Genomic DNA, 144179 nt, shown 5'->3' on the forward strand with positions numbered 1-144179 from the left:
GAACTCATGTTCAAAATACCATTTATACCAGGGGTCGGCAACCTTTTTTGGATGGCCTGCCATGTTCAAAATAAAATTTTTTATGCGGGCTGCATATTCAAATGTACCTTAAATAGTCTTCTTCTTCAGTCTGTTCGCATCAACTCTTGGGGCTTCCCCATGAGTTCTCCACTTCCCTCTGTTTTGTGCTATTTAGTGCCAGTTTCTCCTCACTTTTGCGTTGATGTCGTCTAGCTATCGTTTTTGTGGTCTTCCCCTGTGCTCGTGTTGTTACTCTAACTTATAATTTTTCTCGTCCACATTTCGTTGTTTTGTCATGCCACGTATCCTACCCGTCCCATTTCATTTGCGCAATTTTTCCAATTACATCTTCCGTCTTCGTCCTGCTTCACACGTTCTTATTTTCAAGTATGTTCTTTCACAGATACTCCTAACATAGCTCATTTGAAGGACCTCTAATCTAGATTCTATACATCTATATTCATTTTTCATCTGTTTTAAGGCATTTATAACCTCCTGGTTAGTAATTTTGATAGATTTTTTGATTCTACATTTATTATTTCCATACCGTGGTTTCCATATCTGCTTTTGCTACGCTGGACAAGTATAATTCTGTATAAACAGTAATCTTCAACAATATTTATATCTTATGTTTGTCGTTAATAGTGATTACACTTTTATCTTTTCTCTGGTGTAGGTATTTGTTGTCGGTCTTTACTATTTAGTGTTTTTAACCTTTTCATACTCTTGTTTTTCTCTATAATATTTTCGATTTGTTTGGTATTGTTGTCTCTGATGTCTTGTCTTATTCTTTTTCTCATTGCCTTATTAAGTTCCTTATACTCTAGTGAATTCGGTCCATGTAACTTCTGTCCTTAATCGTTTGTTGTGTTTATGTCTTTAATTTAGTATTGATTTTTCCTAAAATTACATTAGTGCTTCGGCGGGCCGCGCAAAAAGTTTGACCGCATCTTTCCACCTTTTTCCAGGCCATCCTACAGACCTTCTTCCATCTGGCCTTTCCCAAAACACAGTGTTTATAAAGCGATTGTCGTTACTGCGTTCACATGCCCTGCCCATCTGAGTCTATTGGCCTTTATATATCTGACTAGATTTTCTTTTCCGAATAGAGACTCTAGCTCGTTCTTGTATATGCGCCTCCATTCATTTGTCACGCTGTCTCTGCAAGGGCCATATATCATTCGAAGGATTTTACATTCCCACACCAGCAATTTATTTACTTCTCTTTTTGTTAGCGTCCATGTTTCGCTTCCATACGCGACTGCTGGTCGTATTATGGTCTTATATATCTGGATTTTTGCACCTCGTGAAAGCAGTTTTGACATCATTATTAGATGTTTCATTGCAAATAAAGATCTGTTTCCTGCCATTATTCACGTTTCAACTTCTCGCTCTAATTTATTGTCATTTGTGATTGTTGTTCCTAGATATTTATATTCTTTAACCACTTCGAAGTTATAATCGTTTATAGTAATATTTTGCCTTATTCGTCGTCGTTCTTGTTTTGAGACGACCATGTATTTTGTTTTGTCTTCATTATTTTTATACCGATGTTTAATGCAGCTTCTTCAAAGCTCGAGAAAATATCCTTAATTTGTAATGTTCATTGTGCTATTGCGTCTACGTCATCGACAAAGGCGAGTATGATTTTTGCTCCCTGAGCAGTTACCTATGTCTGGTTTGATTTTTGCATAAATTTTTCGCATGACATATTCTAAGGCCAGGTTAAACAACAATGGGGACAACGGATCTCCCTGTCTCAGTCCAGAATTTACGCAGAAAGCATTTGATATTTTCCTCCCTATTTTAACTTGTGCAAAGGAGTTACTTACACACATTTGTGTTACCGCAGCTAGTTTCTTGGGTACGCCGAGCTCGATCATCGCCTTCCATAATGTTGCACGATTAATTGAATCATAAGCCTGTTTGAAGTCTATAAAGATCTGATCTAAATCTTTTCAAGCATTTGTCTTATTGTAAATATTTGATTAATAGTCAATCTGCGAGGCCTGAAACCACACTGGTAGTAACAAACTATTTCTTCGGCGTATAGTACTAATCTTTTTAATAATATCGAAGACAATATTTTATACGTAGTGTTGATTAGTGATATTAGTGTGTGTTTTTTCGGTTATTTATGCGTTTTTATTGGCATAATTTATTTGTTACTATTCTACATGAATAAAACTTTCTATTTTCAAAGTAAGGATTTTACATCAATTACTTGTGTCATTGTATAATATAAGTATAATGAGGAATAAATGTTTTTCTAATAATAAATAATCTGTATACTATTAATATTGCATATAAATCTGTTAATTATCAACGTTTAAAAAAATCCTTGTCTCAAAAATGCAAACAATTTCTTTCCGTGCTCAAGTTTACTCCGACCATAAAACACTTTTGATTTTATATCGGATACAAAAAATCTTCGAAATACTTTTAGAATTCGGGAGTATTTTTGTTCCCTCGCAATATTTTGAGAACGTCTGGCACAAACTAGACTTAAGTCGCTGTGGAAGGGGGTAGGGGAATAACGGGAAAGGAGTAGGTAGAAGTGGCAGCGGAGCTTTTTCGAGCGTCTGGACGCTTGTAGCTTTTAGGACAGCGTCAACCTCCGGTCGTCCTCAGGCACAGGTAGGTGAAGTGATTTTTTTTTCAATGCCAAAGTGTTTTTTCTTTACAATCATTTAAAAAATGTGATATTTTGTGCTATAAATTCAAGAGTGATAAAATGTGAAGAAAATAGGTACATGCATGACTTTTGGTGCTTTTTAGTGAAAATACCGTCAAATTGGAGGTTTTGTGAAACTTTCGATATTTTGGTAAGTTTTGATTTCTATCAAACACATTCCACATCCACTTTCACGGTATTTTCACAAATCGACACTTTATGTAAGTATGTGTGCCATTTTTGACCACCTGCATAACCTCACTTTTGATTGGTCGTGCTATTTTTAATTTTAAGACATTTGGTATCGAGTGTCAAAAGTGGGAGGAAAAATCTGGTATAGTCTAGCGAGGCCTAGAGATTTTTATTTTAATTTTCTATTTCTTTTGCTGGGTTCCCTATCTATAAACCACTGTCAATGTAAAAATATGTTTGCACTGCTTAGCACATCATTTTTAGAGATACTATATTTTTATTAAAATAAAGAATATTTATTGAATTCAGTATTTATAGATTTTTTTATAAGACAGATGTTAACTTATATATGATTTATATTAAGATTACACAAATACTGGTCATTTTAATTCCATTAAATCCATTAATATCATGAGCACTTGAGTGTCAGTACCTAACCCTGTTGTCATTCACTGTTTATGTTCATTTTTAAATCTTTTACACATTTATAATAGTATCTCCTAACAGATTGTTCTATCTATTTTGCTGTGTTCCCTATCTATAAACCACTGTCAATGTAAAAATATGTTTGCACTACTTAGCACATCATTTTTAGAGATATTATTTATTAAAATAAAGAATATTTATTGAATTAAGTATTTTATAGATTTTTTTAGAATTTAGATGTTATCTTATATATGATTTATATTAAGATTACACAAATATTGGTCATTTTAATTCCATTCCATTAATATCATGAGCAATTGAGTGTCAGTACCTAACCCTGTTGTCATTCACTGTTTATGTTCATTTTTAACATTTTTACACATTTATAATAGTATCTCCTAACACATTGTACCCTCTATTATGTTGTATGATAGAAAATTGTAAAAAATTAGTATATTATCTATTTATTCAGGATAAATCTTTTCTTGGTATTATTCTCAGTACATATTCAACCTTATTAGAGGTCTTAGTGTTACTATGTTTATTGAATAATAATTGAAATTGTAATAGATACACCCAATCCTATTGAAATTCTAACCTTTTTACTCTCCAATTTATCATGTACCTAATAAAAATTTAGGCAGTTAATTCTAACTGATGCTTATATGAGAGTACCAAATGCACGATTTTAGTTTGAGCTGCTAACAGTTCTTTACCGTTTTTGGTTTTAAAGGGTTTAAATGGTTCACAACCATTGAACAACTCACCACACAGTGAACATTTTAGATACTGATTCACCAGATGTTATAGTATGACACTGGGATCATGTTCATCATCATTGGCTCGACTTTTATCGGTTTTGGCCTGCTTTAGTCGGAATGTTTTTCCATTCCGACTTCTTGTTCACTTTGTCTCCCAATTGATTTGATTCAGAATATTCAGATCTCGTAACACGTGTCACATATATCTTAGCCTAGGTAGAAGCCTAGGTAGTCTCAGACATAGAAGTACTAGAACAGCTCACATACCTGGGTATAAAGGGTATAAATATATGAGAATGACAGCGAGGAGGAGAAAATATTGAATCGGATAATGCTTGCTAACAAAGCATACTTCACTCTGTCGCAGGTATTTGGATCCAAAGACATTCATAGGGAAGTAAAGTTTAAAATATATAAAACCAGCATACGGCAACATATGCCGTACAGACGTGGATCATGACTGAAAAGACAATAAACCTTATTAATACTTTTGAAAGGAAGATATTAAGGAGGATATTGGATTGGGACCCATTTGCGGCAATGGTATATGGAGAATAAGGTTCAACCTCGAGTTATACCAATATTACAAAGAACCTTCTATAACAAACTATGCAAAAATACAAAGATTGCGATGGGCAGGTCACCTTATAAGAGCACCTATAACGTCAGAACACCTAGTAGAACGCTTAGCGGAACTATGGTGGGACGTCGGCCAGTAGGAAGATCAAGGAGGAGGTGGATAGACGAAGTTAGAACCGATGTTAAAGAGATATTGAGGGTGACAACTGGAGGAGAGCAGCCAGAGACAGAGATACTGGAGGCGGATACTGGAGGGAGACCAGAGCCTGACTTGGGCTGTAGCGCCATAGGAGAGAGAGAGAGAGAGAGAGAGAGGGAGAGGTCTTCCCTTTGTTCTTCTCCCTATTGGTGTCTGTTTAGTTAGTTTCTTGGGTATATCGGTTTGTTTCATTTGTTCCTATATTATACTCGTGGTTTCCATACTGTAAATTTTTGAGCCCACCACCCCTCATTCATTCTGGTCACATGGCCCGCCCAGTTCCACTTCAACAATGCCATGAGTTCTATGACATATTTGACGCCTGTTCTTCTTCTTGTTTCCTCTTTTCTAACCCTGTCTCTATCCAACTAACAACCGTTACATTCTCCTTTGGATTACTCAGAGTTTCGTTGCTATGGCCTGGGTTAAGGAAAGTGTTTAGCCGTCGTAAGTCAAGACTGGAAGCTCATATTAGTCGCACGGCTTCTTTTTCAAATAATATAACATGTTTCTTTTGAAGATGTCTGATTGAGCTCTATATGATGCCCACGATAAAGTGATTCTTCTTTGTGGTTCAGCAGTTTGATTGTACTTGACAATTAGGATTTCATGATCCTAATCCTATGCTCCTATCATGTATTTTGTTGAAGTAGACTTTTGGCTCCTTGCTTGGTTATTTGAAAATTTTAACATCTCTCATCGTATGTTAAGAGTGACTTTATAAGAATTATATACATTTGGCACTTTGTTTTTTTGATAGGTTGCTTTACTAGTCCATTAGGTATAAACTATACGTTCAATATGTATTCCTCTCTTGACTTCTTGTCTAATGTTGTCTGACGTATCCAACCACCACAAAATTGTCAAGTCCCTCACGATTGTTATCTTCTCACGTTATGTTTTGAAAGTATGTACCTTTATCCTAGGCAGTACGGCGTGGCATCGGCGCGCTTCTATCGTTCATAAGAAATACATAGGGCTACCTCCTCAATGTTCTATTCTTAACGTGAAACGCTCTATAGATATCTTGTCCTTTATATAAAATTCAGTAACTTCCCACAAAGTCTTAGAAGAAACGTACCTTAGATATAACAGATAACATTAAGCTTCAGGCCAAAAACACTGATTCAAGAGCCGTTCCAATGTATAGTTGGTAGCATCCAAGGTGCCTTTATACTCATGGTTTGTGGTGGCTTCTCCTTCAAAACAAAAGCCAAAACTCTTAACTTCTAGCCTTCTACCTCCTCAATGTTCTATTCTTAACGTGAAACGCTCTATAGATATCTTGTCCTTTATATAAAATCCAGTAACTTCCCACAAAGTCTTAGAAGAAACGTACCTTAGATATAACAGATAACATTAAGCTTCAGGCCAAAAACACTGATTCAAGAGCCGTTCCAATGTATAGTTGGTAGCATCCAAGGTGCCTTTATACTCATGGTTTGTGGTGGCTTCTCCTTCAAAACAAAAGCCAAAACTCTTAACTTCTAGCCTTCTACCTCCTCAATGTTCTATTCTTAACGTGAAACGCTCTATAGATATCTTGTCCTTTATATAAAATCCAGTAACTTCCCACAAAGTCTTAGAAGAAACGTACCTTAGATATAACAGATAACATTAAGCTTCAGGCCAAAAACACTGATTCAAGAGCCGTTCCAATGTATAGTTGGTAGCATCCAAGGTGCCTTTATACTCATGGTTTGTGGTGGCTTCTCCTTCAAAACAAAAGCCAAAACTCTTAACTTCTAGCCTTCTTGCCTTCAACTTCCTCGCTTCAGTAGCAGTTCTGCCACTCTCCCAATTTTCAATTGCATTGCTGTTCTCCATTCTAGGCTCCCACAACAAACAGAAAGGGAGCAGCTCCACATTGAAGAGGCGAAAGCCTAAAGTAGGAAATACACCATTCAATTCGGTTGAACAATGTGGATGATTCAACCAAAAAGACCCATGTATTTTGCAATTCCATAAATGCGTTCAACAAAATTGAACGCTGAAAGAAGTTGAGACAATTTCTACTTTCGTTCAACTTCGTTGAACAACTGGGATGATTCATCTACATTGACTCGTCTATACAAGTTTGTCGATTGTGTTCGATTCAACCATTTATTTCATTTCGACGTGTGATGTGAATCATCCACATTGTTCAACCGAATTGATTGAAGAATAATTGAAGCGTGTATAGTGTATATGTATGCTTTTCAATTTGATTGAACAATGTAATTGAATCATTGAATCCCGCTTCTTGAAAGAAGCGGGAGTAGATGATAGAGACTTGAGAATCATATATAATTTGTATTACAACCAAACTGCCAATATTAAAGTGGATGACCAATTGACAGAGGCAGTCTCCATAGATAGAGGAGTGAGGCAAGGATGCATCCTGTCCCCGGTGCTGTTTAATATATACTCTGAATGTATCTTCGAGCCAGCGCTGGGAGAACTACAGGAAGGCGTATTAGTCAATGGAGTGCGTCTGAACAACATTAGATATGCCGACGACGCTGTAGTTTTTGCAGACAGTCTAGATGGTTTGTAAAGAATAATGTCGCGCATATCAGATATAAGTAGAGAATACGGACTTGATCTCAATACGAAAAAAACAAAGTACATGGTAGTCAGTAAGCGCGAAATATTAAATACACAGCTTTTGGTTAACCAACAACTAATTGACAGGGTCGACAGCTACACATACTTTGGTACCAACATAAACAACCAGTGGGACCACTCAAGTGAAATAAAACAACGCATAGGAAAAGCGAGATCAGCGTTCATAATGATGAAGTCTCTTTTCAGAAGCCACGATTTACCTCTTGCTACCAAAATCTCTATCATCAGATGCTATGTATTTTCTACGTTATTATACGGAGTAGAGGCCTGGACACTTTCCGAGGCTTCTTTGAGAAAACTCGAGGCATTCGAGATGTGGTGTTACAGGCGCATTTTGAGAATTTCGTGGGTGGATCGTGTGACTAATGTTGAGGTTCTATGTAGAATAGGCAAGGAATGCGAGATTATTAACACAATCAAAAAGCGCAAACTAGAATATCTTGGCCATGTTATGAGGAATGAACAGAGATATAGCTTGTTGCAACTCATTCTTCAAGACACGGTATTTGGAAAGAGAGGACCAGGGAGAAGAAGAATATATCTTGGCTTCAAAACCTGAGAAAGTGGTTTAATGCATCAACAACCGGACTATTCAGAATAGCAGCAAGCAAAGTTAGGATAGCCATGCTGATCGCCAACATCCGGAACAGATAGGCACCTTAAGAAGAAGAAGAATTGAATCATCCACATTGTTCAACCGAATTGAATGGAGTATTTCCGCCTTACGCAAGGTTATCACAATGTTCAGATTCTCTCTATCCTCTATGAGAATTTTTTTATACTTAATTCTTCTTTGATTGTTGATTTGTTACAGTCATAGATCTTTAGCATTTATAAAATATATTATTAATAGTTCCATCTACACTTTATCTAGCCTTTTATCTAATAATTAATGGGTGTTCCAACTTTTGCCATCCTGTAATTTGGAAATATTTTATGTAATTTTTCAAAACCGGAATACGGGATAACCATAAATGTTTCAGATTTCAATTCTGTATTTAATTTTTTTTAGTTTTCACTTTCACAAAGCATTTGTCATTCAAATTAATTGATACTACTTGTGTTCTGTATTGTGTAGTATAGTTGGTCACATAACACTCAGAAGTTACAATAATTTGAAATGTTTAAATCTTGTATGTTCTACAAAAATCATTTTGTTGTTATATTCGGAATTTATATTCTAATATTGATTTGTTTTCTCTAGAATCTCTGTAAAATCTTAAAAAAATAATCATAATGAATCATCAATTCTGTACTTACTGATATTAACTATCGATTACAATTTAATTAGTTCTTTGCGTTGTAAATATTACACGATAAGAATTAAATAAATTTCCAACCGAAATTGCACTAATAATCCGCTAGTTAGCGATACCAGCTAAGCTTACAGCGAATAAACATTTTTGTTCAAAATTATCAGTAGTAATTACACAAGAGCTCTAAAATTATCGATTTGTATTGAAAGAGGGCAAAACAAATCGGTAATTTTAAGAGCTCAAACGTAATTCGGTACGATTATTTCATGAATAAAACTGTCTCTTTATATCATTTTAACTAATGTTTTATTGATATCTTCGCCTGAATATTTACTAAACCTGTTCATGGTGTTCTCTTTGACAAGTTGTAAATGTCACTGAATGTTAATTTTTGCGTAGCAACGAAGGGCATCTGATGTAATAATTGACGACGGGAAATTGTAGAAAAAAATTATCGGCATTAATATCACAAGAGACAATATTGCGACAATTTTTCTAAAATTTATTGTCTGGCAATAGTTTGTAACAAGGTCGTTGCGTTGTTGCTCCAGGTAACTGAATCAGTCGAAGAAAAGTAACAAAATATGACTTTCTGTTAAGTGAAGCCTCCTTTGAGTTTTCCTCAGTTTACAATAAGATTCTTAATCTTTATATTATTTGCATTTATAGATCACCTGCCTCTTCCGTGGAACTATTTTTTCAGAACCTGCTAAATTTGTTAGATGACCTGCCCCATAAAAGTAGAAGAATTTTATGCGAGGACTTTAACATTGATTATGCTGCTGCTTGTGCTACACAAATATCCTTGGTCAACATATTTGAATCGTATGGTCTAACAATGCACGTTGAGTCTCCTACAAGGAGTACAAAAACTTCATCTACCATAATTGATTATACAGTCTCAGATTTCTCACTCCTTGATGTCCACTCTACAATTATTAATGCTGGACTATCTGATCATGAAGCAGTTTATACGAAGTTTAATATCTCCAGCAAACCCTTCTCGAAAACCCGACGTTTAGGCAGGATTTCTTCCACCCGAAACTTTCGTAAATTCCAAAATTTATGCTTAACCTCTGAGTGGCGCTTTCCTGCCATGGACGTGGATAATAATTTCAGTGAATTCTTAGATAAGCTTATCTGTATCTTCAATAAAGCATTTCCTTTAATTGCAATTAAGCCAAAAATCACACACCCTGGACTACTAAAGGTATCCGAATATCTTCCAAGAATATGCGTTCTCTTCTCTATATCAAGAAATTTACTACCAACGTCTCTATCACTGAATATATCACCAAGTACAGGGCAACCTATCTTAAACTTATAAAATCCGCTAAAAAAGTCTACTACCAGAACCGTCTGGGAAGCTCCAAAAGTATTGCAAAAGAAACTTGGTCCATAATAAACGATCTTCGAAATAAAACCCACACTGCTCAAACATTTTCCCTTCCAGACCCTGAAAATCTAAATGAATACTTTGTTAATGTGAGTAAAAATATTACATCAACTATTTTGCCACAACAAGATCCCATTTCCTATCTCCCTAATTCAAGAAAAGTCTCGAATTCATTCTTTATAAAACCAGTCGATAAATCTGAACTGATCCAAACAATCAATAGTATCAAAAGCAAATCTTCCTGTAGTACTGATGGTCTATCGATAAAATTTTTTTCTAATCTTCCAGAAAATGTGTTAGAAGTCCTCATCTCACTAATTAATGATTCTTTTGAGAAAGGTAAATTTCCAGAGTGCCTGAAGACAGCCATCATTATTCCTCTTCATAAGGGTGATGAAATATCTAATACCTGCAATTATAGACCTATTGCACTACTACCGGCACTCTCCAAAATTATTGAGAGACTCATAAAAGCCCGACTTATGTCCTTTCTAGTTAAAAACAACATTTTATCACAAAATCAGTTCGGCTTTTTAAATAATAAATGCACTACTGATGCCATGTTTTCTGTACTACATGAGGTTTATCAAGCACTGAACAGTAATCTTCACACTGCCACCGTTTTTTGTGACTACGCCAAAGCTTTTGATTGTGTAAATCACAACATTTTGATAAAAAAACTAAATTTCTACGGAATTCGAGGCATTTCTTTAGATTGGTTCCAATCTTACTTGGATGATAGGAAACAACTGGTTAGAGCAAATGATACAGACTCTAGTCTCAAAAACATTGTATGTGGGGTACCTCAAGGTTCAGTATTGGGTCCTCTACTTTTCCTTATCTTTATTAATGACATCACTAATTTAAAAATCGATGGAAAAATCTTTCTTTTTGCTGATGATACCAGTATCACTTGGAGCAACTCAAATATTGCAACTCTTCATGCTACTTTAACTTCTGATCTACTTACAATAAAAACCTGGTGTGACTCAAATTTACTCTCGTTTAACGTAGATAAAACAGTCATCATATTCATACATCTCCAAGTGGAGCAAAGGGCACCTTGCGGTGTTTCAAGTAGCATGAGGAATGATGGTGAGGTTGCTAGTCCCACGCATCATCAATTTTGTTTACTAGTTTTCTCCATTCTCTTCTGTTTTTTGCTATCTTTTTTGCATCGTTCCATGTTAAATTATTTTCTTTGAGTTCTTTCTCTATTGTTCTTTTCCACGTATAAGATGGTCTACCCATTCTTATTTTGCCTTGAGCATTGTAATGTAGAGCTTGTCTAGCAATATTTGTTGCTGGTTTTCGTAAGGTGTGTCCTATCCACTTCCATTTCCGTTTTTTTATTGTATGTTCTATCCTTTCTTCATTTGTTATTCTCCACAATTCGTCATTAGCAATTTTGTTTAACCAAAATATTCTCAGTATAATACGTAGGCACCTGTTAATGAAGGATTGTATTTTCTGAAAGAATTTTTTATGGTGTTTCCATGTTTCTGCTCCATATAACAGGACAGACTTTACATTAGTTTCAAATAATCGTAGCTTTGTTCTTCTGCTGATGTTTGTCGAGGCCTTTTAAACTTTTAAACCTTTTTTATTAATTAGGTAGACTATGCATTTGCAATTTATTTAAATCTTTGCAATTGATTATTTTTGTTTTAACTTCATCATTATTATTATTATTTAAATATATTGACGATTTATGTAATTTTAGTAAATTGGATTGTTTCTGTTTTGTATTTTTGACTATTTATAAGCTTTGCCGATAAAATTGTAAAATTTTTCATGGCAATAAAGCATATTTCTATTCTATTCTATTCTAAAAGAGTTCGCTTTTTAAGACATTTTTATTTGGAATCAAAACATTCAAAAGATAAGATAATTAGCCTTAATTACTCGTTAATTTCGTTAATAAAATATATTTATAATCTACGCATCGAGCTTTCTGTTCGGGCCGATGCGATGTGACGATATTTTGTACATGAATGAATGATTTTGACGATCGCGTGAAATAGGAATTGCTTTTATTAATACGACATTAATGTATAAGGAAAGGGAAGAAAGGGAATCTCGCTCAGCTCGCCAGATGAAAAGACATATTAGGGATATACGATCACCGCTCGTATAAGGATAGGTAAAAGGATAGGTAAGAGGAAAACTGCCGGATTCGCTCAGCACGCCAAAACGACAGCGGAAAATGGTCGGAAAATACTACCTACATAAACTCACCTCTTATCCCTCGCTGTTGTTTATTATTCTTCGATCATCGCTCCAAGAATAATAATCAACTAGGCTTTTCGATCCGACTTTTATATCGTCCAAGACGGTACAAAAACCTCGTTTTACTTAATTCATTGGCGTACTCTAGACGATAAAATTATATTATCGTCACAAGTTATTACGCTATTACCCAATGACAACAAGTTTGAGAAAAGAGGGAGCAATATTTTCTTATTTATTCTTACCGTCGTGTGATATTCGTAAGGTTATTTTTTAATACATACATATAAAATTCAAGTCTTTGTATAAAAACAATCAGTGACATTGATCAGAAAAAATATTAGTTAAAATTATTTATAAATACAGTTTTATTCATGAAATAATCTTTTATTATGGATATTTTCTTAAATGTGACAGTTGTCAAAACTAGGAAACTGGTTGCCATTAAACAGAAACAATCTACTAAAAAAATTCCCACTGTAATTTTGTACAGTAGAAAATTACCGCTGTAATAATAATCTGACTGGACAGAATTAAACACGTGATGAAAAATCTTACTACACGATTGGAAGTTAAATTAAACAATAACCGCTGTAATTTCTATTCTTGTGGGTTTCTATTGGTCAGAATCTCTATGAATGAAATAATCTCAGTTATATTTGTTGTTTCCATTTCCCCCTTACGACAGGGGTGGTTTCAGGTGGAAACTCGGGAGTAGGAGAGACAAACTTTTTTGCAAATCGCTGTTTTCCGTTTTCCTCCTTACGACGGGGTGGTTTTAGGGGGAATCCCGAGAGTGGGAGAGGCAAACTTTTTTGTTCTTCTCGTTTTTAGAGCTCAAATCTCTGAGGACTGGACTAACTTTTCATAAATTGAAATTTAATCCACTTCTAAATTAGTTACGATTCAGTATCATAAAGCCGAGGAGAAAAAGTCGACGGATATATGTAATACCCACTAATTCACAGTAAAATGTTCTAAAAGTATAAAACGATGTATACATATCCTACTCAATTGGCAAGATTCCAGATCCAGTTGAAATAGCATAACAAACAGATACAGAACTAGGTATCACTGTACCGGTAACTTAACATAGCAAGGAATGTTGAGAAAATTGATATATGCACTCTTATATACGCCTTATATTATACCAGTTTTGACATACATAAAGTTTCAAGATACTTGCATTATTCCACTTTGTAAAATTGTACTTACAACATTACAGTTCAGTGATTAGGAATACATTTTAATGATGATCAAAAATTAGAAATTAGGCCAATGTACGTCAGTGTGTTATTTTTGAATTGTTTAGATTTATGAAACATCTGCTGAAATATTTCAGCAATATTTTGCTTCAACCGATTGACATTGGGTGGATCCAATGTTTATGAACTCATTTAAAGAATTTTGCGGATATTTGAAATGGGTTATTGGATGCAAAATCGAAAATATCTTCTTCCGCAATGTGAGGTTTAGAGTTTTTATTATTATCATATTGCAATATGGATTTATATCTTAATTAGATGTGCGAATATAACGTAATCATTGTCACGTTTTCATTTTCGCTGAACTGTTCAATCACACTTTCATTCAGCTCCACCATTGTTCTACACGTGTTTCTAGATTTCACCTTTCATCAGAAACATTTTAGTAAATATTTGTGGTAGCTCGAACTGAAATAATAAAATAAAAATAAAATAAAAACATGTATTGCCCTAATAATGTGTACATTTCATTCCATAAGAAATTTTAGTTTTCTTGTGATGTCCCGCTGCTGCACCATCTCCTTTTGAACAGTTTCCTTGTCGAGTACCTGATTCATTATGTCATGGACTTCTTGACTTTTCTGTTGTCTTTTTCTGTTTTAGGTACTTCTTGTATCTACTTTCCTTACCGGTTTTTCAACCACCTGGCTATTAACTGACCAGATGGTCGATCAGTCTGTGTCTGTGTCAGTTATTTGGTTTCTGACGAGGATATCTCTTGTTTTAAGGAGTCTTCCTGTGGCTTGGTGGAAGAAGTATCTTGTCTTATTCTCATCCATCTCCGTCATTGGTGTATACTAGAGCCTTTCTTCGATGCAGTCTCAGTTTTCTTTAGGTTCCTCTAGTAGTCTCAAACTGGAATTTCATCACCGACATCACCGACCTAACGTAGACCTGGTTCAGCTGGATTTTCTTGGCCTTGGAGGGCTGGTCCTAAAAATGTAAAGTTGAATTAGTCTTTTTACTAACATAGCTTTTACCTTGGTTTGCTTTGTATGCATCGTGAAGTTCAGCTTCCCTTTCGAGGTGTACTTCTAGGTAGTTCACGGATGGTCAAACTGAAATAATAAATAAAAATAAATAAAAATAAATAAAAATAAACAAAAATAAAAAATAAAAACCTTTATTGCCTAATTATATGTATAATTCATTATCTCAAGATATTTCATTTCGTCTTTTTCGATGTTCCGCAGCTGAATACGAATACGCCATCAGAACTAACTCCGGACAACCAGATGACCAAGGTCACTACTAAGGCATGTTATCTTCTGAATTTTGGAGAATTTTTGTTTTCTGAATACACCGGGGAAGTGTTCTGATGGCGTATTGTTTTTCAACAACCCCAAAAACCCCCCGAGTAATCTGTTTGCGTCAATTTAGAGACGAAAACATCGAAACACCAGATAACGTGCCTTAGCAGTGAACCTGTGAACCAGGTGGTCCGTGGGAGGGTTCTGACGGCGTATTCGTTTTCAGCCACTCCAAATACTCCCGAGTAAGAAAATCTGGCCACTTATACACTTACTTTAACTTGCTTATTGGATACATTTTATGTACTTTAAAATGCAACTATGCATTTACACCCATTTTTCTATTGTAGACTTTTTTCTTGACATCATCCTGAACATAATGCAAAAAGTTGTAAGTTTATAGGTGCTGAATTTCCAAGGTGTATTTGCTCTTTTAAGAGTAGTTCTGCACTTTTAAGTTTACAAAATTTATAAAAGTTTAAGCAAATTTAGTCATTCACTTTGTAGTTATTTACAAAAGAATTGAAATTTATGGTCAAATTTATGATTGTTTAATAATAATCTGAAAGTGTTTTCTTGTGGCATGTCTAAGTTAAATATTGTGTTTATATAGGAGTAACCCACAATTATACTTGAGAAATCCATCTTTATGATGAACTCAGATATGTTGACACCAGAACTAATCTTCACTGAGAAGATTAACACAATTATACCATCTAGAGAACAAAAAGTCCCAAATCTCAATGGGAACTTAATATGGTTCACTGATGGATCGAAAACTGCCCATGGTACTGGATCAGGAGTCTTTGGGCAAACATGTAACTATAATAAATCTTACAGCATAGGTCAACATACAACGGTGTTCCAGGCTGAAGTTATTGCTTTGGTGGCCTGCATTGATGAAATCATTGATGAAGACCCTAAAGCTAAGAGAATCAACATTTACACAGATAGCCAATCGACTATTCCGGCTTTAAAGAACCCTCTCACCAAATCAAAACTGGTGAGAAACTGCAAAAATCTCCTCAATAACTTAGCAAAAGACAATAAAGTGTCTTTAATATGGGTGCCGAGTCAACTCATTAAGGGGTGCATGTGAACGAACGCGCAGATATGCTAGAGAAACAAGGCTCGAGAGAAACTTGTGAAGGCCCAGAATCTTTCTATGACATTACTAAAGATGTTCGATGACGAGGTTTAGGCTGATAAAGAATAATAAAAATAAATGGAGAACCACTCAAGGGCAAATCCAGACTAAAAAAATAATCAAGAATATTGATAAAGAACTATTGAACATTTTGATGAACCTCAATAAACGAGAGATCAAAACGGTTACTGAAATGGAGACTGGACATTGCCGTTTAAGAAATCACCTATACAAACTAGGTAAGGTGAAAGAACCATGGTGCAGAAAGTGCGAAATGGAAGAAGAGACTGCCATACACATACTATGCCATTACAGTGTGCTAGGTGATGTAAGGCAGGACTTCACTAGTCAAATGAGGTTTGAACCAGAAGAGATCCTAAAACTACCAATAAGAAAACTGTTGGCCTTCGTTGAGGCCACATGACTTATTAGAGTTTAAGGAGAAGAACAAGATTTGGTACAAAGGTCTTATGACCAAGTGCCAGAGACTAATGAGTCTCGCCTGAGTTAGGAAGAAGAAGAAGAACCCATAATTGGTTTGACGTTTCCGTTCCCGTTTCCGAAAATCAAAAAAATTCAAAAATATTATTTAAGAATTTTTATATAAGTGTATAACCGTCATGTTTTTTTCAGTGTTGCCAATCGCATTTCTCTAGATTATCCGATGATCGCTCGAAAAATATCCGATTTGTCACGAAAAGGTACGCTAGGTCAAAAATTATTCTGTCATTAAAATCAATGTTGCCAATGTTATTCGTTTAGTCCCCTTAATAACCATGAAATAACAAAATCCGTTGATTGTAATCAATTATCATTATGATAATTAACATAATTGATTGATTAATTAATTATTAATTAACGTAACAATTATTAACATAATTCATTAATTATCAATTAATCTCATAATTGTAATCAATTATGTTTTCAGCATCCCAATCAAAGTTGACATTGACAGTAATTAAATATTTGATAATGATCAGTTGATTCCATTTCTGATTAGCGTTCGAACATCCGGCCCTTTAATCTACTAGATTCTCTATTTCACAGTTTAAAAATTTTCGTTTATAGATGAAAGCTGTATCTTACCTGCTTATTACCTAGCTGCTTATTACCTAATTCATGTATGTAAATACATACATACTATTTACTTACCCAGATTTAGCCATGCGGCCCGCACTCGCTCTAAGGGGGAAAATTCATTCATCCCAGATACCTAGGGTATCAAAAGGATTGAGCTCTGGTGGGACTCTTTCCGTGTTATCGAGCCCTAGGTGACTTGGTACGCCGGAGTATCTCCCAAAAATTTTCGCACGCATATGTAGGTCGAGAGTAGCATAACTTTCTGCATAGTTTTGTAAAGATGTTCATTTAGACCCAGCTTTTTGATGTTTTCTATGAGGTTCTTTGGAATGACTCCAGTAGTAGAAAGAATAATAGGTATTATCTGGGTACTTTCCATTCTCCATTGTCTCCTTATTTGTATTTCGAGATCTCTATACTTGGCGATCTTTTCGTTGTGCTTAACACGCAGATTATTGTTGTTAGGTATCGCCACCTCTATTAATGTTGTGTGCCTATTAAGTTTATTAACTAGTATGAGATCCGGTCTATTGTGTGCCACTGTTTGGTCTGTGAGCACAGTGCGATCCCAGTATAGCTTGTAGTTGTCGTTTTCAAGCATTCTGTCAGGGACGCATTGATAATAAGGAAGATGGTCGGTTTGGAGAAGTCCAAGTTTGCTAGCTAGTTCTTGGTGGAGAATCTTTCCTACTGAGTCGTGGCGTTCTTTATAATCAGTTCCGACAAACGCCTGGCAGCCCCCGGTAAGATGTTGGATGGATTCTTGGGTTTGACATCCATATCGGCATTTGTCATTTTGGACCTGAGGATCTTTTACAATGTACTTCAGGTAATTTCTAGTTGGAATAACCTGATCCTGGATGGCAAGTAGGAAACCTTCTGTCTCGGGAAACATCTTTCCTGATACCAACCAATAGTTCGACGCTCTACTGTCGACATATTCTTGGTTGACCTCATTGAGATGCCGTCCGTGCAGTGGTTTACCCATCCAGGTGTGCATTTTTTCGTCCTTAGATAGGTGGTTTATGCGAATTTCTTGTTCCCTCAGTTTAAGCGGTGTTAAGTCATCTACTGCGCAGATTGCACGATGTAAAGTAGATGATTCAGCCTGTGCCTGAAAGTAAGTTCTTAAGTTAGCCAATTGTTTATCCAATTGCTCACCTATGTCCATGAGTCCTCTTCCTCCTAGATACCGCGGTAATGTTGTTCTCTCTACTGCACTGCGAGGATGATGGGTTTGTGCCTTTGTGAGAAGTGTTCTTGCTTTCCGCTGAAGACTTTCTATATCGGTTTTTGACCACTTAATAATACCAAATGAGTAGCTAAGCGCGGAAAAGGCGTACGTACGCCTTACTACTAATTTACTTACTATTATTATATTATTCGTATTTTGTATTATCATAAGTGTTAAATTCTAAATAAATAAATAAATCTAAATATTTCATTATTTGGATCGTTATATTAATTTATTATAATTATTTAAGTAAAAAAAAACACTTTTAAATATTATTTTATTAAAACGTAATAACTAACTAAAACTAGGTACTGGAAAAATAAATAATAAATAAATCAATACAAAATAAACTGCAGCTACATTAATAGCATAGGCGCAAAATTTCACAAACCAAAACTTATTTTAACAGACGAGACGTTTACTTAAGCACTGCACTACATAAAATGAAAATAAAACTAAATCATGCGTGAATTAGCTTTCATTAGATTAAATACTAAAAACTAAAAACTCATAAATAACATCTTTTGAAATTTGAATTGGATTAGTATGCCTTAAGTGGATGCACTTGTGCATTTAAATTCTAAACAAAAGAATCGGTACATGTACCTTTTGTCAAAAGATGAAAGGTATCGGATGTCGCTAACATTCATCCCCTATAGGCTATTTATAAAAATTTGGGTGGAACCAAACAAAATTAATGTGTTGTTGTTGTTGGGAATATATGGATGAGAAAGTTTTAGTCGATGGTAGATACACTGAAAAATATCCGCAAATATCCGATTTATTTAAAGATACGAAGAAGATACCACAACTCACAAAAAGGTACGCAAATCAGATAATTATCCGCCGATTGGCAACACTGTTTTTTTTAAGGTTATATCTTCCCAAAAATTGAAAGCTGACTTGGCCGCGGTGTCATGGCAACAGCCATGCTTTGGCTGTAAAGTTGTGAGAGTGGATTTTTGCCCTATGTGCCCTATATTTGTATGTGCTTAAACGTTTGTGTGTGGGTGAGTGTTGTGTATGTATTGTATTTGTGTGTTACATAATATGTATTTTGTATGGTTGAAGATGATGTTCCCTTCCCACTAAAGCATAAACAACTTTTTCATTATTATTCGCATAATCAAAATAATCTTTTTTGAAAATGATTTCTGGAGTGGAGAAAAAAGAATTCTTAATAATTTTAGAAGAGAAACGCTTATAAATGGTCCTAGTATATTTATATTTGAAACATACAATTTTTCACATTTTTATTAAATTATCTTTCATCAACTAGCCAGTTTCTTCAAAAGATTTTTTTATTCAAAATATGAACATGTGTCGCTTGAGATGTGGACACGCCAGCACTAAAAATTCTTGTCTGAAAGATATATAGAGATTCTAATTTTAGTGTCATCTTACTTTAGACTGTGGAAATTTTACAAGTAAACTGAGAACTTCTTTTTGTGTAGATTGTGTTTTATTCGCGACAGTAATATACTATTTTCCATACCACAAAAGATTACTGGTGAGTGTAAAATATGTAGAATAGACACTATAAAATTGAACGTGAAGTTGTCAGAATAATGCTGAAAATAATCATTTATTGTAGTTATTATGGTCTATTTTTAAACTAAGAGGAGTAATTCAAATTTACCGCGCCGTAATACTTGTTTGTAATTGGTCCAACCTCAGGCAAGTTTACTCCACTGTTATGAAATTTTGACAGTAATGACATTTATGAAATTTTGACACTAATGACATTTATGAAATTTTCACACTACTGGCATTTCATAGGTTAATTAAGTTATATCGGCATTTTGTTGTATTTTCTGCTTTATTTCTTTACTTTTTATTAGATATTTAGGGCCGGTTGTTCGAACGCTAATCAACATTGATCACTATCAAATATTTAATTACTGTCACAACTGTCAATGTCAACTTTGATTGGGTTGCTGAAAACATAGTTAATTATAATTATGAGATTAGTTAGTCAATTAACATAACAATTATTAACATAATTGATTAACTAATTTTATAATTGTCATCAATAATTATGTTTTCGGCAACCCAACCAAAGTTGACATTGACAGTTGTGACAGTAATTAAGTATTTGATAGTGGTTAATGTTGATTAGCGTTCGAACAACCGGCCCTTAGTCTACTTTTATATAAAAAAAACAGTTGTTTTTAGAACTCTTTAGCGACGTATTAGTATAATATATATAATATATGGATTACCGTCGTCCGATATGTTCACCCAAAAAAGAAGATATATTTGGTGATTTTTCTAGTGACTTTCTTGGGTGTGAATCTGTCCTTTTAGTTTACTCCTCTTGGTTTATAAACACACCATAGTAATTAGTATATTTATAGATACATTTTTCTACAAACAAAGCTTTCATTTTTGTTTATATTATGTATACGCTATGAGCTCGTAGGTAGAGGGGATAATTAAAAATTCGCGAGTGCCAGTAGTGACTAGTCTGTAAGCTTTTACCTACTGGAAATTTTACATAAATGTCAAAGTGATTAATTTAAAACATTGAAATTAAAAACATTAATAGGAAATAATATTAGTTGGTCAAAGCTGTGGTGTATATTTTTACCTTAAATATACTTACGTTTTAAATACTGAATTTAAGTTTTTTTTAATATTTCGTAATATGTAATTATAAATTAATCTAAGCGCCATCTACACGATAATTGTGAAAGTATCAGAAGTAAGAAATGAATATTTCATTAATAGCACGGTAAAATGATTATAGCAAAATCTTTAAAAAATCGATTTAAGCGATAACAATTAAATAATAAATTTAAAAATTACCGGTGAAAGTTGCATTAGTAATCCGCTAGGAGCGACACCAGCGAAGCTCAGAGCGTATACTACACATCAACTTAGTACATAACTTGAATATGACATTGCCTAAACATTTTCTTATTTATTTTTTTTTAATTCTTTCTCGTCTACTTCAGGTTGCTTTTCTAATTGTTACTTTGAAATATCTGTTAATAATAGTCTTTGTTTTTTAGTGGTTTTCCAATTGTCCTTTGTCTAGGTCTAGAGCATTGTTACTTTTGTCAATTTTTTTGTTCTCCTGCACTGTCACGGAGTGCAATATAAGGAAAACAGATATATTAATAGTAGGTAACATATCCATAGAAAAATTAAAGTAATGGAGCTCTTATTTTATCATTACACATTCATCCACCCTTGGAAATAGGTCTCAACCAAGTTTCTCCAGTTATCTGTGTTAGCTAATCTTCGCATATTTGTGTGATGTTGTTTCAAGTCTTCTGGCATAGTTTATACAGACAAAATCCACATGTAGGTATTATAGCTTACAATTTTTTAATATTCAATTTATTTTCCCAAACAACAACCAAAGAGTTCTAGTAATCCGAACATTTTGGTTTTGTTTATCCAGTTTCATGGTATAACCTAAATACTAAATAAACATACTCGTTGAAGATTTCTATTGATTGACCCAGTGTATAGGGGTCTAGGACGTTTCATCGCCGCCAGTTCATCGCCGTCAGTTCATCGCCGGCCGATTCATCGCCAGTTAATTAGTAGCTAACTGATTTATTTCCGAATTTCCGACCAATTTTCTACAGTTACATTTATTATTTATTTTTAATATTAATTAGGAATTCTAGGAAATGACCTAACCTAACATAACCTGACACTACATAAATTTGACCATATATATTTCTACAAAGGTCATTTAACACTACAAATTTAATACTATTTAATATCAAATTTAGGGGAAGTAGAAATAGAACAGTAAATTAATATAATAATATTTTTTATCTTTTTAATTGTCATAAGTTTTGAACTGAATTTAACGTCGTGTCGTGTCATCTCCCATAATACAAAATCGGCGATGAAACGGACGGCGATGAAATGGACTGGCGATGAACTGGCGGCGATGAACCGGCGGCGATGAAACGTCCCATTCCGGTGTATAGATAGATCATAGTGACTTCTTCACTGATAATGTTTGTTTTGCTATATGTATAGTTATAACATGCCATTCTAGTTATTTAAAAAGGTCTTCTGAGTAAATTGCTGTCGGAATACATTGCTTACCTTATCGAATTCTTATATTTGTATTTTATTTGTTCGAAATAATGAATAAATAGCGTTCTAAAATCTAGAAACGCGTTTTTTATTTTCACGGAACACTTTTGAAAGAGACATTTTTGAAGATATTCTTCTTTAGCGGCGAATCGATTGAGGGTAAAATTGTACATAGATCTGCGCGCCTGCGCACACTGACAGTATGTAGTTCTGACAGTATGTAGTTCATTGCTAATCTTTCAAGATAGGTATGCATGTATCTGTAACCGTGCAAATAAGTCATTAAAAGAATATATTAGTGTTTTTAGGAAATGTATTATTTATTATAATTTTTGTGTTTTTGGATTTGTGTTTCTCTGTAGTAAAATAATAAAATATTATGTAAGCATAACATTTTTACACTATATGTCGCCGTGTAGTGTAATTATATCCGAAACTTACATGTCAATTCCTAGGGCCTCGCTGGAGTAGTGGGTAATGCGTTAGCTCTGAGACTGGAATGACGTGGGTTCAATTCCTGGGCGATTCATATTTTTTTTTATTTTTGGTTGTTTTAATAAAAAATTTTTGAAAGTGGTAGATAAGAAAGTTAGTTTGATTTTTAAATAAAATACAAATAACCTTTTAAGTATATTTACTTCGTTTAAATTGCCTATTATATAATAGAAGAATATCTTCTTACGTGCGTACAAAGTACACACACATTCTTTTTTTATTCCAGTTTATTTTTTCAGTTTTTTTTTATAGTCTTCTAATCTGACCTCTTCATCAACCAGCTTTTCGCGTCCACTGTTAAACATAAGCCTCCTTCCTTCGCCGCCAGGAAATTCCATTTTGCGCAAGTTACAACCAGTTGTGCTAAATTATTTGTATGTTGTCTGTCCATCGCATCGGTGGTCGTTCTTTGTTTGTAATTACAGCTTCAATTTACCGTACACTTCTCGTATACTCTGCCGATAAGATAAAGTCGTGTTGAGAAAACCTGACGTTCCCGATTGCTGTGAAGAGCTTGGGTGACATCGTGTCTCCTTGTCTAATATCACTCTCCAATGGGAACTCCTTAGTTTTCTCATCGAATTGCACACTTGCTATTGTTGATTTTTTTTATAGTAATTGCATAGACCAGTGTATAATTAAATCCACATGACACTGGGATTAGAGTCCTGATTATTGCGTTCGATTCTATCGTATTAAAAGCCTTTTTGAAATCAACAAAAACTAGTACTAGGAAGTAAAATTTTGTAAAGTAAATATTTATTTATTTCTTTAAAAATTATTTGGTTTAATCAACAATTCAGAAATTAATTAATTGCATATTTATAACCTATACAAGGAAGTACATTAAATAAAAAAACATCATTTTCCGTTGATTAGAAAAGGAGAATTGCGACTTTTATAAATTTGAAGTTGGACGAATTAACTTTTTGAAATAGAAAAATCGGGGGTGCAAATCGCTTCGTTTTTAAAAAACTCTTTTTCTTTGGCGCATCATGGACGGCTCATTTTTGAAGCAATCGTTTTCAATTTTTTTATCAAAACTTGAACTAATAGTCTCTCAAATGGTGCTTTTTAATTTCTTATTTTTATTTATTTATAATAGTAGGGGAGGAAAGTATGCTAAATGTGCAGTCACTCGAGCGCTTTGGGGACCTATTGGGTTGTGAAGAGTAGGTTCTAAAACCAAAAAAAATTTAGTAAAGTTTTCCATTTTAGTGGGGACTTTCCATTTTTAATTTAATTTTCCATTTCCAACAATCGTTTTTTCCGATTATAGAGCCATTTATCCAAAATTCGAAAAAATGTTTCAAATAAAAGTTACTTATTTTTACGTAAGGAATCCGAATCAGCAATAAAAAATGGGGGCTCCTATTTAAAATTTTAAAGTAACCCCCACCCCGCATCCGTGGGGGGTCGTGTTTAGTGCCATTCGATAGATTTTTCAAACATATTGAATAAGTGTATTTTTCAGTTTTTCGATCTGATTTTCATTTCGCGAAATATCGCGGGATTCGTATTTAAAATTTTAAATTTACCCCCACCCCTCTCCGTGGGGAGTCGTGTTTGGTATCATTCGATAGATTTTTGACAAATTTAATATTGAGCACGTTTTTTTTAGTTTGTAGATCTATCGTTCATTTCGCGAAATATTCGCTTTTTCCTTGTGAAACTTTGTGACTCACCCATTTTCTTACCCAAATGCCCAAATCGTCAGATTTTTAAAATATACACTGTTTTTTTTCGGCCCCCCCTTAACGAACTCCCCTGTGTTTAGAGCCAATATATGGTAGAGGTACATCTACAGGGTACCATGTTTCTCCCCATATGATAATCTGACGCGCTCGAGTTACTTCAAAAATCCCCGCTTGGGCTCCAGTACCATAAGCAAAGCCCCGAATTTGTGTAAAAATAAAATTTTTACAAAATATTTCGAATAAAAATAAATTAACTTCCTACATTTGACGCGAGTTATTTTAAATGTTTCTAAGCTTAAAATAACAGAACTTTTGTAAAGCTATTTTACGATATTGAGCATAAATTTTTTAATCGTTAAATTATTTAATTTGATAACATAAGTCTTTCTCTCCACCATAAATAAAAGTATTAGCTCCCTTACGAGACTTTCTTTATTCAATTATTTATGTTGAGTCGGACAACTTATAAATTGGGAAAATTTTCGGGAGGGGGCCGTTTCGTAAATATAGAAGTTTCTAAACTTTGGTGCGTCCAACAATTGGAGTAGGTACGCTTAAAAATTTGTCGGACAATATTACCAGTTAATTGTAAATATTTTATCAAACAATCTTGCTAAAATCAGCGGTGAGGATATAAATTTTATGACTCTGTATGATGCGTGAATGCGTGCGCCCCCCCTCCTATGAGGGGCGCACTATGGAGTCATAAATTATGTTTTTGGGCAGGATTGTTTGATAAAAATATTTACAATTAATTGGTAATATTTCCGACAATTGTTACAAAAGAAAATAATATGGAAAAAATAGCAAAGACAGAAAGATCCATGGAAAGACAAATGCTGAACAATAAACTACCAGACAGGAAAAGAAACGAATGGATTCGTAACAAAACAAAAGTTAAAGATGGCTCAACCCAAGTAGTAAAGCTTACATGGAAGTTCGCCGGGCACACCCTACGGTAAAAGGATGAAAGATGGACTAGACTAAGATGATTATACATTCGAGACCGTGGAACGTGGAACCACAAACGAAAAAGGGGAAGGCCACAGCTGAGATGGTCAGATGACCTGAAGAATCACACTGGGTCATAATGGATGAAAAGTGTCCAAGATAGAGAGCATGGAAGAAGGAAGAGGAGGCCTATATCCAAGGATGAATGTTTAGAGCTGATTAGATAGATAGATAGAGATTGTCCGACAAATTTTTAAGGGTACTCCAGTTGTTGGAGGCACCAAAATTTGGAAAGCTCTATATTTACGGCCCCCTCTCGAAAATATGACGAAATTGAATAGTTGTCCGACTCGACATGAATAACAGACTAAAAAAAGTTTCATGAGGGAGGTAATAATTTTTTTAATAGTGGGCCCAAGGACTATTATTATAAAATTAAAAACTTTCTAACGAATTCGCTCAATTTACGAGCGACTAAACATCTTTAGTCCTTAATTTCACCTTTTAGCAGCCGTCAGAGCTTGGAAAAATATTTATGAGTGCTAATTTTAAATTCTGGATTGAGCAACTTCTGTAAATAAGTGTGTAATCGATTTAAAAATACATCTTATACCAAAAGAATGTATTTGCACACGACACGACGTTTACAGGCCGATAAATTTAGGAAATGTTTGTAGGCTTAAAACAATTGACGGGCAATTAAATTGACGTTATTTTGGGGATTTTGTATTGTCAAAATCGTCCTAAAAATATCGTAAACATTTTTTCTTTAAAAACTGTTTAAACAATTTGCAAAGTTAATTTAACCAAAAAATTTATTAACGAACGGTATACCTATTTGTAATGTACGTAAAGAGTAGATGTTCTTCTTCTTCTTCTTCTTCTTCTTCTTCTTCTTCTTCTTCTTCTTCTTCTTCTTCTTCTTCTTCTCCTTCTTCTTCTTCTTCTTCTTCTTCTTCTTCTTCTTCTTCTTCTTCTTCTTCTTCTTGTGCCGTCTTCTAACGAAGGTTCGCGATCACTTCCTTAAAACGCTTCTCTATCTTTTGCAACGTAAAATATCTGTTCAACCTTAAGATTAGTCCAATCTCTGATATTCCTCAGCCAAGATTTTTTCTTTCTTCCCAAGCCTTTTTCCCCTCTATACTCTTTCTTGCATGATGACGTGTAGCAAAGAGTATTTATCGTTTTAAAGTATGTGGCCCAGATACGATGTTTTTCTTATTTTAATTGTGTTCATAAGCTTTCTACCATCTCCAATTCGTCTTAATAACACTTCTTTGTTTGAGACTTTTGCAGTCCAAGCAATTTTGAGAATACGCCTATATAGCCACATTTCGAATACCTCCAATATTTTTACGGATTGGGCTTTTAGCTTAAACAGTAGATACAAATTATAAAAAGAAATGTTAAAATCCATGAAAAAGAACCGGGGATATTTTACGGCTCGAGTTTAAAGTTCATATTTTATTCTTCTCTTGCTAAGGCACTTCGTAGAATGCTTGTAAGTAATTTTTTCTTATTTATATTATTGCAAAAAAAGTTGTTTGCGACAAAAAAATTGAATAACTTTTAAACTAATTGATGGATCACTTAAATTTTGACCACATTTTTAACACTATAATACCCAATTTTTCACACAATACCAATGTTGTAGGTACGTTCATTTTTACAATAATTATTAACATTTATTGAAAATTGAGAACTCTTAGGTTGTTTACAGTTTTCTAAGCAACAAATGAGTACATCTTCTTCTTCTTCTTCCTACTTTATAAATAGGCTCAATGCCTGTTTTACTTCGGTTTTTAGCCTCAATTGACATTGTCTGACCATCTTTTCCTCGGTCGTCCCAATGATCTTCTTCCATTTGGCGATTTGTCTCTTGCTATTCGTACTATTATATTTTCTGTCATTCTTTCTATGTGTTGATTCCATTCTATTTTTCTTCTTTTGGTCCACATGTTTATTTTTTCTATACCACATCTCGCTCGTATTTCCTCACTTCTTACTCTGTCTCTTAGCGTTTGGTTTGTTATTTTTCGTAATACACTTTCATTTCTGCAGTTTCCAGCAGTCTTTGTGTTTTCGCCGTATCTGCTGTTGTTACCGCTGGATACGTCATTATCAGTCTTATTGTTGATTTATATATCCTGGTTTTCGTTTCCATTGTGAGGTGTTTGTTTCTCCAGATTGTGTTGTTGAGACATCCTGCTACTCTGTTCGCCATGTTCACTTGTTTTTTACTTCTTCTTCCACTTTTCAGTAGCGTTACAATTTTATTCCCAAGTATTCTGTTTCTATCACTTGTTCTATTATTTTGTTATTTACGACCAATTTACATCGTCTCGGTTTCGCTGATACCACTATCGATTTAGTTTTCTCTGTTGAGATCACCATGTTGTATATGAGAGCCCTGTCTTCGAATTCTTTAATTAATCTTTGTAGGTCAGCTTCATTTTCGGCTGTTATTATGGCGTCGTCGGCGTAGCAGATTATCTTTATTTCCTTTTCTCCCATTCTATATCCTCTCCTTTTTTTTAACTTTCTTTATCATTTCATTATCAGGTTAAATATTAATGGGCTCAGCGAATCTGCTTGTCTAATGCCAGTTTCATACTTGATAGGTTGCGATAGTTTTCGAAATGAATAAATCAATATTCAAAAATCGCCATTTTAAAGATTTATATCTGTTGTATCAAATAATTACCTCTAAGTGCGTTAAAAATTCTTTAATTTTTATTGGGAGACGAAAGTTCAAGACGGTACATTTCTGGCCTTAAATTTTAAATAATTTAAAAAGTCCACCGAACCAAGCAACGGTAGGAAAGATAGAAGAAAGATAGTTTTGGATATTGAGATCCATACAATTCAAAATCTTGTCAGATACCTACCTAGCGGGGTGTAATGTACCTACCTTTATGTAATATAATGTATGTACCTATATAGGGTGAGGCAGATAACTGGCCTATTAGAAATATCTCGAGAACTAAAGGCAACAGAATCATGAAAATTGGAATAAAGGGGTTTTGAAGGATGATCTATTAAATGAAAATCTTTTCATCTCTTTGCAACTTCCGGTTATACCGGAAGTTGCTTATAACTTGGTTTTTTTAAATGGGACACCCTGTATATTTTTACATTTTTGGATTCTCTTCGATGTCTTCTTTCTTAAAATATAAGGTTTTGTAATATTATATAGGGTATTTTAAAAGATAATTACGTTTTTTTATTAAGTTCGTAGCAACATTCACACCCTGTAGAATTGTAGTAGTTTGACATCTAAAACTCTACTTAAGTTCAAATGATTTTTAATCTACTCATTAGTTGAGTAGTATACTCATATTGTTAAGAATCATTAGTATGTCTAAATTTTTAATTTTAGTATACAGGGTTGGTCGAAACTCGGAATGAGTATTTTCTGAGTTTTCCTAAATGGAACACCCTGTATTTTTGTATTGTAGTGAAATGATATTTTATAGTACTTTTTTATTTCTTAAGTATTCCCTATACCTAACTGCTTTAATTTGTGAGTTATTGGTGATTCAAGCTAAACATTAATTGCAACAAAAAATACGTAAAATTTTATTAAGTTGGCCGTGAAAATACTCAATCCCAAATAATTTTTCAGAAATAAATACATATTAATCCAGACTGGTCCTTAAAATTACCAATAATGGTTTAGCTATCGAAATACCTACGTAGTTAAAATTGTTGGTGCGATTAACAATTAAGCACAAATTAAAGCAGTTAGGTATAGGGAATGCTTAAGAAATAAAAAAGTACCATAAAATATCATTTCATTACAATACTAAAATACAGGGTGTTCCATTTAAGAAAACTCAGAAAATATTCATTCCGAGTTTCGACCAACCTTGTATACTAAAATTAAAAATTTAGCTATACTAATGATTCTTAACAATAGTAGAGTATATTAAAAATCATTTGAACGTAAGTAGAGTTTTAGATGTCAAACTACTACAATTCTACAGGCAGGGCCGGTGATAACGGGCCTGCAAGGGATGCACTGCAGGCGGGCGCCCCTGTTCAGGGGGCGCCAAACTGAGCTTTTTGTTCTGCTGGTGCTATACAAAATATCAATTCAAAAAACCGAAGGGCGCCTATGCTAGTGTTGCAGGCAGGCGCCTTATACCCTAGCACCGGCACTGTCTACAGGGTGTTAATTTTGCTACGAAATTAATAAAAAAACGTAATTATTAAACGTAAATATTAAAATACCCTGTATAATATTACAAAACCTCATATTCTAAGAAAAAAGACATCGAAGAGAATCCAAAAATGTAAAAATGTACAGGGTGTCCCATTTAAAAAAAAAGTTATAAGCAACTTCCGGTATAACCGGAAGTTGCAAAGAGATGAAAATATTTTCATTTAATAGATCATCCTTCAAAACCCCTTTATTCCAATTTCGTGATGCTGGCGCCTTTAGTTCTCGAGATATTTCTAATAGGCCAGTTATCTGCCTCACCCTGTATATTTTATATAGTTTTTAGTCACCTGGTATATGTTGTTTACAATTACGAAAAGTTTCCCACTTACTAGGAAAAGTTTACTAATAATATTTGCTACTGGAAATCAGAATCAATATCTACTCTTCATAAATATTTTTCTTATTTAAAATAAAGTTTCCTTGGTTTATTTGTCGGATGCTTCGTATCTATTTCGTTCAATAAGCCTATTAGTCCATTTACTAACGGTTTTTGCTCCAAATTTTAAGGAACCGCTTGTAGTCTAAGATCCGAATACAGGTCGATCTGCACCCACCTGCTTTCCGGATGAAATATTTTTTTTATTAAATTTCATACATAGACAAAATATTTCTAGCATTAAGAGCATTAAGGGCATAGCTATCCTTAAGGGAGGGCCGTAGGGGTTGAAATCAATATTTCAAGCACATTTTTTTTTAAGTATGGTAGAATTATTTTATTTTTAAATTAAATAGGAATATTCAATACAATTCATAGATTATTCAAGAATAAATTCAAGGAAAAATATTGAAAGATAAGCCAACGGTGGCAAATTTTTTAAGACACCTCAAAATATAATGAATTTTGCGGTGGATATCAGAAATCATCATTGAATCATGGTAAATGTCATGAATGAATACATTCTTCGATGTAATGTTGTCGAGGATTTTTAGTTTTATCGACTTTTGACTTTTTGATATCACTCAGAAGACAAAATAACGAACTTTTTTTGCAAAAAGTGTGAAAATCAACATATTTATTATTCATAGCATATTATTATTATAGAGGACAGTCTAACCACACTCCGCTGCAAATATTTTAATATCTGCAGTTCTTCTTCGTTTCGTTATGGTTCAATTCAGTCTCATTGCAAAGCCTCTTTGAAAAAGGGTAGACCCCGAAACACGGTGTCAGAGAATGGCAAGAGACTCGAATTGAATCAAAACGAAAACGATTATTTTCTTTTCTTATATTTATTATTGTTAAACAAAAAATAAGCATAAAACAAAAAATATCTCGACAGCTTTTCCTCAAGGAATGCCTAAAGAAAATATATACAAAATTCCAGGTGAGTCGGTCGAGTAGTTTTTGAGTTACAATGTCTACAGCCTTTGAAAAAAGCAGTTTTGAGGAAAGAGCATTATTTAAAGTATTACTTTTATTTTCAACTTCTTTTTGTCTGTCAACTCCTAAAATGATACACACCGGAATATCTTTTGAATCGCGGAGTAATTAATAACCTGCTGCAAAGCGAGTCGAAGGTAGGGATATTTAACACTATCTCCCTATCTCCCTACACTCGACTTAAGCTTAGTGAAAAACAGTCAATAGCTGTTCTCATTTTCTTTTGTAAATGACTCCGCGATTCAAAAACATATTCCGGTGTGCATCACTTTACGATTTGACAGACAAAAAAGAAATTGAAAATAAAAGTTGACAATACTTTATACGCGTTTTTCTCAAAACTGCTTTTTTGAAAGGCTGTAGACATTGTTACTAAAAAACTACTTGACCAACCCACCTGGAATTTTGTATATATTTTCTTTAGACATTCCTTGAGGTAAAGCTGTCAAGATATTTTTTGTTTTATGCTTATTTTTTGTTTAACAATAATAACTACATTGATTTTCACACTTTTTTGCAAAAAAAATCGTTGTTTTGAATTCTGAGTGATATCAAAAAGTCAAAATTCGATAAAACTAAAAAAGTTGACAGCTTTACCCTGAGAAACTCATAAGCTAATAAAATCTTTTTGAATATTTGGTAACCATGATCCAATAATGAGTTCTGATATCCACCGCAAAGTTCATTATGTTTTGAGATGTCTTTAAAAATTTGCCACCGTTTGCTTATTTTTCAATATTTTTCGTTGAATTTTTTCTCGAATAATCTATGAATTATACTGAACATGTCTATTTAATTTAAAAATAAAATAATTCTACCATACTTTAAAAAAATGTGCTTGAAATATTGATTTTAACCCCTACGCCCCCCCCCCTTAAGAATAGCTAAGACACAATTTTAGTCTTATTTTATCATAAATTTAATAAAGAAACAATGTTTCATCCGGAAATCAGATGGGTGCAGTCGACCTATTATATATTCGGATCCCGTACTATTGGATTGACATGAAATTTGGCATTCACAAAATACACATAGCTAATATGTCAACGAAAAAAAGTGATATTGTGCCGATGTGTGCTTTTGCATTTGTCTTGGGGGTGAGTTTCACCCCTTCCCGGAGGTAAAAAAATATACCTTCAAAATAAGTCGACAAATGGATAAACTGACTAATTCTAAGCAACTTTTGTTCTATAGTATTTTTTCACTAAGTTAATACTTTCGAGTTATTTGCGAGTGAATATGTTCATTTTTCAACAAAAGAAAAACATGTTTTAGACGGGTTCATAGCAAAAATATAGCTTATAAAATAGTTAAAAAAATGGTTTACACATGAGGTCTCTAGACCTAGTAAAAGCAGAGTTGTAGCGAATGATTAATAGCTTCATATTAGTTAAATTCCAAACCGAATATTTCAACGTGAAATAACAAAAATGAAGCACTTTTTGGCGAAAACTTCTTTAAAGTGTTTAAAAAGTCTGTCTTTGTTTTTTAAAAAAGTTTCAGAATCAGAAGTAACCAAGTTGCGCTCAAAATAAAGTTGGTCCCTTTTTTTGTCAAAAGAAAATTGGGAAAATCACCCCCTAATTACCATCTCAAATAAAATTAAGCATTACTTACGTATTATTTATATGATCTGTAAGTTTCATCGGTTCAATGTGTTTATTTAAAAAAATTGTTTTAAAGTAAAATTTTATTAATTTTTAATTTTGAAAAATATACATTTTTTTAAATAACTTATTAAAAATTATTAATGGTACCAAAAATCTCAAAGAGTAAAAACTTGTAGGTTTTGCTTTTCTGAATATTTTGGATTTTTAGTTTTTCTGTAAGACAAAAATTGGTTAAGATATGGCTGTTCAAAATTTTCATACACTCGTGATTATTGACTCGTTTAAATCCTTTTAACTACAGCCCTTTCAAAAATAACCAGTACGTACACGATACACGAACAATACGTACACGAGTAAAGCAAAGTAACGATTAATTCCATTGGGGATGCTATTTAGGGGATGCAAAAGTTGCTTAATTTTTTGGTTATTTCACGTTGAAATATTCGATTTGCAATTTGTCAAGTATGAACCTATTTTTCATTAGCTACAAGTCTGCTTCTACTAGGTCTAGAGACCTCATGCATAAACCATTTTTTTTTACTTTTTTATAGGCTATATTTTTGCTAAAAATGTTTTTTCGATAAAATATGTACTTTTTGAGTTATTTGCAAAAAATCGTCTAAAAACGCTACACAACAAAAGTTGCTTAGAATTAGTCAGTGTATGTAGTTGCGAACTTATTTCGAACATATATTTTTTTACCCATGAGAAGGGGTGAAACTCACCCCCAGGGCAAAAGGACACATCGGCACTATATAACTTTTTTCTCTGATATGTTAGCTATGCGTATGCCAAACTTCATGTCAATCCAAGCGATTCTTTAAAATTTGGATGTTTTGCAATACTTTAACGTTAGTGAATGGACTATAATATCACTGTATTCGATACTTTAATATTAACATTTGAGTGAACTCTTGTACTCAAATCCACATCGGTAAATAATTATTGTAAATAACATAACTTATAAATTTTTATTTTATGAAATAATAAGTCAGTTCAATTATTAAGTTCAGTAATTGAGTTTGTTAACAGGTAATGTAGTTTTCTTTTTGATATAATAAAATAATACATATCATTTCGTTCAGTTTAATTCCAAAATTAAGTGATAGTCCGGAGAAGAAAAAAAAGTATAGTATTTTCATAACAGGGGCAAAGTCACACTAATACCTTATTTCTCCGGACTATATGAAAAAATGAACGAATTATTAAAGAGCTTTCTCGCAGACACTTAAAATTTTTTAACTTTTACGCACAGAGCTGAATCGCCAAATATTAGGCAAAAACAAAAACTTGTGTTAGTCTAGGCGCCAAATAGAGGTCACCGTGTCCTTTTCAATTCTGATGGACAAACTCAACGGTTTCTTATGGATTTTTGGCTACTAATTACGAATTTCGAGGGTGGATTTCGATCCGAGTGGTCAAAAAATTGTTATAAACTATTTAATTGTTTATAAGGCTCTCGCTCATAAACTAAAAGAGATTAAAAAAATGTTTCAAATAAAATTTGCTCCTTAATAAAAAACGAAGAAAAAACCGTTTACTAAACTTAAATCCAACAATTATATCTCAAGATATTGTAAAACTAGTGCACAATGCAAATTGCAAAATAAGTATTTTTCGAAGCTTTATCGATCGTAACTCGGCTTCTACGCATGATAATGAGCCTTAGAAGGTCTCATTTTAAAAATTAATTAATAGGCTTCCAAACAAAGTTTGTTAAATTCATCATCATCATCAGGGCTTTTCATTCCAGGTGGAATGTTTGCCGCTCTTACTTAGAGCTCTCAGATTCGCTTATTGCGGTGAATCACTCCGCATTCCACTTGTATGTTGTCAAAGTTTGTTGTATGACTTGGCTTTCGTTACTATTTTATTCCACTCATTTCGATATGTGCATAGTTCCCTCCAGTTTCTCACTTCCAGAATTTTGATATCTCTCATGACCTGGTCCTCCCATCTCTCTCTGGGTCTTCCTCTTGGTCTTTCAGTTGCCGGTTTCCATCTGGTGATCTTCTTAATCAGTCGATCGTTTTTCCTTCTTTCTATGTGTCCCAGCCATCTCAGCCTCTGTGATTTAATAAATCTAACTATATCTTCTCCCTTCATTATGTCTCTTAGTTCATGGTTCATTCTTCTTCTCATTTCTCCGTTGTCCATTCTTATCGGGCCCATGATGCGTCTGAGGATTTTCCTTTCGAATATTCTCAATTTTTCTTCATCTTTTTCCGTGAGGCACATTGTTTCAGCTGCGTACGTAACTACTGGTCTGATTGCCACTCTGTATATTTGTTAAATTACTTTATCTTTATTTGTTTTAAAGTTATACCCGGTTGAATTTATAATTTTTTTAAAAAAATTGTACATTAATTTGTTTATAAGGGTTTCAAGCTTTGAGCTATAAACATTTACACTTTAATTAAGAATAATGATAGAAGAACTCAAAAGGAACATTTTGAGCTTACGAAAATGTTCGTAGGTTTATTGTTGGCCAATATATCAATATTTTAATAGCGCTCAATGGGGAGCAAGATCGGCTCACAGCGTAAATCTCTATCGATATCTTGGCCAAAAATAAACCTACGAACACTTTCCTAAGGTCAAACTATTCCTTTTGAGTTCTTCTATTATTAATAGTAACTAAAGTATAAATGTTTATTGCTCAAATTTACTAAAAACCCTTATAAACAAATTAATGTACACATTTTTTAAGAAAATTTTAACTTCAAACGAGTATAACTTCAAAACAAACGAAGATAAAGTAATTTGACAAACTTTGTTTGGAAGTCTATTAATTAAGTTTTAAAATGAGACTTTTAAAATTGAAAAGGTCATTTGCATACGTAGAAGCCGAGTTACGATCAATAAAGCGTCGAGAAATACTTACTTGACTGTGAGCCGATCTTTAGCCTCATAGCGACCATTAAAATCATTATTGTTAATTAAAGTATAAATATTTATAGCTCAAATTTGTTTGAAACCCTTATAAACAAATTAATGTACAATGTTTTTAAGAAAATATTAACTTAAAAGGGGTATAGCTTTAAAACAAATGAAGATAAAGTAATTTAACAAACTTTGTTTGGAAGCCTATTAATTAAGTTTTAAAATGAGACCTTCTTAGGCTCAGTTGCTTGTTGGATCTTTTACAATATCTTGAGTTTTGATTGTTGGATTTAAGTTTAGTAAACGGTTTTTTCTTCGTTTTTTATTAAGGAACAAATTTTATTTGAATCATTTTTTTTGTCTCTTTTAGTTTATGAGCCACAGCCTTATAAACAATTATATTATTTATAACAACTTTTTGACCATTCGGATCGAAATCCACCCTCGAAATTCGTAATCAGCAGCCAAAAATCCATATGAAACCGTTAATAAAGTTTGTTCGGAAGCCTATGGTAGGGGAGCAAAGTATGCTAAATGTGCAGTCATTCGAGCGCTTTGGGGACCTATTGGGTTGTGAAGAGTAGGTCCTAAAACCAAAATAAGTTAAGTAAAGTTTTCCATTTTAGTGGGCGCTTGCCATTTTTTAATTTAATTTTCCATTTCCAACAATCGTTTTTTCCGATTATAACGCCATCTATCCATAATTCGAAAAAATGTTTCGAATAAAAGTTACTTATTTTTACGTAAGAAATCCAAATCTGCAATAAAAAATGAGGGCTCCTATTTAAGATTTTAAAGTAGCTCCCCACCCCACCTCCGTGGGGGGTCGTGTTTGATGCCATTCGATAGATTTTTTAAAAATATTAAATAAGTGTATTTCACAGTTTTTCGATCTGATGTTCATTTCGCAAAATATCGCGGGATTCGTATTTAAAATATTAAATTTACCCCCTACCTCTGTCCGAGGAAAGTCGTGTTTGGTATCATTCGATAGATTTTTAAAAAATATTGAGCACATATTTTTTAGTTTTTCGATCTGTCATTCATTTCGCGAAATATTCGCTTTTTTCTTGTGAAACTTTGGAACTCACGCATTTCCTTACGCCCGGCTCAAATCGTCAGATTTTTGAAATATACACTCTTTTGCATGTACTTAACTTACCTTATCTTAATCTGACAATTTTGAGTTTTTTTAAGGATAGATTTTTTTTTCGGGCCCCCCTTAACGAAGTCCCCTGTGTTAAGAGCCAATATCTGGTAGAGGTACATCTGCAGGATACCAGGTTTGTCCCCATATGCTAATCTGACGCGCTCGAGTAACTGCAAAAATCCCCGCTTGGGTTCCCCTACCACTATTAATTAAGCGTTAAAATGAGATCTTCTAAGGCTCATTTGCATTCGTAGAAGCCGAGTTACGATCGATAAAGCTTCGAAAAATACTTATTTTACAATGTGCAATTTGTATTGTGCACTAATTTTACAATACAGTACAACCTGCCATATCCGGACCTGTCATATCCGGACCTCCCCATATCCGGACGATTCTGCGCCGTCCGGATCTACCGAAATCTACCGAGAAAGGCAGTCCTGCTGTTGGACAACGCACTAAAAGAAGAACTAAAAGATGGCGAAATAATGTATTATAGAATCTATAAAACGTGTCTATCGACGAAAGTTATTGACGGCGTTGATTACTGGAATGTATGAAGGAGAAAACGTTTCAGAGACTATAAAAGAAATAGTGGTCTTGATATCCGGATTTTTTCATATCCGGATCGGTCTGTCGCCACATTGATCCGGTTATGACAGGTTTTACTGTATACCTATTGAGTTCTAATTGTTGGATTTAAGTTTATTAAACGGTTTTATCTTCGTTTTTTATTAAGGAACAAACTTTATTTGAAACAATTTTATTACATCTTTTAGTTTATGAGACGGAGCCTTATAAACAATTAAATTGTTTATAACAATTTTTTGACCATTCGGATCGAAATCCACCCTCGAAATTCGTAATCAGCAGCCAAAAATCCATAAGAAACCGTTGAGTTTCTCCATCAGAATTTCTCAGAATTCTCTTTCCTCTAGTTCTTTTTCAATTCCCTCCCTCCAGCTTCTTCTCGGCCTTCCTCTTTTTCTTCTCCCTTGTGGTGTCCACGTCAAAATCTGTTTAAGGGACCTGTCATCTGGCATTTTCTGTACATGGCCGTACCATATTAGTTGTTTTGTTTTTATGTCGTCATCAATTATTGTATGCCTGACTCCCATCATTTTTTGTATTCTCTCATTTGGTATCCGATCTCTTGCCTTGCTGGTGATCTTGATTTGCCTGCTGCTCTTCTCCAGAAGTCCCTTTCTGTTCTTAGGAACATTTTTTGTTCTTTGTTTCATTGAACAAAACTTCACTGCCATATGTGATTACACTTTTAAGTATGGTATTGTATATGGGCTGTTTGTTCGCTTTAGATATTGTTTGGTCCCACAGAATGCCATTCATCATGGATATGGCTTTTCTACCCTGTATGTTTCTATCTTTTATTGCAGCATCGAGTGTTCCAACTTGAGCTCTCTTCATGTCCAGGTACTTGTATTCATCACAGTGTGTAATTTCTACTCCACTGTCTAATGTAATGGACTGCTTTGTCCCTCCAATACGCATGGCTTCAGTATTCTTAATGTTGACTTCGAGACCCTATTATATTCCAATTCCCAATTAGGTTCCGCATCATGTAATGCAGGTCGTCATGATCCTGAGAAATCAGAATTTGGCCATCAGTGAAACATGTGAACCGCATTTTCCTTTGGTCCATTATTTTTTTCGGAATGGGACGTTTCATCGCCGCCGGTTCATCGCCGCCGTTTCGATGCCGCCGGTTCATCGCCAGTCCATTTCATCGCCGTCATATCTCGCATTTCCTAGAATTCCTAATTAATACTAAAAATAAATAATAATTGTAACTGTCTAAAATTCGGAAATATATCAGATAGCGATTAATTGACTGGCGATGAATCGGCCGGCATCGGCATCGAACTGGCGGCATCGAAACGGCGGCGATGAAACGTCCTAGACCCATTTTTTTGAAGATACTTTTCAGCGGATTTTCGGAATCCTAAAAATGATTTTGTATTGTTAATCTAATAAGATAGAAAAATAGTGATATATGTACATTACACTTTCTTATACTTATACTTATATAAGTTTGAATTTGTATGCACCTTCGGATTTCTGGTGATAGGCAAATAGCATAAAATCGGGATAAAATGATTGTATTAAACAAATTTTAAATACAAAGACTAGCAATATATTGTGTTTTCTATCCATGGACTGCCCTGTATAAATCAAAGAACCAAAAATTGTTTTAAAGATTTGCCTTACTGAAACAAAACTTCTTTTCCAAAAATTACCATTTTAATATTGTATTGCCTTTCGTTATATAATTTTAACATGATTTACGTTTTTAGGAGGTATTAAAAATTGAAAGCATAATCTTATCAATCAATAACTTTACTTTTATATCTATCTATTGTTTCAGTCAATTAACCTTATCATATTTGGTAGTATAGTCAGCACATTGGTTTAGTAAATTCCATATAAACAGTTTCAAAAACTAGAGACACGAATCTGTACTTACCGAAAGTTAGTTGGTAGTTTTTGTTTAGTTAGTTCGTTAGTAGTTATTTCTACTTTTGTTGAAAAAATTATTGTGCTATGAGTGTTTACGAATGAGTTTATCTACGATTTATATTAACAGGTTCGTAATATATTTATTTATTGTGCTGGATAAGTACAATTTATTTTTTAGGTTATGTCTAGATGTATGTAGAAAATTTTTGTATTAATATACATATTTGCAAACCATAAACTTTTAAATAGTTTTCATTTTTCCAAAACAATTTTTGGACAATTTGTTTACTCGATAATTTATTTTTTTTAAATTGTCCCTTCCGTAGACCTTTGGCTTCTTTTTTCATTATGAAGGATTTTGGAGGTTTGGGAAAGAAATAAAGAGGCTTTTATTTCTGATAAAAACACAGTTGTCCTCTTCTTCTTCTTCTTATGGTAGTACTACAACGCGGGGTGAGTCTAAGGGTTTGTTTATATGCAGGCGGTTTGCCAACGTCGACGTCGCGATTTACCTGAAAAACCCAACCGCCGCGGTTCAAGTTAACATAGAAACAAATGCAACCGCTCATCAGACCAGCTAATAAGCCATAGACTAGGGTAATAAGCTAGAAATAGACCATGTTCGGGACACTCAAAGATCCAGGTAGCTGACTACTTTTTTAGTTATTGTAAACCTATAGGATGAAAAGCTACCTGTTTCCTGCCTAGAGTTCGCGTCCGTTTTTTAATTAATAACAATTTAGTGCAAAAATCGCGATTTTTTCGATTTTTTGCACTCCATTCAAAAGCTAAATAATTGACATAAAATTACAAAATTTAATTTTTTAGAACCTTAAAAAACCTTCAAAATGCCGATTTTTGAAAGTTAAAAAGTTAATTTGTTGCTACGCAAACTCCAAAATAAATGAAAATCGTCATTTGTTAATAACTTTTACTAAAACTTCCTTAGAACTTCATTGTTTCACCCAAAGTTGACTACTGGGGTACTTAATAAACCCTCAAAATTTGAGACCGATCCATTAAATAGTTTAAGAGTTATTCTAATTGTTTTCCCCAGAGACCTTTATTTTGCAATAACATAAGACAGAAAATAATGAAGATAGGGCAATTCTCAGTATGCCAACTGAAAGTAGAAAACTGATACTATCAAAATGTACTAAAAAATGATAAAAAGGTTATCTAATATAGTCAAAAATCCTAATGCCAAATTTGTGAAATTTTGTAGTTTAAAAACATTTAGAATAACTTTAAAAATATTGTGTGTAAAAAAATTCATTTTACATATTAAAAAGCTGGTATTTTACACGAATTTTTAAAAATGTAGTTCAATTGGTGACTAGTCGTGGTAAGTGAAGGAGGAGCTGGAAGCCGACAAATGCACGAGTTCAAAAACTAATAAAAGCAACTTAAAACTACTATCATTTTCTATATCTCGGGATCTACTGAATATATTTTGATCGTTCTTTTTTTAATTTGTATGTAATTTTTCTGTACATTACAAATATGTAATTTGTCTAGACATTTATTAATTAATAAACAGTCTAATTTGTTTAAACAATTTTTGAAAAAATAATTTTTTCCCATAAATCCATGATTTTAATCATACTATCCCTATTAATCATAGAAAAAGTTAAGGTATATTTTAATAAATAAATTATCTTCAATAAATAATTATCTAATAGAAATCATTTATTTATTAAAGTGTACTTTAACTTTTTCTGTGATCATTAATGATACTATGATTAAAAATAGATTTTTGTAAAAAAAATATTTTTTCAAGAATTGTTTAAACAAATTAGACTGTTTAATAATTAATAAATTTATAAACAAATTGCATATTTGTAATGTACGTAAAAATTACATACCAATTAAAAAAAAGATCAAAATCCATTGAGTTGATCCGGAGATACAGCAAATTATATTCGTTTGAAATTGCTTTTTCGGTATTTTAACTCGCTGGATTTGTAGATTCCCCCTAGTAATCGTTTGCACTACATTTTTGAAAAATCGTAGAGGGTGCTGTGAAGGTATAATGCTTGTGCAAATTTTTTAAGAAAAAATACAAATCCCATTCTTTAAAATGGCATTGATGAGATTCCTTAATTATTATAAACAAATTAGCTGTGAATTAAAAAAAACATATGGCTAACTTTGTCCCAAATGAGCCCAGGCTAAATTTTTTTATTTGAAAATTCGTGTTAAAATACTATCTTTTTGAATGTATAAAAATATTGTTTCTACGGAGAACATTTTTAAAGTTATTCTAAATGTTTATAAACTAGAAAATTTTAAAAATTTGGCATTAGGATTTTTGACTATGTTAATTATTTTTTTATTTTTTTTTAATACATTTTGATATTATCACTCTTCTACTTTCATTTGGCATACTCAGAATTGCACTATCTTTATTATTTTCTGTCTTATCTTATTGCAAAATAAAAGTCTCTGGGAAAAACAAATAGAATAACTCTTAAACTAATTAATGGATCGGTCTCAAATTTTGAGGGTATGTTAAGACCCCAATGTCCAACTTCGGGTGAAACACTAAAGTTCTAGGGTAGTTTTAGTAAAAGTTATTAATAAATAACTATTTTCGCTTATGTTGCAGTTTGCGTAGCAACAAATTAACTTTATAACTTTCAAAAATCGGCATTTTGAAGGTTTTTCAATGTTCTAAAAAACTAAATTTTGTAATTTTATGTCAACTTTTTAGTTTTTGAATGGAGTGCAAAAAATCGAAAAAATCGGGATTTTTGCACTAAATTGTTAATAATTAAAAACGGACGCGAACTCTAGGCAGGAAACAGGTAGGTTTTCTTCCTATAGGTCTACAATAACTAAAAAAGTAATCAGCTACCTGGATCTTTGAGTGTCCCGAGAAAATCCTTATTACCCTGGACTAATCTGCCCGCGAGTTTTACGCGGTTTACTAGCGTTTAAACAGGTTAATCTTGAAAAGGTTAATGTTAATTATTTTTGTATATTTTTTTAAGTATTTCTTGTTGTTGCACTATAAATACTTCATAGCTATAAGATTGACCTCACGCGTACTGGTAAACATATCAAACAACAATATTAGACAACATACAATACCGCTCTTTAATTTAAACTGATATAATGACCCGCACATTTTCAATAATGCTTACTTATCTTTAATCAATTGGACAACCTAATTATGATCGTTCTATATTATTCCTTCATTATCTGTAATACGTGTAGGAATTGTAAGTATTTAAGACTAATCCATTGCACAAATGTTTGTCCTCATCTGTATTCTAAATATTATCAGAAAACTAATTCCATTTTCTTCTTTCCAGAGGCCCTTGTCTTTTGATCTAGCCAGTACCAAAAAAACAGCGCCACCATGGACGCGATCAAGAAGAAAATGCAAGCGATGAAGCTTGAAAAAGACAATGCGGCTGATAAAGCCGATGCGATGGAAGGTCAATACAAAGACGCCAACGGTCGTGCTGAAAAGGTCAATGAGGAAGTACGTGATCTTGAAAAGAAACTCTCTCAAGTTGAAAATGACCTCACCACCAACAAAAATGCCTTAGAAAATGCCAACCAACAACTTGAAAACAAAGAAAAACAATTAACTCAGGTGTGTATTATCAATAATTGTAATTATGTTGTTCTGAAGCTATTTCCTTGTGGCATTTTTATAATTACGTATTTTTATGGGAAATAAGCCACAATTTTACTAAAAAATGAATTTATTAACGTTTCGAAGCCCAAATCGGGTTTCGTTGTCAAAATACAAAATACTATTAAAATAAAACAAACATGTTGTTGCTAAGTAAAAAAATTCTTCTAATAATTTATTTAATCTGACTCATTTATATTGCCAATTCAGACGTATATTATACATTTTAAAGTAGAAGACTTTAAAATGATATCGCCAATATTTATGAGTTGCGTTCCTGGGACGACTTTACTAAAAGATAGTTCATTCGATTACATGAAATCAATCCCAACTCAAGAATATCCGTCGCAAAAAAATCATAGCATGTGATCTGTCTTTAAAAAGACAACCAAATGCAACGATGACAGTAAAATTCACGCGTTAGAGATTCCATAGTAAATCACGAGGGAAAACCAGGAAAAAACCTCGTGATACTATCCCGACATCGTAAGTATTTGGTCTTACATTTAATCTACCTTCAAAAAACTAATACCAAATTCTGACTTTAATATGTTTAAATTATAAATAATATTAATATTTTAAATATCATTTTAAAGTCTTCTACTTTAAAATGTATAATATACGTCTGAATTGCCAATCTAAATGAGTCAGATTAAATAAATTATTAGAAGAATTTTTTTACTTAGCAACAACATGTTTGTTTTATTTTAATAGTATTTTGTATTTTGACAACGAAACCCGATTTGGGCTTCGAAACGTTAATAAATTCATTTTTTAGTAAAATTGTGGCTTATTTCCCATAAAAAATACATAATTGTAATTATGTATTTTATATGCCAGTTCTTGTGATGTGTATTTGTGTATGTGTATATTTTAAACATTTTCATGCAAACATTATTTAAAGTACCACAAATACTTTTAATTTCTATGTTAAAGGTTATCTGTATGTTCACTCATAAATTAAACCCTTAATGTGTAATCTCACATTAATCTTAACTTCCTAACTCCACTTAGTCCAGAAAGCTACTGCGCATCCGCTAGGAAAAATATTCCGATTCGGATTTTTTGCACAATCTTACTCAAAAATGACCCCTTTTAATAAATTTGCATGTTGCCAGGACCAAAAGTGGGTAAAAAATTTTTTAAACGATTTTTTTTTGTTTTTTGCCTAAAATCGGCCATTTTTAACCTTCAAAAACTATGTGAAAAACTTAAAATTTGAATGTTGCCAAGGTAGATAGATTTGCTTTAAACATCGATTGATGAAATCCCGAAGAGTTTTTGCAATACAGTATTCAAAACTCCTTTGTTTTTTAATTTCTAATCAAGCGTGTGCGACACTATTTTCCACCGTTGCATGTGTATACAGTATGGTGCAAATGAAAGGAATAAATTCTTTATTTCCTAAACCGGCGACTTTAAGGAAAAACCCGAAACATGTCGATTTTATTTTTAAGTTATGATATTGTGGCATATAATATGGTAGACAAGTGACGTCATCCGTCTGGGCGTGATGACGTAATCGATGATTTTTTAAATGAGAATAGGAGTCGTGTGGTAGCTCATTTGAAAGGTTCTTCAATTCTCTATTCAGTAATGTAAACATTTACATAATTATTTATACAGGGTGTCCAAAAAATTTTTATTAAATTAAATTATTTGACAAAAAAAGAAATAGAAGGACACCCTGTATAAATAATTACATAAATTTTTATATTACTGAATAGAGAATTGAAGAACCTTTCGAATGAGCTAGCACACGACCCCTATTCTCATTTAAAAAAATCATCGATTACGTCATCACGCCCAGATGGATGACGTCACTAGTATACCATATATGCCACAATATCATAACCTAAAAATAAAAATCGACCTGTTTCGGGATTTTTCCTTAAAGTCGCCGTATTACGAAATAACGAATTTATTCCTTTCATTTGCACCATACTGTCATGTCGGTGGAAAATAGTGTCCCGCACGCTTGATTAACAATTAAAAACAAAGGAGTTCTGAATATTGCATTGCCAAAAACTCTTCGGGGTTTCATCAATCGATGTTTAAAGAATATTTACCTACCTTGGCAACATTAAAATTTTTAGTTTTTCACATAGTTTTTGAGGGTTAAAAATGTCCAATTTCGCAATTTTTCAATTTTTAATCGCTTATATGTCAAAAACTATCAACCTTAGAGAAATGTCACTAAAGACCTTTTCTGTTTGGAATGATCCAAAAAAACCTAAAAAAACTTTGTTCCATGCAAAAAATTTATTTTAGGAAAAAAACAAAAAAAAAAGTTTAAAAAATTTTTGACACACTTTTGGTCCTGGCAACATGCAAATTTGTTAAAAGAGGTCCTTTTTGAGTAAGATTGTGCAAAAAATCCGAATCGGAATATTTTTCCTATGGGATTCGCAGTGGCTTTCTGGACTAACTGTATATAATTGTAATAGATATCTATAATATACTTTAATTACGAGGTTATTTACCTTCCGGTAGAACTGAATCAATTGCTAACTTCTGCTGCAATAATTTCCTAGTTCGAATTATTTGTGAGTTTGTAGTCTATTAGAATATTTACCTCAGTCAAGTTATATGTATAGTCAGTTGGAGTTTACGTCAAGTATTTTTATTTTAAAACTACCAACAAACCATTTACTCCACGACTTCGAATTACACTTGTCCAAGAAATTAACGCGCCACCTTAAAAATGGGTCATTTTTGATGTCTCGAATTTCCTAAACCTGTTGTCCGATTTAAGTGATTTTTTAATATGTTGTAGCCTTATTCTTTAACAATATCGCTTAGATAGTTCATCATGATTGATAAATTGTTATTGTATTCCGGGTGTTCCAATCAAACTGTGATTTTTTCTCAAAGTTCGCGTGACCCTGTGGAATATTCTAGCATTTATAAAATACTAAAATTAAAACCCAACTATAGCCTCTTGTTTTCTTAACATTCTGTTGCTATGTATGTAACATAGCATTGTAATTAAATTTGGTAAGTTTTAAGAGGTAATTATTGCGCATTTTTTGATATACCATTAGAAATTTAATATTAACAATTGGCGCGCATACGTGTAATATGACCCTCATGTGCGCCAATGGTAAACATAAAATTCTTAATTGTATGTTAAAAACGCACAATAACTATCTCTTAAAACACACCAAATTTCATTTGCATATCTTAACCAGTTTTAGAGCAATAAATAAATCGTCAGTTCGTAAGAAAAATTTCAACATGCCCTATCTCGGAAACGAAGCATTTGCGGACATGCAAAGATAAAGCAAACTGTCATTATTTTTTCATGCAGAATTACCCCTTAAAGTTTGCCATACTTATTTACAAACACCCTGTATTGATGACAAACAAGGCTAGTTGTTAAAGTATCTAACTTTTTTATTATCTAACATAAGCAAATGAATCAAAAAACAGAATGTTAGGAAAACATGAGGGTATAGTTGGGTTTTAATTTCAGTATTTTATAAATGCTAGAATATTCGACAGGGTCACGCGAACTTTGAGAAAAAATCACAGTTTGATTGGTACACCCAGTATATAATGACAATTTACCTGTCTAGCAACAATATTATTACAGCGATATTGTTAAAGAATAAGTAGACAAGGAGAAAACGTTGTAGGCGAAATAAGTAGAAAGGTTCGTTGGAAAAAATATTCCCATGATATTTTTTTGCATAATCACATTAATTTGTAATACACCCCAGAATAAGGTTCAAGAAGTCGCCCACGAGAAAAGTGGTCCAAATTTTTTTTAACAATTTTTTTCTAATCAAATTGCAAAAATTATTATTCTTGGTCCATACAATTTTTTTTTAGGTTTTTTAGATTATTCTGGATAAAAAAAGGTCTCGTGTAATTTTTCTCTAAAGTTGATGGTTTCCGAGTTATAAGCAATTTAAAATTTGAAAAACGCAAAAATGGCCGTTTTTAAGACCTAATAATTCGGTTAAAAATTATTATTATGAAAGTCAGAAAGTGACTAAATCAAAGTTTAAAGCCCCCCCCCCCCCCCTACATGATCCTGAAGAAATTTTTGTCATTAATTTATTACTAAGCTGTTATTTTTAATTATTAACAATAAGCCGCAAGTAACAGCGTATTGACGCGGCTGTAAATGTGAGTGCGAGTAAGATGCTCCATTGGACTGCCGGAATGGCATCTCTCTCGCACTCACCATAGACGGCCGCCTAATACGTGCTGGCGCTCATTATTATTACTTAAAAATAACAGCTTAGTAATAAAATTATGAGAAAAATTTCTTCAGGATCTTGTAGGGGGGCTTTAAACTTTAATTTAGTCACTTTCTAACTTTCATAATAATAACTTTTAACCAATTTATTAAGCCTTGAAATTAGACATTTTTTCTTTTTTTCAATTTTAAATTGTTTATAACACGAAAACGATCAACTTTAGAGAAAAATTAAAGGAGACTTTTTTTGTCCAGAATGGTCCAAAAAATCTAACAAAAATTTGTACGGGACAAAAATATTGATTTTTGCAATTTGATTAAAAAAATTGTTAAAAAAAATGGACCACTTTTCACATGGGCTACTTCTTGAACCTTATTCTGGGATGTCTCACGAATGTGATTATGCAAAAAAATCTCATGGGAATATTTTTTCTAACGAACCCGCCATTTTCGCCTTGTCTAAAGGTTTAGGTTTAGAATAAGGATTAAGAACACATTAAAGAAATCACTTAAATCGGACACCAAGTTTAGGAAAATCGAGACATCAAAAATGACCCATTTTTAAAGTGGTGCGTTAATCTCTTGGATAAGTGTATTTCACATCGTCTATCGAGAAGTCCGGACATAGGGCAATCAAATTTATATTCTAAATATACTACAGAGTGTTCCAACGAAAATTTGACCCCCACCACAGTAACTCAGAAACCAAAAGTTTTTTCAGAATTTAAAAAAACATGTCAATTTGTATTGAGGGGGAACGAATTTTCATGCAAAATTCGTCCCCCTTTCCCTGCCCCACATCAGCCGGTATAAAATGACCTTTACCTGTATAGCAACAATAATATTACACAGATTTTCTTAAATAATAAGGCTATAACACACTAAAAAAATCACTCAAATCGGACAGCAGGTTTAGGAAATTCGAGACTTCTAACGTGTACAATTCAGCAAGTGAGTCGATTATTTTGCTCTCAAGTGTATTATGTTTTCCATCTTTTGCGTTATTCTGCCGTTTATTAGCGCGCTCATCACTGTATTCGAAATTACACATCGCATTTATACGTTGGTCCTTCGAGCCGGATATGAATAAGAAACAAGCAAATGTATTTTTGAACCTTTTGTTTTGTAGTGCATAAGCTATGGCATGTTGGCATTTCTTTACTTAGGTTATCTATTAAATTTCTTATTTTCTTCCTAACTTGTCCCATTCTATTTTGCCCCCTATCTTTCTTGCTTTTTTAAATTTGTGTATATAATTTTAGGAATTACGATTTTAACCATTTTAGGATTAACCAAATCTATTTATTTCTAATATTTTAGGCTGAATCTGAAGTAGCCTCTCTTAACCGTAAAGTACAACTTATTGAAGAAGACTTGGAAAGATCCGAGGAACGTTTGGGCACAGCTACCACTAAATTGGCTGAAGCTTCCCAAGCTGCCGATGAAAGCTCCCGGTAAGTGTCAAGAGAATTACCTTTTGTAATATGTAGATACTCTTTATATATATCCAATCCTGTTACTCCGTGAAGGAGCATAGGGCATCCACGAAGCTTCTCCATTCCCCTCTATTTCTGGCCATGGTTGCTATTTCTTCCCAGGTTTTCTTCATTCTTTTGTAGTCTTCTTCAATGGTACTCCTCCATGTTTTGGTCGGGCGTCCTCTGCTTCTTCGTCCTACTGCCCTCCATTTGAGTGCTTGTTTTGTTATGTCTGCATTTTCTTTCCTCAGGGTGTGTCCCAACCAGTTCCATCTTTTCCTCTTCATTGTTGTTCTGATGGGTTCTTGTTTAGTTTTCCTCGGTAATGCTACATTTGTTATGGTATTGGGCCAATATACCTTTAGAATTTTACGTAGGCATCTATTTACAAAAATTTGGATTTTATTTACATTTCCGTCAGTTATTGCCCATGTTTCACTTCCATAAAGTAGCACAGTTTTCACGTTACTATTAAATAGCCTTATTTTATTATTTTGACTAATCTGTGTTGATTTCCATATATTTGCGACGGTTCCAAAGGCATGTTGTGCTTTTCGTATTCTCTGTTTAATATCTGCTTGAGCTCCACCTTTTGCACTGATTATACTGCCTAGGTAGCAAAATTCTTGAACCTGTTTTATTTTTTGTTGGTTGATGTATAGTTTGTCACAGTTACATACTCATATTCTCATCTCTACTGTCTTGTTCGTGTTGATTTTAAGACCCACTTCTGCCGATTTTACCTCTAGCTTCCTTAACATGCTCTTCATATTATCTATTGTGTTCGCTACGAAACAGATATCATCTGCGTATTCTATATCTGCTAGTTTCTTGTTCTGAAGGTAGTTCCAAGGGATCCCGTTTTTTTTCAATTGTTTTTTTCAGTATATGATTAATACATATATTAAAGAGCAAAGGTGACAGTATGCAACCTTGTTTTAAACCTACTTCTATTGTTATTTTATCTGTCATTTGCCCTTTATGCAGTACCTGACATGTTGTTTGCTGATACATCATTTTGATTATTCCAATGATCATAGGAGGTATTTTATTTAGCTGTAAGATTTTCCTCAGGGTTGTATGTTTTATGCTGTCGAAGGCTTTAGCAAAGTCTATAAATTTAGATAATAGATACTCTTTACTTTGTGGTTATTCAGATCACCTCGATCAGTCTTCCTTATACTAAAATGATCTTAAAGTTACGCCCAGATATCGCATGGTGAAATGTTATGTATAGTATACATCATCCTGCCTTAAGACTGGAAAGATTTGAGATGTGAGTATTTTGCCGCATTCCATGGATGGACTAATTGAGAAACGAAGAAATTATAAGGCAAATGGGCATGGATAGAAAAATTTTAGGAATCGTAAAATATCAAAAAACAGCTCATCAAAGGTGAAGACCAATTTTTAATTAGGAAAGTAGTTAGGGGGTTGTTTTCACTGATTTTTTCGTAGAGAAAAGCAGGTACCGACCTTTTTTTAATTATAAGTCGCTAAATTTTCATGCTAGAAACTTTTTATTATTATTTTTTGAAAGGTCTAATTGTATACTTAAAAAAAGGTTATTTAAATTTTCCTCAAAAAATGCAAAGTTTTCTCGTTATTTGGCTTTGAACATTAAATATTATGCATTTGACGAAAAAAGCTAACCTTTAACATGCCGTATCTTGGTTTGTATTGGTCTTAAAGATATAGAAAAAGAATTTTATTTGTTTTACTAAAAGATACAATTTTGATATCTACAGTTTTTTTTATTAAATGTATATGTTTTGAGGCATTCTCAAAAAACCCTCTAAAGAAGTTAATTTTTGTGTCGAAAAACTTACGTTCAAGCGCGAATAACTCAAAAAATATTATTTTTTCGAAGAAAATGTAAAAAACATTTTTTTCTTAGAATTACTTTTACATCGATTTACATGGTTAAAATGTAACAAAAAATTCCCATTTATAAGGAATTAAAAGATTTAAAATGTTTTTTCCCAATAAACCTTAATACTTTAATATTTACAAATGATATGGAAATTCTTCATCTCATTTATAAACATGTTAAATTATGTAAATACAAGTTGTAAACGTAATATAATAGGCATAATTTGTTAATGTGGTTTGAAAAAATTAAAAAAAAATAATAAATAAAAAAAAAGAAAAAAAAATAGAAACAAAAATAAAAAAGAATAAAAAAAAAGAAGTAAAAAAAAGTGTTTCGCACAAATTAAAATATATATTAAAAAACAGTAAAATAATTAAAAAAAAAACAAAATAAAAAAAAGCTACACAATGTACCAATGTATCTATAAAAATAATATTGTAGAATGTACTTATGTTTATAAGAAATGTATGACTATGAATCTGCAATCAATCACAAACAAGTCTGGCTAATTGGCTCTGCCAAAGCCATTTTTCAAAAAAAAAGAAAAAAAAAATTCCCACCCCGAGATGGGGTGACAAGCACCCCCAAGGTTTTAGCGTACAGCGGTATGATATAGAAAATGATCCTTGGACTATTCCCCACCTTCTATGAAAATTTCAAGTAAATACATGCTGAACGAAAAAATTGCGAGCCAAAATGCTTCATTTCCTCGACTAAAGCTTTGTTCCAACTCGATACAAAACCGTTTTTGAACGGTTCGTGAACCGCGCAGTAACGAAAAATGTGTTACTGCGCATAATTATTCGTTATTGCGCACGCGCGTAACGATTCAAGAACGGTTTTGTATCGAGTTGGAACAAACCTTAAGTGAATTAACTGATTTGTTAGCAAACCTGTGTCCATGAACTGGTAATGTACGCCCATAAATAACTCTATTATGTCAAATTTATTATTGTATGTCATGCTGACGCACAAGTGGAATGTCTTAAATATTTTAAATTCTAAAATGGAAGGGTAATTTTTTATAGATTTTCACGTTAGTCAAAATTTACTAAAATGTATCAATCTCTCTTTAACAGTATGTGCAAAGTATTGGAAAACCGTTCCCAACAAGATGAAGAACGTATGGACCAACTCACCAACCAATTGAAAGAAGCCCGTCTCTTGGCTGAAGACGCTGACAACAAATCTGATGAAGTATCCCGTAAACTTGCCTTCGTTGAAGACGAACTTGAAGTAGCTGAAGACCGTGTAAAGGTAAACATACCTATAATTATACCTTTTTTTATATGCCTTCATCTTATTCATTCTTTCTAATAGAAAAGTGTTTGTTAAATATTTGGTAGCTCCTATACGATCACACCAGCGTTTATTAAGTCACAAATTGCTTCTTCACCCTACTGGTCTTAAGATATTCTTACTCCTTTCCTGACAAATTCCTTCTAAATAAGTCTGTTAGATATTCTATCCATAAATATGTACTTTTGTTTACTTCTTTCTTTTTTATGTTGATTTTCTATTATGCTCCATACTGTTTTCTGCGACATGTGTGGAAGTCACTCTCCAGATCTCTGTCTGACTATAATCTGGATTGTCATTCACGGTTCTTTCAGTATCATCTAATAGTTTTTTGCAGTATTGTCTCCATCTGCTTCTTCTTGATGTGTCTATCTGGGACGAATGTTGACGATTATCATGGCAATCTTTCACTTTATCTGCAGCAACGCGGAAAAGCTGCACAGATGTTGTAGGTCTGGATCCCGCGTACCAAAAAAAGTTGATTAATAGCAAGCTGAAAATTTGTTAATAGCTTGACGGTGTCTAGTCGGACAAACTTTGATATATGGGAACACTGGAACAGGGGAAGTTTTAATTGTGGAACAAGTTAAAAATTTGGAACGTCAGACTACGAAAATGTTAGATGTATTTTGTCGGACAGAATTTCCAATTGATTTGTTACCCTTTCATTATACTCTCATGCAAAAATTAGACTGCTATTACTAACCAACATGATTCCTGTCATTTGACATGTTCTTCATGTTCCACTCATTAAAATGCCCAGTTGGTGATAAACACCCGTCTGATTTTTGTATGAAAGGGCAACAAATCAATTGGAAGTTCTGTCCGACAAAATACATCTGACGTTTTCGTAGTCTGACGTTCCAAATTTTTTACCTGTTCTACCATTAAAACTTACCTTGTTCCAGTGTTCCCATATATCAAAGTTTGTCCGACTAGACACCGTCAAGCTATTAACAAATTTTCAGCTTGCTATTAATCAACTTTTTTTTCTTATGCGGGATCTCGACCTATTGTGTTGAACCCGGTTCTGATGTTCTTTAACCAGGATATTCTTCTTCTTCCTGGACCTCGCTTTCCAAATATTTTTCCTTGCGGGATGGCTTGTAGGAGGGCATATTTCATGCTGGATGCTGGATTCATTTCGCATAATGTGTCCAAAGTATTCCAACTTTCGAGATTTGATGGTGGTTAGTACCTCTCGGTTCTTCCCCATTCTTCTCCCCATGTCTCCATACTACAGCAATATTTTTGGCATATGTTATTGTTTCTCTGTCATTAATTATAATGTATGCTTGTAGTTTGAATTCTCTTGACAAATGCCTAAGTTTGTTATATAGTTCGAGTGGACTATTGTTTTTTTGCATGCTCTTCAAGTTCTTTGCATTCTCATCCCCTATCTTTTCTCCCACTTAAGGATGTAGTAGCGGCATGTGAAGCTAGGACAAATAATCCCCGGACAAATAATCCTGGACAAAAATCCCCACAAATTATCCCTGGACAAAAAATCCCCGGACAAATAATCCCCGGACAAAATATCCCCACAAAAAATCACAGTCAAAAATCCCCAAGAAATATTTGCTGTTAAATAGTTCTCTAAAAGTTTTCCTAAAATTTTAACAAAATTCGAATTCCAATTCCATGCCGAAAACTTTATTTGTTTTATATTTTTCCCAAAAATTGTGGAAGATATGGGGAATGAGCTAAGGCCCCGTTTTCATGACAGACGCTTAACGCGCATTTTGATAACGCGCGATTACAACTACATACATTTTACTTGAGACCGTTCACATGCCAACGCGCGTCTTAATGACCTAAAACGCGCGTTAACATGTGAACTGTCTTCAGTAAAATGTATGTAGTTGTAATCGCGCGTTATCAAAACGCGCGTTAAGCGCCTGACATGAAAACGGGGCCTTAGCTCATTCCCCATATCTTCCACAATTTTTGTAAAAACTCAAACTTTTTTGTCATGTTTAAACAAATAAAGTTAACAAAAATATAACAAAAATAAAGTTTTCAGCATGGAATTGGAATTCGAAATTTGTTAAAATTTCAGGAAAACTTTTAGAGAACTATTCGACAGTAAATATTTCTTGGGGATTTTTTGTCCGGGATTTTTTGTGGGGATATTTTGTCCAAAAAAATTTGTGGGGATTATTTGTCCGGGATTTTTTGTGGGGATTTTTTGTCCTGGGATTATTTGTCCGGGGATTTTTTGTCCGGAGATTTTTTGTCCAGGGATCATTTGTGGGGATTTTTCGTCCGGGATTATTTATCCGGGGATTATTTGTCCGGACCCCAACCAGTCATGTCCTTTATTTGCTTCAAACATCGTGCTGGAGATCTTCCTCTGGATCTTTTTCCTGCTACTTTGCCTTCAACTATCATTTGCTCCATGCCTTCTACTATTTATATGTCCAAAATATTTCAGTATATCAATAGGAAATATTAATGCTCAAACAAGACGCAATTTTGTATTTTTTGTAATTTCAGTGCTTTTCTATATTTATTGAATTTGTTGCCAAACTGGCCATTGTGATGTGTCAACGGATCTCGTCTTCTCTACTATTGGTAACGAGGGAGCCTAAGTAACTAAATTTGTCTGATTAATTAAAATAAATGCATTACAATTGTCTGGCCACTTCGTAACCTGCCATTTTTGTTATCTCTGTTTGATTATTTCTGTTTGCCATGCTTCTTAGCTCTATTTGGTTATTTCTGTTTCTATCGATGATCATTACTTTGTGCCCAGTTAGTTCCAGATCTTCTGGTGAAGACGCTAAAATAACAGTGTCATCAACTCTGGTTTTTGACTTTGCTTCCTCTTATAGTTTTTCCACCTTGTCATTCCTCATATACAGGGTGAGTGGGCAGGGACGCGCCAAACTTTAAGGCTGTATAATATACGTAAAAGTAATAACAAATAACTCATATGTTGTTATTCGATTTTCATTTGTTTCCGAGATAAGGGGTGTTAAAATTTTTCTTACAAACTGACGATTTATCTCTTTCTCTAAAACCGGTTGAGGTGTGCAAATGAAATTTGGTGGGTTTTAAGACATAGTTATTGCGCATATTTTGACACACAATTAAGACTTTTATATTCACCATTGGCTCGCATACGGATAAGGGTCTGAAATTTTAAAGAAAAAAAAATAATACGCCACTGGGATATTTCAAATTAGAAATTATTTTTGAATTCCCTGTTCAATTTCTGACAAACCATCTACTCGTATCTTCATGTTTGTTCATATGACGCTCCGTTTTCATGCAAAAAATAAAATATCTTAACGCTTACAAAGTAGTTATTCGAAATAAGTTTCTACACATTCATATAGGAACTTCGTCGAAAACTTTGTAAGCGTTAAGATGTTTTATTTTTTGCATGAAAACTAAGCGTCGCCGTCGCATGAAAAAAGGGAAGATAGATTTCTTGTCACAAATTGAACGAGGAATTCAAGAAAGATTTTTAATTTGAAATATTTTAGTGGCGTACCATTTTTATCTTTAAAAAATTTCAGACTATTACACGTACGCGCGCCAATGGTGAATATAAAATTCTTAATTGTGTGTCAAAACATGCGAAATAACTACGTCTTAAAACCCACCAAATTTCATTTGCACACCTCAATCGGTTTTAGAACAATAATTAAATCGTCAGTTTGTAATAAAAATTTTAACACATCGTATCTCGGAAAGAAATGAAAATTGAATAACAAAATATGAGTTACTTTTGATTATTTTTACGTATATTATAAGGTCTTATAGACGCGGGGACGTTGGGAGGAACGCGCCAAGTTTGGCGCGTTGCTCCCCACTCACCCTGTATGTTGAATAGAGTGGGGGATATCATACATCCCTGCCGAACTTCAGATTTCCATTTGAAGTTTTTCGAAACCACATAAACTCTTACATTAGCGGTACTATTTACGTACAGTTCGTGTTATCAATATGTTCTGGCGTACCCATTTATCTAAGTATATGCCATATTTTATCCTATTCTACGTTATCGAAGGCCTTGAAGAAGTCAATAAAGCACAAACATGTTTCTGTATTATGGTTCTTTGGTATACAGTGATGAGCGCGCTAATAACCGGAAAAATAGCACAAAAGATGGAAAACGTATTAATTTGTGAGATAAAAAGAAATGAAACTAGTCGAGCTGGGAAATTTAGCGATGTTAACCTATACATTTACATTATATGGATTGTTTCCCACTTTAGACGTATCGCACGAGTTTGGAAACTACCACTGTCACAGTGACAGTTTTAGTTGGCATACTCCTCTGATACGTGTAAAGGTGGGAAACAGTCAATGTAATGTAATTGTATAGGTTAACATCGCTAAATGTCCCAGCTCGACTAGTTTCATTTCTTTTTATCTCACAACTTAATACGTTTTCCATCGTTTGTGATATTTTGCCGGTTTTTAGCGCGCTCATCACTGTATATTTGGCCCTTTGCATACCTACTCATTTAATATGCTTATTTTTATCTTCCATTTCCTTATAGGCCTTTTGTTCTTTTTGTCTATCATTTTCTACTAAAATATATTTATTTACTGTAACAGGGTGGAGATGCCAAGATCATGGAACTCGAAGAAGAACTGAAAGTCGTAGGTAACTCTCTCAAATCTCTCGAAGTATCCGAAGAAAAAGCCAACCAGAGGGTAGAAGAATTCAAGAAACAACTTAAGAGTCTTACCGTCAAGCTAAAGGAAGCTGAAGCACGTGCCGAATTCGCAGAAAAGACCGTCAAGAAATTGCAGAAGGAAGTTGACAGACTTGAAGGTAACGAGAGTTTTTTCATTCGCTACTTTCTTTTAACGGTTTTAGCAAATTTCTGGCAAAGTCCATAATAAAATTTTATATAAACTATATTTTAAAATAAGGAAGTGAAAAAGTAGTAGGTATTTCAAAATGTTTAAGTATTTATTTCCTTAGCTAAGCGCTTTCGATTAAGTTGTCATTATCGGAGCTAAGGGTCAATAGAAGATAAAAAAGTACCACTACTTAAGGTCATATGCGTGAGCATCTTAACAATTGTAAGCAAAATTTGAAAGCATTTGAGATGCGGCTATATCGGAGAATTCTTAAAATCCCGTAGACTGTAGACTGACCGGGTCACAAATGAGGAGGTCCTTAGAATAATGAGGAAGAACTGAGACTGAAGAACTAACCACCATCAAATCTCGAAAGTTGGAATACTTCGGACGCATTATGCGAAATGAATCCAGATATGCCCTCCCACAGGCCATCCTACAAGGAAAAATATTTGGAAAGCGAGGTCCAGGAAGAAGAACATCCTGGTTAATACCTCAGAACCTGGTTCTGAGGTTTTCCGCGTTGCTGCAGATAAAATAAAGATTGCCATGATGATCGCCAATATTCGTCACGGATAGGCACATCAATACAAATATCTTAATAATTTATAGCTGCATTACAATTTATGATGTATGTGTATGAACCATTTTTGTCCTCCCTGCAACCCCCAAACAGAAAAAAAGAGGAAAAACGGCCACAAACGTTACAAACATATTAAAACTTTTTTCATGGCGTCATTTTCTGCTATTTTATAAATAAATAAATACTTTTTACAGACTTTGACTTACTATTTTTTAACTTCCTTGATTCATTTAAGTGTGCAAAAATTTATCAGTCTTTCAACTATTTATTTTAAAACCTTTTTTATATTTTATACATAAGAAAGTAATAATAGCAATATTTCTCGAAGTCGAAGTCTTGATGAAAATTAGGTAAAATTAATTATTTCTAGATATATTAAAATTATCACAGATGACACATTACTTAAAAGTAGAATGGAATGGAAGTAGAGCAAGATACAGGCTCTAGAGATAAGTTTTTTAAGAAAGAAAGGTTAAAAGCGCTATACAATAAAGAATACTGATATAGGTACTGAATTCGCTTTGCCGAGATTCACTTTGACACATTCCGAATAGGAAACATGCAGCACAAAAATTCCCACCTCACACTATTAACTGCTCAAATCAACTTAATATTTCACTAAAAAAAGAAGAATTATTGGAAATAGTGGGAGTGTATACTAAACCCATAAAATTTTGTGGAATTTATTTCTACAAAATATTTTTATTTTGTATATATATATATATAATGGATTTCTACGGCTGTCGCCGCCTCTCCATACCCAGCTTCCAATTTTTTCTATCGTAACACGTATCTTCATCTAATTGCCTCGAATCCATTGCGTCCTGAATATTGTCCCTCCAGCTTCTCCGTGGTCGTCCCCTTCTTCTTCTCTCCGGTGGGACCCACTCTAATATTTTTCTCGGCCAGCGAGTCTCATTCATTCTTTTAACGTGCCCGAACCATGTCAGCTGTCTCTTTTCAATATCGTCCATTATAGTTTTTTCCACCTTCATACGTTCTCTAATTGTTTCATTTCTTACATGTTCTAATCTGGAAACCTGACAACTTCTCCTCAAGAAGTCCATTTCTGTACTAAGTAGCTTCTTTTTATTTCTTGCACTTATGTCCCAAACTTCTGCACCGTAGATTGTAGCGCTCTTCATTATACTTTCATATATTCTTTTCTTTGTTTCCTTCCTGATATCTTTGTCCCATAAAATTGAATTGAGGGATCTAGTGATGCTTCTACCTTTATTGATCCTGTGTTGTATTTCATCTTCACTATTTCCTCGTTTGTTAAATATAGCTCCCAAATATTTGCATTGTTTCACACCAACAATATGTCCTTGTTCCAATGGTAGGTTTTCAATGTATTCGTTTCCCACTATGAAGTATTCTGACTTATCCATATTTATTACTAATCCTGCCTGTTGGTAATGCTCATTTAGCTTCCGTATCATATAGCTTAAGTCATCTTGATCTTGGGCTATTACAACTTGGTCGTCCGCAAAGTATAATGTAAATAGGGAGTCATCTCCCACTTTCAGTCCCATCGGTTTTACTGCTTTTGTCCACCTCTGTAAGGATTGGTCAAGGTATATTTTAAAGAGAGTGGGAGATAGACAACATCCTTGTCGGAGGCCTTTTGAAGTATTAAATGCCTCAGTGAAATTTTTGCCGTTTTTGATTCTGGTGTTAGTGGTCTCATACAATATTCTAGTTGCTTGTATGAGTTTTCCATCGATACCGATGTCTTTCATTGAATTCCATAGTTCTATAATGGGGACACTATCAATAGGCTTTTTCTAGGTCGATAAGAGCGATGTGGATTTCCTGATTTCTTTGTATTCTTTTTTCTAGTGCTATTTTTAAAGTGAAGAGATTGTCTACCGTTGAACGTCCCGCACGAAAACCAGCTTGTTCTTCAGCTTGCTTTCCTTGAATTTCTTGTTCTATTTCATTTCTTAATAGCCTGGAGTATAATCTTCCAATGGTGCTGATGACTGCAATTCCCCTATAGTTTTTGGGGTTATTTTTAGGTCCCTTCTTATGTATGGGAGTAATATGTGATGTTAGCCATTCATCTGGTACTTTTTCTCCATTCAGGCATCTTTCGAAAAGATTTTTAAGCATATCCCATAGTTTGGGTGGTCCATATTTTATTAATTCAGGATTAATTTCTCCAGCTCCGGGTGCTTTCCGGGATTTCATATTTTTAATAGCTTCTTCCACTTTGGTTTTATCTAGTTGTATTTCGTGTTCACTCTGTATATCATTTTCTTTTTCTTGTATTCTTGTTATGTATTGTGGTCGTTTTTCTACCAATAATTCCTTAAAATGTTGTTCCCATTCGGCATCAGATATACTCTTAATTGTGTGTCCACCTTTATGTGATGTTCTGACATTCTTTATCATCTTCCATGCTTCTGAACTCCTAGTTCCTCCTAATTGTTGATCTATGTATTCACATTTTTTGATCCAGGTTGCGTTTTTTCTTTTAATCACTTCTCTTTTTACTTCTCTATTTAGGTCCCTGTATTGTTGTTGAATCTCAACGTTTTCCTGATTTTGTAGACGTTGTAGGTGAAGTTGTTTTTTCTTCTCTATTTTCTCTTCGATATCTTTATCCCACCATTCTGGTTTCTTTCCGTTTTCTAAGTTTCCTAGTGCTTCTTGTGCTGCTTGTTTTATGCATGCTTTTATGTGATTATATTCTTCTTCGGTTGTTCTTTGTTCTTGACTTAGTTTCTGTTCAAGTCTGTTACGGTACAGATATTGTGTACTTTCATGTTGTAAACTATTAATATTATATTTTTCTATTTCTGGATCATATGAATTCCTTTTGTGTTCTTTTTCTTCGGAGTTTTTATTTTGTACAATCAATAATTTTTTCATAATTTGTTATCAATACATTATAGTGGTGTAAATAAATAATTATTGATTGGCGTTAGGTTTATGTTATTTATGTCCGTTTACTATAAATCATATTGGCTGTGCGCGGATATGTTTGGTTGTGTAATAATTTCCAGTAACGTCTAGCAACTTCATTTCCCAAAAAAAAATTAATACCAACGTCACTAGACAGTTGTGTCTCGTGTCTCGGCAAAGCGAATTCAGTATATAAGGAATGAATTAAAAATACAATTCACATTGTAGTTTATAACAGAGATAGCTGAGGTCGTTTGGCTATTTACACGGGATGAATTACAGTGATGATTGTGCTAATAACCGGCAAAATAACGCAAAATATGGAAAATATAATACATTGTAAAGTAAAAAGAGATGAAACTAGTAGAGGTCGAAATTATTGATATAAACGTACCTATAAATTAATTACCATTACATTACATAGTTTCCCACCTTAGACGTATCGGAGGAGTATGACAACTGTTACTATGGCAGGATAATTTTATAAAATACTTTAGTCCTGTCGCCAGTGGGAGAACAACGGCCTCCTTAATTCAGATGGACTTACCCAAGTTTTTTTATGTATTTTAACCCATAGAACACGAATTTTTTGGGTAACAGTCGATCCGGATGTCGATAAGATTGTTATAAACAAAGAACTTGAGGAATCACATAACAGCGATTTTTCGCAAAACAAAACATTTTTTTGTATTTTTTGAGTCGTTCTAAGCAAAAAATGTTTTTACAAGTTTTTTCATAGGATAAATAGTTTTCGACATAAACGCGGTTGAACTTTCAAAAAATCGAAAAATTGCAATTTTTGAACCCGAATAACTTTTGATTGAAAAATAAAATAGCAATTCTGCTTACCGCATTTAAAAGTTCAAGTCAAATTCTATCGGTTTTGATTACTTTCATTGCTAAAAATAATTTTTTTTATTGTTAAACAAAGATATAAACACATAGTGATTGAATGATGTTTTCAATGCATTTCTCATTTCTCAAATCCAACGAGTAGGCACGCATACAGACAATTTCTACGTAGATTACATACATTAAAATGCATGCATTGGGCACGGGAAACACTATGTGTTTATAGCTTTGTTTAACAAATAAAAACTTAATTTTTAGCAATGCAAATAATCAAAACCGACAGAATTTGACTTGAGCTTTCAAATGCTGTACGCAGAATTGCTATTTTATTTTTTAATCAAAAGTTATTCGGGTCCAAAAATTGCATTTTTCGATTTTTTGAAAGTTCAACCGCGTTTATCTCGAAAACTATGCATCCTACGAAAAAACTTGTAGGACCATTTTTTGCTGAGAATCACCCAAAAAATACAAAAAAAATGTTTTGTTTTGCGAAAAATCGCTGTTATGTAATTCCTCAAGTTCTTTGTTTATAACAATCTTATCGACATCCGGATCAACTGTTACCCAAAAAAATCGTGTTCTACGGGTCAAAATACATAAAAAAACTTGGGTAAGTCTATCTGAATTAAGGAGGCCGTTGTACCTCCCCCCCCCCCCCGGGCGACAGGACTACTTCTGTCACAGACGTCTAAAGGTGGGAAACTATAACTAGAGTATTAATTTATACGTTTATATCGATAAGATCCTCCTCTACTAGTTTCATCTCTTTTTATTTCTCAGTGTATATTTTTCATGTTTTCAATGTTTTTATCTGATGCGTTATTTTGCCGGTTATTAGGGCGGCCATCACTGTATATCATACCAATCAGAAGAGTATGGGAAGCAAATATATGGAAAAACAAGAAAAGACGGACACATACTACTAGAAATTTTCCGATATAGATCAAAATGCTACACTACATTATCATAATTCTGCTTTTGCAAACAGGTCAAGTCATATTATTATTATTCTTAGACACAATTGTAGGTGTATTTGTTGCTTGTAAGTAATTTTAGTATACTCTAAAATTTTAACAACTTGTTAAAGCGACACTTAATTTATTTTAATAACTGGTTTCAAGTAAAGAACATCAAAGAACATAGACATTAAAGTTACCAATATGTTTGGGACCAAAAATATTGACACATATAAAAATATTATGTACATGAAGCAGATTATGAGTTATCTTGTTTTTTGATCTTTTCTTTCTTTAAGCTACAATTAATTACATATAATGAAAATTCCATTTTTAACTAAAGTTTGACGTTTCTGTTTCCATTTTCTAATTTTTTTTTCAACAAAGATTGTTAAAAATTCTGCGAAAATGTATAACCAAAAAGTTGCAAGTGTATTTTGTTTTTTAAACATTGATCGTTAACTTACTTGGCCTCGATTTTGTAGGCAATAGCCTGCCATACATCAAGAACAGAGAATTTAAGAAATCCTAGATATGCAAACGTGCCTGCGACAACGAATACAGAGTACAATCGAAAGATGTATCAATAATCATGATAAAAACAAAGATAAAAAAGAGAAAAGTCAAAGAAGCAGCTCAGTCAAACCTATAAGCAGAATGTAGCATTCTTTGGTCGCCAATGCTAAAAGAAAAAGTTAACAACAAAAATATGCCAATAATAATTGATTAATAGAAAAGTGGAGACAATTCATCTACAATTTGTACACAATAAACAACACAAAATACACAAACATATTATCTACATAAATAGACATTCACAAACAAATAATACAAAAGAAAAACCACAAAACAGTTAGAATTTGATATCCCAAGGGTAAAAATATTACCATAAATTTTGAAAAAAACAACCAACAACTTGATGACTATACAGTTTTGGAGAATTTTTTAAATAACCTTTTTTTGAAAACGATGGGTCAGGTGAAAAGCGAAGAAAATTAAATGGTAGAAATGTCAATGAATACAATAAGTTGAAATATAATATTTTGAAAGACACTTCTAGGAAAGCATAACATAGTTCAAGATCCAAGATCTTAATAAATGGGTAATAAATGAAAAACAGAGTAGAATAAACGTGTTCACAGAATGGGATAATAAAGAGTAGTGATTAAGGAAGAAGAACACAATAATGACATAATATAAAAATCGGTATAATAGCAATATTTGATATTGTCAGGCTACGTTTAAAATTCAATTTTAAAATATTTATCAATTGGATTAACCATCAGTATACCAAATAAAATGGTTTGCTTAAATACATTTGTCATTTTTACTCAATAAAAATAAAATTTGTATTTTTTCACTTTTACCTAATTTTCACAGCAGATACTGCTCTTTTAAAAATACCAAATTTTCCTGTTATTTTTATAATGCAACTTAAAGTGTTACGATTAAATAGACGTTCTGTCCACCAACGTGTTAAATAGAAAAAATGCTATCTTTGCAGTACTGATAATATTTACTTATACATGCTTCATACAGCTTTATTTAACTGCTTTTTTGCTTTTCAGATTTTGTGCTAAGGGAAAAGAACAAATACTTTGGCATTATTACAGATATCGACAAAACTTTTGTCGAAATGTCTTCGCTTAGCCAAAAGAAATAATCTGCTACTAATCATAGCTTAAACTAACACAAATTTTAATTATTTTAACACGTTACACACCACTTTTATTCAGACCTCAGAAGTTTTCGTACTTAAAAAGAACAATAGGAAATATGAAAACAATAAGTAGTAGCAAAACGCGTTACGCACAAGTCGTTTACCTTTAAATGTCGTTCTGTAGAACTTAGGTAATCCACGTAGACGAAAAGTGACTACTTAATTCATCATTGCACAACTCTCTAGGTAATTTCCAGAATGAGTGTTAGGCTAAGGCCATACAGGCGATAATTTAACGCACCCATCTTCGGCGTCGTGTTGCAAACGAATGGACCTGGGTCCAAATTTGTAGCTCATCTAGCCACAACAACGGCCAAAATACTGTATTTACATCTCGCGACATACCGTAATTTACATCCCCGTCTGACCATGCTTTTTACTGCAGCTACTGCCGCATCATTTTACTGCTCTTACGGCGCCGTAAATTATCGCCTGTCTGGCCTTAGCCTTAGATTCTTCCATGAAATCAACCAAAAGCACGTCGCGTTTACAGTACCGTCAGTGTCACGAAAGCTGAAGCTAACAGCTCTCTTCGTAGAAGTCGCAGTACCTTCAGATAGCTTTTTTTCTATGGCAAAAGGAAAATGCAGTATAATCATGAGTACTGTGGCTTGATTCAAGATCTTTAATTTCTTCTTCATATCAAATAGAGATTCTCTATCAGTACTGATAGTGAGAATAATCGACTTATTGGTCTATCCTTGTGATAAGACTGGTCAATTTTTCGTTGCTCATTAGAATAGAATGACAGAAGGAACCAATTGCCTGCACAAATATTTATTTGTGAAGGATAATTGTTGGTTGTTAAAAAACAGTAATTCTATAGTAGTTTATTACTATAGAAGAGACGGGTATAGTATATACAGACATTTTTTGTGCAGTTCTTAATAATAAATGAGTGTCTATGGCTGAGCAGACTCTTACATCCTTCAACAATGAGAATTTTCTTCTGCCTAGGCTGCTTTTTCCTTCAATCTTCCTTTCCGTTATGAGGCGTAAAAATTGTATTTTTCTCTTCTGCTTCATTGAAGAGGATATGGTGGTAAAAATGGTGAAAACCTTTAATTATCCATGTCTGTCTGTCCGTCCGTAAATATAACTCCTCTGTTATTAGAACATATAGAATAACAAAACAGAAGCACTTTTGTAAAGTCGCCATGCGTCTTAGCAAGGCGAGAACAAATATATACTTCAGGTTTTTATATCACTTCTGGTTAAAAAGTTATGACCGGGAGTTTGGCAAAAATGACTCCAAATTAGAGAAATCGTATATCAATCGATGCAAAGTTACACAAAAAGTTCAAAGATCGACTTCCAGTTCTAGTTCCGGTCAAGTTGGGTGAACACCTAGGACTTACGAAGTCCAATTTCTTGTTTCTGCATGATTTTGTTCGCCTGACATGACATCGCTCTCTATACGCTGTGAGCTCGTACGTAGAGGGGATATTTACAAATTCGCGAACGCCAGTAGTGACAAGTCTGTAAACCTTTACCGGAAATTTGACATAAATGTCAAAGTGATTAATTTAAAATTAAAATTAAAAACATTAATTATAAAAAACTTTAGTTGGTCAAAGCTGTGGTATATATTTTTACCTTAAATATGCTTACGTTTTAAATACTGAATTTAAGTTTTTTTAATGTTCTATTAATCTATTAATCCATTAATCTTAGCGCCATCTACACGATAATTGTGAAAGTATCCGAAGTAAGAAATTCATATTTTGTCAATAGAACGTCAAAATGATTAGCAAAATCTTAAAAAAATCCATTACAATTTAATTACTTTTTTGCGTTGTAAATATTAAGCGATAACAATTAAATAATAAATTTAAAAATTACCGGTGAAAGTTGAATAGTAGTCCGCCAGGAGCGACATCAGCGAAGCTCACAGCGTATAGATAACTATATAAATATTTATAAAACCAGTCAATATTGCAGACTATTTCACTCATCTTAAAATTTTCACATAATCTGACCAATCACAAACCAAAGACAGCTTGTGTTATCGCGAAAACACCAACTGTCTTTCAATTCTGATTGGTCTATCAGCTTCGTGTTTTCAACGACGTAACCATGGATACCTGATGGATACCGATCGCAAAGCAAAGTTTGACGTTTGCCAAAAAAATTATTGTAGCTGTATACGTCAAAATGAGTCGTTTCGGTGGTACTTCAAACGAAGTTATAAACCAAAACATTGAAGAAAATATACCGAGTAACACAAGAAAATCTAAATCTTATATATGGAGACAATTTATGATGTTCTGTGTGGATCGCAACTACAAATTAGATGCAGAAAATAACAACGAAAGACTAGCATTCATTCTAAAAGACTGAGCCTTCAACTATTTATTGTTATAGGTAAAAAATAATTATAACAAATTATTTATAATTACGTATTTTTTATGGGAAATAAGCCACAATTTTACTAAAAAATGAATTTATTAACGTTTCGAAGCTGTTAATTAAACGATTTGGGCTTCGAAACGTTAATAAATTCATTTTTTAGTAAAATTGTGGCTTATTTCCCTTAAAAAATACGTAATTATAAAAATGCCACAAGGAAATAGCTTCAGAACAAAATTATTTATAGTTATAATAAATATTTCATGATTATGACTAATTGTGAATTATTCAAAGAATGGGTAGATTTGGGTTACCTAGATCAAATGTATTATTATTAAATTCCTTCCTCTCATTCTTCTGAATTTTTGACCTATCACTTTGTTCGTGAAATAGTCTAATAAAATACCACTCGTGATTTAATTTATCTTATAAGTCTGTCTTTTATTTCTAAACTCAACTGAGTTGCTTAAAGAAAACACCACTCGTCCTACGGACTCGTGGTGTTTTCAAGCAACTCAGTTTCGTTTAGAAGTAAATCGACAGATTTATCGCGAAAATTGAATCACTAGTGGTATTACTATTGAAAACTCTGGGGTAAACTGAAAACAATAGTGTGTAGCGTGTTAAATGATCAAAAAAATAGCTTTTAGTACAACAATAAACTAATAGCTACTTTTTCCAAAAGTTGAAGGGTCTCTATGTCTTTGATTTTATACTGGTCCTTGTAAATACCTATAAATTAGTCTGATAGTATTGTAAATTATAATTTTATATGTTAATATGTTAAATGCTGAAAGATAATTCGATTATTATAAATCAAATGTTTGAATGCATTTCCGTTGGTATACCAATTTCTATCAAATCAAAGTATTATAAACATTTGTTGTTACATACCATGTACCAGCTTGTGTTCACATAAATATACAGGAGGATTGGAGTCCATATTGGCACCATTATTCAAGGCGACCACCTAATACAATGAAATATTTTATCGTGGTACGAAGTGGGATTCATTTTTGGCTTTATTTTCATTTTAATCGCCAAAAAACTCCATAATAAGCCTCAAATTTAGCTTAAGAATAAACGTAGTATTATAGAGGTGTGTATTTATTTACAAGTGAGCTATATTGAAGTTGTGAAAAGCTTGACGTTAAGTCCGTACACCGGCAGTCGAGGGTTGAAATATATCAACTCGTAATTAAACAAAAATATGTTATGAATCTGAGACATAAGTGATGATAGAAAATTAAAAAGGAAAATTAGAAGTTTTTGAAAGAAAAACTCCGACAAACGAAAAGAAGATATCTAGATCCAAATGTAATCATAAACTTTATCAACTGTTCAAAGAAACATTTATCTTAGAATTTGCTAAACTTCAGAGTCTTCATTGGGCTGATGATATTGTAACAATGGATGATGATATATTGCCAACAAGAGTACTAGACAATAAAAGACGGGACAAAAGACCAAAAATGAGACGAGGTCTTAGAGAAGATGAGAGATGAGTAAAGGGACAGTCGATGTGCAAAATTTGATGGACGTAAGCAGTGCGTAATCAAATGTCAGAAGAAGAACATGTTTAAAAATTCCGTAGATGATCATTTAAATGTTTTGAAGGTATGAAACTAATAAAGACTGGTGTAAAGACTGAATTACTTAATTTAGTATATCTTGTGTTTGTTTTATAACATATTCAATGTTAGAATTACTACAGCTGACGATACCCAGAAAAATAATATGCAGGACAAGAACACAGATTAAAACGTTATTGCACGTATGAAAAATATTCCAACCATTTCTATCAACCTTAAAAACAGCTATTATGGTTTAAGAAAAAAAAACAGCTGAGAATTTTTGGCTTTTCTTTTGCCAGTAGTTGCAGTATTTTCATAATTTGTCTAACCTACACAATCATCAATAGTTGTGCTCAGTTTCTAGAACTCTTGACTTTGCCAACAATTCGTATTAATAATATTCGTACTAGAAGGGAATAAAGCTAAAAATGCAATCCCAGCTTTAAATGTAATAAAATTTAAAATGTCATATGATTAAGAACAATTTTTACAATTGTTAGTTAAACAATTTATCCATTCCATAAGTGACATATTGGACACAAAAACTAACAAACTTTATTTACTAACATTAGCAGCTTTTCATCATTGCTTCAGCTTTTCATCATTGCTTCAGCTTTTTGCAATTTAGGTACGTATGAAATATAGGTATACAATTTCTGTGTTTCTGTATTTGTGACATACGTTATTTACCAATTATATCTAGAGTGAATTTCTATTGTCCTACCTGTTTACTTATATAAAAATTATATCATTCAGTAATAAGTAGAATAGAATCTATACCATACTAATATAAAAACCGAAATCAAAAACCCATGCTAGATCATTGTCCAACGATTATATTTTAATGTGATTTTAAAACTGTTCTCTTTTTGCATTTTTTTATTATTTCCTGTATTTAGCGGAAATTATCCACAATTTTAAATGAAAATATATTTATTTTGACGTTTCGATGTCCACTTCGGAAATTGCTCTCAAAATTTCGAAAATGAAAACCGAAACGTCAAAATAAACGTATTACCAATATTAATTATGGTTAATTCTCATTAAACATAGTAAATAAGATCATGTTCTGTCCTTGTTTTAATAAACTTATATAGACAAGGCGAAAACGGCGGGTTCGTTGGAAAAAATATTCCTATGAGATTTTTTTGCATAATCACATTTGTAATACACCCCAGAATAACGTCCAAGAAGTCGCCCACGAGAAAAGTGGTCCAAATTTTTTTTAACAATTTTTTTTTAAATAATTTATTATTTTTGGTCTGGACAATTTTTTTTAGGTTTTTTAGACCATTCTGGACAAAAAAGGTCTCTTGTAATTTTTCTCTAAAGTTGATGGTTTTCGAGTTATAAGCAATTTAAAATTTGAAAAATGCAAAAATGGTCATTTTTAAGACTTAATAACTCGGTTAAAAATTATTATTATGAAAGTCAGAAAGTGACTAAATCAAAGTTTAAAGCCCCCCCTACATGATCCTGAAGAAATTTGTGTCATTAATTTATTACTAAGCTGTTATTTTTAATTATTAACAATAAGCCGTAAGAGCGTATTGACGCGGCTGTAAATGTGAGTGCGAGTAAGATGCCCCATTGGACTGCCGGAATGGCATCTCTCTCGCACTCACCATAGACGGCCGTCTAATACGTGATGGCGCTCATCATTATTACTTAAAAATAACAGCTTAGTAATAAAATTATGACAAAAATTTCTTCAGAATCTTGTAAGGGGGACTTTAAACTTTGATTTAGTCACTTTCTGACTTTCATAATAATAACTTTTAACCAATTTATTACGCCTTGAAAATCGCCATTTTTCGATTTTTTTTTCAATTTTAAATTGTTTATAACTCGAAAACGATCAACTTTATAGAAAAATTACAACAGACCTTTTTTGTCCAGAATGGTCCAAAAAACCTAACAAAAATTTGTACGGGCCAAAAATATTGATTTTTACAATTTGATTAAAAAAAATTGTTAAAAAAATTGGACCACTTTTCACGTGGGCGACTTCTTGAACCTTATTCTGGGATGTCTCGCGAATGTGATTATGCAAAAAAATCTCATGGGAATATTTTTTCTAACGAACCCGCCGTTTTCGTCTTGTCTAATAATCTATTATGTAGGTTTAGTTTTCTGCATGCGTGTCCCTTTATGTTCATTAAAGAGTTCTTTAAAATAATCAATAGTTATTGGATTTTACTTTTTTCTGATATTGGTACTAATAAATACTTACATACCAGTCTCAGTCCTTTCGAGCAACAACGGCTAGTTGTCTTCTACATATATATACCTGCCAAAATTTAGTAGACCACAAAGTTTACAATTTATGTATTTGTTTTATTCATCATTTCAGTATTTCTTCAATTGATAATTGTGACAAAGTATCTCTTTTGTGTTTCCTTAAGAAATCGTTTGAGTCCATTCTGGTTTGCTTATTGTAACTGTTTGACGTGAAAGGAACTCTCATTAGATGACCAAGATATACAGTTTTCGCTTTTTTTATGATTTGATGTGCTCATATTCTCCACCCGTTTGAAGTAGAACTTCCAAGGTTGTAGTGTAGGTAGTGCAATATATTCGTAACATTCGCCGATACATCCATATTTACAATTTATATAACAACTTACTATATATTTTCCTCTTTGTATTTCTGGTAATCTTTCTATCTCATCCCTTTCTTTTGTTTGAAACATATTCTTGTCTTGTCTCTTCTTTGAGATAATAAATCATAAGTGCTTGAATTTTTCAGTGCCGTTAAATTTCATAACTTCGTCCACTTCCATGGTTCTTAGTGGTTCTTGTTCTGATGTTAAGTATTCGGTATTTTCTAGGTTTGTTCCAGTCCATTTTTTGTGTATTCCTCTGCTAGTTTTCTGAGCATCTAAGAGAGATCTTCTTCATCTTGAGCCGTTAGCACTTGGTCATTTACAAAATTTAATGTGTACAAGACGTCGTTTCGGATTGGTATTCCCATCCTGTTCCATAACTGTAATATTTATTCTAGGAATATCTTGAAAAGCGTCGGAGATTTAGAGCATCCGTAGTAGCAGCACAGTATAAAGAGCACTCTATATACTGTGGTAGCACTAAGCATTTTGTGGTCTTAAATTCGTTCCAATATTTAAAATCATTAGTATTGTTTAGAATTAAGATCTATTGGTCATTTTGTTTGCCTTCGTACATTACTTTTCTTTAAAAGTTGATCCTAACATTTCTTTGTTGAGCTATGGTGCCCCCACCCTCTTTACTGCGATGCAGATACACCAGTAGAATTATAGAATTAATAAGAAGAAGGAAATATTTTATTATCATTATGGGGATTTTATCCATACTTTTAACCAAGATTTCAATGCTTTCCTGTAAAACTAACTTTATTGAGATATGTATATTAGTTACCACTTTTACCACTATTTGTTAAAAAAAATATACCACATTATTCATTGTTGGAATGTTTGTTAACTGTACGTAATACTAACATATTTCTTTTCCGTTTCTAGACGAACTTGGAATCAACAAGGACAGGTACAAGTCCCTTGCCGACGAAATGGACTCCACCTTCGCCGAACTTGCTGGATACTAAGAAAATCTCTTCGTCTTCGTTCGCCACGATTTATCATCTAGTCATCATGGTGTGAAGAATAATTAACTAATTAATTTATATATTGTATTTCAGACATTGTGAAAAGATTCAGAAAGTGTCACACTAATTTGTGAGCTTTGATGTGCCCTTTTATTCTAGTCTATTAAGCATCTAGGAAGCCGTTCAGTTGATTTAAATAAAAAATCTTGTATAATATTCAGTTGCTTTCGTTTTATTTATTGAATTAAATTATTGTTTACTATTTTTATTTGTAGTTTCTTTAGTTTTATGTTTGTAACGACCTTCGTGATGTATTATGAGGACGGGGTGTGATATTAAATACATCTGAAAATACTATAAACGAGAGACTATAAAGAGAAAAAGAAAATAGCTAATAGAAAAAGATACAAACTAAAAACGGAAATCAAACGCAACGTGAAATAACGTTATTTCCCTCAAACTTTGTGATTTACGATCCTTAGGCTAGGGCCGAACCCTCTATATATGACCGGTGCGGATCGGAGCGAGGGCTCCCATCGTTTGTCGGTAATTTTATTGAACACAGTTCAAAGGAAGTCAGGAGCTGATGCAGACTAGGTACGTACCACTCCAACCCTTCCGACTTGGGGACGGTCAATGCCGTGATAATTTTACTATGGAGTGGTCTAACGACGTTGTGTTGAAATTTTTATCACTGTATAAATTAACCAACTTACTAAAATATCTACCGCCAACACTGGGGAGTGTAACCTCAATACTCTAGGGGACACGTTCCATCGAAATGATCCGACCAAATTTATCAAAAAGTAAATACCTATATATATATATATATATATATATATATATATATATATATATATATATATATATATATATATATATATATATAATCGGTTCATAACGTTCTACGACGTCTTCTGATTCCCAATCGCCATTGCTCTCGATCGTAGCACATGTCTTCGTTCAAGCCTCTTTCTCCGATTTCCCTATGGATTCCTTCTATCCAGCTTTTCCTAGGTCTTCCTCTCTTCCGCCGTCCTTTTGGTGCCCATCGTAGCACTTGCTTGGGTAATCTGTCTTCTTCCATACGTTGTACGTGGCCAAACCATCTTAGTTGCTTTGTTTTTATATCGTCCATTATTGTATGCTTTACATCCATTATCTCCAATATTCTTGTATTTCTGATTTTTTGTATTCTTGATATACCAGCAGATCTTCTCCAGAAGTCCATTTCAGTTGTTCTGAGCATATTTTCGGATTTTTCTTTAAGTGGCCAAACTTCGCTGCTGTATGTTATAATGCTCTTAACAATGCTGTTATAGATGTTACGTTTATTTTCTTTGGAGATACTTTGGTCCCATAGGATTTTGTTCAATAATGCGATAGCTTTCCTTCCTTGTGTGCACCTTTCTTGGATATTCTTGTCCAACGTTCCATCTTGTGTAATTGTAAGACCCAAGTATTTATATTCCTGACAGTGATTAATAGTTATTTCATTTTCCAACGCTAGATCCTGCTGTATACCTCCAACGCACATATATTCCGTTTTCTTGGTATTCACTTCTAAACCCCAGTGCCGGTACTCTCCTATAATTTTTCGGGTCATATATTCAATATCGTGATAATCCGGGGCCATAAGAATCTGATGATCCGCAAAACATAGAGTGTATAGCATGTTATCATCATTTAGCGGTATACCCATATTCTTACATTTCCTTTTCCAGGATTTCAAAACTTGCTCTAAATATATTTTAAATAGTGTCGGCGATAGACAGCAGCCCTGTTTAAGACCCTTATTCACTTCAAATCCTGACGAGATTTCCTTGCCTAGCTTAACTTTTGCTATATTATGTTGGTATAGATTTTTTACAGCTTTAATGAGGTTCAGACTGATGTTAGTTTTTTCGAGGGCTTCCCAAAGTTTACTTTGTGGTACAGTATCGTATGCTTTTTTTAAGTCTATGTACACTAAATGCAGTTCTTGATTGTAGGCTATTTGTTTGTCTATTAACTGTGTTACACAATATAGGTGGTCAGTGGTGGATCTGCCAGCGCGGAAACCGGCTTGCTCTTCGGCCTCTAAGTCCTTGTATTCTTCTTCTATTTTATTTTTGGAAAAATTTTTCCGTAAACTCTGCTGATGGTGCTTGTGACAGATATTCCCCGGTAATTATCGCATATGTTTTTACTGCCTTTCTTGTGTATTGTAGAAATTACAGACAATTGCCATTCTTTTGGTATGACTTCGCCATTCATACATCTATTAAATAGATCTCTTAGGTATTCATACAGGGTGTTGCTACCGTATTTGAGCAGTTCTGGTGCTATGTCGCCAGGCCCTGACGCTTTTCTATTTTTTAGGGATTTGCATGCATTTCGTACTTCTTCCAGTCTTAACCGAATCGGTGAGCCACTGACAATTACATTGAAACTTTCGTGATCTTCGTTTTTAATAAAATCTTCTCTATTTTCTACTAGTAACTGCTTGAAATAGCCATCCCACTTTTCCAGAGTAATCGGTGTTATTATATCCCTTTTGGTATCTGTTCTCAACGTTTTAAGGAATTTCCAGCTCTCTGTGTTTCTTGTCCCCCCTATATAGGCGTTAAGTTGATTGCATTTGTTTGTCCACGTTTCGATTTTCTTCTGTGTGATTTTTTTCCGCACTCTTGCTTGTGCTTCTTTGTATAAAACCTTATCGGAATCTTTCTGTGTACTCATATATTTCCGGTACTTTTCTCTCTTATCGTCTATTTCGGTGGCTATTTCTAAGTCCCACCAGTATGGTTTATTTCTTATGTTGTCTTTGTACTCCCCCAATGCCTCATATGCAACTTCGTGTATACATTGCGTTATATGTGTATGAAGATGTTCCGTATTTATAAATGTATATTGTCCTTTCAGTTTCTCGTCCAGTCGCTTTTCGTATAACGTTCTTATGCTTGTTTGTTGTAAGCTTTCTAGGTTGTATTTCTTTTTTGGTGCCAATTTGTTTCCTCCTTGTTCTCGTGGATTTAGATTTTTTTGAGATTTCATTCCGGGGAACAGTACTTCCGCTTTTAGAAGATGATGGTCACTGCCGCATGTTGCTCCTCTATAAACCCTTACATCGTTAATTTTCATTCGACTCCGTTGTTTTATCAAAAGATAATCAATTATACTTTTCTGGTTCATAGTAGGTTGGGTCCGAGTATATTTATGAATGCATCTATGCTGGAAGAAGCCGTGCATAATTCTTAAATTGTTCTGTTTACAGATGTTAATTATTCTTGTTCCATTATTGTTGAGTACTTCCTCGCCGTATCTGCCTACTACGTCATCCTGTTTTTTATTGCCTGTTCTGCCATTTAGGTCTCCTAATAATATAATTTCTCTGGCATTTCCTATTTTGACGATTTCATCGTTGAGCTGTTCATAGAACTCATCTTTGTTAGCTACCAGTGCGTACGTAAATACCTACTCGAAGAAATTAACGCACCACCTTAAAAATGGGACTTTTTGGATGTCTCGAATTTAAGCGTTTTTTTTTAATATGTTGTAGCCTTATTCTTTAACAATCTCATTGTAATAAAATTATTCCTAGACAGGTAAATTGTCACTGTATACCGGGTGTACCGATCAAACTGTGTTTTTTTCTCAAAGTTCACCTGTTCACACCCTGTGGAATATTCTAGCATTTATAAAATTCTGAAATTAAAACCCAACTATAGCCTCAGGTTTTCTTAACATTCATAATAAAAAAGTTAGGAACTTTAACAACTAGCCATGTTCTTCATCAAAACAGGTGTTTATAAATAAGTGCGGTAAACTTTAAGTGGCAATTCTGCATAAAAAATAATGACGCTACAACTTTCAGTACCGATTTCTACACATTCATTCGGGTCCAAGTGCAGTTCTTTCAACGAGTTTAATACTATTTTTTGCACGATTGATCATTTTTGACTGTTTACCGTGACAGATTTTACGTCAGTAGGTGACATTTACTAGCAACTCGACGGTAAGTAATCCAACTCGACGGTAAGTACTCTCTAAGTTAAAAAATCTCTTAAGTTTAATTTATTTTTTGAAAGAATAAAGAAAACTAACGAATTATTTATTAATATTGAAACTTATGGTACAATTTGTTAAATTATTTCATGAAATCCCACTTGTTTGGGCTGTGGTTTCACTTCTAACAGAAACTCCTGCAGAATCGCATACATCAGTAGTATTACTACTTAGTATTAGAATAATTGCGGAACACCCTTCTTCCCAAGCCCGTTCAATTTCTTCAAATTCACTTTCGCTCATATTTTAATTTACAATAATCAAAATTGTACTTAAAATTATTGACAACTAAATAAAAATTCAATTCTCCATTGTTGTTATGCACCCTAGTTACTACCTAACAACCAAAGTATCTATCTTGATAAAATGAATGAAACTAGTCAATATGACGAAAATGTTTAATTTTATAATTTATAATGGTATCAATCGTGCAAAAAACGTTATAAGCATTTCGAACGTTAAGGGTAACCGATCTCAGACAATAATTGGAGTCGTCGCTCCGCTCCTCCTCCAAACAATTGTCATCGATCGGTATAAAACCCTTACCGTTCTCCATACTTAATATACTATTCCACTAGGCTTCTCCTGTCAGGCAGCGTTGTTCTTCCCCCCTCTCTTGATTTTCACTAATTATTTTTATGTTCTCTAAGCGTCAATGAACTTGACAAAGTCTTAACGAATGTTGTTATTGTGTATGTATCTCAAATTTAGAGTTAGGCTACGGCTCCACGGGCGAGAAATTGACGCTAGCAGTAGCAGTAAAATGAACTTAAGGTTCCGCGGAACGGAATAGGAATAGCCGAACTGTACCGATTACAGGACTTGTGCGTAGTCGGTTCAGTTCGGCTACTCCCATTCCGTTCCGCGGAACCTTCAGTTCATTTTACTGCTACTGCTAGCGTCAATTTCTCGCCCGTGGAGCCGTAGCCTTAGCTGTTCAACGTCGGATATGTCGTTCGTTTTGTCAAATATGACAGAGTAATAATTTGCATTTTCAACCTGATTCATTATTTAAGACTCTCATCTCCTGATGCGATTTTAACACCAACCAAACTACATAAATAATAACTTACAGGTATAAAGTTCACTTAATTTAATTAACTACCTAGCGGGTTTATTGGTTGAATTTGTCTGTCGATAGTGTTTCATGTCAGTTAATATATTTCTATGTTTCAATATATTTTTTTAAATTTTGGACACTGTTGAGGGGAATTTCCCCATTCCCCCCTCGTAGATTCGCCACTGGTTCTCTCGATTCAGTCCTTACACATTTTGCCGAAAAGTTGAAAATGGCGGATATTGAACAAAAACAATTGTAAAACCAATCAGGTCTTACGCTCGCGCCTTTACCGCATACGTATTCCCTTAAATATTAATTTTAGCAAAAAAATGAAAGAAAAAAATTGTATAAAATTTTATTCTCTTTATTTTTGTATAGATACATTTTTGTTGTAAAACTAATAATAAACGAGATAATTCAGTAATTATGATCTAACTGTCACTATTTTCCCCCATAACTCGAATAATATCAACCGCACAAAAAAATTGTAGAAAAAGAAATTATAGAAAATCAGATTTTTAACAATTTTAGTTCTTATACTTTTTGTCGAAAACTTGAAAATGGCGGAGATATTGAGCAAAAACGGTTCTTGTTTAAAATCGAAATGTCGGCTAACGCAACGGCTGAATTCAGTCAAGATTTTAAATTTACACTAATATTGACCCCCCCCCTAAAGATTAAAATAATAAAATTTGCGGCAACTCCTAGTGCAAGGCTAGGCCTGTTATTCGTTTAACCCGACTGGACTACTCAGCGAAATAATGAAAGCCATGGAACTAAAAAATATGCGAAATGAAGAAGAAATTAATTCTCATAACTCAATCACCTTTTACAATCCGCAGCACATTTAGGTATTTATATATAATAACTTAAAAGGGATTTTAAATTAAAAAAAAAATTAAAGGCACTCGTGGGAGTGCCGACAGAAGTGAAAACTTCTTATAGTAAATAAATTACGAGCTCAATGCTTTTACCCCATCCTAAAAGAAGTGCTATACCTATATCATATACGATATACGCGATGCGTATGCCCTATGCTATTTATGTATACATACACATAATTTATATATATGTACAAAATTTATTTCAACGAAGTGATGACGGTCGCAAATTCAATACTTTTTCCCCATCCAAGAAGTGCACAACGTCCCTAAAGAAATTTTCAATTCAAAAATTTATTTCGTCGAAGCGATAACGGTCGTTAATTTACTAATTTTTCCCCATCCAAAAAGTGCACAACGTGCCTCAAGAAGTTTTCACTTCAAATATTTATTTCGTCGAAGCGATGATGGTCGCTAATTTAATACTTTTTTACATCGAAAAAGTGCACAACGTCCCTAAATAAGTTTCACTTCAAATATTTATTTCGTCGAAGCGATTACGGCCCTAATTCAATACTTTTCCTCCATACAAAAAGTGCACAACGTCCCTATAAAAGATTTCACTTAAAAAATTTATTTCGTCGAAGCGATGACGGTCGCCAATTTAATAATTTTTCCTTATCCAAAAAGTGCACAACGTCCCTCAAGAAGTTTTTACTTCAAAATTTATTTCGTCGAAGCGATGAAGGTTCGCTAATATAATATTTTCCCCATCCAAAAAGTGCACAACGTCCCTCAAGAAGTTTCCACTTCAAAAATTGATTTCATCGAAGCGATGACGGTCGCTAATTTAATACTTTTTTACATCCGAAAAGTGCACAACGTCCATAAATAAGTTTTCACTTCAAAAATGTATTTCGTCGAAGCGATGACGGTCCCTACTTTAATAAGTTTTCCCCATCCAAAAAGTGCACAACGTCCCTAAAGAAGTTTTCACTTCAAAAATTTATTTCTTCGAAGCGATAAAGGTCGCTAATTTATATTTTTCCCCATCCAAAAAGTGCACAACGTCCCTCAAGAAGTTTCCACTTCAAAAATTGATTTCATCGAAGCGATGACAGTCGCTAATTTAATGCTTTTTTCCATCGAAAAAGTGCACAACGTCCCTACAGAAGTTTCACTTCAAATATTTATTTCGTCGAAGCGATGACGGTCCATAAGTCAATACTTTTCCCCCATCCAAAAAGTGCACAACGTCCCTCAAGAAGTTTTCACTTCACGAATTTATTTCATCGAAGCGATAACGGTCGATAATTTAATACTTTTTCCCATCCAAAAAGAGGACAACGTCCCTAAAGAAGTTTTTACTTCAAATGTTTATTTCGTCGAAGCGATGACGGTCGCTTATTTATTACTTTCTCCCCATCCAAATTTAATAATTTTTCCCCATCCAAAAAGTGCACAACGTCCCTAAAGAAGTTTTCACTTCAAAAATTTATTTCTTCGAAGCGATAAAGGTAGCTAATTTATATTTTTCCCCATCCAAAAAGTGCACAACGTCCCTCAAGAAGTTTCCACTTCAAAAATTGATTTCATCGAAGCGATGACAGTCGCTAATTTAATGCTTTTTTCCATCGAAAAAGTGCACAACGTCCCTACAGAAGTTTCACTTCAAATATTTATTTCGTCGAAGCGATGACGGTCCATAAGTCAATACTTTTCCCCCATCCAAAAAGTGCACAACGTCCCTCAAGAAGTTTTCACTTCGCGAATTTATTTCATCGAAGCGATAACGGTCGATAATTTAATACTTTTTCCCATCCAAAAAGAGGACAACGTCCCTAAAGAAGTTTTTACTTCAAATGTTTATTTCGTCGAAGCGATGACGGTCGCTTATTTATTACTTTCTCCCCATCCAAATTTAATAATTTTTCCCCATCCAAAAAGTGCACAACGTCCCTAAAGAAGTTTTCACTTCAAAAATTTATTTTGCCGAAGCGATGACCGTCGCTAATTCAATACTTCTTCCCCATCTAAAAAGTGCACAACGTCCCCAAAAGAAGTTTTCACTTTAAAAATTTATTTTGCCGAAGCGATGACGGTTGCGATGACGTTGGCTAATTCAATACTTTTTCCCTATCTAAAAAGTGCACAACGTCCCTAAAGAAATTTTCACTTCAAAAATTTATTTCGTCGAAACGAAACGCTAATTTAATACTTTTTCCCCATCCAAAAAGTGCACAACGACCCTCAAGCAGTTTTCACTTCAAAAATTTATTTCTTCGAAGCGATGACGGTCGCAATGACGGTCGCCAATTTAATACTTTTTCCCATCCAAAAAGTGCACAACGTCCCTAAAGAAGTTTTCACTTCAGTACATATACGTACAAAATTTATTTCGCCGAAGAGATGACGGTCGCGAAATAAATTCTGTTTTCCTATCGAAAAATAGGTTTTACATTTATTTTAAATTTAAATACTTCTATACAATTTATGTATAGATACACATAATATAGATACGTACAAAATTTACTTCGTCGAAGAGATGACGGTCGCTATGACGGTCGCGAAATAAATCCTTTTTTACCCATCCTAAAATAGGTTTTACATTTATTTTAAATTTAAATACTTCTATACAATTTATATATACATACAAATAATATATAGCATAAGCGATGACGGTCGCAATGACGGTCGCGATGACGGTCGCAATGACGGTCGCGAATTCAATGCTTTTTCCCCTATCCAAAAATCGCACAACGTCCCTAAAGAAGTTTTCACTTCCAAAACAATAAAATCCTTTATAAAAGGTATATATTTAAAATCCCTAAAAAGGCTACATCACAGACAGAACTAGTTTTCGATTGGTTGACCAATCCTCATCAGTACTTACGTGATCTAACATGCTAACCACCAAGATATAATATTACAAAAATATGTGGGTAAAAACCCTTTAAAAGTAATCCGTCAAGGAAACATCGATTAAAAATGCTAACTTAAGCATGGATGTTTAAAATATTTTATTTAATATGCCCTAGGTAACATCTCAGCTATGATTTGACTTGTTCACATGAGGACAGTATCACAGCATAATAAACGAAACCAGCAAGGACACTCCCTGATGCCGCCTTTGAAAATGAAAAGTACAGGGTCGCCATTTTTCGCGTAGTACATCTCAATGGTGATGTGAGGTGTTGGTTCATCAGTGTTGCCGATGTCACCAACTTTATTACCCGTAAGAGATTCTTTTTGAATGTTTTTCTGGAATTTATGCAAAAGAATAACAATACAATCGCCATTCATCGTCAATATTTTGTGTTATGTCCCAATTATTGACATAATTCCCACAGGCATACGTATAAAATTATGTTAAAAAATATGAATGTCACAAAAGTTGAGTAAATCTGATAATTATGTACAAATCGGCAACACTGTCGATTTTCTACATTGTCTGGTACTACGCACAAAATGGCCGACGATCTGCGCAGTAATAGTGCGCGAACTTTTCCCGCCTACTAGTGTGTCACTGCTGTTGCGTTTTCTATGCTGTGACAGTATGGTAGCAAGTGACAATGAAATGGATGGGGACTCCTGAACGATGACATGACATTACATACAGTGCACTGGAATAAGTGTTACCCCCTTCCCCTTAATAACTTATTTATTTCTAGCACATAAGCAAAACGCTCAGACAGGTCGATTTCTAAAATAATCAAAGTATATTATATCATCAATGTTTCGAACTTTACGCGATGCCTCTTCAGGTGACAGGCAAAATTTTGATTTTTTTAAATGGGAAAGTACATCATATGATAGCTCATTTTAAAGCGTTTAAAATACTGATTACAAAAATGTATAATACTTTAATCCTTTTTAAGAGCGTAGGCGCAAAATTTCGAACAAATTGTTTTTAAACGCATTAATTTTTTTCGAATCCTGAGAAAACTAATAAGTATTTTTTAAAAATTTAAACGCAGAATAAACGATTACATTATTACCAAGGGCTGAAAGTCCCTTAGAATAAACAAAAATTTCTTTTGAATGATATATTTGAAATTAAAAATCCGACTAAATTTTCTTTTTTTTTTTTCACCCCTGTGACTTATTAAAATAATCATTATAGAAGTTCTCAGAGACTTTTGACCCTCGATATTACTGTTATATTTCATTCTGCGTTTCAATTTTTCAAAAATACTTATTAGTTTTCTCAGGATTCGAAAAAAATGAATACATTTCAAAATAATTCGACCGAAATTTTGCGCCTAAGGTCTCAAAAAGGATTAAAGTATTATACATTTTTGTAATCAGTCTTTTCAAAGCTTTTAAATGAGGTGTCACATGATGTACTTTCCCATTTAAAAAAATCAAAAGTTATCACTGTCACCTGAAGTTGGACCGCGTAAAGTTCGAAACATTGATGCTATAATTTACTATGATTATTTTAAAAATCGGCCTGTCCGAACGTTTTGCTTGTGTGCTAAAAATAAATAAGTTAGTAAGGGGGGAAGGGGAACACATATTCCAGCGCACTGTCTGTACCATTTATAAAGGCTTTTATTGTTTTTTTTTTGTATAATATGGTATACAGCCAACTACAGGAAAACTTTTTCCTTGTGGATTTTAAATTAATAAAACTTTATTATATCGTAAAGAAAACGGTCAAGGAAAATTACAGAGAAACCATATTTTTTCCATTCTTAATGTAATGGACAGTTAATTGAAAACTTGTCTTGGAAAGCCTTTATTTATTTCCTTTTACTTGTGACATCCTTAATGATACCCTATCCAAGGTTATGTTAAAGTAAAAATCAATTGTATTAACTTAATTAATGATTAATGCCTAACAACGTCTTCAATGTGAGTTGATAAATATGATTGGTAAATAAAAAATAGAGGTGAAGCGATAAAGTTTTCCGATAATATTACTTTTTTGTAATATGTAAGTGATTATTATACACGTGGACTAAATTCAATATACTTTAAATAATTATAGTCTCTCTATAAAAACGAAAATATTAACCATTTCGTGCGGAAAAAATATAAATAAAAATAAAGATAAATAAAAAATCACTTCATAATATACGTTATTATTAGTTTCGAAATCGACATGATGGCTGGACGAAATCGAAACAGGTATTATCAGGAGCTACAACGAAATTTTTGAAAATCCAGCGATAGATAAATTTTTAATTAAAACCCTTATGCCTGGTTGCACCAACAGATCTTATGCTCCAGCTTAGCTAAGCTCTGCTTATGGATAGGACCATCGGAAGTATCACTTACGTTGCACCATAAATTTGGATTCTTACCTTATTATCAAGTATATCTATTATTATATTATGATATTCCTATTTTATTTTATAGTTGCACTGTTGAAAGTTTGCAGATATTTGGAAAACAAAAGTATTAATGACACCCTAATCCCTCTTAATGATACCCTATCCAAGGTTATGTTAAAGTAAAAATCAATTGTATTAACTTAATTAAAGATTAATACCTGACAATATCTTCAATGCGAGTTGATAAATAGGGTTGATAAATAAAAAATAGAGGTAAAGCAATAAAGTTTCCCGAAAATATTACTTTTTTGTAATATGTAAGTAATTATTATACACGTGGACTAACTTCAATACACTTTAAATAATTACAATCTACAAAAATGAAAATATTAAGCAGTAAGCATTTTTTACGGAAAAAATATAAATAATAATGAAGATAATAATCATTTGATATTATACGGGATTGCTAGTTTCAAAATCAATAATGCCTAGAGCTTGGTTAGATATCTTCTTTCATTTTCTTTTATTCTGTGCCTTAAAATTCCAATTTCTAACATTTATATTAAATTACAAAGGGGTAATACATATTTCCATTATTTCGTTATAAATTGGACCAAGTTATGCAACAAGGAACCCATTGCCATTAACTTAATTTTGGATTAAATTAAGAAAAAGGTTTTATTTGGATTTGGATAATTCGCACTACTATCTTGTTGACTGCTGGAACTAAGCTAATCTGCCTGTAATTTTACTGAGGTTCTTTCCTGGCTTCCATGTCATGATTAGGTATTGTTGTTCTAGTATAACTTCTCCCATGCGTCACGATTCATTTTCAAGCTTGTCGAATAAAAAAATAAACTGAAACGTATGTCGATGTGTAGTATTGATACGTAGTGTCAGAGTGTCAGTGGTAATCATTAGGAAATGACTATTATCCCGTGAAAGTAAAGTTAATTTATTTAAGTGTTTAATCTTTTTTCACTATTGAGGAGATTGACACAACAGCTTGAACACCTTACAGACTACGGTAATAAATAAAATTCAAAAAAGTCACAATAACAAAGTTAGTATTGTTAAGAAAATTTAATATTACCTAAGATTGAGAAATACAAAACTATCGAGTGAATTACATAAAAACACCATTAATGTTTTTAATATATCCAACCTTTGGGGAAACAGTGATACAAAAAATGCAAATTTTTTTTAAACAGAGTTATCAACACTACGATATTTAGGTACTTAATAATCCTAATGCTCGTCTTTTTCTGGGGACCCAAAAGACACTATTGCAACTCTTCCTTTATTGAACTGAAATAAAACCAAATACAATAAACTTTATTGATAAATAAATAAAACTTTATTGATTTATAAAACCAAAGAAACAATATGTAAATGTAAATAAATCAATAATGATAACTTGTCACTGTTATTGAAAATTACAAACGTCAAAATTCATAAGCTATCAAAGACCAAGGTTCTTAGACATTTACTAATAAATTTAGTAAATTTACATTTAGTAAATGTCTAATAACCGTGATCAAACACATTGAATTTTGTTTATCCTTGTTTAACTTATTGTGATTTCTATGGAAAAGCGGATTAATTATGCGATACTAGTTTCAGTGAGTTAAAAAGAGAAGTATTATAAAAAGTAGTTCGTGAATAATTTCGTGCATGGGAAAAGTTATTCCATTGACGAACAGTTGCTGTTTTTTTTTATCGTAGATTAAATATTGTATGAAACTCTGCGTAAAGTACTTTTTGTCCACTTACGCGATGTATAGCACTCGCTTCGTTCGTGCTCTAAACATCGCCTGCCTGCGCAAAAATCATACTTCACGAACTGTTTCATAAATAACTATTATCTATTCTATGTCATATTATGTATAAGTTTTTAGTTTGTGAAAACTGTCATTATAGATAGCAGTGTGTGAAGGATTTAAAGTGTGCGTGAAGTAACAATGTATTTTAAATGGGATTTACTTTTTCGCACTGTTTGTAACTTTCGAGTTGTCATGGTGACAATCCTTAAGTTTCGCGTTGTCATGGTGATGACAATATGAGCAATGAATTACAACAAAAGTTTTGACAGTTTTGTGGTTGAAAGTAGTTAGAATTTTTAAATGTCAAAGTTCTAAAAATTGTAGTATAGAAATGAATTCCAGTGACGAAGAGTTACAGCTTTTTTTTATTTGTTTACCGTAGATAAAATATTGTATGAAACTGTGCGTGAAGTATTTTTTGCGAACTTACGCGATTTATAGCACTCGCTCCGTTGTCGCTCGTGCTCTAAAAATCGCGTGCGTTCGAAAAAAGCGTACTTCACGAACTGTTTCATAAATAACTATTTTTAAACAAATTCAAAAAATCAATTTTTCACTTCGTACAATTTTTTTTAGATTGTATGGGTCAGTCATTCTGAGCAAAAAAGTTCTCTTGTGTTTTATTCTATAAAATTGATTGTTGTCGACGAAGTTTGTGCAAAAAAATGGAATCGGAATAATTTCACTAACGGGGGCGACGGTATAGCCCCATCTAAGGTATAAATTTAAAATATCGGCTCCTATTACATACATACGTACAGGTACGATTCCGACATCGACGGTAGGCGGCAGATGGCAACTGCAGGCGGCAGTTGCTGTTGTCGCCATGTCAGACGTCACTAATTTGCACCAATAATTTGTAAGATAGTGCGGCCGATATGTGAAACAATTGCACATTTAATGATACAAGCATATACTTTGGACCACACACACTACACACACACAAAGATTTAAATTTAGATATGAGGCCATCTCAGATTTTGTCTTTTACAAAAATGGCGGCCATTAAAAATGAATCTGCCGCATATAGGTACATGTGAAGATACGTTATGCATTTATTTAATGGTAATTAACATAACTAGTAAGTTCAAAATCTTTCCTAAAAAATATTTTTACACTATTTTTAATGGCGGTATTACCTTTTTGAAAAATTACTATATACAGGGTGAAAGACTTGAAAAAAAAAACAACATATTTTTACATAAAAAACAGTAGAAATACAACTTCTGGTAAACCGATTCTTTCGATTCAAGACCTCGATCTTATTCATCAAAAAAAGAACCTTGATGCCAAATTTGGCTGAAATCGGACTTTTCGTTCAAAAGTTATCGTGCTATTAGTTACATATGTATATCTGCCATTTTGAATGCTCGCCATTTTTGTAAAAGGCACAATCTGAGATGGCCTCATCTAAATTTGAACTTTTGTATGTGTAGTATGTGTGGTCCAAATTATATGCTTCTACCATTAAATGCACAATAATTCTTATATTTGCACGAATCTGCCACACATAGGTACATACATGTGAAGATACGTTATGCATTTATTAAATAGTAATTAACATAACTAAAAAGTTCAAAATATTTCTTACGGTAAAACATATTCTTACGGTCTTTTCAATTTTGAAAAATTAATATATACGGTGTGAAAAAAATAAATTATTTACATAATATAAAATAGTTTTACATAAAAACCAGAAAAAAAACAAAGCTTCTGGTAAACCGATTCTTCCAGTTCACGACATTGATCTTGTAAATCACAAAAGAAACTATGTACCAAATTTGGTTAAAATCTGACTTTCCATTCAAAAGATATCGTGCTATTAGTCACATATGTATAGTCGCCCATTTTGAATGACCGTCATTTTTGTAAAAGGCAAAATCTGAGATGGCCTTATATCTAAATTTGAACCTTTATATGTGCAGTATATGTGGACCAAATTATATGCTTGTATCATTAAATGTGCAATTCTTATAATATTTGCACGAATCTGCCGCACTATGAGACTGATTCCAACATCAGATTAGAATTGCTGCCCGGCAGAACGTCAGTTGCTATGCCGTCCGAAAACAGACGTCACATTTGAACGAACACACTACTGCAGTTAGTGCCGTTATATACATTTTCGTGAAGTTGGACGAAATGGAAGCGTTGACAAACGAAGAAAATGATTATTTTATTGATCTAGTGTCTCAATATCCGTGCTTATTCGACCGCAAAGATGCGAATTACAAAAATTCACATGTAAAAGAAAATGTTTGGAAGCAAATCGCCGAAAAAGTGAATAAAACCAGTAAGTATACTTATTACTTTTATTTGTTACTAATAACTATGATGTACAATTTACGATGCCTCTTTGCCAAGATACTTCACCTACTTAGTCCAGAAAGCCACTGCGCATCCGCTAGGAAAAATATTCCGATTCGGATTTTTCGCACAATCTTACTCAAAAAGGACCACTTTTAACAAATTTGCATGTTGCCAGGTCCAAAAGTGGTCAAAATTTTTTTAAACTTTTTTTTTTGTTTTTTTCCTAAAATTGTTTTTTTTTGCATCGAACAAAGTTTTTTTAGGTTTTTTGGATCATTTCAAACAGAAAAGGTCTTAAGTGACTTTTCTCTAAAGTTGATAGTTTTTGACATATGAGCGATTAAAAATTTAAAAATTGCGAAATCGGCCATTTTTAACCCTCAGAAACTAAGTGAAAAAAATGAAAATTTCGATGTTGCTGAGGTAAGAAGATTTTCTTTGAACATCGATTGATGATATCCCAAAAAGTTTTTTGCAATACAATATCGAAAACCCATTTGTTTTTTATTTGCCAATCAAGCGGGCGCTTGATTGGCAACCGTTGCATGTATATGTAATATGCGTAAATATATGTGCGGAAAAATATTTCGATTCAATTTTTTTTCACCATCTTGCTTGAAAATATCCCCTCTTAACAAATTGTATGTCGCCAGGATCAAAAAGTCAAAAATTTTTTTAAACGTTTGTTTTTTGCTTTTTTCTAAAACAATTTTTTTGCATCGGACAAATTTTTTTAGTTTTTTTGGATCATTACAAATAGAAAAGACTTTAAGTGACTTTTTTGTAAATGTGATAGTATTCGAGATATAAGCGATTAAAATTTTGAAAAATTGCAAAATCGGCCATTTTTAACCCTCAAAAACTATGTGAAACACCAAAAATTTCAATGATACCAAGGTACGTCGATATTCTAAGAATATCGATTGATGAAATTCCGAAGAGCTTTTTACAATACAATATCGAAAACCCCTTTGTTTTTTAATTGCTAATCAAGCGGGAGCGACACTATTTTCAACCGTTGCACGTGTATATGTAATCGGAAAACATTTTAAGTTTAAAAAATTGTTTAAATTTTTTTTGACACATTTTTGACCCTGGCAACATGTAAATTTGTTAATAGGAATAGGGAACCTTTTTAAGCAAGATGGTCAAAAAAAATGAATCAGAATATTTTTCCGCACATATATTTACGCATATTACATACAATGTTCTATACATGCAACGGTTAAAAATAGTGTAGCGACCGCTTGACTAGCAATTAAAAAACAAAGGGGTTTTCGATATTGTATTGCAAAAAGCTCTTCGGGACTTCATCAATCGATATTCTTAGAATATCTACGTACCTTGGTATCATTGAAATTTTCAGTGTTTTACATAGTTTTTGAGAGTTACAAATGGCCGATTTTGCAATTTTTAAATTTTCAAACGCTTATATCTCGAAAACTATCACATTTACAGAAAAGTCTCTTAAAATATTTTCTATTTGGAATGATCCAAGAAACCTAAAAAAATCTGTCCGATGCAAAAAAATTAGTCTTAGGAAAGAACAAAAAACAAACGTTTAAAAATTTTTTTGACTTTTTGATCCTGCCAACATACAAATTTGTTAGAGGGAATATTTTCAAGCAATATGGTGAAAAAAAATTGAATCGAAATATTTTTCCGCACATATATATATATATACGCATGTTACATTATACATTCAATGGTTGCCAATCAAGCGACCGCTTGATTGGCAAATAAAAAACAAAGGGGTTTTCGATATTGTATTGCAAAAAACTCTTCGGGATTTCATAAATCGATGTTCAAATAATATCTTCTTACCTTGGCAACATCGAAATTTTCAGGTTTTCACATAGTTTCTGAGGGTTAAAAATGGCCGATTTCGCAATTTTTTAATTTTTAATCGCTCATATGTCAAAAACTATCAACTTTAGAGAAAAGTCATTAAAGACCTTTTCTGTTTGAAATGATCAAAAAACCTAAAAAAACTTTGTTCAATGCAAAAAAACAATTTTAGGAAAAAACAAAAAAAAAGTTTAAAAAAATTTTGACTCACTTTTGCACCTGGCAACATGCAAATTTGTTAAAAGGGGTCCTTTTTGAGTAAGATTGTGCAAAAAATCCGAATCGGAATATTTTTCCTGGCGGATGCGCAGTGGCTTTCTGGACTAACTTGGAAACAAAAATATTCTTTTAATTTGTCTCGAATAGGTAATGTTATACCTCCGGCATTAGCAAAACCACTAATAGTACTCGCCAATCCAATCATATTATCAGACGCAATTTCTTCTTCATTTCGATGATAACTAGGGATCTGGTGTTTTTCAAGATATCCTTCTCGTAGCATATTGTGCAAGAAACATGCAGACACTATTAAGTTGTCACAAGTTTCAGGCATATTTGGTATTGGCACATAAAATATCCTGAATACTTGAGATAACAAGCCGAAAGCGTTTTCTACTACACGTCGAGCACCAGATAGTCTATAGTTAAAAATATCTTTCTCGGTGTCATGTCTTGCAAGTCTCTGGGAATATGGCTTCATCATAAAGGAGTCAAGAGCAAAAGCTTCATCACCCACTAGAAAATGTGGTAAAATATCATTTGAGGCGTCTAATAGCCAAGGGGTATAAGTGCAATTTTGGTCAAGTTGGAGATAAGTACAGTAATAGATAGTCAATACCCATTTTATTGTTGTGTACAAAGGATACAAGTGAATTTAAAATCAGTAGTGATATCTATGGATATTTCACTTATATCCTGAAAATACTTATATCCAACTCGTTAATACCTGTTAGTAATTGTTTAGTGACTCTAAACTAAATCTATCGTCTATTATACCTATCTAGTAATTTTAGTAATTATATTTTTGCGAAGTTAGTTACATTTTAGACGTGGCTGTAAATTATTGTACAACCAAGCACACCTGTTCATAACCAATATTAAGAGTAAACAAACATAAATAAGAAAAATCTTACGTTGATTAATAATACATAATATACATGGTGATTCATTAAGAATGGCCAATCTCTGAGTTGTAGATTCTAGACCTCAAAATATTAAAATTTAACCCAAATCACTTATATAAAATGTGCCTCGTTACTGAGTTACAGGGTGTTCTATTTAAAAATTTAATAACCATTTTTACCCAGTACTTTAAAACTATTTGACATATCCTTGTCATACTTTGCAGAAAGTGTAGTTGCCGTACACCCTACTAAATTATGATAAACAAACGTTTCTGGCTACTACCAGAGACGTACGACAGGGGACAGTGCATGGTTTACCCTTCCCAAATTTTACTCCACTGGCGAAATTGCTATTTTAGAACAATATTTTGATTTTCCAATACTTTCTATGTAAATAATATACTCTTCATTCGTAACGTTAAGGTCGTTAGTTTTCGAGATATTTGAAGTTGAAAATGAAACTTTACAGTTATTTTGATTAATGTATTGTGCCCCTTCATTTTTAACTTCAAATATATCGAAAACTAATGATTTTATCGATACGAATTAAGAGTATATTATTTGCATATAAACTATTGGAGAATCTAAAAATTATGCTGAAATGGCAATTCCATCAGTGGCGTAGAATTTGGGAAGGTTCAACCATTAATTTTCCCCTGTACGCCTTTGGTAATAGCCAGAAACGTTTATTTAACATAAATTAGTAAGGTGTGCAGTACCTACACTTTTTGACAAGTATGATACGGCAATTTCAAATACTTTTAAAGTACTGGGTACAAATAATTTTTAAATTTTTAAATCAAACATCCCTATTACATAAATATTAACTATTTGTATCCAGTATTTTAAAAGTATTTAACATATCCTTATCATACTTAGCAGATAGTGTAGATACTGTACAACCTACTAAAATATGTTAAATAAACCTTTCTGGCTAGTACCAGAGGCGTACGACAGGGGAAACTGAATGGTTGACCCTTCCCACATTCTACGCCACTGGCGGAATTACTATTTTATTGCAATTTTTCGATTCTCGAATACTTTCTATGCAAATAATATACTCTTCATCCGTACCGATAAAATCATTAGTTTTCGAGATATTAAAACTTAAAAATGAAGAAGCACAATACATTAAACAAAATAGCTATGCTGTTTCATTTTCAACTTCAAATATCTCGAAAACTAATGACTTTAACGTTACGAATGAAGAGTATATTACTTACATAGAAAGTATTTGAAAATCGAAATATTGTGCTAAAATAGGAATTTCGCCAGTGGCGTAGAATTTGGGAAGGGTCAACCATTCACTTTCCCCTGTTGTACGCCTCTGGTAGTAGCCAGAAAAGTTTATTTATCATAATTTAGTAGTATGTACAGTACCTATATTTTCTGCCAAGTATGACAAGGATATGTCAAATAGTTTTAAAGCCCTAGGTAAAAATAGTTATTAAATTTTTAAATAAAACACCCTGTAACTCAGTAACGAGCCACATTTTGTTTAAATGATTTGGGTTAAATCTTAATATTTTGAGGTCTAGAATCTACATCTCAAAGAATGGACATTCTTAATGAATCACCCTGTATAAAGATCATCCTGATACATTGTTTTTCAAGAATAGTGTAAGAACTGAATCTCTTTCCGAAAATTTGAGCATGAAACCGAATCGTCGGAGAATACCTCAAATATTACAAAATAATCTACCATGTGAAACCAGAAAGCCTTTATTAAAACAGGCAACATATGCTAATCTTATGGAATTAGTGCAGTTTGTGCCTCCAATCCATCACAACTTCTACATAAATTGGATTTACCAACAACGGGAAAGACAACAAATCCCAGATCAAGGTACTCAGGATAATATTCAGCAAGAACCCGACGAACCAGATAACTGCTTTGAAAGCGATGATGACTAGTTAAGTTTATTTCTAGTGTGCTTCCTACTTTTTACATTTTATATGGCAGTTGTTCACTTTTTTTACAAAAATTCGGTGTTTGGTTAATTAAATTGTATGTATGTAAAAGAATAAAGGTACAAACAAGTACAGTCCAAGTATTTATTTGGAAGACAATGGGTATAAGTGCTCTTTCTTATTATAAAATATCTTCTAAAATGCTAAGTTTTTTTCAATCTGATATAAATAAACTATTACATAAAAGTTTTTAAATTTAAAAAGACCAGCCAATTACTAACTATTTTGAAAAACAAGCGGCAGAATTTAGGAAAGGTGTTAAACTTCAAACTTGATTTTCACAAGTACCAAAAATGCACTTGTATCCCTTGGCTTCTACACGCCTTATTTTATTCCCGGTAAATTTTTCGGTTCGGGAAAATTAAATGTAGAATTCTGTATTTTCTTTCCCATTTCTGACTTCTTAAATATGTTGCTATCCCCGTCTTTAGTTCTTTACCGACACAATTTGGCATGTTCCATTTTTTCCCAAACTTCTCTTTCAATTTTCTTGAAATCGTTTTTAGTAAGAGGGGACACAAATTGGAACGAGTTTTTTTCGAAGAACACGAAGTACTTGTTTAACTATTTTTGATATATATGACCTGATAGTAGGGGAGTAAAGTATGCTAAATTTGCAGTCACTCGAGCGTTATGGGGACCAATTGGGTTGTGATTATTAGGTCCTAAAATCAAAAAAAGTTAAGTAAAATTTTCCATTTTAGCGGGCGCTTGTCATTTTTTAATTTAATTTTCTATTTCAAACAATCGTTTTTTCCGATTATAGCGCCATCTATCCATAATTCGAAAAAATGTTTCGAATAAAAGTTGCTTATTTTTACGTAAAGAATCCAAATCTGCAATAAAAATTTAAGATTTAAGATTTTAAAGTAACCCCCCACCCCGCCCCCGTGGGGGTCGTGTTTGGTACCATTCGATAGATTTTTCAAAAACATTTTGAAAGTATATTTTGCAGTTTTTCGATATGATGTTTATTTTGCGAAATATCGCGGGGTTTGTATTTAAAATTTTAAATTTACCCCCCCCCCTCTCCGTGGGGGTCATGTTTAGTACCATTCTATAAATTTTTAAAAAATATTGAAGACGTATTTTTTAGTTTTTCGATCTGACGTTTATTTCGCGAAATATTCGCTTTTCTTTTGTGAAACTTTTTGACTCACCCATTTCCTTACGCCCCGCTCAAATCGTCAGATTTTTGAAATATACATTCTCTTGCATGTATTTAACTTACCTCATCTTAATCTGACAATTTCGAGTATTTTAACCATAGATATTTTTTTTTTCGGGCCCCCCTTAACGAACCTCCCTGTGTTAAGAGCCAATATATGGTAGAGGTACATCTGCAGGGTACCAGGTTTCTCCCATATGATAATCTGACGCGCTCTATGATAGAGAAGCAAAACTTTCTCCAGTTGACATGAATCTAAAATATAATAACCACATATTAAGGAGTTAAAAAAAATACACTTATTTATATTACAGGTGAAAGCTGTAAAAAGCAGTGGAAGACTATACGTGATGGATACATGCGATTTAAACGCATAAACAAACTGCCTACTGGATCAGCAGCTCCAAAAAGTAATCGTAGTAAATGGAAAATATATAGGCTATTATCGTTCCTAGACAATGTTCCGCAAGAGAGGTCAACTATTGCCAGCATATGTGACGACACAGAATCATCACAAAACACTGTTGAAGAACCCGAAGACTCAGCGCAGTATAGCACAAAGGAAGAGGCTCTTCTCACGCATTTTGACCATAATATCGAACAGACGAATGCTAGCATGAGTACTGAAAGTGACGTCCATACTCCTATCAAAACTGACCAGCAACTCGTCGTTACCAGCAGTAACAAACGTCGTCGTAATAATAAAGAAGATATTATATCTTACATGAGAGAACGAGAGAAGTCACGACTTTCTTTGATGAAAAATGTATCGCAAAGTTGTGATGAGTTCAATTCTTTTGCTAGCCATATTGAGCAGGTTTTGAGAAAGCTCCCCACAAAAGTGCTTCAAATAAAAGCAAAACAGGAGCTCTTTCAAGTTCTGACAAAATTTGAAATATTGGCAGCAGAGAACGACGTTTCTTCAACATCTAGCACCCCAACAACTGTATCTGATAACACACAATGTAGTAGTTTGAACGTTATATCACCGACTAATAATAGTTCTTCGGATCAAATTGATTTGACATACAGACAAAATGAAGATCTTCCTTCAATTGATGAATTTCCCGAAAATTAGTTGAATAATATTGTTTATTATTGTAGATTTAGATAATATATTTATTGTTATTATTAGTATTGTAATAAAGAACTAAATTAATTGAGCTTACGTTAAAGTTAGGAATGATTTTTTCCACCTACCTCTACCGAAAGTATACTTTTCCGGACCTGATTGTAGGGAGCAAAGTTGTACTTTTCCTCCCTAGGGAGGAAAAGTAAAAGTGACGTCATGTTATTTCATTCATGAAATATAACTTATTGACGCCCTGTACAATATCTATTTTCTATTACGTAAGTATCTATACGTTTTAACGTTTATTTAAAAACAGTCTGTATTTTGCAGAATGGTAAAAAACAGTAAATTGTTATTCTAATTTTACAATGTTTACATTAATAATTTGACTTATATTTGGCAGTTGACAGTTATATTGTACCTACTTCTTAGTTTTACTTCTAATAAATTTTGTTGGTTAGTTACATAAACAAATTAAGTAAAAATGAAAAAAATGACTTGTTATTTGAGGAAGGTGGAAAAACCATATGTATAACATGGGAGTAAAGTGCCTTTTCCTTCATTCAAGTGAACTTCATTCTCGGGAGGAAAAGTAGCACTTTCCTCCCTTGTTATACAAATAGCTATTCCCTCTCCTTGTTTTTGGAGTAAGATACTCATAAATTACAGAGATAACAAAATTAAATTGGTCTTTATTTAAACGGCAATAACTTCTGAAACTAGCTGCATTTTCATTCAAATGTCAATTCACTATGTCTGTACATAGCGGGGCTCAATGAAGAATCTAAACCCCTACTTAAAAGATACGAACAGCTATATGAAGAAGACCCTTTCTCGGAAGCGACAATACAGGCTGGGGAGGAAATGTTACATGCGATATCCGCCAACAGAACGGAAAGGTGGTGCAAGCTGGTCACGAGTCTGGACATGAAACAAAACAGCAGACGTGCCTGGAAGCTGATTCGGAATCTTGGCAACGATCCCGCTGCTCCGGCAGTCAACATGACAGAAGTCACACCCGATCAGATAGCCCATCATCTTCTAATGAACGGTAAGACGACATCAAGAAAGAACAAGGTGAGAGCTCAACGGAATATCGACGAAGAAAGAGATGTTCTAGGTACCTCTTTTTGTCTAGAGGAGATGAGAGGCGCGATCCATCAAATGAAAGATAATAAAGCGGCTGGCCTGGACGACATACGAACAGAGCAAATAAAGAACTTTGGACTAAAAACCGTAGAGTGGCTCGTAAAAATGATGAATTGCTGCATCCGTACATTACAAATCCCCAAAATCTGGAGAAAAGCTAGAGTGGTAGCCCTCTTAAAACCAGGGAAGGATCCGGCGGATACAAAGAGTTTTAGACCTGTATCTCTCTTGTGCCACCTTTTCAAGGCCTTTGAAAGAATGATACTGAACCGGATCGCAGAATATGTGGAGACTAAAATTATTCCAGAACAAGCAGGATTCAGACCCGGAAAGTGCTGCTGCAGTCAAATTCTTAATCTCACCCAACATATTGAAGATGGTTTTGAACGGAAGGAAATAACAGGAGTAGCGTTCATAGACCTAACTGCCGCCTATGATACAGTTAACCATCAACGGCTACTCGCAAAACTCTACGAAACTACAAAGGACTTCCGACTAACAAGGTTAGTGAAATGTCTCCTCCAGAATAGACGCTTCTACGTAACGCTCCAGTCCAAGAACAGTCGGTGGAGGGACCAAAAAAATGGGCTACCACAGGGAAGTGTCCTCGCGCCGTTTCTATACAACATATACACCAACGACCAACCCATACACCAACAAACAAGGCAATTTATTTACGCTGATGATACAGCGGTGGCAGCTCAGGGAAGAACCTTCAATGAAGTCGAAGTGAAGCTGACAGATGCCCTAGGAGACTTAGCTCTATACTATGATAAAAACCATCTGAAACCCAATCCCACAAAAACCCAGGTATGTGCTTTCCACCTGAGAAACAAGCATGCCCGAAGGTCGCTGGAGGTGGAATGGCGTGGTCAGATGCTGGAACACAACAAGACGCCAAAATACCTTGGCGTCCGTCTGGATAGAACTCTGTCTTACCGATACCACTGTCAAGATGTTAAGAAGAAAGTAAGTGCCAGAAATAATATCATCCGCAAGCTAACTAATACAAAATGGGGAGCACAACCACACACTCTCCGCACTTCTGCCTTGGCATTATGTTTTTCGGCCGCGGAGTTTGGAGCACCAGTATGGGCAAACTCTGCTCACGCAAAGAACGCCGACGTGGCTCTAAATGAAACGGTCCGTATAATATCGGGTTGCCTGAAACCGACACCTATCGAAGAGGTATACCCCATTGCTGGAATTGCTCCACCACCAATCAGGAGAAAGGTCACGTCAGAGGTAGAACGGAAAAAGCAGGAGACGGACCGAAGACACCCCTTATATGACCACCAAACTCAGCCAAGCAGACTAAGATCTCGGAAAAGCTTCCTGAAAACATCAAGATCCATCCCCGAAGCGCCAGAGACGCGCCGAATACACCTATGGCAAGCGTCAACTACTGCGACACATTTTCCTCCCTCGGAGGAAATGGCTGCTGGACACAATTTACCGTATCCGACTTGGAAAGCGCTAAACAGACTAAGGGCCAATTTCTCATATCGAGTTCAACTCCAGTTTAACCTGAACTTCTAGTAAACGTCAGTTTAAAGTCAAAATCGTCTTTCTCAATTCACGATCAACCGATAGCAGTTTAAACTTGAACGATCCTTGAACGGTGGAATTCGGCCGTTCAAAGATTTCAGAACTCAGTTCAGATGATTCCATGGACTACGCATGCGTTGTATTAACACGAACCGCTGTCATAATATAAATATATCCTATTTTATTATATTAAGCCCAACGATAAACGATAACATTATTTTTGTTTTTATAATATTTATTTATAATTATTAAAATGACTATTTGACTATAAATACTTAAATTTAACTTTATTCAAAAACAGCATAAAAATGGTAGTTCAAAATGGCGACAGTTTTTTACCTTTTGCCATCTATTGGCATTTCTCGAAAACTGTAGAACGAGCGCTGACATGAACGGGCAATGAGAAATGCATTTCCAACAAAACCACAGATCACGGGTGAACCTGGTTCAACTGAACCATAGATTAACGCAGGTATGAGAAATCGACCCTAAGAACCGGCGTTTCACGTTGTGCTAGTAACCTGAAAAAATGGGGATACCAGGAGGACGATACCTGCGACTGTGGCGCGGTTCAGACCAGCCGGCATCTACTATCATGCACAGAGATGAGAGAGACCTGCACAGAACAAGACTTAATTATAGCAAATGACAGGGCCATCTATGTGGCCAACCATTGGAAATACAGAATTTAAAGTTGTTGGTGTTCCGGACACGGAAAGTAAGTAAGTATTCAAATGTCTTAATCAATGTTTCATAAGAGCTTTGTTAAAGTCTAGTTAAATATAGTGGTTGTGTAAGATTTCTCCTAGAGTAATAAAATAATAACAAATCATCGTCATCTTCTTCCTCTTGCAGCATTTCGTATTCCATATTTTTTATGTGATAACCAATGTCACCTATTTGATGCCGTTACGTAACTGAAGTTGAAAGACAATGCCCGATTTCATCAGCGATAACTAAACAGTTGCCTTATTAAGTAATTCTTATCGATAGGAACTTCTTAGTCAATACTTAGGAACAATCGCATTTCACAACTAAAAGAACTGCTTATCTAGGAAATGCTTTCCTAGGTATTACCTAGGGTACGTTTGAACTATTTTTGATAAATAAAAAGAAGAATAAGATGACATTTCCTTACTTTTTCGATTATTTGTCATTATTGTTTGTTTGACAATTCGGTTTTATTCAGTTTTGTACTGTTATAGTTATTTTATTTAGTAGTTAGTTATTTATGCATTAAGTTTGTATATATAATAAATTATAGTCTTGTATGTTATTTGTATATGTACAGTGAGATGGAGGAAAAGAAAAGAGTTTAAATTTCACATATTATGACGAAAAATTGAAGTTAGTTGAATTGTCATTAATGAAATAATTTTAAAATAAATAATATGTTGAAAATTGTTTTTTATTATTAATTTTTTAATAACACACTTTTAGTTATATCATGAATGGGTTTTTGAAACACAACACTAGTTTGTTAGGTAGTAGGTAGACTACATAATTTTGTCAACAGACCTGTAAAAACTCCAAAGGATTTTCTATATTTTCCAACACATATTATATTAATAATATAAAAGAAAATACAAAATAACAACTAATATACCTAATATTACAGAATAACAGAAAAATTAAGGTAAGAAGCAAATTATTGACAAACGTCACAAGTACATTAGTCAAAATTGTAAAAATATAACCTGACTGTCAACGATAAGTAATACCTAAAGTTTAGGGAGATCGAAATCCGTATCCTAACGTAAGGTAATGCTTAATAGTCCAGAAAGCCACTGCGCATCCGCTAGGAAAAATATTCTAATTCGGATTTTTTGCACAATCTTACTCAAAAAGGACTCCTTTTAACAAATTTTCATGTTGCCAGGACCAAAAGGTGGTCAAAAATTTTTTAAACGTTTTTTTTTGTTTTTATCCTAAAATTAGTTTTTTTACATAGAAAAAAGTTTTTTTAGGTTTTTTGGATTATTCCAAACAGAAAAGGTCTTTAGTGACTTTTCTCTAAAAATGATAGTTTTTGACATATAAGCCATTAAAAATTGAAAAATTGCGAAATCGGCCATTTTTAACCCTCAAAAACTATGTGAAAAACTGAAAATTTGAATGTTGCCAAGGTAGGTAGATATTCTTTAAACATCGATTGATGAAATCCCGAAGAGTTTTTTGCAATACAATATTCAAAACTCCTTTGTTTTTTAATTGCTAATCAAGTGTGCGCGACACTATTTTCCACCGACAGTATGGTGCAAATGAAAGGAATAAATTCGTTATTTCGTAAACCGGCGACTTTAAGAAAAAATCCCGAAACAGGTCGATTTCTATTTTTAAGTTATGATATTGTGGCATATATGGTATACTAGTGACGTCATCCATCTGGACGTGATGACGTAATCGATGATTTTTTTAAATGAGAATAGGGGCCATGTGCTAGTTCATTTGAAAGGTTCTTAAATTCTCTATTCAGTAATATAAACATTTACATAATTATTTATACAGGGTGCCAAAATTTTTTTTATTAAATTCAATTATTTAACAAAAAAAGAAGTAGAAGGACACCCTGTATAAATAATTATGTAAATGTTTACATTACTGAATAGAGAATTGAAGAACCTTTCAAATGAGCTACCACACGACCCCTATTCTCATTTAAAAAAATCATCAATTACGTCATCACGCCCAGACGGATGACGTCAGTAGTATACCATATATGCCACAATATCATAACTTAAAAATAAAAATCGACCTGTTTCGGGATTTTTTCTTAAAGTCGCTGGTTTACGAAATAACGAATTTATTCCTTTCATTTGCACCATACTGTCGGTGGAAAATAGTGTCGCGCACGCTTGATGAGCAATTACAAAACAAAGGAGTTTTGAATATTGTATTGCAAAAAACTCTTCGGGACTTCATCAATCGATGTTTAAAGAATATCTACCTACCTTGGCAACATTCAAATTTTCAGTTTTTCACATAGTTTTTGAGGGTTAAAAATGGCCGATTTCGCAATTTTTCAATTTTTAATCGCTTATATGTCAAAAACTATCATTTTTAGAGAAAAGTTACTAAAGACCTTTTCTGTTTGGAATGATCCAAAAAACCCAAAAAACTTTTTTTCCATGCAAAAATAATAATTTTAGTAAAAAAAACAAAAAAAAACGTTTAAAAAATTTTTGACTACCTTTTGGTCCTGGCAACATGCAAATTTGTTAAAAGGAGTCCTTTTTGAGTAAGACTGTGCAAAAAATCCGAATAAGAATATTTTTCCTAGCGGATGCGCAGTGGCTTTCTGGACTATAAGCGGTTTAGGCAATTCTTATCGTATGGTGAAATCCGTTTTAGAGTTAGGAAGTACCTAAACCCACTTAGGTAATTCTTAAATATTTAGGTATCGTTGGTGAAATCGGGCATTAGTTTTTCAACCTAATAAAAATATTTGTAAAATAAAATATTTTTAAAAGATTTTTAATTGAAAATCTTATTGGCTAATTTTCCTGGTGACACCTCCAAGGCTTCTACAATATGCAAGCCAGATGGATGCTGCAGTGAAGACAAAAGGGAAGGAATTCTACACTATGCAATTCACAACCCCCGTCTGCCGCTTGGTAAAGTTCCAACGGAAAATGGACCTAGTTACTCTATAGGAGTAATACTAATATAAAATAAAAAATAAAAATGAATATCATTTTTATTCAGTTGCAATGCGAAGCCAAAACCGTCTTAATTTTTACTTAGATTAGAGAGTGCAGCCAGCACTTTTATCGACGATTTCACCTCTTGTTAGAGGCTCTTCATAGAATGCATAGGCTGTTTTCTCTACTCCAGGTAAAAATTTCTCGACATATTAGTCCCCCATTGCAACTGACGTAAAGGTAGTAGGTGCGTAGCGGCATCTGCTAAATGAAAGACTAAGTTTTTCAACCTAATAAAAATATTTGTAAAATAAAATATTTTTAAAAGATTTTTAATTGAAAAACTTATTGGCCCATTTTCCTGGTGACACCTCCAAGGCTTCTACAATATGCAAGCCAGATGGATGCTGCAGTGAAGACAAAAGGGAAGAAATTCTACACTATGCAATTCACAAACCCCGTCTGCAGCTTGGTAAAGTTCCAACGGAAAATGGACCTAGTTACTCTATAGGAGTAATACTAATATAAAATAAAAATGTATATCATTTTTATTCAGTTGCAATGCGAAGCCAAAACCGTCTTAATTTTTACTTAGATTAGAGAGTGCAGCCAGCACTCTTATCGACGATTTCACCTCCTGTTAGAGGCTCTTCAGAGAATGCAAAGGCTGCTTTCTTTACTCCAGGTAAAAATTTCTCGACATATTAGTCCCCCATTGCAACTGACGTAAAGGTAGTAAGTGCGTAGCGGCATCTGCTAAATGAAAGACTAAGTTTTTCAACCTAATAAAAATATTTATAAAATAAAATATTTTTAAAAGATTTTTAATTGAAAAACTTATTGGCCCATTTTCCTGGTGACACCTCCAAGGCTTCTACAATACTTCCTTCTTCTGCACTTCCAAAAGTTGCACTGCAGCTTCCCTTTTGTCTTCACTGCAGCATCCATCTGGCTTGCATATTGTAGAAGCCTTGGAGGTGTCACCAGGAAAATGGGCCAATAAGTGTTTCTCCTGAAACAAGCCATTTTTACAGAAAACCCACAGGCAACTATTGATGAACTCCGTGAAAAAATTTTGCCCTTTCTCAGAAGAATGCAGCAGCCTATTTTTAATAACATGCTAAGCAATCTTGTTAAGCGTTATGAGTACTGCTTGGAAGCACTTTGCGACACATTTTGTATATGTAGAAGCAAAACTTAAAATTCGCATTATTTGAAATGTTGTTATTTAATTTTTCATGTTTAATAAAGCTTTAGTTTTTCATAATAAATTACTTTTAATGGGAAATAAGCCACAATTTTACCAAAAAAATGATTTTATTAACGTTTCGAAGCCCAAATCGGATTTCGTTGTCATAATACAGAATACTACTAAAATATACACAAATATTGTTCGCGACACAATTGGTTTCATTTAGCATAATTAGAGCCGCTTCTTTGATTTTTCTCTTTTTACTATCTGATTCTTTCAGGACTATACTTGAATCTCTCCACTGAACTCTATGTTCATTATCCCATGAATATTGACATATTTGAGATCTATCAAATTCTCTATTTTTAATATAAGATGTTCACTTATTCTAACGTTTAATGGTCTTGATGTTTCACCTAAATAAAATTGTTCGCATTCACAAGGTATTTTATAATACAATTTTTTGTTCTTTCTTGTTCACTGTTAGGTTTAGTTTTAGATAGAATAGATCTCAATGTGTTTGTTGTTTTGAATGTTGTTGAAATGTTGAATTTATTTCCTATTGTTTTAAGTTTCTCGGATAGATATTTTTTTCCTTGTTTTTCCTCGTGATTTACTATGGAATTTCTAGCGCGAGAATTTTGTCTTTTTAAAGACAGATCACATGCTACGATTTTTTTGTGACGAATATGCTTGAGTTGGGATTGATTTCATGTAATCGAATGAACTATCTTTTAGTAAAGTCGTCCCAGGAACGCAACTCATAAATATTGGCGATATCATTTTAAAGTCTTCTAATTTAAAATGTATAATATACGTCTGAATTGCCAATATAAATGAGTCAGATTAAATAAATTATTAGAAGAATTTTTTTACTTAGCAACAACATTTTTGTTTATTTTAGTAGTATTTTATATTTTGACAACGAAACCCGATTTGGGCTTCAAAACGTTAATAAAATCATTTTTTTGGTAAAATTGTGGCTTATTTCCCATTAAGAGTAATTTATTATAAAAATGCCACAAGAAAATAGCTTCAGAAAAACATTTAGTTTTTCAACATTTAGCGTCGTTTGTTTTGGCGCATAATGTATTACGGTTGTTAAATCGGTTAAATACACAATTGCTTTCGATGGAAGATACTTCAGAGCCCTGTTACTCATTTCGTCTGCGCACCAGGTGCTTTCCTTGATGAACTTTTTCTGATCAGTTCACTTATTTCTCTGGGTGATGTGGGATTTATTATTGTTTTCACTTATTTTGAAAAAAATGTTAAACCCTTGAATTATTTATATCCGTCCGTCTAAAAGACTTTATTGAGTATCGAATGAAAGTTTATAACCCAAGGATGGTATTAAAGTGAAAAAGACCTAGAACTTTTGGTTTTACAGTTGAAAATGACTCAAAATTAGAGAAACCATACATCAATCGACGCAAAGTTACACGAAGAGTTCAAATATGGACTCCCAGTTCTACTTCCGGTCACGTTGGGTGAAAACCTAGGACTTACGAAGTTTAATTACATGTTTCTTCTTATTCTTCGGGCGTTTCTGTTTCTGTTTCTTCGACTTCTTCAATCAAATCTATTTTCGTCCTGGTCATCAGTGGCGTACTGAGCATGGCTCCGCAGGTACCGCGGAACAAGGACCCGGGTCCCGCAGGGGCCCGCTCTAGCGCGCTTTTTGCTTTTTTTTTCTAATTTGATAGGGACATTTTGCACTACACAAGTACACAATAGAAAATGTAACTTCTTAATAAATTTTTATTTTTGTGTAGTTATTTATAAATAAAAACGAAGAATACCTATTTATCAAAAAAATTTAAAACAAAATTAATAATAGACACAAGGAAAACTAACTTTTGGAAGGTTCTGTACTTGTTTTACCTACTAAAAGAAAGTGACTAAAACGCAAGTTCTGGTTTCAACACATGTACAGAATTACCGCCTGTAGGTACCTACCTTTTAACTCAAAAACTTATATTTATCTGCACGTTTCATGGATTAGTTTTGTAAACTAGAAAGTTGTAAAATTTTGCAAATTGACACAGTCATTGCAAGTTTTATACTTTTGGCAGGGTTATAAAAATGCTTATCCCAAGACAATTACCTCGACGAAAGATGCTTCTTTTGTTTATATTTATAGCATCATCATTCTTTAGCTTTTACTTTTAATTAATAATTCTTGATAACTGAAATAAATATAAATAGTCTAGGGCGCATCTGTTTTGAGATGGATGTTGAGAGGTGACTCAAATTTTTTTGCAGAAATTGCTTGAAAATAACTCAAATAATAATATTTGAAGTACTCAAATAATAATAATATTTGAGTTATCCTCCCACTTAAAAAGGTCCGGAACATTGTTTAAATAATCAAAATGTCAAAAAATTAAGGAAAAATTCGAATTTTTTCTTCGTTTTTCGATTATAACTTTAAAAGTATTCATTTCCGAGAAAAGTTGCACTGACATAAAAGTTGCGTAATTAAATTTCCTACAACATAAGATTGGTTAAAAATTTTAAAAATTGTCACTCTTGTTGCAAAATAGCAATAAATGGCGAAAAAACCATAAACAAACAAGTATTTGCCTTTTACGTTTTCAGCCATTCATGCTACACTTAGGACCTTCGTATTTTATCCAGAAAAACTGTATAATATAATAAAATAATACTGTAAATTTCAGGATCGGTTTAATAGGTTTTGCAAAATAAATTTTGCAATCCAGGTTTCGCAAAAAAAATTCATTTTTTCAAAATGTCGCAGGACTGAAAATAAAGATAACAAGTTGAATTTTTTTACATATAGAAGAGTACTGTACCTTTCATTTGCAATTTGCAAAATTAAAATCGATTAACTACCACGGCGTCAGGAATTTCTTTAAATAAACATTATTTTTTGGTGCTAAAATTTCTTCCAATCTTTATCTATTATATTATTTTCTTTCTCTATATTTTGTTCCTCTACAGTTTGTTGTATTTTAATATTTTAATTCCACAAAAATCAAACTAATTTGATTATTGTTTGTGAAATATTGTTTAAACAATTGCATATGTTTAAAAATAATAAACTTTTATTCTCTAAGTTAAAATATACGAACAAAGAAAAAAAAGCTAAAAAATTGCTAAAAAAGTGTTATTTCAAAAGACAGAGTATATGTTTTTATTTTGCAATAAACAAATTTATTTATTTATACCGAAATGTACTACAAATTAAAATGTATCAATAATTATCAAAGGTCATTGGAATGCCCAATCAGAGCAAACGTATCCGCTGTCCTGCGCGTAGCACCAAAAAATTTTTTGTTCTATAAGTAGTATTGTTCTATAAGTAGTAAAAAATTCAACTTGCTGTTTGCGTTATTTTCGGTCCTGTAACATTTGGAAAAATATTTTTTTTGCGAAAGCTGGATTGCAAAATTTATTTTGCAAAATCTATTGACCCGGTCTTACTGAAATTCACAGTATTATTTTATTATATTATAAAGTTTTTTAGGTAAAATATGAAGGTCCTAAGCTAAGTGTAGCATAATATGGTTGAAAAACGTGAAATGCAAATACTTGTTTTTTGATGTTTTTTTCGCCATTATTGCTATTTTTCAACAAGGGTGATAATTTTTAAAATTGTTAAACAATCCTATATTGTTGGAAATTTTATTATGCAACTTTTAGGTTAGTACAACTTTTCTCGAAAATGAATATGTTTAAAGTTATAATCAAAAAATGAAGAAAAAATCGAGTTTTTCCTTCATTTTTTGACATTTTAGTTATTTAATGGTAGAGAAACGATAGGATTAATATTAATTTACTGTTTTAAATTAGCTGAGTTTTTATAAAAAATATATATGATGATTTATATTTGATGTTTATTAAAAACTTTTAATATACAATGTGTGTTTTTATTGGGCGGGGGCCCGCATAATTGGGGGGGGGGCGCATTAATGGGTGGGGACCAGCATCATAACTGGAACCAGGGCCCGAGGATCTATCAGTACGCTACTGCTGGTCATAACTCAGTGTACACACTCTTTCTCAAGAGTCCTTCTCATCACCTCGGCTTTCTCTTCTGCAGAGTAGATGATTGCATTTTCTCCGTGTAGTGGGGAATGGGTTTTCTATATATACTCAACCAAACTTATATGGAAGCACTATGTATTTGAAACCTGCAGCTTTTGGAAGCTATACGTGTAAGTATTTTAGTTGAAACGATAAGAAGAGTTGCCATGCCCAAGGACTATATATCAGGAGAAAGTTACGGGATCTCGAGTTAACCAGGCAGCACAGGATTGATCACGTAAATTGATGTCTTCAACACCTAAACTGGAACATTGGAAATCGGAAAGGTGTGCTATTTTCAAACGAAAGTAGGGTATTATGTAAAATCAGATGATTAGCAAGAACAGAAGTAGAAGACAAGCAAGAACGAAAACTGTCAGATTTGTTCACAAATATAAAAGAGGAAGGGTCATGTTCTGGGGAAGAAAGATCGGTAAAAAAATCCTTTAATTTTCATCCAACCAACTTTTATAGCTCGCAGGTATGTTGATTTGGTTCTATAACCTGCAGTTAGGCTCCGGAGAGGTGCAATGAAAAAAAATTAAATTTATCTTTAATTCGCTTAAAATAATAAAAATATCAGATTATTCTATATAAATGTTGAATGGGTTGCATGTGAGACTTCATTTTAAATGAAGAAAAAGACAGACGTACTCTCAATCATTTATTGTAACTTCCGACGATCGGTTTCGCTCTCTGTAGGTTGCAGAGCATCATCAGGTCAACGGTTACAAGTCACTAAATGCTACAAATAAAACCAGAGTTAGAACAATGTCTGGTTGTAAAACATGCTAAAGATCCATAAGATCAAGCCAATGTTGAACAACATACATAAAAGTAGTGAAAATAGCAGACAAATACATATGCATGTAAAATCGGGGGTGGTAACAAACGTCCCCAAGCTTGCAAACACATGCATATGTATACCGTCTATAATCATGCAACTATAACGTGTCGTACTTACATTCGGATACAAGGAGCTACTACCTCAGTATTCATTAACATGATGTTTTTGCTTAAGTTATGCTAACGGGATATGGTGGAATAGACGGAGAATGTTGCAAAGGTAAACAAGTTTATGGGAATTGTGAATTCTTGAGGGTGAAGAGATAGTTGTTGGAAGACAACCACCAAATCTGTGCCTGTTATTATGTTTGTAAAGTAAACTATAGTGAATGTCATATATACATATTTTTAAAATGATGATTTTAATGGTTTTAAAGATTTTTATTTCTATTTATTAAAAGATTTTGTTTTTATTTTTATGCTTTTAATAAATATAAATAAAAACAAAATCTTTTAATAAATAGAAATAAAAATCTTTAAAACCATCACATTTTAAAAAATTGTATATATGACATTCGCTATAGTTTACTTCACAAACATAATAACAGGCGCAGATTTGGTGGTTGTCTTCCAACAACTATCTCTTCACCCTCAAGAATTCACAATTCTCATAAACTTGTTTACCTTCGAAACATTCTCCGTCTATTCCACCATATCCCGTTAGCATAACTTAAGCAAAAACATCATGTTCATGAATACTGAGGTAGTAGCTCCTTGTATCCGAATGTAAGTACGACACGTTATAGTTGCATTTTTATAGACGGTATACATCTGCATGTGTTTGTAAGCTTGGGGAAGTTTGTTACCGCCCCCGATTTTACATGCATATGTATTCGTTTGCTATTTTCACTACTTTTATGTATGTTGTTCAACATTGGCTTGATCTTATGGATCTTTAGCATCTTTTACAACCAGACATTGTTCTAACTCTGGTTTTTTATTTGTAGCATTTAGTGACTTGTAACCGTTGACCTGAAGATGATCTGCATACTTTAGAGAGCGAAACCGGTCGTCGGAAGTTACAATAAATGATTGAGAGTACTAGTTCAGAGAAATAAGGAAAAAAAATATCGTGTTGGTGACACATCCCCCTCCAGGCTGAAACCAAATTTTTCGAGTAATGTGGTCATCTATAATAATAACCTATATGTTTCCTGCAGCCGATTTTGATGATATACATAGTTATAAACAAATGAAGATCAAAAAACGGTAAATTTTCGCTTTTTTCGTCTATTACTAAAAAACTGGGAATTTTAAACAAATTTGAGAGTAACAAACTCATAAACCGTATAAAAAACTTCAATATGGCGTTCGCTAAATATGTCTATCCTTATTGGTTACTTAGAAAATTGCCAAATAAATCATAAATTTTGAGTTTTTATAAATATTCATAACTTATGTAAAAATTAACTTAGAGCCTTCTTATTACACGGAATGCTGAGACTTATGGTGCTTAAATTATACCCTAAATTTCAAAGCAATTGGTCAAATAGTTTAAAAGTTATTTAATTTGTTTATCCAAAATTAATTTTTTTTGCAACACTGTAAGTCAGAAAATGATGAAGTTACAGTAATATTTTGGATAGTTTATGAAAGAAGAAAATTTACAGTATTAATTTAATTTAAAAAAAATGACAAAAAATAATTATAAATATTGCAAAATAATTTTCCAAAAACATGTGAATTAAAAAATTGGGGGGGCTAACTTTGTCCCTAAATGTCCTAGAACAGTTGTTTTTCTTTCTAAATGTGTATAAAAATTCAGTCTTTCTAAATATGAAAAAATAATTTTTCTACGGGTAACGGTTAAAAAGTTATTCTAATTGTTTATAAGTAAGCAAAAAATCGACATGTTTTTGCAAAATAATTTTACACTGTTTAAAATTATTTTTTGTCATTTATTTTTAATTAAGGTAATAGTATAAATGTTCTTCTTTCATAAACTGTCCGAAGTATTATTGTAACCTCATAATTTTCTGACTTATAGTGTTGCAAAAAAAATGAATTTGGGAAAAACAAATTAAATAACTTTTAAACTATTTGACCAATTGCTTTGAAATTTAAAATATAATTTAAGTACAAGAAGTCTCGGCATTCCGTGTAATAAGAAGATTCTAAGTTAATTTTTACCTAAGTTATGAATATTTATAAAAACTCAATATTTATGATTTATTTTGCAATTTTCTAAGCAACCAATAAGGATGGACATATTCAGCGAATGCCATATTGAAGTTTTTTATACGATTTATGAGTTTCTTTCTCTCAAATTTGTTTAAAGTGCTTAACTGTTTGGTAATAGACGAAAAAAGCGATAATTTACCGTTTTTCGATCTTCATTTGTTTATAACTATGTATATCATCAAAATCGGCTGCAGGAAACATATAGGTTAATAATATAGATGTCCATTCTACTCAAAAAATTTGGTTTCGGCCTGGAGGGGGAAGTGTCACGAGAAAAACCTTATTTCTCTGGACTATACGTCTGTCTTTTACTTTATTTATTCTATACAGTGCTAGTCAAAAGTCCGTACCCCCCTCGTATCTTTTGAACGGTTATACCTATAATAGTGAAATTTGGAGGAAGAAAATAAACGGACGTAAGCTTCTTAACTACTCATGACAGGTGACGTAATAGTGACAGATGACGTTACAGAGCCGCTGTGACCGATAATTTTAAATGGGACCTTATGGCAAGTGATACCTCGTTTGAAAGGTATTGAAAATACCTATTCAGTCATACTAATTTTGTTTGAGTATAAGCTAATTTTGATGAACAAATGAAATAAATATAAAATTGTAGTTTCGCATTTAATTAATAAAAATTCAAAATTCTGCCTATGATTACTTGTCAAACAGGTTGACGTTGACGTAAAAACTACTAGAGAATTAAAAAACGTCAACTTTTTTGACAAAAAATCCATAGGTGGACATTTGAATTTTTATTAATTAAATTCGAAACTACAATATTATATTTATTTAATTTATTCACCAAAATCAAAATCAACCTAAACTCAAAAAAGTTAGTATGACTGAATAGGTATTCTAAATACCTTTCAAACGAGGTATCACTTATCATAAGGTCCTATTTAAAATTATCGGTCACAGTGGCTCTGTAACGTCATCTGTCACTATTACGTCACCTGTCATAACTAGTTAAGAAGTTTACGTCTGTTTATTTCCTTCCTCCAAATTTCACTATTATAGGTATAACCGTTCAAAAGATACGAGGGGGGGTACGGACTTTTGACTAGCACTGTATAAGTTTGGTTGTGTATATGTTACAGTTCAAGTTGATTCTCAGTTAGAGTTGACTATTCCGAGTTCGAGTCAGCTCCAACTAAAACGAGCAGTAAGGGTTGATTTGAAAAATTTAATTCAACTTTTACCAGTTAAAGTAGACTCTTCCTAACCCTTGTTAGTAAAAGTAGATCACGGGAAAAATAGAATCAACTCTTACTAGTTTGAGTTGACTATTCCTGGATCGATTCAGTAATATACGAGTATAATCTCACGTGCTTTTTTGATGAGTGTGCGTCTCTTTGTTTTGACCGTTTCAACTACTTATCACGATTGGAACATATCGAGTAACATATATAATTTCTAGAATCGGTGGTTTGTGTGAATCAACTCTCACTAAATGGCGTTGGAAAGAGTATAGTTTTTCTAGTTGGAGTCTACTTTTACTAGTAAATGTTAAATAAAAATTTTCATTTTATATTTATAATCAACTTTTACTAAAACCAGCCGTTCGAGTTGACTCGAACTAAGAATAGTCAACTTCAACTGGATAATCAACTTGAACTGTAACATATATATCAAATATAGACCCCTAGGAAGGAGTTTATATTTGGCTTCGTTACAGGGGGCCAAATATAGACGTTAAAAACCACATTGCTAAATAAATTAGAAGCATTCGAATTGTGGTGATATCGACGAATCCTAAAGATATCGTTGGTTTCGCACACTTCCAATGAAGATTAGATTCGCACACTTCTTCAAATGATGAATTCGGAACGTCTGCTCATAAAAATCATAAAGAGTAGAAAAACAGAGTACTTCGGCCATATAATTAGAGGACCATCTACTTCGCATTATAACACAAGGAAAAGTGGAGTGAAAGAGATGGATTGGTCGAAAAAACTTTCATGGCTGCGTAATATTAGACAACGGTGTGGTTTCACAGTAGAAGAATTATTTCGCTCAGCAGCCGATAGAGAAAGGTTTCAGAAAATTGTAAACATGATGACAGTCAACGTCTGAGTATGGAAACCGCAGCTAAAGTTCAATTTCTTGTACGTAATTGTCCCATTTTTATCCTATAATTAAGGCCTGTCTGACTTGTCGATTCAGTCTATTTGTCCTATTTTGGCCTTCCTGATTTCTTGTTCTTCTGGCTCTCTTTTTGACTATTCTTTTCACTTATCATTCCTTTTATTTCCTGGTTAATGTCCGAAGATGCCAAAAAGTAGAGAGTATTAAGCATATTAAGCTAGATGAAAGATCGGTAGATCCAGAAAAACCGCTGGCTATAGGATTTAGAAATAAACAAATCTCAATTCATTACTTTATTATGTTTTTAATAAACAGATATGAATTAAAAGATATCTAACAGTAACTAATAAAGTTATTTTACAAGTTTTATAAAGTATATACATGAATATATAACATGCGACTAAATTATTAATATTTTTAATTCAGGTATTAAACGCTAAAGTTACTTCTTATTTTTACCCATTTTACATAGGTTGTTCTAGCATCAGTTTCAAACGGTTTGAAACCATCAGCGAATAGTGGACCTGCGCGAGTAGAGGAGATAGCACTGGTAACTGTATTATGTTCTCTCACTGACCAACTGTTTGCTGACGGTTTCTGAGTAGTTTGACTGTTTGCTAGAACAAACCTAATATTAAGGTTAAGACGTGCTTTAAGCTCAGCTTATGAAATACACGCGTTGCACCATTGAGTCTTAGATCAAAGCTTGCCACAATGGATTGCCACGTGGATTGCTTATCTTAAACTTCAGCTTAGCCCAGCTCAGCTTATAGACAAAGCAGCTTTAAGGGTCACTTACGTTGCACCATAATTTTCGATTCTTTTCTAAGTAATCCACGTGGCAATCTGTTGATGCAACCAGGCATAAAATGTGAAAACCTTGAATTATCCATGTCTGTCTGTCCGTTCGTCAACACAACTCGTACGTTATTAGAACAGATATAATTAAAAATGAGGTGTCGAATAAAAGCTTATAACCCAAAGATTATAATATTAAGGTGAGACATTTCACCTTGGACTTCTGGTTCGGTAGTTACAACCAAATTTGGAAAATCTGGACTGGAAGATCACAACTAGCGTAATTGAAGAAATTTTATGGAAACTGTAGTACTTATACCGTATGTTGCTTTAATCCGAAAGGATCTCGCTTTTCCAAGACTTTTTGTTAATTTTTGCTCCAAAGCTTGTGCAGAGATGGAAAGACCTGTCGCTTCTAGCTGTCTTATCACAAGTATTACCATTCTTGATTCTTAATATTCGATTAGTCGCCACCGGATCTGTGGACCTTTACAACATGTGTGTACCTATCTAATCAGTGACATTGGATATTTTTCTAGAAAGTACTCGTATATTGTTTATCGATATTTAAGAGTAAGCTCTTAGTTTTAGGTTATATTTTTAATCAGTCTATTCTGGTTGTAAGTATATTTTGTGCAGTGTAAATAAATGATACCCGCCCAATCAATGGGCGGACGTGCCGTTCTCAACCAAATAAAAATTTTGTTTAACCTTTGTCTAACAGATTGTTGCATACCGGAAACATGGAACAATGCAGTAACAATTTTACTACATTAGAAAGGAGACAAGGCGCACTTAGAAAACTATAGAGAAATCAGCTTATTGAACCACATATATAAAATGTTTACTCGAATAGTTACGACAAGACTAGAAAAAAAGTTAGATTTCTACCAGCCACGAGAACAAGTTGGCTTCCGCTCAAAATTCGGAACAAACGATCACCTACAAACAGTAAAAACCTTAATAAAAAAATCGATAGAATATAACAGATCACTGATACTTATCTTCGTAGACTTTCACAAAGCCTTCGACACCGTGGAATTAGACAGCATTATAACTACTCTGAACAGTACTAGAATAGACCACCGGTTCACAAAGTTAGTAGGGGAAGGCGGGGCGGAATGAAGATTGGTATTTAAGTATCAATGACGTGCTGCAGACTAGCAGCGATAAGTAAAAGTACATCAGTGTAGTGTGACTGAAGACCGGTAGGCATGTTTTTCTAGTTCTCTTGACGTTAACAACGTGAATCTAACGTTACGTGGTTTTTCGCTTATAATTTGTAACTGTTTGTGATTTTATGACCAAGGTAAGTTGCACACGCTTGTTTTTTACAACGTTAGTTGGTAATACTTGTAGGGTATTTATTTAGCTTTCGTTTAGTCTAGGCAACTGTTTTCTTACCAATCGTTTTCGAGTGACCATAGCTTGATGAAATAAATCATGTGCTTGGGACGGAATGGGGAAGTCCACTTGGGGCGGAATAGGGAAGTACCCCGTGCCACCCCACTATATTTATTAAACAGGAACTCTATATTTAACTATTTTTCTTCTATTTCAGATGGTTCTAGTTCTAGTATACAAAAGGAAGACGAATAGACAGCCATGGTCTACTAAAAGTATGAATAATGCTGCCGAAGCAGTTATTTCTGGTCAAGTAGGTTATTTGAAGGCTCCAAAGCAATTTAATGTTTTCCAAAGTACCTGGAGATATCCTGCAGAGAAAAGGAAAGATCCGCAGTATCATACTGACAAAACAGCAGGGAAATTTTAAGCTGTTTTTACCGAAGGCAAGAATATGAGCTCATGAGCTATTTGAAAATTATGGAGTATCGATTATTTGGTCTAACGATGATAGATTTGCATACCTTAGCTTATCAGTTAGCTGTAAGAAATGGCCTAGTCCACATATTTACGAGTGAAGTCGCCGGCCAAGATTGGGTCAATAGATTTTTAAAGAAAAATCCTACTTTATCACTTCAGGAACCTGAATCAGCATCTGGCGCCAGAGTTATGGACTTTAGTAAAGTGGCAGTGATGAACTTAGCTTAACATAACTTAACATAAAATTACTTTTCAACGGTACTTAATAATTGGACTTAATAATTACAATTATTCAGAAGTTATTTTTTTATTAATTTCACTAATCTTGTAATGACTACCCCGTTGTGCCCCGGTGCAGGGGCAGAACGGGGCAATAGACATTGTTTAATATTTTAGTAGCAAACTTACTGTTCTTGTTCTTATAAAAAAAATAATATTGTAATATAATGTCAACAACATTACAATGCGTTTTTATAATGATATGCAGTTAAATAATTAATCCTAACTTATTTTTAAAAATCAATTTCAACTTAGTACCCCATTCCGCCCCGCCTCCCCACAAACATTGTACCAAAACGCCACAATGCGTGTAAAACTACATGACACCACCAGAGAAACTCATATCGAGCGGGTGTGTGACAGGGCGGTACTATCTCATCTAAATTATTTATAACGGTCCTCGAATACGCCTTTAAAATGCTAAAGTTGGAAAATAGAGGAATAAAAATAGATGGGGAAATGCTCAATCATCTGCGTTTTGCCTACGATATAGTACATATGATCGAAGATCTGTGTAAAGCACAACAAAGGCTACAAGAATTAGAAAACTTATCTACAACAATAGGTCTAAAAATGAACCTCACTAACACCAAATTTATGACAAATTTAGTTCCCAGCGAACACCTAACCATCCAAAATAAAGCTATCGAATTGACAGAAAAGTATTACATATTTCTCGGTTATGAGATTAGCATAACGCGCTGGTTTCCTCGAAAGCGGTGCCGGCCGTAACACTGCAATGAATGACGTCATAAAAAACTGTACCACGCAAAATAATAGCGTTGGTTTCCAAGGATGCGTTGGAAGGCACCGCTTGCTGAGTTTGCACATTCCATTGCCGCAGTGAAGAACCTTGAATTTTTCACCGTAATCTGACGTAATTCATCGCAGTGCTACGGTCGCAGTTTGTCGGTGCCGCTTTCGAGGAAACCAGCGCTTAAGCAAGGATACTCAGACCTGTGAATTTCAACGACGAATAACACTTGGTTGGGCAAGAGATATATTTAAGAGCAACATCCCAAAAATAAATTTTATTGTTTTTTCGAATTTAACCAGCTTTTATTTGATGGCTATAAATATTTAAAATTTTACTGCATAAAGAAAGATTCCACCAATAATGCGACTTGTTTTGGAATGTTCGAACACATTGTATGGGGAGTGGTAAATTTTTAAATATTTTATGGCGAGATTTCATTTATTTTATGTTTACTCGTAAAAGTTGATTGACAAACTTTGGAGTTCAGACTTTTATCTAGTAGGTACGGTATTAAAATGTAAAATATGAGAAACTTTTGAGAAGTTGTAAAGTTAAAATATACAACAGGAAACCAAATGTGTAACTTTAGAGATGTCTGTAGAGTTGATATGTTTACAATGTCGTATTTACTTAATTTTGTACCAATTCTGTATGCTCAGATATATACAGGGTGTTTGGTAAAGAATGGACCATACCTTAACCTTAGATTCCTGAGGTTAAAATAGGTCGATTTAAGCTAACTTACCTTAGTACAAAAGTTGATAATAACCGAAATACAGGGCGTCAAAGTTAAACTTTTATTTTATTTATTCTTGAATATCTCCTGGCAGGCATAGGATAACAACAGGAAATTTGGTAAGCGGGGATTTTTTGGGATGAGAAATCTAAATTTGCCACCAAAAATGATGTATTGCCCAGAGGGCGCTACATAAACTTTTATTTTATTTATTCTTGAATATTTCCTGACAGTCATAGGATAACAACACGAAATTTGGTAAGTGGGGGTTTTTTGGGACGAGAAATCTAAATTCGCCACCAAAAATTAGGTATTACCCAGAGGGCGCCACATACGTCTTTTAGTGCTCATTTAATACGTTCAGTTTTTTTATCCCCCACTCTACATATTTTTCAATCAAAATTTTTATTCTCTTAATATCTTTACTTAAAAAAGGTATACTAAATTATTTATCTCGCTAAACTCAACTGTTTTCGAAATAAACGCATTTTAATTCTACGATACATACTTGCTTCACAAACTGTTTCATAAATAACTATTTTTTTTAAATTGAAATTTTCATTTACAAAGTTAAAAAGCCCTGACTTAAAAATATGATCAGGGCAAAAGTTGCTTAAAATTGGTTAATAAATTCATTCCTAGTGTTATTTTTAATAAAAAAAATACCCCCGAGAATAGGTGGCATCACCCCAGGGTAAAAGCACCCTACGTCACTGGGTCAACTTTGAAGATGAGGGTAAGTAGAATCTATAGATAAATTTTGGTGAAAATCGGTTCAGGCTCAAAAAATTATGCGAGAAAATGGTCATTAACTGTACCTACTATGAATGCAATCAACATTTTCTCTTATATTCAAATTTAAATATAAAATGACATGCTAGTTCAGTGGCATAACCAGGGTGGGTTTGGGGGTTATAACGCCCCCCATTGGGATGTACTTTGAGCTCTATACGCTTAACACCATAGCCCCCAGAGACTCTCAAGTAGTTGTAAACCCCCCTTAGGATCATCCTGGTTACGTCGTTGTGCTAGTTTAAAAATAGACTCACTTAGAAATTAAATAAAAAATTTAGTTCAGAGAAATAAGGAAAAAAAAATATCCTGTTGGTGACACAACCCCCTCCAGGCCGAAACCAATCATCAAACATCTTTGAGCTATATGCTATATGTTTCCTGCTTGAAATAAGCTATATGTTTCCTGCAGCCGATTTTGATGATATACATAGTTATAAACAAATGAAAATAAAAAAAAGCTAAGCATTTTAAACAAATTTGAGAATAAGAAACTCATAAATCGTATAAAAAACTTCAATGTGGCGTTCACTGAATATGTCTATCCTTATTGGTTGATTAGAAAATTGCAAAATAAATCATAAATTTTGAGTTTTTATAAATATTCATCACTTATGTAAAAATTAACTGAGAACCTTCTTATTACACGGAATGCTGAGACTTCTGGTGCTTAAATCATACCCTAAATTTCAAAGCAATCGGTCAAATAGTTTAAAATTCATTTAATTTGTTTATCCCAAATTAATTTTTTTTGCAACAATTTAAGTCAGAAAATGATGAAGTTACAGTAATACTTTGGATACTTTAAAAAAAGAAGAAGATTTACACTATTAATTTAATTTAAAAAAAAAATGACAAAAAATAATTCTAAATATTGCAAAATTATTTTGCAAGAACATGTGAATTTAAAAAAGGGAGGGTCAACTTCGTCCCTAGTTGTTCTAGGACAATTGTTTTTCTTTCTAAATGTGTATAAAAATTCAGTCTTTCTAAATATGAAAAAAGAATTTTTCTCCGGGTAACGGTTAAAAACTTATTCTAATTGTTTATACGTAAGCAAAAAATCGACATGTTTTTGCAAAATTATTTTACACTGTTTAAAATTACTTTTTGTCTTTTTTTTAATTAAGTTAATAGTATAAATGTTCTTCTTTCATAAACTGTCCGAAGTATCACTGTAACCTCATAGTTTTCTGACTTATAATGTTGCAAAAAAATGAATTTGGGAAAACAAATTAAATAACTTTTAAACTATTTGACCAATCGCTTTGAAATTTAAAATAAGAAGTGTAATAAGAAGGTTCTAACTTAATTTTTACATAAGTTATGAACATTTATATAATCTCAAAATGTATGACTTATTTTGCAATTTTCTAAGCAAAAAATAAGGATAGACATATTCAGCGAACGCAATATTGAAGTTTTTATAAGATTTATGAGTTTCTTATTCTCAAATTTGTTTAGAATGCTTCACTTTTTAGTAATAGACGAAAAAAACGAAAATTTACCGTTTTTTGATTTTCACTTGTTTATAACTATGTGTATCATCAAAATCGGCTGCAGGAAACATATAGGTTATTAATATCATCATCAACTAGCCTATATTTGTCCACTGCTGAACGTAGGCCTCCCGTAAAAATTTCCACCTATTTCTATCTTGAGCTTCTTGCATCCAATTTGTGGTGATGCGCTTGATATCATCCGTCCATCTAGTCGGTGGTCGTCCTCTGCTTCGATATGCCTCCTGCCTTGGTCGCCATTCCAGAATCTTTTTGGTCCATCTGTCATCCGTCAGTCTGGCAACATGTCCTGCCCAAGCCCATTTAGCCATGGCTATTCTTTCAACTGCCTCCGTGACTCCTGTTCTTCTTCTTATTTCTAGGTTTGGTACTTTATCTCTGATGGTAATACCTAACATTGATCTTTCCATAGCGCGTTGTGTAACTCTTATTTTATTTATTGTTCTTTTTGTCAGAGTTAGTGTTTCTGCACCATATGTAAGAACCGGCAAAACACACTGGTCAAAGACCTTTCTTTTTAAACAAACTGGAATATTAGACTTGAAAATGTTATTTAATCTACCGAAGGCAGCCCATGTAAGACCTATCCTTCTTTGTATTTCAGTTGTCTGGTTATCTCGGCCTAAGCGAATCTCATGTCTTAGATATTTGTAAGCTATTACTTGGTCGATGCTATGACTCCCAATCTGAATTTTATCGCTGACTACAAGGTTGGTCATAAATTTTGTCTTTGAGGTGTTAATTTTAAGACCAATTGTTTTTGACACTTTATAGAGCGTGTGCAGCATTTTTGTAGCTTTATCAACTCTATCAGATATTAAAACGATGTCATCGGCAAATCTTAGGTGGTTCAGATCCTCCCCGTTTATATTGATTCCCATATTATCCTCTCCTTCCATTTGCTTGAACATATATTCAAGAACAGCTGTAAACAATTTCGGGGAGATAGTATCACCCTGTCTAATTCCACGTTCTATTCTAAATTTCTTGGTATCTTCATGAAGTCGAACACAAGCTGTACCAGTTTCGTAGATACTTTTAATCAAGGCGATATATCGGTAGTCAATGCGGCAGTCCGCCAATGCTCGAAGCATTTTATGATGATCTATAGTATCGAACGCCTTTTCATAATCCACGAATATAAGAAAGATAGGCTTGTTATACTCTGTGCACTTTTCTATTAGCGTTTTTATAACTTGTAGATGATCGTTTGTTCCGTATCTGGAGCGGAACCCAGCCTGTTCACAAGGTTGGTAACTATCCAGTTTGTTCACAAGCCGTTTTGTTATTATCTTCATGAATAGTTTGTATGTATGGGAGAGCAAACTAATAGGTCTGTAGTTCTTCAGATCTGAAATTATCAGATCTGATTATTAATATAGGCCTATTAAAACTTAAAAAATTTGGTTTCGGCCTGGAGGGGGATGTTTCACGAGAAAAATCTTATTTCTCTGGACCAATTGTACGATTTCCCTATTTGAACATTAACATGTTTGTATATAATATTACCTACTTAAAAACTTGAAAAATACATAATCCAGCCATTATTTTAAAAAATTAGCACTGTTGATACCTTTCAATTACTTTTGTTGGAGGAAACATGGGTACAATCATTGCGATTTTTCAAAATTCAAGTCTTAATGCGGTTGTCAGAGCTGTTCATTAATGATATTTTCTAAATCATTATTCGGGTGGTTGTTGTTGCAGGCAGACATTTGTCGAATTTGGCTCTAGAATAAGAAAAATGCTGTATTAAAATATAAAAATCCACGAGGAAAATAAAATTCCTATAGCTGGCTGTATACCATAAATCACAAAAAAATACTGGATCCTTTGTAAAAGTTATATTTAAAAGACCCTAATAAGAATTAAATCACATTAACAAAACGTTTTCGGATTAACAAATAATCCATCATTAGTGTTAAAAGCTCTAAAATAATAAGTATAACCTAATTAATAAAGAAAAATGTTGAAAAGTTGAGTAAGGTTAAGAATTGCGAGAGAGCCTAGTTACAATAGCATGCATGCGTGAGCCACCAAAATGTTAATGGTAAAAATCCTTTAAATGTAACAATATCTTAAATGGTGCTAACTATTGTTAATAATAATATTGGAAAATCCAAAAAAAATGCATTTAAAAGGTTTTTACCCATAACATTTTGGTGGCTCACTCATGCACGCTATTTTTCTGGCAATTCTTAACCTGAGTCAATTTTTTACAACATTTTCCTTTATTCATTAGGTTATACTTATTATTTTAGGGCTTTGAACATTGATGATGGATTATTTGTTAATCCGAAAACGTTTTGTTAATCTGATGTAACCCTTATTGGGGCCTTTTAGATATACCTTTTACAAAGGATCCAGTATTTTTTTGTACATATTAAAATATGTTTGAAACACACGTAATTTAAAGCCATACACATATATTAGATAACTATACCAAAAAAATCTCCATACAACGAGGACTCAGACCAGGTTGTCTTTTGTCGCGAACATTTTTCAATATTTACTCCGACCAGTTATTTAAAAAGGCACTTCAGAGACAGCAATATGGACAACGTATAATTAGATACGCGGACGATACAGTTATTCTGTCAGATAATATTGAAGGTAAACAAGAAAATCTACGGTTTCGTTTTGATTTAAATCTGTCTCCCTCCATCCTCCGATAGTACTATTTCTAGGTCTACCTGTTATCAAGAAGGCTCTGAGGAAGAAAAATTTACACCAACACGACCGTAGCTTCTCGATATAAATTAAAACTATTTACATATATCGCAGTATAGTTAGAACGCCCTCTATTCATTTCAAATATTTAAGGTCTCCAAATTAGACTATTGATTATGTTCAAAATAAGAGAGCTAAAAGGAACTACAACGTTAACGGGATTTTATTGTCTCATATGGTCAATGGAGCTCTAAATTTGAAAAAACCGCGGAGTGCTACTATTTAAATGGGTGCGTTTTTGAGAAAGGGGTGAATTAGTCCCTAGGCACAGGGTGAATTAGGGTGAGTTCTATGGACTTTTGGTACAAACACTTCTACAGGAAAATTGTTCCAGGGTAAACTTACTATCACATTTTAAAGTCAAAAGTATTTTTTTACAAAAATAACTGCTTTGCTTTAGCAAAAAATAACTTACATCTTTCTTCTTTAAAATGAAGTTTAATAAAAGTCTCTAGAATTTATAGTTTTCGAAATAGGATTGTTCAAAGTTCGCCGCTCACAGCATTTTTGGGACATTTCCCTATTATTTCGCAAACATTGTTCTTTAACTTTTTTCTAGGCATTTCTACGTATATGCAATGGTACAGTTAGTAGAAAGAGAAGTCTATTACCTTTAAAATGGTCTATTGCATAAGATTATACGGCTCTTTTTAAGCAAGTTATGCTTTTTCAAGGTTTTATATTTTAATAATGATTTTTGATATTTTTAATGATTATTTTTTAAATTTCTCATTATGACTTGTTTTCTTTTACATTTAGGTACATACATTGTGGAATAAAAAAAGCTTATTTTCTTTACTTTAAAATGGTTCACTGCAAAAAATTCTAGGACTATTTTTAAACAAGATATCCGTAGGATATCCAAGGGTATCAGTAATTTGAGAAAAGAATTTTTAATTTTATCAATTAGAAAAAAGAAATTGCATAGTATAACACGATTTTTAATTCCAAATAACTTTTCTTAATAACACTTTTCGATATTGTGAAATATAAAGGTATTTTACTCTTGAGCCAAATTCATATTTTTTAACATACCTCGTACACTATTGATAAAATTTTATATCTGATGATTACATCGTGTTGTAGACTATGCAGAGGGTTTTATAAAAAGTAATTGTTTTTCATAAAGTTAATAATAAAACAGTTTTCCATATGGTTCCAACTTAGGTAGATGTCACATTTTGAAAAAGAATGTTGTTCTGAAGCTATTTTCTTGTGGCATTTTTATAATCAAGTATATTCAAATGGGAAATAAGCCACAATTTTACCTAAAAATGTTTTTATTAACGTTTCGACGCCCAAGTCGGGTGTCGTTGTCAAAATACAAAATAATACTAAATAACGACTTTAAAATTTAATACGATGTAGAGACAACAATTTAATACCAAAAGGCTTGAGGTTACGACCAGCATACTCAAGCAGAAGACTCCAAAATATTTTACATAGAGCCAGTGTGTCAATGATCCGGGAAAGGTTACAATTTCATAGATCAAATTTATTTTTTATTGAACAAGACATCGTAAGTATTGAAGATTTGCTTTACGGAATGATATCAAATTCTGATTTTGATCGAATTATTTTTAGTTTACACATAATTTATCAAAATTCATATCAGAAACAAAGAAATATACATTTAAATAAATTTAATGTTCTTTTAGAACAAAATAGTATACACACTTTTGATAACCTAAATAGAAATAATGACATATTAGCGACAGTTGTCAATCTATCAAATAGACATTTAAATGCAACGGAAAATTTGGTATTGTCAAAAGGTTTAAACTATGCTGTCACTCATCCATCTATTCCAAAATTAGACATAATTAGCGCAGTGGAAAAAATATCCCAGTGTTTACCAACTCATGAAAAAGAACAATATAGGGTACTATGCAAACTTGAATTGGAAAAATCTAATAAAATTGAACAGAACATCAGCAAAGAGGAAATGAAAGCTTTAAAAACTTTAAAAAATGATGACTCCATAACAATCCTACCAGCGGATAAAGGAAATGCAACTGTAATAATGGATAAAGTACAATACGAGGACAAAATTACAGATCTAATTACAAATGGACCTTATACCAAATTAACGAAGGATCCAACAAAGACACTGGAAAACAAAATCTATAGAACTTTATTCAAATTTAAAAATGACCTAACGTACTATCAAAGAAAATTAATGACACCTCATTACAGTAAGACACCACATTTTTATGGAGTACCGAAAATTCACAAAGCAAATATTCCACTTAGACCTATTTGTAGTACCATCAATTCTCCTTGTAGTGAACTATCAAAATTTTTATTAAATATTATAAAACCATTTGCAAATAATAATGACACATTTATAAAAAATACACAACATTTTTTAAACAAATTATCAAATATTGAATTTAATCCAAATAATATTTTAGTAAGTTTTGACATAAACAGTTTATTTACAAATGTACCATTAGATAAAACTTTAAACATAATCAAAACGAAATTAGAAAATGATAATACATTAGCAACTAGGACAAGACTAAATGTATCAGCTATAATGGAGTTATTGACATTATGTACTAATAATACCTATTTTCAATTAAATAATGAATTCTATAAACAAAATTTTGGTCTCGCAATGGGCTGTTCTTTATCTCCATTATTGGCTAATATATTTATGGAGGATTTCGAAACTAATATCATTTCTAAACAAAATTTAAAACCCACAGTATGGTGGAGATATGTAGATGATATGTTTTCCATATGGCCTCATAGATCGGAATTTTTGGATACGTTCCTGAATATTATAAACGATCAAGAAGAGACAATAAAGTTTACAATGGAAAAGGAATACAATAACACCCTACCTTTCCTCGATGTTTTGGTCTCAAAGAAAGATACTGGATATGAGACTCAAGTGTATAGAAAACCAACACACACCAACAGATATCTCAATTACAAATCAAATCATAACATCAACGTTAAAAAGGGAATCATTAAATCCTTATATGATAGAGCCAAAATTACTTGTTGTAACGAAAATTCATTTTTAGAAGAAAAACAATTGTTAACATCTGTTTTATTAAAAAATGATTATCCCATATCGTTTGTAAATAAGGAATTGTCAAGATTGGATCGAATGGAACAGAACAACTTAGAACGGGATCCTACAACATTCACAAGAAATAATACGAGGAAAATATCAATACCATATGTAAAAGGACTATCCGAGAAACTTAAAACAATAGGAAATAAATTCAACATATCAACATCATTCAAAACAACAAACACATTGAGATCTATTCTATCTAAAACTAAACCTAACAGTGAACAAGAAAGAACAAAGAATTGTATTTATAAAATACCTTGTGAATGCGAACAATTTTATATAGGTGAAACGTCAAGACCATTAGACGTTAGAGTAAATGAAAATCAGTCTTATATAAAAAATAGAGAATTTGATAGATCTCAGATATGTCAACACGCATGGGATAATGAACATAGAGTTCAGTGGAGAGATTCAAGTATAGTCCTAAAAGAAGCAGATAGTAAAAAGAGAAAAATCAAAGAAGCGGCTGTAATTATGCTAAATGAAACCAATTGTGTCGCAAATTCCTCGGTAGAATGCAGTAGGATGTGGTTACCCATATTAAAGGAGGAAGTCAATAGAAAGAAAATACCGCAATTAGTAAATCAGTAACATATCGAGTTAGAACATATTTAAAATTTAAAATATCAAGTCAGAATTTTGTATTAGTTTTGAGAGTAAACTAAATGTAAACCCAAATACTTACGATGTCGGGATAGTATCACGAGGTTTTTCCTGGTTTTCCCTCGTGATTTACTATGGAATCTCTAACGCGAGAATTTCAGTACCACCGTTGCATTTGGTTGTCTTTTTAAAGACAGATCACATGCTATGATTTTTTGTGGCGGATATTCTTGAGTTGGGATTGATTTCATGTAATCGAATGAACTATATTTTAGTAAAGTCGTCCCAGGAGCGCAACTCATCAATATTGGCAATATCATTTTAAAGTCGTCTACTTTAAAATGTATAATACGTGTCTGAATTGCCGATATAAATGAGTCAGATTAAATAAATTATTAGAAGAATTTTTTACTAAGCAACAACATTTTTATTTATTTAGTATTATTTTGTATTTTGACAACGACACCCGACTTGGGCGTCGAAACGTTAATAAAATCATTTTTAGGTAAAATTGTGGCTTATTTCCCATTTGAATATACTTGATTGAAAAAGAATATATTGTTTAAAAATAGTCCTACAATTTTTTTCAATACACCATTTTAAAGTAAATAAAATAAGCTTTCTTTTTTATTGAACAATGTATATACCTAAATATACAATAAAAAAAAGTTATAATGAGAAATTTAAGAATAATCGTAAAATATATCAAAAATCATTAAAAGCATAAAATTTTGAATAACCATATCTTGCTTAAAAATAGTCATACAGCCTTTTACAATAGACCATTTTATAGATAATTGACTTTTATTCCTATTAAATGTAACATTGCATATACCCTAAGCTGCGTAGAAAAAAGTTACAGAACAATGTTTGCGAAGTAACAAGGAAAATGTCCCAAAAGCGCTGTGAGTGGCGAACTTTGAAAAATCATAATTTGGAAACTATAAATCATAGGTACTTATACTAAATGTCACTTTAAAGAAAAAGGATGGAAGTTTTTTTTCCTGTGAAGCAATGCCTATAGCTATATCCCTATTGAAAAAAGTTTTGGGATAAAAACTTTCGTGTTTTATTCTTACTTTTCTTTTGATTATAGTTTTGTAAACAAAATATTTTTGACTTTAAAATGTGATCATTCGATAGTAAATTTACCCTGGAACAATTTTCCTGTAGACGTGTTTGTACCAAAAGTGCATAGAACTCACCCTAATTCGCCCTGTGCCTAGGGACTAATTCACCCCTTTCTCAAAAACGCACCCCTTTAAATGGTAGCACTCCGCAGGTTTTTCATATTTAGAGGTCCATTGACTATATGAAATAATAAAACCCCGTTAACGTTGTAGTTCCTTTCTAACAGTGGCGTAACAAACTCCGTCGGGCCCCCCCCGCAGAATTGGAAATGGGGCCCCCTTTAAAAAATTACCCAATGCGACATGTGTAACAAATACCTATATATGTTACAGCCCAGTAAATCAACGTAAAATATGACGATACCGTGTAATTTTCAGTGTCACCACCGAAGTGGTCAACTCAAGACTTTTCGAGTTATTTATGAGTAAACATGTTTATTGTTCAACAAAAAAAACCGCGTTTTTAAGCGATTTTTCGCAAATAGTTCAAAAAGTAAGTAGTCGATCGAAAAGAATATTGTTAGAAAAAATGTATCTAGCTTATAAAAAAGTGAAACAAAAATGAAGTCTATCGACTCAGTAAAAGAAAACTTGTAGCTCATGAAAAGTTTTTCTTATTCGTCAAATTCCAAATCGAATATTTCAACGTGAAATAACCAAAAAATGAAATTCTGTTTACAACTCTAGAACTTTATTTGAAGTGTTTAAAAGAAGTTTTATTTTTTACAAAAGTTTCTAGCATCAAAACTAAGCCAGTTACGCTCAAAATACAGTTAATCCCATTTTTTGGTAAAAAATTGTGAAAATCTCCCCCTATTTAGCACCCTAAATGAAACTAATCATTATCGCCTTACAAATTACCTAACTTTTTATATCACCTGTAAGTTTCACTGCTTCAAAGTGCTTATTTTTAAAAGGGTTCTAGTTTAAGGGCTTGAACGAGTCACTAATCACGAGTATATGCAAATTTTAAACAGCCATGTCTTAACCAATTTTTTTCTTACAGAAAAACAAAATAAAGCCAAAATATTTATAAAAGCAAGACCTACCTACATTTCTTTACCCTTTGAGATTTTTCGTTTCACTAATACTTTTTAAGTTATTTTGAAAAAAAGGCATTTTTCCAAAATAAAAAAACTTTTTTAAATTTTTTCAAAAATAAGAACTTTGAACCGGTCAAACTTACAGATCATATAAACAATAAATATTTAAAGTAAATGGTAAAGCGCTAATGATAAATTTGATTTGGGGTGCGAAATAGGGGCAGATTTTCACGATTTTTTTACCAAAAAAGGGGCCAAATTTTGAGCGTAACTCGTATAGTTCTGGTGCTAGAAACTTTTATAAAAAATAAAAAATAAAGCTTTTTTTTGAAACATTTAAAAAAATTTTAAGCATTTTTCCCGAAAATTGCTTCATTTTTTGGTTATTTCAGGTTGAAATATTCGATTTGGAATTTGACAAATAAGAATAATTTTTCATGAGCTTCAACTGTGTTTTTACTGTGTCGATAGACTTCATGAATAAGTACACCATTTTCTGAATCTTATAAGCTACAAATTTTTACAAGTATTTTTTCGAAATCTAATATTTAATTCGATAAATACTTATTTTTGAGTTATTTGCAAAAAACTTGTCTAAAAACGTTGTTTTTTTTAATAAACATTTTCACTCGCAAATGACTTGAAAAGTATTAGCATAGATAGAGAAACTCTATAGCAGAACAAAAGTTGCCTATAATTAGTCAATTTATACATTTCCGGACTTATTTTAAACGTATGTTTTTCACCCCAGGGAGGGTGTCACCTCCCGAAATAAAAGCAACCAACGGCATAAATCACAACTTTGCAGTGGAGTGTAACTAGAACCTAAATCCAAATTGTCAAGCAAATACGTCCGTCGTGACGCTGATAATTTCACTCCAAAAGCTGTCATTTACTAAGCTATTGGTGTATTCATGCATTGTTTATGACGACTTACATTTTTCATCTTTATTGGTATAGAATAAAATAGAACACAAATTACTAAATGATTACATTAGTATTATTCTATGAGATGAACAACTTTCTTCGTGCACTATCTACTATCTATCAGCGAATATATCTACAATTTTGTTATTTCGTATACACAACTTCATTTTCAATACTGCAGTGCTTAAAAAACGTATGTATGCAAATAATAAAAAAAACACATTTTTACATAATATTAGACAAGATGGGCCCTTGACATATTGGGGCTTCATGCTGCGGGGGCTTCTGTTACGCCTCTGGATAATTGTATCGAAATACTAAACGTAGGTAAAGATTAAAGAGAAAACACATTTTGGCAAATTGCAATTCTTAAATCTTTCAATAGTCACGTACAAAGCATTATAGTTTATTGTCGTTACCATAAAATTTCGGTGGCCGGAAGGGATTAAGTTTCTAGATATTATGAGATGATTCACTTGGCAAAAACGTCGATTTAGAAATTTACGTTTTTAATTTTAAACACACAACGTAAAATAATATAACAATAACAGATTTTTACATAATATCAGATGACAAGATGGGGCCCCTAAGCGATTGGGCCCCCCCCCCGCAAGCTTCACGCTGCGGGGGCCTCTGTTACGCCCCTGCTTTCTAAAATACATAATCAATAGCCTAAATTCTGCTTGATCGTATTCACGAAGTAGGAGAGGAAATTGGCATTAAAATACATAACCTCAAACAAAACCAAATTTTTAGTTTTTAATTGTAACTCTCAACCAGATTCAGAGCTTCAATTACCTAGAGTCCAAGTTGAAAAGTTTAGAACTGAGACAAAGAATGGTTAAGTGATGTGATTGGTCTGTAATTTTGTATGGCGCAGAAGTGTGAATACTAAAAGTATCGACCATGCACAGAATTGAAGCATTGAAAATATGGATTCATAGGCGGATGCTGAAGATAACTTGGACAGCAAGAAATACTAATGAGGAAGTACTAAGGAGGATCAACAAACATTGAGAACTGCTATAGATTGTTAAACACCAGAAGCTGTCTTATCTGGGATATATAGTGAGGGGAAATCGATATAGAATACTACAATTGATCCTTAAAGGCAAAATAGAGGGTTGTAATAACAAATAAAAGAATGTGTGTGTACTTTGTACGCACGTAAGAAGTTATACTTCTATTATATGATTATATGATTATAAACGAAATTAATATACTTTTTATTTATATTTTATTTAAATATTAAATTAATTTATACTTACTACTTCTCAAACATTTTTATTAAAACAGTGCCAAAAATTAAAATAATAAAAAAATAAAACACACACAAACACACTAAAAATGCCACAAATGATTTCTGAACATTAATTGTCGGAAAATTTTTTAACTAAATACGTATTTTCTGAAAATAAAATTATATAATAAATATACTTACAATCATAAAATGTATAAAAAAAAATAAGAAAATAAAAGTTTCTATTGGAATTCGAACCAACTTACCACGCGGCTGGTATTTGCGTTGTATTGGGATTCTCTCGCATTAAAACTGCGCCACAGAGACAGCTTGTCATTATGTGCGAAGATCGTCTAACTAAACAGATTAACCTTTTGACATTTTTAACTTATGTAAATTAAATTATTTTGATTTTGAATTGAAATGATTTAGAATTGAAAAAATATAACAAAACATAGAGTAAGAAGACAATATATTATGTAAATATAAATATAAATTATGTAAATAAAAGTATTACATACTACTTATGTATTTTGGTAGGTTCAAGGTAGGTATCGGAGCCCGTATAACGACTAATAAATTTCGCAATCACTTGCGTCGTGCAAAGTGGCTATGTTCAAATATCATAACAAAATTTGATCAACTATTTATAAAACACTTACCAGTGAAAGATTCTTTAGCTTTGAATAAGCGAGATCTGCGGCACTCATACTAGGCACAGTTTGATGAGCTTTCACATTGGCATGAAACAATCATCTCTTCTATGTAAATAAGTCCAAAAATATAATATGAAAACTATTTAAAAAGGCAGTATAACCATTAACTAACTTTTTGTTTGTTGTTTCTCTTCCTACAAATTTTAAAACGCAACAAGCATACATTATAACCAAACGCAGTCCCACAGCTGTGCCACAGCTGCCATATTGGATAATTTTTGTCATGTCATTTGAACATCCAATCAGAACAAAGTTATAATGCGCATGCGCCCGGTCGCTAGGTTTTCCCATATAAAATTTCACCGTCATTACGCCCGTAAAGAAGTATAACTTAAAAAAAAATCTTTAAATAACAAAAAAATGTGCACAGTTGTATCTGTTATAAATAGTATCTGTTTCTGTGTAGTATTATATCCGCTCAATACCGTTTAGAATATTGCTGGAATAAATGTTTAAAAAACTTGAGTGCGGGAACATGGGAGTGATTTGAAAGAAGCCCAAAACGCCAAAGTGGTATAATCGGCTCGGAAATTCGCTAGAAAATTTAAACCGAATATAACAAAATTCATTGGTAGAAAAAAAATTAAATTTCTCTTGCTTAATATTTTATCCTCTAATAATTTTAACTGTACTAATATGCAAGTTGACTACTAATGACTAATCTACATGATTAATGGGATGTTAAAATATCGGCAAGCTCTTATCTTTAAAGGCGGCGTATCGAATTTCTTAAACATTTATACCAAACATTGATATGACCACTTTTTGCACATTCTGGCAAAGTTCCGTTTCTACTATACCGGTCAGTGTCAGTGGCATTAATATTTTAATATCTCAGTAGTTAAGGCTTGGTTGGTAAATAAATCAAACGTGAAAAATGGGACAAGTTACTTATCCTTAAATTCTGACTGGAACTCGCAAAGACATTGGCCAATAGAGAAAAGTTCTGAGGATTGTGATGCGAAAACCTATGTTATGTCTAAGGTGCTTCAATGAAGAACATTAACACGTTCAGTGCTGATGACGCACCGGTGCGTCATACTATTTCTTGTAGAGGGACGGATGACGCACCGGTGCGTCATATACCATATCGAATATAATGTTTAGCTATATGCTAGCACTTTTAGTATGTGTATCGTAGGATTAATAGCACTTGTGGTAATGTGTGTACTTATTTTGGTTTGTTTTTAACTCTTATAATAACACACATATTAACAATAACGGGGAGCCAAAAATTTCAAAAATATGTATCAGGCCGGCAGCAATGTTACTAATATAAGAGTAGCATTGAACGTGTTAAAAAATATACATATTTGCTGATAGAACTATTTTTATGTTTTAACAAACCATTGTACTATTTTTATAGCTTCAGCTTCAACATGAAAGTTGTACCTTACTCCTGTCAGGTATTAAGAGGCTACATCAACGCGTCATCAAAACAGAAAACGCAGTCCACGATTGCAGCTGTAATGTTGAATATTTTGTTGAGATATTTCGCACACCTATTAGTAATATAGTAAAGAATGGCTGTACAGAACCCAATTTGAGAAATATGTTAGTATGTGGACATTACTCTATAATTAAATAAAATATTACAAAACGAGCCTGTGCTGTCATTAAGAAGAACAAAAAAATACACTTTCTTCAAATAAACTTTTTTTCCCATGGCTAGATCTTGTCTTACATTGATCCTACTAAAATTGATTATCTATAAAAAGAAATCGAAAATATTATAACTAATAACTGATTAGGCAATATAGAAAAATAGTCACTGTCATTTTCGCAAACCTGCGTCGGTTTTATAAGTGTAATACATAGTACGATTCTCTTAACCTGTTCTGTTACCTATATCGATATCTGTTCAGTGCAGTAGTGTATTATTTTCTAAGATATTGGAATTCGTTAGTGTTGGTGTTGATTCATAGGGAAGTAGTGTTTGTTTATAATTAATTTATTATATTTTTGTACAATAGAATTAAGTTGTCGATTATTATTAAGAATTGTGAGTTTTGTAGGTAAGTATATCTTACGTAAAAATATTTCGAATTCTAATGCGAGTATATGTATAAAGTTTTAGAAGGATTTTTTATTCTAGAAATATCATCAATAATTTAAAATTTAAATTTTAAAATTGTATAAAAACCAAAATACGCGCTTTTAATAAAATTTTTATCTATATTGGTTTATTTTTATAAATATTTATTTACTTATAATAAAATTGTTTTCTATTGCTCCCATTTAGCGCGCCTATGAGTTAATTATTCGAATTGAAACACCAGATATATTATACAAATAAATCTTACCACAAGGAAATGACAAATCGCATTTGCTGATATTTTGATTTGGGAATCCGGTTCATCTTCGGTTCGTTTTCCAATCTTCCAGCCCTTCGAGAATGTGAGTTGGGCGTTACTTGTATATATGAATAACCACGTTATCAGTAAGCAACAAATTATTGGGTAAAAATTACTTTTTCTAAAAAATAATACATATTAATAATAGGCTTGGATCCCCGCGTACCAAAAAAAGTTTATTAATAGCAAACTGAAAATTTGTTAATAGCTTAACGGTGTCTAGTCGGACAAACTCTGATGTACGGGAACACTGAAACAGGTGAAGTTTTAATTGTGGAACAGGTTACAGGTTTCGAACGTAACACTACGAAACCTTCCCATGTATTTTGTCGGACAGAACTTCCAATTGATTTGTGACCCTTTCATTACACTATCATGCAAAAATCAGCTGCTATTTATCATCAACATAATTCCTGTCATTTTACATGTTCTACGTGTCGGACTTGCCCAACATATTTTTCGGACAAACATTTTTTTATATTTTATATAAAGTTTTCTATTGAATAAACCTGCTAGTTCTCACAATTATAAACTTGTCAGGATGACACGTTCCACAATTAAAATCACGTTTCACAATTAGAACTTCCCCTGTTCCAGTGTTTCCATATATCAAAGTTTGTCCGACTAGACACCGTTAAGCTATATCCAAATTTACAGCTTCATCATCACGTAGCGCTACAACCCTGGATGGGTCCTGGCTGACTGTACAACTTTCTTCCAATTTGTTCGGTCTTCCATCAACATAGGGTCAAATGGAATGTTAATTTTTCGGAGATCTGATTGGATGTTATCTCTCCATCGCATTCTGGGACGTCCGAGTGGTCTTTTGCCTGTAGGAATCTCTTCCTATACCAGTTTTACAAGTCTCTCGTTATGAAGTCTGTGCACGTAGCCTGCCCATCTTAGTCGCAGTGATTTAATTTCATGGACAATATCGGTGTCATTGTAGAGTGCTTTTAATTAGATGTTGGTTCTGATCCTATACTGGTTTGTGTTAATGTCGTGGTGAGGTCTGAAAATTTTTCTAAGTGTTTTTCGTTCAAAATGTCTGAGCTTTTCTTCGTTTGATTTGGTCATGGTCACGTTTCTCATCTATATGTTAGTACAGGTGTGACGATGGATTTATAGATTTTGATCTTGGAACTTGTAAGATTTTTTGATTTTATAAGTTTATTCAGTGCGAATAGACAGCGATTTGCTGATTGGATTCTGTCTTTCAGAAATTTTCAGCTTGCTATTAGTCAACTTTTTTTTGGTACGCTGGATCCAGGCCTATAAGTAAAACAGTGTAACAAAATAGCTAAAGAAAGAGCAAAGAAAGCAAAAGATTTTATTCAGATTAGATGTATCCGAGATGAAAATAATAAAATACAAATGTACGAAAAGGGTGTGAAAAAAATGAAGAAAGTACTTTCACAGTTTATTTATGACGAGTTAACAGAGACAGTAACAGCAATGGTCATCAAAATAACAAACGAGGAAATGGCTCAAGCGCTTCAAAAAATAGAGAAAAGAAAAGCAGTCGGACCAGATGACCTTCCTGGGAAAGTATTCCTGGTCCTGGATTCCAACACAACAATTTGTTTTTCAACAAAGCCACTCAACAGTTCAGTAAATACACAGGATAACACACTCAATGAATTTAGCAATAGAACAAAAGCAATGCTGTCCCTCAGTATTCTTTGATGTTAGCCAAGTTTTTGAGAAGGTTTGGCATGATGGACAAAATATCAAAAATCTTTTCACTCTCCATCTATCAACTGCTTGAATCATACCTTCATGACAGATAGTTTGTTGTAAACGTGAATGATGAATATTCGCAAAAATTCCTAATCAAGACCGGAGTCCCACAAGGCAGTGTCCATTCCTACGTTTGCACACACTCTTATAGGAACCTTTGCTGGCGACACCGTCATCTTAGCAATTCACCACGATCCAGTAGAAGCATCTAACATCCTACAAAATGACTTAATAAAACTAAAAAATTGGGTAAAAAATGGAAAATCAAAATAAATGAGGCTAAATCCATTCACGTCGACTTTACTACAAGAGAAGATCAGTGTCGATCACTATACATAAATAACAAACTTATTCCTAAAAACAACTCCTCCAAATACCTCAGCATACATCTAGACTCTAAACTTACTTGAAAAGTGCCCATAAGAAAGATGAGAAAACAAATCGATATTAAAGTAAAATAATTCTACTGGTTAATAGGAATAAAATCAAAATGAAGCTTGGAAAACAATCTACTGATACTCAACACCATTAAACCAATATGAATGTATGGTATCGAAGTCTGAGGATGTGCAAGGAAATCTAATATTGCTATCATCCAAAGAATCCAGTCAAAAATACTACGTATGATCAGTATGATCACAAACGCACCTTGGTGTGTGTCGAATGTAAGAATACATCAAGATCTAAACGTTCTAAACCAAGGCCAGAAAACAAAACAAAAAAGAAAGTCAAAAATGAATAACCATTTTCAATGTCGTTGCAATACGAAACTACAGCCGCATTATATTCTAGTTCAATCAGAGAGTGCAGCAAGCACCTCTACCGGTTTCGAAATTTATTAGTCTCTCATCAGGAGGCTCATATGCTGCTCTCTCTGACCCAACCAGGACAAACCCCGGCGTGCAGTTACGGATTGCAACGAACGAAATGGCAGGGATGCCCTAGCGGCAACTGCTAGCAAAAGATTAAGTTTTCAATCTAATAGCACATAAAATAATACCAAAAAAAGATCTAAAGGTTCCATTCATCCCAGATGTTATAGAAATAGGTACCACCTACCACCATAAACACCACCATAAACACCACGAGAAACATGAGACGCACAAATGGAATTTCTTCACGCCAATGGGGAACCCAGCTCATAAGTCAAAATTTTAACTTATAGAATGAATATTCTGATTGTTAAATAAATTATGATTAAAAAAGCTTTTTTCTACAACCGTGTTAAAAATTCAATTTTTAGCACTCCATAGGATCGTTAAAAATGCTACTTTAAAGCACTAGTGCTTTAAAATTTTTAAGGCACTGCAGTTAAAAGTGAATTGTCAAATTGTGAAACGTCAAAATATTTATATTTCATTTATTTTATTAACATTAATATTAATAGTACAACATGCGCATTTTGAAAAAGGTGGTTTAAAAGGTTTTTTAAAATTTAATTTAAACTGTATTATTGCATTTTAACACATTTGTAGAAAAAACAAGTTTATGTAACGGAATGGTATTTTCGCTAAGAATTTTTAGACATTCCCCTCGAGTGTAGATAACCAGTCTACCTTTTACGGGTCATAGGTTTTATGGTTTCAGCAATTAACAAAACTATTGTATTTTACAAATTTATAACGTTTGTAGAAAACATATTGTATGATATACGTGTTAAAAAGTACATTTTTAAGGCACTCATGTAAATTGCAGAATTCGCTTCGCTCATTCTGCAAAATTTCACATGCGTGCTGTAAAAATGGTACTTTTAACACTTATATCATAAATAACTATTAAAACACTTTTATTTTCCCATTCAATTTTGTCGGAAAATTGCGTCATTATGGCACTAACTTAACACTCTCAGTTTATTAAAAAAAAAAAATAAACAAAAAAACTTACCTGTTGTTTTGATTCATTACTAAACCGTTTCTTGGAAACAGATACGTAGATCTGGCTTGCTGTGCTGAAAGATAGGGAGAGGCTGATCTTACTTTTTCAGATTTGTCCCTTATATACCTAGAAAATCACAGGCAACACTTTTGTCCAGGGATTTAAATATTACACATAAATAAACATGGATTCTTTGTCAAAGACATTTGCATGTTTTGAATACAGATCGAGAAAATAATATTAAGAAGTCCTACTCAAGTTTTGAAATATAATTCCACCAAAAGTTTTATGCTTAGAATGCATTAATAAACTAGTTCATAATAAGTACATTTTAACGTAAATGATATTTAGACGAATTGGAAATTTCTGATTAAAAACTTTTTGATTCTATTTTGAGGCTATTTTACCGTAAACCCTAAAAAAATGGAAAATCGTTTTTTGGCCTAAAACATTCCTATAGCCGTTGTCTTTATTGTGTAATAATGTCATATAGTTTAAATATCTCAAAATCTAGATATGGCACCTGTGTCGTTATTGGTACACGACAATTAGACCGAAATCATTAGACCAAAAGCAGTAGACCGAACTCATTGCACCGAAAAGCACTTTACCGAAACCGCACTAGACCGAACAGCATTAGACCGAAATGGTACATAAATTAAAAAAGATTGCAATAAATTATGATAATATTTTGTATATCTGTCTTTTTGTTTATTGTATTTTTTTTATTATTTTATATATAGACTGTGTAAATTGTTACTCTGTACAGTCTGACGTAAAATAATTTTCATCCGCTAAACAGATTAGTGAAGTTAAAAATAAATTATAATTTAATAGCTACCGAAATCAATGACGGTTTGTAGCGTAATAGTGTATATCAGGGGTGGCCAAACTGTGGCTCGTGAGCCACATGTGGCTCTTTGAAGAATTATTTGTGGCTCCCAATAAATTTACCTGAATTACTTTAAATTTGTGTGTTTTAAAATCTCATAAATCACTGACAACAAATATAAAAGACTAATAATTAGTCTTTTATTTTGTTAGTTACAATTATTGTAACATCAGAACTAGACCAGGGGACCCTTTATCACCGTTGCTATTCAATTTGGCCGTAGAATATATGTAATAAGTAAAATATATGCGCTGGCAGGGGGATTACCGAATCGAGGATCAAAAGCATTGTTGGCCTTTGGTGATAATCTAAGTGGAGTCGCTCATTCTACAAGAGACGTGAGAGCAGTGGCGTAGCGTAGTGGGGGCGGCAGGGGCGGCCCGCCCCGGGCGGCACTTTTTAGGGGGCGGCAAAATTTAACAGTAAATAATAAAAGTATTTGGTAAATATTTGGACCATTTTATATTTTTATCGCAACTACAATTTCGAACCGATTGAAAGGAGCAAGGAATTTTTCGTTACTTTTATAATTTGTAATATGAATGATATTTTGTAGCGACTGGCAACAACGTCTATACTACCTTGTGGGAAACGTCTATACGATCCTGTACTTCGTGAACATCTTGTAAGATCTAAAATATGTGGCAAAATTTCAATCACTTATATGTCACCACAAATACAAAACGAATTTATTGCCTTTTTTAGAAATAATTTTCGCTAAAATATCATCGGACAAATAAAAAGGCTAAGTATTATTCAATTACCTATATTCGACAGCACTTCAGATCTTTCTCATAAAGATCAAACAAGTCAGGTATTAAGATACGTAGTAATTGAAAATCAGGAAGTAAAAGTAATGGAATCTTCTACAGATTTCATTGAAACTAAAGACAAAACTGCTGAAGGAATTTCAAAGATGATTTTGAACAAGATTCAAGCTGACGGCCTAGATATACGCAACTGGAGAGGCCAATCATATGATAATGCTGCTGTTATGGGTGTCAAGGATTCAGGAGTTCACCAAAGAATTCAAGAAATAAACCCTAAAGCTGAATTCGTACCTTGCTCAAATCATTCATTAAACCTAGTTTGTTTACACGCTGCCTCAGTTGAGGTGGATTCAATAACTTTTTCGGCACTTTAGAACGTTGCTTTTCTTTTTTTTCCATATCGACACATCGTTGGAAAGTTCTGATAGCAGCTACAGGCAAAAGCTTAAAAGGGTTCAAGGCACGCGGTGGAGTGCAAGAAGCGATGCCGTAAATGTGATATGGCATCACTACAAAGACATTCTTGTCACTTTGGAAAAACTGAGGTGAAAGCAGATGAAAAACTGAGGCAGGTGAAAGCTTAAACACTAGGACAGATGCAGGTGCTTTACTAGTTTCGATGCAGTCATTTTCCTATATTTGTTTTTGGGCCTGTGCCAACCGGTGCTACATGAAGTGATGCACAAAATATTTACAAAGAGGACTTGACATAAGATTGTGCGCTCAGAAAGTAAATGCTGGCAGATGATATTGACAAAGAAAAGAGAGACATGAGCAAATGGCGCCGTAGGTTATGCAAAAAATATGTGTGAAGAACTTGGAATTTCCATAAAACCTCGGAGGTGCATAACAAGAAGGCACGTTTTTAATGACGGAACTAGAGATGCTAACTTTTCTTGTGAAAATGAATTGAGACGAAAGCTGTTTTCTTCGTTAGATAGAGTTATTGTAGAAATTCGTGAGTGTGTTCAACAGCTACAGAATTTAACGAATAAGTTTGCTTATCTAACGCCGGCTATATTATTAGATCCAGACAACACTGAATGTAATCTAGACTACGCATCTGATGGAATTGACGAGCAGGATTTCAAGCTGGAAAGACTTCGACTGCGGACTTTCGTTGCTGCTACAGGCAACGAAAATAAATTGATTAATGCAGACTCACTCGAATTATTTAAATTTATTGTTAAATCCAAGCTGGAATATACTCTACCCAATATTTTAATAATGTTCCGAATATTTTTCACATTTGCTATAAGCAATGCCAGCTGTGAGAGAAGTTTTTTAAAATTGAACTTGATTAAAAATTATTTAAGATCGACAATGAGTACTCTAAGACTAACTAATTGGGCTATTTTGTCTATTGAGCAAGAAGTATGTGATGTGATAGACATTGACGGTGTAATAAAAGACTTTGTTCTTAAAAAAGTAAAAGTATAAATTTTTAATTGAAGACGGAAGTTTTGTTTTTAATTCTAACAAATACTCATATTGCTTTGAAATAAAAATATAACATTCTAGTAGCGTTCTAGTTCTAATTAAAAATTGATTTTATTTAGTCTTGTCGGTCGTACCTAAGTTATATGGTTAAAATAAAATAATTTTTGTATTAATAAACGTGATTGTAAAACTTAGATAAATTTTTTATTTAAAATCTACCCTGTATAATGCAAAATTATTATGACTGTTCTCGCCGAAAAGTTCTCTATAATTAATGTATGTAATGCACACTATACATTAAATTAAAATACCTAAACAAGAGGGCGGCAAAATTGTCTTCCGCCCCGGGCAGCCGACACTCACGCTACGCCACTGCGTGAGAGAGATGTTTTCACAACTCGAGGAAGAAACAGGTAGTCTGAGCCTTCGAATAAATAATGAGAAGACGAAATACATGCTAGTACCTAACCAAAAATTCAAGACTAAGAGTTAGGCAGAACATAATTGTTAATGACCACAACTTCGAAGTAGTAAAAGAGTTGAAATAGGTAGGGGCGGTAATCACAGATGACAATCACATATAAAAAGAGGTCTCAGTATGGATAGCTGCGCGGAATAGAGCATTATACTCCCTATCATCATTATAATATCTAAACTGGTAAAAAGACAATATAAATTCAAACTGTACACGCCAATTATTATTCGCCCAATTGTTACATATGGAAGTGAAACATAGACTCTACATTAGCGGGAAATAAATATGCTGCTGGGTTTTGAAAGGAAAGTTCTCAGAATGATATTTGCCCTCAAAAAGATAAACTGACAGGAGAGTGTAGAAGGAGCCGCAAAGCTGAGTTGGTGACTGTGTATGGTACTGAAAACATCTCCAGACATATAAAATCTAAGATAAGATGGGCAGGTCATGTGGTAAGATCAGAGGAACCAAAGTGTTAAAGACAGTGTTTTTTGAGGGACGTTAGAAGATCAGTGGGCCGTCCCAGAAAGAGATGGAAGGATGATGAAAAATCGATGTTACTTGAATTAGTAAAGGCTGCTTGTAGAATTATTTGCATATTTGAAACAACGATGTGAACAATTTTATTTCAAAAAAAAAGTTTAAAATAGTTTTAATTTTTGAAACTGTTTATTCATTTTTAATTTTGTTTCACTTTAAAATTCACAAATCCAAGGAGTCAGAGAAAAATTTAATATGTACATTTTTTTACACTTATTAAATAATATTTAATTGCGGCTCGCGAAAAATTTCAAATTCTGAAAAATGGCTCAGACTATCAAGGAGCTTGGCCACCCCTGGTGTATATCAACGGCTAACCGATTTCAGCACTCTGGTGCCGTAGTATAGGAGCATCTATAAATATGCTCACCGGAGGGGCCCGCCGACTTCAGATACAAGTAGCGTCTCTTTGTAAAGACAATGAAGTAGACTTTACTAAGTAGTAAGACATTTACTCAACACACTAACACACACACTACACATTACACTGATTGCAAAATCAACTGTACCATGCCAATAGCCATTAGTTGTCGAGACATTAAGCTAAATTAAAAAAAAAAGAATTTATCCCCGGTTTTGTATAATTCGGATCATCTATTTAAGAGATATGTAGGTGATGAAAAAGTTGTTGGTGTGAGCACATATTTATGAATGTTAGGGAAAAAAGTCCAATACTCACAATCCTTTAAATCGGTTTTATTACATTTAAAGTAAGATGGGGCGACCGGTTTCGCTGTTTACAAGTTATACAGCATCGTCAGGCCTACAAGAAATTTGCTGTATGGCACACACATAGAATATGTGTCTATGTGTGCGTATGTTTTTACTGTGTTTTGTTTGTTTTTATACACATAAAAACGTGGAGACTGGAAGGCAGGGCGTTTTGACCAAACATACATCAACTTTAGTTAACATTTACCGTATTCTTTCAATGAAACCATACAAAATCTTGTACCGATATGTAAGTATTTTCTTTTTTACATTCTCTCTCTGGTTCACATTGTTCAATTATTCAATTTTTCAATTTTATCAATTACTAAATACATAAAGATTTTTCTCGTGACACATCCCCCTCCAGGCCGAAACCAATTTTTTTGAGTAGTATGGACATCTATATTAATAACCTTTATGTTTCCTGTAGCCGATTTTGATGATATACATAGTTATAAACAAATAAAGATCAAAAACGGTAAATTTTCGCTTTTTGCGTCTATAACCAAAAATTTAAGCATTTTAAACAAATTTGAGAGTAAAAAACTCATAAATCGTCTAAAAAATTTCAATATGGCGTTCGCTGAATATGTCTATTGGTTGCTTCGAAAATTGAAAAATAAATCATAAATTTTGAGTTTTTATAAATATTCATAACTTATGTAAAAATTAACTTAGAACCTTCTTATTACACGAATTGCTGAGACTTGTGGTGCTTAAATTATATTTTAAATTTCAAAGCAATTGGCCAAATAGTTTAAAAGTTATTTACTTTGTTTATCCCAAATTCATTTTTTTGCAACACTATAAGTCAGAAAATTATGAGGTTACAGTAAGACTTCTGACAGTTTATGGAAGAAGAACATTTATGCTATTAACTTCTTTAAAAAAAATGACAAAAAGTAATTTTAAACAGTTTAAAATTATTTTGCAAAACACGTCGATTTTTTGCTTATTTGTAAACAATTAGAATAACTTTTTAACCGTTACCCGTAGAAAAATTATTTTTTCATATTTGAAAACACTGAATTTTTATACACATTTAGAAAGAAAAACAATTGTCCTAGGACAATTAGGGACGAAGTTAGCCCCCCTTTTTTTAATTTAATGTATTTAGAATTATTTTTTGTCATTTTTTTTTTAATTAATTAATAGTATAAATTTTCTTCTTCTTAGAGGCCGGCGTAGCCGAGTGGTAGTGTGCTAGGCTAGCGTGCCGGTGGTCCGGAGTTCAAATCCTACCGCCGGCAAGAACAACTAGACATTTTTAAAAATGTTTATAGGCCCCAGGTCGACTCAGCTTGAATAAAATGAGTACCTTGGGTAAAACCAGGGGTAATAATAGGCGGTTGAAGTGTAGCACTGGCCCTGTTACCTTCCTTGTATACCGTAGGCCCTAGATATAGCAGACTACCCTGCTATACTCCCAAAGCCACGTGAGCGGTATAAAACGGGAGACTATTATTAAATTTTCTTCTTTCATAAACTATCCAAAGTATTAGTGTAACTTCATCATTTTCTGACTTATAGCGTTTTTTGTGGGCCTGACGATGGTGTATAACTTGTAAACAACTAAACCACTCGCAACATCTTACTTTAATTGTAATGAAACCAATTTAAAAGATTGTGAGTAGACGACCTTTTTCCCTAATTAGTCCAGAAAGCCACTGCGCATCCGCTAGGAAAAATATTCTAATTCAGATTTTTTGCACAATCTTACTCGAAAAGGACTCCTTTTAACAAATTTGCATGTTGCCAGGACCAGAAGATGGTCAAAAAATTTTTAAACGTTTTTTTTTTGTTTTTTTCCTAAAATTATTTTTTTTGCATGGAAAAAAGTTTTTCCGCAAATCGCCAGGAAATTTTGACATTCCTGTCAAAATTTCTTGAAGAAAAAGTCAGGACTTCCTTACTGTAAGGAAATGTCATTTCCTTACTGTAAGGAAATGATATTTCCGTACAGTTGTTAGTGTTCTACATAAATGATAGAAAACATTGTCAAGTTTGACAATTCAACCTCAATACGTTTCCATAGTAACCCAAGTAATTTTATTAGGAATTTCAAAGCACCATTTATTTGGGAATAAAATTATCGCGTTTTTTTTAAATCAATCAATATCTGTCGAATTTTAAACGATTTGCGGAAAAATAGTATGTTTACCTCGTAGGAAAAGCCACATTCCTGGACTCTGTGTTGCTAAGTCTCGGCTTGCGCCTCGACTTAGCAATCTTCACAGTCGTCCAGGAATGTTAAGCTTTTCCTACCCGGTAAACAATGTACTATTTTTAGGTTTTTTCGATCATTCCAAACAGAAAAGGTCTTTAGTGACTTTTCTCTAAAAATGATAGTTTTTAACATATAAGCGATTAAAAATTGAAAAATTGCGAAATCGGCCATTTTTAACCCTCTAAAACTATGTGAAAAACTGAAAATTTGAATGTTGCCAAGGTAGGTAGATATTCTTTAAACATCGATTGATGAAATCCCGAAGAGTTTTTTGCAATACAATATTCAAAACTCCTTCGTTTTTTAATTGCTAATCAAGCGTGCGCGACACTATTTTCCACCGACAGTATGGTGCAAATGAAAGGAATAAATTCGTTATTTCGTAAACCGGCGACTTTAAGGAAAAATCCCGAAACAGGTCGATTTTTATTTTTAAGTTATGATACTGTGGCATATATGATATACTAGTGACGTCATCCGTCTGGGCGTGATGACGTAATTGATGATTTTTTTTAATGAGAATAGGGGTCGTGTGGTAGCTCATTGGAAAGGTTCTTCAATTCTCTATTCAGTAATGTAAACATTTACATAATTATTTATACAGGGTGTCCTTCTCCTCTTTTTTTGTCAAATAATTTAATTTAATAAAAAATTTTTGGAAACCCTGTATAAATATTTATGTAAATGTTTATATTACTGAATAGAGAATTGAAGAACCATTCAAACGAGCCAGCACACGATTCCTATTCTCATTTAAAAAAATCGTCGATTACGTCATCACGTCCAGATGGATGACGTCACTAGTATACCGTATATGCCACAATATCGTAACTTAAAAATAAAAATCGACCTGTTTCGGGATTTTTCCTTAAAGTCGCCGGTTTACGAAATAACGAATTTATTCCTTTCATTTGCACCATACTGTCGGTGGAAAATAGTGTCGCGCACGCTTGATTAGCAAATAAATAACAAAGGAGTTTTGAATACTGTATTGCAAAAACCTCTTCGGGATTTCATCAATCAATGTTTAAAGAATATCTACCTACCTTGGAAACATTCAAATTTTCAGTTTTTCACATAGTTTTTGAGGGTTAAAAATGGCCGATTTCGCAATTTTTAAATTTTTAATCGCTTATATGTCAAAAACTATCAGTTTTAGAGAAAAGTCACTAAAGACCTTTTCTATTTGGAATGATCCAGAAAACCTAAGAAAAACTTTTTCCATGCAATAAAAATAATTTTACGAAAAAAACAAAAAAAAAACGTTTAAAAAATTTTTGACCACTTTTTGGTTCTGAAGGAGTCCTTTTTGAGTAAGATTGTGTAAAAAATCTGAATTAGAATATTTTTCCTAGCGGATGCGCAGTGGCTTTCTGGACTAAATATAGTTGTTATTGTTGTTTATTTGAATTTATATGACTGCGGATACTAAATCCATTCCCCAATTTTACTATTTTTTTTTATTTTATTAGTTATTTCTTCGTATCTTATCCTAAAACTAATACTAATATTAATCTCTAATAAACAATTCTACTAATAATTTCTACTAATTTTTTATAATACAGTCGAACCCGCTTATTAGAATACCGGTTAAAGGAATATCCCGGTTTTAAGGAATAGAAATTTGAGGTCCCAAAACGTTTTTACTAGGCTTATAAGATCGGTTATTAGAATATCCCTGTTATAGGAATACTTTTTCTTGGCATATTTTTTTTTGTATTTTTTTGATGTTCTCAGAGTTCCACAGCAAAAACTGCAACATTCTTCTTTAGCCCTATACTTAATTACATAAACCTTGGTTTTCTAAAATGGAGTCGACAAGGGATATAACAAGAACCATTTATGCAGAATGAAATTTAACCACTGTCTTACACCATCATATATATTTAAACTTAATTGAGCTGATTGGTCTAAGAGTTTTCTTGGTCTAACGCAACGTTTTCTAGAAACTATTTTAAGACAGCTGATTCTTTCATATATTGTTCCCTATGCTTCCTCGAACACCGTACCGGCCATCTGGCTACTGATACAGGTTGCGTTCATTACTGCGCAGCACACCTGTACAGGTAAATACAAAATCAGGGTGATTGATTAGTGTGATAAAGCTTAGTAGATCCGCTATAGGAATAGATAGCAATAAAAGTTAATAACAAAACTTATAGCCAACTTTGAGCTTCATATTACAAGATTAGTTAGAATGTTACAGGGTGTTCGATATCATAGTGGAAGACCAAACTTATGTTTTTTTAAATGGAACACCCTATATTTTATTTTACATTCGAAATCCTGTTAACTTCTCCATCACAAAAATATAAAGGTTTGTTATGTTATACAGGGTATTTACAAAGTTATAACCAATGTTCTACGAAAATCGTAAAAAATTCAGCTCCTTGTATAAATAAAAATAAGCAAAACAGCAATGGTTTATTGGTGACATATTTTTTGTTGATTGTCAAAATTTATAAAAATGGTTGATATTGCTAATTTTCTTTATAGCGAATACAGGATGAGTCAAAACGCAAGTACATTATCTTCTCAGTAATTTTAAATAGAACACCTTAATTAATAACTTGCTCTGAAAAATAAAAATATCTCGAAAACTAACAAATATAGGCATTGGGAATATTAATGGTAATGATACTTTTCGATGGT

General features: G+C 33.0%; 2 protein-coding genes across 4 annotated transcripts; one reads left to right on the forward strand and one right to left on the reverse strand.

The window, feature by feature from the left end:
• Positions 1-2503: 2503 nt before the first annotated feature.
• Positions 2504-71364, forward strand: LOC114340608 (tropomyosin-1). 3 transcript variants are annotated; one of them, XR_007700023.1, is made up of 7 exons: positions 2504-2658; positions 42563-42849; positions 48419-48552; positions 51529-51706; positions 56321-56540; positions 63442-68144; positions 71014-71364. XR_007700023.1 is itself a non-coding variant. In XM_050657707.1 (6 exons), exons 2-6 carry the CDS (start codon positions 42610-42612, stop codon positions 71094-71096), a joined length of 855 nt encoding a protein of 284 aa, XP_050513664.1. In that variant the 5' UTR covers positions 2505-2658; positions 42563-42609; the 3' UTR covers positions 71097-71364. The 3 variants fall into 3 exon arrangements, 1 of the variants encoding a protein (XP_050513664.1); XR_007700024.1 differs by lacking the exon at positions 2504-2658 and adding an exon at positions 39192-39372; XM_050657707.1 differs by lacking the exon at positions 63442-68144 and having other exon boundaries at positions 2505-2658.
• Positions 71365-117463: 46099 nt separating this feature from the next.
• Positions 117464-134573, reverse strand: LOC126889418 (uncharacterized). The gene is made up of 3 exons (XM_050657709.1): positions 134482-134573; positions 130807-130978; positions 117464-118753 (listed from the first exon to the last, which is right to left on the reverse strand). The coding sequence occupies exons 1-3, from the start codon at positions 134496-134498 to the stop codon at positions 118673-118675; spliced, it is 270 nt and encodes an 89-aa protein (XP_050513666.1). The 5' UTR covers positions 134499-134573; the 3' UTR covers positions 117464-118672.
• Positions 134574-144179: the final 9606 nt, after the last annotated feature.

This window comes from Diabrotica virgifera, chromosome 8 (assembly GCF_917563875.1).
Source record: "Diabrotica virgifera virgifera chromosome 8, PGI_DIABVI_V3a".
NCBI classification, from domain to species: Eukaryota; Metazoa; Arthropoda; class Insecta; order Coleoptera; family Chrysomelidae; genus Diabrotica; species Diabrotica virgifera.

Bases quoted from the DNA above. Each gene is read 5' to 3' on its own strand.
- LOC114340608 (XM_050657707.1), top strand. From the start codon at position 42,610: ATGGACGCGATCAAGAAGAAAATGCAAGCGATGAAGCTTGAAAAAGAC. The intron at 42,850-48,418 runs GTGTGTATTATC...CTAATATTTTAG, and splicing joins AAGAAAAACAATTAACTCAG to GCTGAATCTGAAGTAGCCTC. The intron at 51,707-56,320 runs GTAAACATACCT...TTACTGTAACAG, and splicing joins TAGCTGAAGACCGTGTAAAG to GGTGGAGATGCCAAGATCAT.
- LOC126889418 (XM_050657709.1), bottom strand. The intron at 118,754-130,806 runs GTAAGATTTATT...TTCTTATTCTAG, and splicing joins CGATTTGTCATTTCCTTGTG to AGCCAAATTCGACAAATGTC.